This window comes from Carya illinoinensis, chromosome 5 (genome assembly GCF_018687715.1).
Source record: "Carya illinoinensis cultivar Pawnee chromosome 5, C.illinoinensisPawnee_v1, whole genome shotgun sequence".
NCBI classification, from domain to species: domain Eukaryota; kingdom Viridiplantae; phylum Streptophyta; class Magnoliopsida; order Fagales; family Juglandaceae; genus Carya; species Carya illinoinensis.
Window position 1 is genome coordinate 9,743,627 of NC_056756.1, and position 127,561 is coordinate 9,871,187.

The following is a 127,561-nucleotide window of genomic DNA, read 5'->3' on the forward strand; positions in this document are numbered from 1 at the left end:
GAAAAGTTTAGAACATTTATGAAAAAATTTCTCTCAATGGTAAAGAGTTCTTTGCTAGGGTTTGTTTCGCTTGGCTCCCACGTTAGGCTGCATGGCGGCCAACGCCTTGCCGCTTCTGACAGGCAAGTCCTTTGCCGATTTGGTCTCGGCTGTTTCTCAACCTTTGCCAGAGAAGGAGTTTCAATTCAGACCTCCTAAGATAATCGATGGTGAGATCTGCTTCACTTTTGCTACGGATGAAATTGAAAAATCGTCCCAGCCTTTTCGATTCTCCATAGTTCTTAAGTTCCTCCAGCAGCGGCCATCCTTAGACACGATTAGAACTTTCATCCGCAACCGTTGGGGACTATCCAGTATGCTTGTCGTGTCTTCCATGCAACGTCCATACCATGTTTTCATCAGAATGTCCAATGAAGTAGATCTTCAGAAAGCCTTGTCAAGGGAATCGTGTGAAGTGAATGGTGTCTTCTACAGACTTTTTGCTTGGACCCCTGATTTTGATGAAGATTTTGAACCTCCCTTAGTACTGGTATGGGTTTTTCTTCCTGGACTTCCACCACACTTTTATCATTCGTCTATGTTGAAGATCTTAACGGCACCGATAGGAAAATTTATCCGACAGGATAACTCCACCTGGTGTGCGACTCGCACGGATGGGGCTTGTGTTTGCTTATAGATAGATTCTTCTAAAACACTGATTCCCTATTTTTGGATAGGTAGACCAGGCATACACGGGAGTAGGAAGCAAGAGGTGATTTATGAAACCTTGCCTACCTATTGCTCTTCCTATAAAACTCAAGGTCATAATCTGGGTACTTGCCGGAAAAACAACGATGGTAAAAAGAAAATGAAAACTGGACAAGTATGGGCTCAAAAGGGTGATAAACCACCGAAAAATATGGATAAAAAAGAAGATGGCTAGTCGGGTGAGAATAGTTTACCGGAACTAGAACAGCTAAAGATGCATGAAAGTCAATCAACCAGTGAGGGGACTCATACAGAAAATGCACAAGAGTTTCCGAAAGAAGATGATGGCTCGAGTCAGACGTTGGAGACTCGTGGCGCACTGGAATTACAGCAAAAAGAAGTTGCGAAAATGAGCCATGAACCTGTCCGTGAACGTGAACTCTCTGAGGAAGATGATGGCTTTCGGAATGAGGATCAGAATCAAACTGGTATCCAGTTACTTGAGAAAGGGCAAGTTGATACACTGGTTCAAGATGTACCGTTGAATATTGGCGATGGCATTGGTATGGGATTGGCATAGCGAGGTATCACGGCATTGCAGATGAATGATCACGGTTTAATCCTCAACGCATTGGAAAATGAGCCTACTCTACAGCTTGATGATGGCTTTGCTTTAACCAGTCTCGAGGATAACACAGGGCTGAGAATTACGGAAGAAAGTACAGAAATTTCTTCGGACCATGAGCTCGAGAGGGACAGTTTAAAAGAAGATATAAGCAAAGAATATTGTACTAATTCAGAAATTTCAAGGACTTCAACTGGTCAGTTTAAAAACAGAAGAAGTTCTACCAGGATGATAAGTTGCCCCTCTAAACTTAACCTATGATTAATCCTATTTTGGAATATTAGGGGAGTCGGATCTTCCAAGCGCAAATTTTGGAATATTAAGGGAGTCGGATCTTCCAAGTTGCACTTGAGAAATATTTTAAAAAAATATAAGCCTAATATTGTTGCCTTGGCTGAACCTTTTATGCGTGAGGCTAAAATTCCTTCTCTTTTGAGCCAGTTGAGATATGATTTCTTTGTCACTAACAAAGCTTGTGATGGCAAAATATGGCTGTTGCGGAACTCGGCTATCTCTATTCAAATCTTGACATGTTCCAATCAATTTGTGATGGTGAAAGCTCAGGAAAATGGGTTTAAATTTCTCCTTACTGTTGTTTACGCAAAATGTAATTAGCTAGAAAGGAAAGCTCTTTGGGAGGGTTTGGAGACTAGACATATTGATAGTCTACCATGGATGCTTTGTGGCGATTTTAATACTATCAGAGTTGACTCGGAAAGAATAGGAGGCCATTCTCATCCCTTCTCTACTATGGAAGACTTTAATCTCTGCATTCAAAATTGTGGGTTACTCGACATGCGTTCTCATGGTCCAAGGATGACTTGGTGCAACAACCAAAGCGGCTTGGCTCGTAGCTAGGCAAGGTTAGATTGTTGCTTCATTGACTCTTCTCTTCTTAATTGTTTTCCTAACATTTTTTATCAGGTTTTGGCTCGTACTACTTCAGATCACTCTCCGTTATTAATTCAATTGGGTGAAGACCCTTTCAGGTATGGGTCTAGTCCTTTTCAATTCCAATATATGTGGGCTGATCATCCTGATTTTCTTCGTCTTGTGGAGGTTGTGTGGAAACAAGAGGGGCTTGGTTTTGGCCTTTCTAAGTTATCTTTTAAATTAAAAACACAAAAAATCAAAGTGGCTTTAAGAGAGTGGAATAAGAGTGTCTTTGGTAGGACTTCTGTGATTATTAATGAGTTAGAGAATCGTACTGACACTACAACATATTCAGCATTTTCCCACAACGACTTTTGCCGCAAATAGCAAGGAAAATTGCCGTAAATCTCCAATACTGACAAAAATTGATGGACGCACGTTTGCAGATAATAAACTTCCAATTTTACTATCAAATTCGGCAAAAGTGTAATTTGTCACAAATGTAGACTTATTACAGCAACTCCAATTGTTGCATATAAGAAAAAAAATTGCCAGGAATAAGCCTATTAGATCATTCACCATCGCATGAGATACTAACTTGCTAAGATGATACATTGTACAAAAAGGCTATTTTCGTTAAGAAATTCTGTCAATAGATATAGAATACTACAAATAGTTAGTGCCATGTATAGAAAATATTGGCAGTACATTGTCGCATGAGATACTTATTTGCTAAGATGATACATTGTAAATAAATATTTTTTTCGTTAAGAAATTCTATCACTAATTGTGGAATACGACAAATAGTTAGCACCATGTTGTAGTGTATATTGGCAGTACATTGTGCCAATATAGTTATATTCCCGCAAAGGATCATCATCAAAAGAAGCAGCTAGCAATGAGAAGTGGTTGTTGTAAATTGGTTCTATTAACATTTTGGTACAGGTACTAAAATACAATTACAGCAATGGATAACATTTAAAAAAAAAATTATTGGAACTGAGTTATTGTGGGAAATAATTTTATTGACCATCCAACCATGTCACTAAACAAGAATGTTTGCAAAGGAGCATAATGATTAATGTGTATTTCCAACAAAAATTTGTTTTGAAAATAAGCTATTGTCATGTTTATTTTATGCTAATAACAATGTATTTCCGCAAACATTGTTCTTCAACACAAAATTAATTGAATGATAGGATTATTAACCATAAGCCTATTATTGAGTATGCGATATTGCTGCTAAAAGTCTCTTTCCACAAATCAGCATCACAATAAATCTGGAAATTGACCAAAATGTGTAATAATTTCCTCAATTAGATGGCGTAAGAATTTGACTTTTGCGACTATAGTGAACGTCTCTAACATTCAAGCAGTAGCCCAGTACGTACTCAATATATTTGTTGTAAATTCCATCTTGCAGTGGGGCGGCTTATAACATTGGACGTGTATACATCGCTCCTGCTCTATCCTATTTATGTATATATTTATATTTTGGTTGCTTGTAGTCAACATTATTATTTCTCTTTACATATTAGCTAAATTCCTGACACATAATGATCAGTATGCATGTGCATAGATGGCCATTAAAGACCCAAGATCTGTTATCAATTCACACAATGTAATGACAAATCTGTGTATAAATACTGCTGCATAAATGCCATCAGCATGATAAAATCTGATCAGTAATATAAATGAAAATCAACTCCAAATTTCTAGGCAAAGTACTTCCATATACACACATTTTATATATTACCGAATGAGTATCATTAAACATGATCCACATAAACCATATAGAGCTGATCTATCAGCCATATAAATATCATCCTAAAACTGAAATTTCCAACAGTTAGGCAACTTTCCCAAGCAGTTCATACATCTAGATTCAAGAGAGACTGACTTATACTTTGATAAGTTACTAGACAAAAGCAGGTGTGGTCTTGGCTCAAAAAGCAAGTATTTGAACATTTCTGGAAGTGTCTCAGGCATGCAGCAGTCCTTTGTCTCTAGCAGTAGTCCCTTTCAGTCCCTTTGCTAATTCAGTCAAACAATGCTGCATAAAAATATCATGTTATCTAAAGTATTGCTATCATGGTATTAATAAAGTTTCTACATAAATGCCTACACTACAATTACAGCAGGAAGTAGCTTTAATCACTCAGTAACTATCCACCTATATTACCATTTTCTGCAACTCATTTAATGATTCCTAGTTAGGTATATATCCAATGCCAAAAAATATGATGTGTTCAAAATATGCTATCTTAAAGTCCCAAAAACAAAACCCACCTTTTAAGCTAGCTAATAAATAACTGCTCTGGCTCTACCACTTGCTCATCACTAAGGACATAAAGCTGCTACCAATAAGCTATGTAAGAAATAAAAAGGGACCAAGTTATTAAAGGGATGTATTATGCACCTGTCAATATGCATGTCTGGTATGACTTTCCATTCACTTCCAACCAAGCCACATCCTAAGTTGCTCAACAAAAGTTGGAACTCACCACAATCATCCCCATCTACTGTCTGATCAACCCTCAACAGCAGTTCAAAAAACATTTCAAAAGCAGGGATGATTTTGGAAAACTAGCGATGGCTAGGCATCAATGGGAGTCTCGTGCTGAGACTCCCTCCGAGACTCATAACGAGACATCCGAGTGTTCATCACTTTCTCATAGTCTTTAAATTGGTTCTTGAATTCCAGTAAATCAGATCTCAGTGCTTCTAACTGGTTCTTGTACAAATTTGCTTCATTCTTGTTCTTTTCGTTCTCCTCAACAACGCGTTGATAATCCCTATTGTTGAGCAATGAAGGAGATGGTTCAGGTATAACAGAGTGGCCTAGACCCGTTGCATAACCTGGTCGATATCCTAAAACCTCCTTAAACACTGCATTAGCTGTTTCATCCATGTTCCCATCCAACTCAGTCTCATTCAACCGCTCAAGCATCAGATTCTACATCCATAGTGGAAGCACACCATTATATAATATTTAAGAAGTTTTAAATTACAAATACTGCTTCAGATTTGGAGACTTACATAATTTTGTTCTGCAGTGTTGGTGATAAATCCACCTTTCTTTTTTGACCAATGCACTTCTTTGTAAAAAGCTACCAAGTTCGGGGCTTGTTCATTCTTTATCATCAAAGGTGACTTTGTTAGGTACTGCAATCACATATGCAAGAAAGAACTCTTTGAAATTGAAGCAAGATACTAGCTACAACTTACAGTTTCCTCCATAACCCTAACAAAAGGCTTTCGGCCACTTGTATGGTTGATTCGCTGTTTTTTCCTATTTGTGCTATTTCTCTGTGACATTTTCTGCAATTTCCAGGAATTGCAACTGTTATGTTTAAATCATCATGCTATAAATGTATCCCTACTGCTGTCATAGCAATAAAAAATTATAACCATTGTGGTTTAACTAGAAGTGGTACTTAACAGGACTAATGTACTGTTGTATAGTAAACAAAGTAATTTTCATACATTGCTCTATGTAGTCGTTAAAATCAAGATCCTTTACTGTTCTATATAATCAAACTGATAACCTGCTTATGTTGTAACAAAGGCTGAACTTGTTATACATTATTATTATTTACCTTGAACAAATAAATGTAAGCCCATGGTTATTCACCTCAGCATTCTATCACATGATCCCTGCTGCTGTTCTAGTAATAAAAACAGACTGTGTACACTTTGTTGAATTACAAAGAAAGATATTTATATACATTAATATTTACCATTAACAATTAAATTTTCTAACATTACTTCATGCCTCTATTTGCTAATAAGCCCTAATGCTGTTCTAGTAATACAACATTCCTCTATGAACACTGCTTTTAACAGGGAAACAAATTTAGATACATTACTAGCTCTTTAGAGCAGTTTTGAAGATTGAGTCATTACTTCATCTTATTTATACAATTCTGCCTACTGCATTAGCTTTAAAAAATCTGGAATAAACCATTATTCCAACTAACAAAGAAATAACGTACTACTAATTAACTTTGTACCTTGAATGGTTCACCCGACCACAATCCACATAAGTATTCCCAAACGGGCTTCTCCACCCAGGTTGTCCCGCCAGAAAGTGCAGCTTCATGTGAGGAATAGCCCAAGTATTGCTTGCGTAGTAGGTAGTGGAATGCATTGTATTTTCGATGGAGAGCATTTATCACACACTCACGATGGGAACTTTGTGTCCAATCTAATATAAAGTCAGCCTATGACACAATGCATTAGTGAAATATCATGCAGCAATAAGAGTTTTACTAAAAAAAAAAAAATCTGACAAAACAGAAAAATAAAACTTGTATACTCGAACACGGTCAATTAGCTCCTCTTTCTCCTCTTTAGATACTTGTTTCCAGCTTGCATAGCGCATGTTTGCATGAAGTCTAACAATCGATGTCACTCGTCCAGAAAATATGTTGTAATTCTCACAAGATGGACCTCTTTGTCCTTCCTTAATATTCAGAGGTATTTTCCCAAATTTCCGAACACGTTCAAAAAGCGTGTCTTTTGCTGGTCCCCGACCACGTTTTCGAGTTGGCAAATCTCCATTATCTGAAATTGCAAAACATTATCTCTATTAGGTCTCTCATGACAAAAGATAATAAGCGGAAGTTAAAATCTACTATTATGAAATTACTTAGCTCGAATCTGTCAACTTACGTTCAGTGCTCACAACCCTTTCAGCCTCATTCCCTATAGCTTCCACTGTCTCATCACCACCAACATTTGGTGGTTGAGTTGAATCGTCCGAATGTACTTCGTGTTCCCTATCTTGTATATCACTCAAAAGTGGACGTTGTTGGACACGTATGCCTCCTGCTCTATGTATTCCACCTGGTCCACGCCATCGTCCTCTTACCCATCTCACCATTGTCGATATATGTGTGCAATATATGTGCTGAACCTTATGACAATGAGTGAAAAATGCATCAAACTGTGTATATTCTGTATTCAATCACAGTAATTGAGACTATGTTACAACTGAATTAACAAAGCAGTTTCTGCAATTTGGGTTATTGTCAAATCCCTTACCATAAACTTTTTTTTTTTTTGATGAATAAATCCCTTACCATAACCTCTACAAGATCATTGCTAAATTTCTGATGGTCAAACGTGAAAATACTCAATCATTGCAACATTTATTCTTATTGGTAGAATCACTTCCAGCATGGTTTTATTCATGCCCAGTTTTTAACCAATTGTCAAAATATTCCAACCTTTTCCCCTTTAGACTGCCACAAGAAAATATAAAGTTAAAACACCTACTAGTAGTGACTCACTTTCTACTTGCAAGTCTCCAACGTTGCTGCTAGTCACTTAAACAAGTAGTTGATACCTTAATCATTGATTTGCATGGGTGAGTAGGTAATAAAATGCCTCTTACCCATCACACATTTTGGGCAATATATGTGTGCAATATATGTGCTGAAGCTTATGACAATGAAGGGAAAATGCATCAGACTTTCCTGTATGCTGTATTCATACACAAAGTGAGAATAACCCAATAGCTGAAGTAACAAAGTAGGCAAGCATTTTTTAAATGTAAAACCCCTTACTATAGTATCTACGTGTCTCATTGCTTTAGCTAATGATTGTGAAGCGTGAACTTTTCTCAGTCATGATGTCCATTTATTAAATTTGTTTTTTATAAGTAATGTACATTTATTATTAACGGTTTTAGAAGTTTTAGCATGGTTTTATTCATGCACAGTTTTTAACCAAATGCCAAAATATTCCAGCCTTTTCCCCTTTAGACTGCCACAAAAAAAAAACTAAAAAAAAAAAAGGAAAAAAAAAAACTTTAAACCACCTAATGGTAGTGACAGACTTTCTACTTCCAAGTCTTTCACTAAGCTGCTAAGCACTTAAATTTCCAGCTGATACCTTCTTCCTGATTTGAATGGGTGAGTAGGTAATAAAAAGCTTCAACCTTTTTACCTCCCATGTGTGCAAGAAACAATTTTTTTTTTTTAAACCAAAAAAAATTCTTACTGGTCCAGCATGTTGGAGCATCGATGTGTGGTCATGCTTGATTCATGCTGTACACTAAATTTCTACTCCTTTGTTACAAGCAAAGGCTGTTTTTTCCCAGCCACAATGGCACACAAACTATAATGAAAAATTTGGTGTTCTGATTACTATATGAAGAACCTGCCTTCTTAAAAAATTGCTACCATATTTCAGTAACTTGCCTTAAGAAATCCAGTTTAGAAGTCTAGAGAGTCAGAGTAGGAGAGGGATTTTGCAAAGCTAGAAAGTTGGATTACTAACCTGGTGTCTATTCCTGGATCTTTGTTGCAGCCCACGTTGGAGTGCTTGAATAGCTTGTCTTCCTCTAAGGGAACCTTCCAGATCACCTCCCTTCTGTCCCACTTTCCCTCCACTACTGCTCACTTGGACCTTTCACTCTGATTGTGTATCTGTGGGATGATATTTACGTTCTCCTTAACCTAACCAACGTTAAGAATCTGTGGTATACTTACTCAATTTCTTTATTCAGCTTTCAGATTTGAAAACATAATATTCTCTCTCTTGCTTAACCCGTGTTAATTTTTGGGCTTACTTTGCCCGCGTGAAAGATGTACTACTTCCCGCTCACAGTTTACAATATTTTAATGGTAGCTAAAATTTAACTAAATTTTATTATTTCATTGACGTTTTTTTTTTTTTTTTTTTTTTTTTTTTTTTTTTTTTTTTACAGCAATTTATCAACCTTTCTTTATGCAATATATATCCTGGTCTGATTTCTTTATAATCCATTCTAAATTCATCAATACGTTCCTCTTTAGTTCTGAATTGGTTCTCTCAATGTCACGTTATATTCTTTCTTTATTCACTATTAACATATGGATTATTTCAAAGAACTAATTCGACAATTTCAATTTCTACCACAAGTGCTCTCCAAATTCTTTCTTGGCACTGTATTTTAGGGAATGCCATGCATCTCCCATGTTGCATCTCTTCAAATTTTGAGTATATGCAACTATATTGTTTATTCACCTTTGAAGATGTATTCCACTCTTTATTCTCTATGTATTCTACTAATCATAATATTTTTTATCCTCTTTCATTATTATTTGTTTCTCTTACTTGACTTTATATTCTTTCTTTATATACTATTAAAAAATGATGATATTCTCAATACAAATATCATCATTTATTGTGAAATTGATACCCATATTGCTCCCCAAATTATGGATGAATGGGCCTCGCATTGTTGGGAATTTCATGCAGCTCCCATTGCATTTGCTATCACCAATATTATGAAGAATTTTTAGGTTACTCTTTATTCACTTGTTCAAGATTAGACTGTATCTATTCTATTATTACCCTTTATGGTTTCTATGAATCACCAATATTTTAAACCATCTTTATTATTATTTGTTTCTCTCACTTCACTTTAAATTCTGTCTTTATATACTATTAGAATTTAAGTTATTTCAATACAATATCAAGAATGATTTTGGATTGCCTTAAAAATGCTCTCCAAATTTGGGAAGTGTAACTGTAATTGAGTCAATTCCATTCAGCTCCCATATGCCTAACTTAATTATGTATATATTGAACCCTAAAATACATCTTAGGGTTTTGTCATTAGGGAATGGGTTGCTGGTGCTCTTACTGTTATCAGAAGTTGAAATACATTATTCAGTTTTTAGCATGCTATGCTTATAATTTTTCTTATCACACTTGATTGAAAGAATTGATTCTATATTCACTAAGTTTGAATGCTAGCATAAAACTTACGTTCACGTACAATTGTTGGAAATGACCCATAGACTAGTTTTGCAACTACATTGCTCAACTCCAATATCACCATATCCATCATTAATATTAGCAATGTAGAAAACACTATCAGCTCTCCTTATATCATATTATGTTATAAATCAGACTGTGTGGGTAATGAAGCTAATTGAGCATAGAAGTATAATAAATAACATATAATCATGGATTTATAGCCAATGTTGATTAGCCCATTTTTTCAGTTTTCATTTATTTGATTGTCATCACCCCTGTATTGTTAATCAACATTATACCCTAAATAGATCTTGATATAAGTTTTTCAGATTTACTGATCACTTGGCTTTTAATTTGTGGCATATATAGGAGGCATGCATGTAGAAGGATAAGGTAGTCACCTGGGGCTAACGAGTTTATGTGTTCTTGTACTCCTTTTGACCTGTCAAACCATCTTAATTATATAAGAAACACATCAATACTGTATAGAAGTTTAACTTATAATAGTCAATAGAAATCTCAAAGTCTTGCTAGTTGCATATATAAGCAGCAGTACCCCTTCAATACAACATGGTCATATGTTGTACATGCTCATAAGTTTGCCCTTAATAAATTAGGAAACAATCACACCCTGGGTATTTCATAGTAAATACCCAACTGGAAACCACCTTCGTTGAGGCATGTGGCTGCCACCAAGTAGCTTCATCTGCATATAAAAGGAAATATTGTTCAGTCATTTCTTAATTCATGTATCTCTTGGCTTATTTTGCTATGGATATATGCTCGTTCTATAGTATAATATTATTCAAAAGTTCATATTTTTACCTTGTCCATAAACCACATATTATAGGGACCATTTTACAATACACCATTAACTTTGCTGGTAAAGATGAACACTGGATGCAGTAAAAAACGTATGCCCAGATCTTGTTATACATTCCTATACTAGATGGTGAATTGTCTTTTTGTATATGAATTAAGCTTCATTTATGTGGTTTATGTCATGCTTGATCCTTACTTATTTGCTGAGGGAACTACCATGACACCAAAGTATATCTCACTACATTTATAGCCAGCTGAAATATAAACCACTCACATGCAACTACACAGCATGTGAGATCGAGTGAAGTACTAAGTTTTATAATCTAAATACTTTAAAAAATAAAAAATAAAAGATTTCAGTCTCCAATTTTGGTGCTGCATACACCCACCCGTGTAAGCCTAATTTGCTGCAACTATAAGAAGTTTATCACCATTTGACTCAATCTCAAACTGTTTCCATCCATTGTTTTATCAATAACAGTTGTTATTGATGGCATTTATACTGTTCTATGTTCATGAGTTATATGTGAGACTAAACTCATACTCAAATCCCATCTAATGCAATCATAACGTTTTGAGCTATCCCAAACCACCCGATAGTTGTATATGGTTATTCAAAATATGACCACACTGCAATTACCAGCCATGTTCCAAACACTGCCCTAAACATATATATAATAGTATGAACATTCTGTAGTGCATTGAAACAATACTCAAAATAGCACTATCATGAGCATAGATGAGAACTTACACCAAGTTTGTCATCATGACCCCATTACCCCAACTCTGGTCCTTTACCTCCACATGTGGAACCTGCATAATGCTCAGAAAGTGGTATCAGTCTGATAATCATTAACTTTGCATTTTCTTATCCTTGGTTCAGTACATTATATTATAGTGTTATTAATGTATATAGCTTAATAAAGAAGTCAACATACACAATGTGAGAACGCTGACTTTTAACAATAAATAATGACAAGAAGTCCTCATTTCCGAAATTCCAAATATATACATGATTATGAAAAACATACCATCATCTGAATCTGATGTACTATCATCGGCAACTGCAATACTGTCTTCTTCGCTGTCCTCGCTATTAGTGGAGGCATCGTCAACTCCCAGCTCATCATCAACGACAGCATCCTCGACGTATTCCTCGTGGTCAGGTAGTTCAGATGGTTGCTGTTCTAGCATGAGCGAAGGGTCAAGCACCAATGGTTCTTCATCTACCCTGTTCAACGGAGTCATCAAGTCTGGGTCACTGCATTGGGCATACGACACGTTTGTGGCAATGTTTTCATCCTCCTGTAAAGCGTCATCCTCACAAGAATCGGCACTATCATCCGCCTCCTCAGCTGTTGATACTAAAGGGATGTTGTATACATTTCTATTCGTTATCTTATGAACCACATACCAACTACCCGCCACACTCACGTCTTTTACATAAAACACTTGTTGAGCTTGGCAAGCAAGAGCAAAAGGCTCATCTTTATACCATGTTCTAGACGTGTTCAGGCTGGTTAGATGGTCCCCAACGCGAATCCCTCTTCGCTTATCACCAACATCCCACCACTCACATTGAAACAAATACACCTTACGCCAACCCATATATCGTAATTCTATGATATCAATCAACACCCCATAGAAGTCTATGGGATTTGATTGATGTTCACCTCGGACAACCAAACCGCTATTTTGCGTTCGCCGGTGCCTCTCTCGATCCTTTGTTTGAAACCTAATTCCATTCATTATGCAACCAGCATATGACGCAACCCACTTGTCGGGACCACATGCAAGTGCATATATTTCATCTCGTACACTGGTTGGATCCATTGCACGCTTCTCTCGAATCTAGTGACCAAGCAAACAACAACTCGAATCATGCTTGCAAAATAGGAGATACAACTATCTGTTTTTAATAATATCTTAAAAGAATTTTTATTTTGGACAACGTGATTACAGTCAATAAAAGTTTACAAACTTTTATGTCGGATTTCAAATGTAATGCACACCAACCGGGGTGCCTCTCATGAAAAGGTTGTTTGTTCATTATGCAAGAGCAATACATACATGTTTCTTGAACCACCCGGGAAATTGAGCCTCGTGCCTGCTCGCAGTGTTGGTTGTGACTTCCCTTGTAATCATGTTATAATGCTCACTGCAAAACAATGTCTTATAGTTACACGGTGTTTTGATGATGAGATGAACACTTCGGTAACTGCAAAGAATTCACCACTTACTTGAGATAATGCTCGATCTCGCCACAATTATTTAGCACATACCAGTGGGCTCTTGTAAATAATTTCTCGGCTAGCATGTGAATGTTGGCTGCCCCAAGCGGACGTACCTTTTGTGAGAATACAGAGAAAAATTCTTCATTACTCTGTTCTGGAAGGTCTACGTTTCTTTCAACCCGTTCATATCTGGTCTCAATGTCATTGAGATACATTGAGCAAAACGTCAAACACTCAACATGAACATATGCTTCGGCAATTGAGCCCTCCGGGCGGGCTTTGTTCCGGACGTAACGTTTGAACTTCCCTAGGTACCTCTCAAAAGGATACATCCACCTATATTGCACTGGTCCAGCAAGCAATGCCTCGTCCGGTAAATGAATTGCGAGGTGCACCATTATATCAAAAAATGCAGGTGGGAAGATCATCTCAAGTTTACATAGGATGATTGAAATTTCTGCCTGAAGCCGATGCAATGATTCATAACTCAATGTTCTAGCACACAATTCTTTGAAAAATGTACTTAGCTCGATCAAAGCTAGCCGAATGTCAGGCCGCAGATAGCCACCAATCACGACCGGAAGCAACCGTTGGAGGAAAATGTGGCAGTCATGACTTTTCATTCCTGAAATTTTTCCCTCACGAATATTCACACACCGAGCAATGTTAGAGGCGAAGCCATCTGGGAATTTAACTTGTGACACCCACTCACAGAAGGATATTCTTTCATTTTGGTTTAGGGTGTAACATGCAAGACTCATTCGGCAACGATCGCCATCCGGGCGTAAGTGTAATTCCTTCCTCAGTCCTAGATGTTCCAAATCCCTGCGGGCATTTGCAGTGTCCTTACTCTTTCCATCAATACTCAGCAAGGTGCCCAACACACTATCACAGATGTTTTTCTCAATATGCATTACATCTAGGTTATGCCTCAACTCTAAGTCTTGCCAGTATGGGAGATCGAAGAAGATGCTTTTCTTTGTCCAGTTTAATTCTTGTGGTGCCCGTTTCCTCTTCCGTGAACTTTTCCCGAATTGCACATTCGGGACCACGGATAATGATTCAAATATAGCTTGGGCTGAAAGCTTTTCTGGCTGAATCCGAACCTCATTGGCACCATTGAAAGCACGTTTTTTCTTTCTCCAAGGGTGGTCCAGAGCCAACCATCGACGGTGGCCCATATAACAATGTTTACGCCCATACGCCAACCACATAGAATCGGTATCAACATTACATACAGGACATGCCAACTTCCCCTTCGTGCTCCATCCAGAAAGATTGGCATATGCAGGGAAGTCATTTATAGTCCAAAGTAAAGATGCATGTAATCGGAAAACATCAGAACTGAATGCATCATATGTCTCAATACCAACCTTCCATAATTCTTTCAACTCATCAACTAAAGGACGCAGGAAGACATCGATATCATTTCCTGGTGATTTAGGACCAGGTATCAAACAGGTCAACATAAAGTATGGGTCTTTCATGCAAGACCAAGGTGGCAAGTTGTAAGGTAGAAGTATTACTGGCCATATACTATAGGGCTTGCTCATGTTATTGAACGGGTTGAACCCGTCACTCGCTAGTCCAAGACGGACATTACGAGAATCTTTGGCAAACCAATCATGTTTCCTGTCAAAATCTTTCCAAACTTTGGAATCAGCTGGATGCCGCATACAGTTCAAATCATCAATACGGCCTTCTTTATGCCATCGCATGGCTTCTGCTGTCTTCTTTGATAGATAAAGGCGTTGCAACCTAGGCTTCAATGGAAAATAACGCATCACTTTCTGAGGTACCCGGTGTTTACTCGTCATTGAGATCCACCTAGATGCATTGCATTTAGGGCATTCATCTTTGTCTTCATCATCTTTCCAAAACAACATACAGTCATTTGGGCAAACATGGATTTTGTTGTAACTAAATCCCAACCCACGCTCTAGCTGACGTGCATCATTATAGTCTTCAGGCAAAAGAGCACTCGGGAATGCAGACTTCAATAGCTTTAGCAACATGTTAAATGACTTCACGTTCCAACCCCCGATTGTCTTGATGTGAAGCAACTTCACTATAAATGATAGCTTTGAGTAGGTTGTACACGATGGATATAGTGGACGTCGTGCATCCTCGACGTACTGTTCAAACGTATGGTGTCTAGAAGTCCCAACGTTGGGTTGTGCATTATCATCATCACTGCCACTAGCATTTAAACCGGTAATATCATCCACAAAGGATCCCACCCGAATGTCATCTAACATCTCATCGACGTCATCAATGTACTCTCTAGTATCATCTCCATCATCCTCATCGTCTGACCGGTTCGCATGAAAAGGATCATCTTCTCCATGAAATATCCATTGAGTATAACTTCTATCAATCCCTCTCAAAAATAGATGATCCCTCACAATAGTAAATGGCTGGAAGAAGTTATTACGACAGTCCCGACAAGGACACCTAATTGAGTCACTGGAAGGAGCATTGGATTGAGCCATTGATAAGAATTGATTAATGCCTTCGGCATATTCATGGGACCGCAATCTATCTTCAATATGCATCCAAGATTTATCCATTTAAATCTTGGTAGCTCAAAAGTAGGCCACAGTAACTTTGATCTTGATATAAGTTAATATGAAGTGGACAACCATTAAGACCCTGACAGAGTGAAATAGATAGAACATCTTAAAGATAATATAGTTTGTTAGCAAAGAATTGTATGAGAAGTTGAATGGGTGATGAAGATAGGAAAAATGCAGCTTGTCCAGCACTGCAGTACATACTAAAAACATACTGGAATGAGTAAGAATGGGGAGATATATAATCATGCTTGCAGGCATGATTATATTTATTGGTTCAGTACATTACTTATAGAAAGCATATGACTTATAACTAAGAAGCAAGCAGATTTCTTGCACAAGCATCTCATCTAGTGTCAACACTTTATACGCATCGATTCTATAAATGAGTATTGTCTACTGTGTAATTTCAAAATCTACTCCCAATAAATTAGAGGCACGCAACGACATTAAAAAAGGCAGTCCAATTGTGTAGTATATGCATGGCCCTATAATTCCCAATTAACAAGTTTGTCACCTAGATGCTTGAATCATATCCTCAAAAGCAAAGAATTTTCATACCCTACTAACTTGTGTGGATTATGCATGCTAGCAAGGAAAAATAGAATGGCAAACGGAAAATATTGAACCACAGAAAATAGAGTCAAATACTGCATCAAAGGGAGAGAATATAAGCTTCCAATGAATTCAGTCAGTCCTCTCAATGATAGCATTCCTTTGACAATTTCCAGCAAATGTTTTATGAAAACAAAAATTGTTATACATTGGAGGTGTTTAGAAGATAATGTGACTATTAGCATTATAAGGATGGTAAGCAATTACATGCACATTAATAAAATTGATGACGTTCAAATAGTGGAAGACTTGTATGTCTTCCCCAACAGTACCCCTAATTTCTTGTGAAGTGATGAGTGGAACAAAATTAGGTATATGATGATAAATAGATTCCATTAGCAACTGTTGGTTAACAAATCTATATAGAACATGGACTTCTAGATAGATTTGTCAACATTGGACTACCTATCTTAAAGTCTAAATACTAATAAAATGAGCACAAGTTGAATGCATATTTGCTTCAATTTTTTTAATATGTTACAAATAGACTTCACATATTAGTTAATAAATTAGTTAAATAAATTAGTAGTTAACCAGCCAATAAAAACTGAAGTTTCATATTAATGATTGACATTGTTGCTCCAAATTAATCCAACATTTCCTCTAACTGGCTCTTTGAGTGGGTAGGTAAAAACATTTTGTAAGATTAGAAGGCTAATAAATTCAAGAAAAAACAACGGCCAACAGAAAAATAAATGAAAATAGTAGGTAAAGGATATTAAATAGCATGCACTTAAAGTAGGCAAAAAGGGCTCCCCTTTAGTGTGTAAGCAGATGTGCAGACACACTTTAAGAACAGGTTAGGCTCCACAAATGCATTAGCATAATCTATAAAACAGTATCCTCTTGGAAGTCATTATTTTATAAATTAATAAAAAGAATTTTTTGACCAATGTCGACAAATTCATAAGTTGCATTAACATGATACATTCAACACTCAATCATTGGCCAATTTGAAGTAAGAAATGGTTTAGAAGTCAAACAACAGAAGCATGCATGAGAGAACAAAACATGTAAATGGAAAATGCAAACAAAAGTGTTTGCAGATGGTGTTTTATAGCTACATGTGAAGGAGAGTCAAATCCACAATGAGAGTTATACCCGAGGCCATTATTTCTAAATTATATAAACAATTGGTCCATTCTCAAAATCAAAATCATAACCAACATACATAGAAACCTCCTTTGTGCATTATGCCTACCAAAACAACATATGTATGCTGGAACATTTTGGAATGAATGTAGCTAATGATAGAATAGCATAAGTTATAGTGATAGATGCTACAGCTGTTGGGGCTGTAAGCAAATTCATACAATAATGGTTGAGGTCAATCCCATAAAAAGCATTAACTATGTTTGGTGAACTTCGATCTATTGCTGAAAAAGAAAACGTTAAGAAAACTTCAACGCTAATAAGCCCAATTAAGATGTGATAAATAAAATGCAGTACCACTTGTAGCTCTCTTTAGCTAACATCCAAATTATTGACCTTGATCCCCTTGGATACCCTCTCTAAAATAATTAAAATCAAAAAGTCATTGAACATGTACTGGTTAGACAGGGAGAAAGAGAAAATACTTCTCCTTTTTTTAATTTTTATTCAGTTGTTTAAGGCAAGGTACAGCATGTTGATAAGGTAATTTTAGTATACCAATATGATCCTAGTGTATAATGAACTCTTTAGTGCTGTCAGTAGCGTATTATGGGTGTCTAACCATGGTCATCTACAGCTCATTGGTCCCCACCTCCCAAATTTTAAAAAATAATGGATTGTTAAGGGATGATCTTGTAAAGTCTGTTCCCATTTGGGTCTAAAAATTGATTTTTAGTGTTTATGAAACCGAAGTCACTAGCTCATCACAAATGATTCTTTCTGGTTCATAATAATATTTCCCACTTTCTAAAAACAAAGAAAAAAAATTGTACAAGAGTTTAAGCAATTATATAATATAATTATTTCCACAGGCATCCTTTGTGTTTTTTCAAATCAACTAATCATAGTGACCATATACAGAATTCACAGCCTTTTGTACCCAAATGAATCACTCCCATTACTACAATTGAAAACTAGTGGGGTAACTAGATCACACCTTTTCCATCTCATTACTAAAGTCTGAAACTAGCAAAAAAACCAGCAGGGGAATACTCAGCTTGTCTAAATACGCATGTCGAGTTTTGGGGCCAGGATGGGAAAAAAAAGTTTGGTAGTACCAATACCAGAGCAGCTTATTACACTTATCAGATATTAAGAGTCAGGTTAGGTTAATAAGTCTCTTTAATTTACCGAATGAGTTGCAAAAGAATAAAATGTTAGTAATATGAGAAATTAGGCCCTGCAGTCAAGTCTTCTCCACCCACAATACCATAACCAGCAACACCCCACGTCTCACACAAACCATATAGCAACCCAAACAGCCACACTACCAAGTTTTCTCCGCCCGCAACACTCCAAATCAGAGGCTATTACACATCAACGTAACCAAGAAGTCAAAACATTAATGTTTCTTACACAACCAGAACCAAAGCAACTTAATAAATGGTACTAATGTACAAGTCACAAAAACAACAGTATAAATACGAAACTGGTTAATGGACTTTCTTACCCAAATTTCGTTGTAGTGAATACAGTGAAATCGATAGTGAAATTAAGGGGCTACTTACGACGGTTCCTACATCTGTGATGGTGCACAATGGGGTAGACCGAATCGGGCAACTGGTGCGGCAGCTCGACAACAGGAACGAATGGGGAAGAGAGAGAGAGAGACAGAGAGAGAGAGAGAGGTTCTGGGCAGCGTTCAACGGTGACACCCACGTGCGTCTGCTCGAGGTGGCTACTGCTCACGCTGGCTCTATGGTCGCTGGCGGTGGTTGGTGCGAGAGACGGGGAGGGGGGCAGACAAGGCAGGGTCACGGGCAGGGGGCTTGGGGGTGTCTGCGCAGGAAGGGGAAATAGGTTAGGGGCAGGGGAAAGACGCAAGGTAAAGGGAAAAAAAAAGTAAAACAGGGAGAAGGTTATTCGGGGAAAGGGAAAAAAATAAAGGGGAGATGTCAGTAAGTTTTATATTTTGAAGTTCTGTGTGGTGGAGTAAATTGCAGCAAATAATTAAATTTAACTCTATTAAAATTAGTAACAACTGAATGTCGTTGTAAAATATTAAGAAAGTGCCGAAATTGACTTTATTTGGTCTGAAAATATTTGTGGCAATATGCTTTTGTTGAAAAAAATAGATTTTAGTCACGACTTCATTTTTTATTTTCGAAAGATTAATCTTGTTGGTAAATGTAAGTATTTACGGCAAGTTATAAATTGCTGATAAAATAGTCATAGCAAAAGGCCGAATATGTTGTAGTGTGAACATTTGGATAATAGCCTTCAAACTAGGTTTAATGAGGAGGATGATATTGGTCTCATGGAGTCTAAATTGGAACTTGATATTTGGTTGCATAGAGAAAATACTCGTCTCTCTCACATGACTAAAAAATGTTGGTTAAAAGATGGGGACAATAACTCTAAATCTTTTCATGCTTATTTGAATGCAAAAAATCGAAAACGGATTAGTGCTATGCGCTTGGCTGATGGTTCTTCCTTATCTACTCCGATTGATATCCATCAGGCTGTTGTTGATTACTTCAGTAATTTTTTGGGTCAAAGTAGCACTCGTACCCTTCCTAATTTAAGTGATTTAATCTCTCCTGTGATATCTAATGATGATAATCTTGATCTGTGTAGTTCCCCTTCCCTTGAGGATATTAAAAATGCCCTTTTCAGTATCCCTATTGATAGTAGTCCTGGTTCTGATGGTTTTGGTTCTGGTTTCTTTCGTGTTTGCTTGGATATTGTTAAAGTTGATCTCTTGGAAGCTGTTACTGATTTTTTCTTAACAAGTCGCTTCCCATATTGTTCTGATTCCTAAAATGGACAAGCTTACAGGTTTTGACAAGTTCCGGCCTATTAGCCTATGCTCGGTGATCTATAAGATTTGCGCGAAAGTCTTAGTGGGTCGAATGACTAAATTACTTTCTAAGATGATATCCCAAGAACAAGGGGCTTTCATTCCTGGTCGAAGCATTTTTGAAAACTTTAGCTTGACCCAAGAGATGGTCCATTCTCTTCATAAACCTACTAATGGTGGCAATATTATGGTTAAGCTTGATATGACCAAGGCTTATGATAGAGTGGATTGAAATTTTCTTCTTCATGTTTTGGCTACTTTTGGTTTTTCTCATCAGGTTTGTGCTTTGATTAAGGAATGTATCTCTACTCCTTGGTACTCTATTATGATGAATGACACTTCCATTGGTTTCTTTAAAGGCGGTCGTGGATTAAGGCAAGGAGACTCACTTTATCCCTATTTGTTTATCATTATGCAAGAAGTTCTCTCTCGTCTTCTCAAGAAATTCTTTGAGTCAAGTCAAATTGGCTACTTTACTCAAGCTAGAGGTACTCCCCTTATCTCCCACCTTATGTATGCTGATGATATAATTATTTTTGCTAACGGTGGGATGAGATCTATTAGAGCTTGATGAAGACTTTGACTCTTTATGAAAATTGGTTTGGCCAAGCTCTTAATAAGGATAAGAGTGCCATTTATTTCTCCAAAAAAATTTTGATATCCAGGAAATGCTCTATCTTACAGTTTACTAGGTTCTCAGAAGGGTTTTTTCCCTTTAAGTACCAGGGTGTTCCTATTGTGGTAGGCAAACTAAAGGCCTCTGATTTTGGTGAGCTCCTGGGAAAAATTCAAAAGAAAATTGCAGGTTGGAAAATGAAATTGGTCTCAGCGGGTGGTCGAACCATTCTTTTTCGTCATGTCCTTTCAAGTATGGCCACTCACCTTCTGGATGTGTTACAGGTTCTTAAGACTGTTCTTAAGGCTTTAAATAAGGTTTTGAGTTCTTTCTTTTGGGGAGAATCTCATGGAAAAGGTAAAAGAAAATGGATCTCTTGGAATCATATTTGTAAACCTACGGAAGAAAGGGGTTTGGGTATCAGGGATTTTGTCGATATTCAAAAGGCGTTACACTGGAAGTTGGCTTGGTGCCTCATTAAGGGCCAATCTTTGTGGGCTGATTTCTTCAGAGGTAAATACGCTAGGGGCACCCATTTATCCCTTGTGGCACCTACTAAGGGGTCTCGTTTCTGGAAATCTGTGGCTAGTAATATTCAAGAGGTTTTAAATCATTCTAAATGGAGTGTTAGAGATGGGAACATTTCTTTCTGGTATGATAAGTGGGCCGAGGGAGACCCCCTCGGTGGTCTTTATCCAGTGATTGACAATCCTTTTTTGAAAATTAAAGACTGTCGTCTTGACAATGAGTGGGATAACTCTCTCTTGGATCAACTAGTGGGTCAACAAAAAGCCAATGAACTGTATCAGTTCTTGGCTAGAAGAAAAGAGGGTGAGGATGTCTTAATCTGGTTGAAGGATGATGCTGGGAAGTTTACTACTAAAAGTGCTTGGGCTTGTATCAGGGTTCATGCACCTCCTCTCCCTTGGGCTCATTGGATTTGGCACACGAATATTCCTAAGAAGATTTCTATTATGATGTGAAAGGCGTATTATAATTGTTTAAGTGTTGATGATCAGATCAAACGAGTTGGGATACCTTTGGCTTCTAGATGTAATTGTTGTTCTCAAGGTCATATAGAGGATCTTAATCATGTTCTTTGCTCTGGTGATATTGCTAGACAAATTTGGCGTTTAGCTGCCATCAATCTAGGTGTGCATGTGGGCGTTTTTCAAACTTGGAAAGAGCAAATCAATTTTTGGTTCTGGCGTGCTGGTAAATCTTCCCAATTGAGAACAATTTTTGGCATTCTTCCTTCTATTATCTTTTGGAAGCTATGGGATTGGCGTTGCAAAGCTAGATTTGAGGCCAAGAATGACATAGTTGATTTGATTTGGTATGTTATTAAACTTTGGCTCCGCAAGATTATGACTTTGTTTTTAAAATCTTCTGGGATTTCCAAGAAGGATGAGGCTATTTTAAACTGTTTGGATATTCATATTTTATCTCCTAGTCCTAAAAAGGTTCATGTGGTGAGGTGGTTTCGCCCTCAACAGGGATGTGTTAAGCTTAATATTGATGGAAGTAGTTTGGGTAATCCTGGCCTGGTTGGAGTTGGAGGAGTTATTCGTGATGAAGATGGTAAATTACTTGGGGCTTATTCTGTGTTTCTGGGTCAAGGTTCCAATAGTTTTGAGGAGATGAGAATTTTGTTGGAAGGGATCCGCCGTTGTCATCATCTAGGATTTTGTCGCATAGAGATTGAGTCTGATTCTCAACTTCTTGTCAACTAGATCACTAAAGGAAACTGTAATATTTGGTACTTAGAAGATTTCTGGGATGAACTTCAGGGCTATCTTTCTTGTATGGAGTATACGATGAAACATGTTTTTCGAGAAGGCAATGTTGTTGCTGATTTTCTTGTCAAGCAGGGAGCGGGGGGTCCTAACTCGGAATGGTTCGATGCTCATGATCTTTTGCCCAGTAAGCTTCAAGGCCTTTTTCGCATGGATAGATTTGGTCTCCCTTATCTGCGAACTATGTAGTACTACTAGGTATGTCTTAATTAGCTCTAATTGATTGATCATTTGGTTTTTTGTGCTCTTTCCTGCAGGTACTTCTTCTTGTCTCTATTCGGGTAGTTTTTGGTTTGTCCTCTATTGGTTATTTATTGTTTGAGTGTTTTAGCTTTTGATGCCTGGGTTTGGTCTTATTGTATATTTGTAATTCCCAGGTAGCGGGTTGTAACTATAGTTTTCCTCCGTCAAAAGTGAGGGCTATTAATAAAATTGGGATACCGTATTCTTCTTAAAAAAAAAAAAAACTATAATCCACGTAAAGACCATGGCTCCCATCTTTTATATAATTGCATAAAAAGTATGTAGAGTTGCTGGGAAAGGCCGCGAGACTGGACTTCAAATTGCCTTAAAAAGTTTAATTGTTGAAAAAGAAAAGAATAGAATGGAAAGAGGTGTCAAGGCCTCCTCGAGCATCAAATTAATCCCGAGCATCAAATTAATCCGAGGACTCGTACACACCTGAAATTTACAGCTCGTGGCTTTAAATGCTACCCCTATACATGATGAGTGTAGAGTAATGTTCTAATACAAGCTGCTTGAAGGGACTGAAATAACCCACCAGGCACAAGACGTTGGAATCTGAAAACTATAGAAGAAAGCCGTTGGTCCAACTCGTTAAGCAGCCAAGAATGAAAGGAAATGAGTTCCGATCTAATATCCAGCCCAATTAATACTAGCAAGTCCACGTGAAGTAATGCCTATATCCACCTGGGATGAGTCTCCATCCCAGACTATCACTTTTGAAAGCTCCCAAACGTTGTTGATCGGACCTCTATCTGGTCCCATGAATGTACCCAATCTCTCTGCCTCATTGTCAATGCGTTGGTTGAATTTGCGGACTAAACGGCCTCCTAACACTTTGGGCCCCCCCTTCGTACTGTCTGCAAACTACATCAACACAACTGGTCTTTATAGCCGTAGCCATCACAACGCAAACTGAAAGAAAATTAGAACACTTATAAAGACTAGAGAACCAGGCACGCTCATCGACTTACTATATATGTGAATTTAAGGAAATGCCTCGATTACAGATTGAACAGCACGAATGGGTTTCACCGTGTACTTGCGAAATCCTGCCTTCCCAAGAACAAGTCCCCACTCCTCTAAAGTTCTCTCTTTCCCCGTTGTAGTATGAGCCTATCATTATCATGTCTAGCGCCAACCTCACGTCTGTTAGTTTGTCTGATATTTTCGCTTCTTGATCAATTACAGCCTCAACAATTATCACCTTCCCTTTGCCCTCCGGAATAGATTCTCTGCATTTTTTCAGGATTTGGATGCATTCGTTGTCTCCCCAATCGTGCAGAACATTCTGCGATTCTTAAAGATAATACATAAAGGAATTAAACCAACGAGCTCGACATCGTCAAGGTTACTAATCAAATAAATGAAATACGTTGATGACAACATTTTCATCGTGGACCATACTTACCTTTAGGAAAGCAGCATCAGCCTTTGGAACACTTGCAAACATGTCACCTCCGACACGTTCAATTCCGGGGAACTCTGCCGCATCAGAGACAACATTGGGAAGATCAAAGTTGATGCCTCGAATCCATTGACACGACTTAACCAACAACTGCAAAGTCGTTCCGTTGCCTCCACCCACGTCCACCAAACTGCTAAGCCCGTCAAATACCTCTGGACAACCTTGAAGCATCGCAGGCACCACCAACCTGGCATCACACGCCATTGCTTCATTGATGAGACGGCTGTGACCAGGATTTTCTGCTGCATACCTCCATATGTCTTCACCATGAACTACTTCAAACGGTGCAGTCTCATAGGCTAGAACACGGGCACTTAGCCTATGCCATGGTGCCAGCATAACTGGGCTGCTCTCAAACAAAATAAGAGCAGCCATGCTATGTTCTCCCTTCCGCAAAAGACGGCTAGATAGACGTGTTTGTGCATAACGTGGGGAGCCTTTGGTGGTGGGCATCTCTTTGAATATTCCGCGGTGCGTTAGGAACCTCAAAACGCGGGAGAGTGGGGACGGATCGCAACCTAGAGTTGATGACAACTCGGAAAGTGTCATAGGGCCTCCTCCATGGCTTTCAATGGTATCAGCTATCCCAAGTTCAATGGCACACTTGACTACTGCCATTTCTGTGAACCTAAATATGTATTTCCAGATACTCACTTCCGCTTGTTCTTCTTCCTCATCCCACTCTGTTCTCTTTGTATTTTCCATCTCTTTCTGTCTGATCTATTTGAGCAAGCTCTATTAATTGCAGATGTGGTGAGACATTTCAGGTTGAAGCTTCATATATATATATATACAAGAGTCATCTACGTTGAGGATAAAGAAGCTGCTGCACTACATTTGTCATGCCAAGGGACCTGCACTCCAGTCTATCACACAAATGGCAAGGCCATCACAACAGCAAAGGACCTGTACTACACTAGCCTGCCACGCGAAAATGGAAAGGCCACCGCAACAGCAGGATGCGGCAACACTACACGTCAGAGTAGAGCACTCTGAGGTATTCGTATAACGAGAAAGGGAATCCAAAGGACACGTGTTATGTTATCTATTTTGAAAGTTAAAAATGAAATAAAATATTGTAATAATACTATTTTTTAAATATTATTATTTTGAAATTTGAAAAAGTTGATTTGTTTATTATATTTTGTGTGAGAATTTGAAAAAGTTGTAATAATGAGATGAGATGAAAAATTTTCACTATCCAAACGGGGCCTAAAAATAGATAGGCCATAGACAAGACGATGGTTCATGCATTCAATTCACATATAATAACTAGGCCATGGTTTAGGGTGGGTTTGGAAGCTAAGATGAGATGCAAAATTCTCTTCTCATCTCATCATTATAACTTTTTCAAATTTTCACACAAAATATAATAAACAATTCAACATTTTCAAATTCTAAAATAATAATAATATTTTAAACTTTCATCTAAAATTAAAAATTCTCATCTCACAATCCAAACATATCCTTAGCCTTGATTGATGAACTGGTCGTGATTAAACTATTAGCTGATGCAGATGCAGATGTTGGGTTTGTGGAGTCTAATTTGTGATAGGAGAGAACGTTAGGCAAAAAGTCTGTTTGATTGAAAGAATAACCTAAAATATGTTTTTTAAGATATTTTTGTAGTATGCCTATATATAAATGTAATGTATTTGTGTTTTAATTAGAGTTGAGCAGCGTGAAATCGAGAGAAAAAATTGTGATAAACAGTCCTTTTATGTGAGAGAGAGAGAGAGAGAGATTGTATTTCTCCACAAAATATTTCTAGTTTTCTTTAATAAAATCTTCTGCAACTCCAAAGACGTAGGCACGTTGTCGAGTTAAGTCAATCTTTATATAGTGGGATTGTTATTTTGTTTTATTTTTTGTTGTCTTTTGCCATTTTGTAACATCGTTGGTAACTTGGTAACAACTTGATGGATTTTTCGCAACAACGCACACTCTAACCTAACTGGTAATCACATTATCTTGATTACAAAATTAATGTGACAACCTATTCTGATAAGGGATATGGGTAAGTGGTATATGAGATCCTACATTGCTAATAAATGAGAAATCGTTACTTTGTATAATGTTTTAATGGGGCTCCGATTATATTATTGATTGGTCCTTTTATAGTACATGTAATGCGGTTATGATTCCTAGACACTTAGAAGGAATCTTGATTAATGTTGGAGTATAGGTTAAAAAATTACAAAACTCTAGGACATGATTTTGAGATATTAGGCTTCAATATTTAATTATAAGAATGACATAAGATTTCTTTTACACGAGTAATTTTTTTATAGATCAAGTCTTTCATTGGAGTTGTTAGGGAGTTTTTTTCCTAAGCCTTAGGCATAGGAATGTAGGCCCAGGCGTAAGAGGCCTGAGCTAACCGGCTAAAGCCTGGCCCATGGAGGCCCTCCGGGCCCAAAGAAAGGGGAACAAGGGACACTCAGATTCCCCATTGTGTCACCAACCCCGAATGGGTAAAATTGGCAAGAAGCCCGTACAGGCAGAAGACTCATAATTATCTAACAACATGCAAAAAGGGAGGGGCGACCCGACACATCATACCTATGATGGGAAAATGGGACAGAGGGTCATGCCGCATTAAATTAGCATGGCTGAAGAAGTTATGGGGAAGATATCTCCTTTTGCCGTAGGGCATGGGCTTCTGGTCTCAGAATCCAAGTATGAAAACGACTCCCAGGTATCGGGATAAGGGTTAGACTCTTTGAATTCTTTCTACTTACTTAAATGCTCATTCATAGATATACTAACTTAGGCATTAAAGGCTCCCCGGCCTCTACCTTTCGGTGTTCTCTTTGTATTCACAAGCCCAAGACCGAAGAGCTGAGTTGCTGAGGACTCGATCTAAAAGCGTACGAAATATGACTTCAACAGGAGTGTTACAATTACATTACCCACAATGTCAGGGGCAGAATATACCTTGTTCCCAACCTGTATCCATTGCCCTTTTGTTTTGTTGGTTGATGCATGAAATCAGGTTTTTCATGGGTTCATGCAAAAACATGTGTTATGCTTATTATTAGTATTATTATGATCGTTGTGCTCTAAGAGTGGGATATTGAGTGAAGTTTATATTGTGCATAACTAAAAGTTTCATGTGATGTTCACTAGATGAGTCGATACTTTGACTATTGATTGCGTCCAAAGAATAACGCGGTAGTTGTAACACAGCTTTGGGGTGTTGATTCCACAGGGAGGCAAATTAAAAGAATAGCAAAAGAAACAAAGAAATTAAAGAAAAATATTAAATAAGTAATGGAGAACAAACATTAATTTTAAATGTAAATTAAAGTGAAGCAAAATGATTAACGGAAAAAGTACTCAAATTTGACGAATATTAGAGCGTCGGGAATCCCTTGCATAACTCCGATATTTTAATTATTCTTAATTCAGTGGATAAATCAATTAGGAATTTAATTCCCAAAATTTCCAATCGGAAGGTATAGATTTATAAACCAAAATTAAATCAAATGTAACCCTTTTAAAAATCATTTACCACTTTTAAAATACGTAAATTATTATCCCTATTGAGAAAATCCAATAACGATAATATACTTAGGGAGTGATATTGCAGCAAAGAACTAAATCAATATATATAAATAATTGATCCAAACATAATCAAAGAATTAATCCATTCAATAGAAAAAGTATGACTGAATCCATTAACAGAATAAATTCTATGATTATTCGGAGAATAAAATATCAACGATTAATTAAGAATGATAAAACAAAAGAGTTTTAATAATTGAAGATCAAATACATAAATTAAAAATAAATTAAAAATACCATCTAATGTGCAAGTTCATTCCTAACCCTACTCGAGAATTTAGTTACCCATAAACTCATGTATAATCACATTCCAATCAAATGTGATAATGTTTGGTACGAGAGATTCAGTGATTTATTGATTGAAAAAGGTTTTTCAAGAGGAAAAATCGACACAACTCTTTTCATTAAATATGAAAATGATGATATTCTTTTGATTCAGATTTATGTTGATGATATAATATTCGGTGCTACTAATGAAAATATGTATCAAGTTTTTGCTAAGACTATGCAGGAAGAATTTAAAATGAGCATGATGGGAGAACTTACATTCTTTCTCGGATTGCAAATTAAGCAAGCAAAAAGTGGGACATTCATTAATCAATCAAAATATATTAAGGAATTACTGAATAAGTTTAGGATGGAAGGTGCTAAGGAAATTGGAACACTAATGAGCCCATCAACTAAACTTGATAAAGATGAAACCGGCAAACCAGTTGACTCGAAGGTATATCGAGATATGATTGGTAGCTTATTATATTTGACAGTCAGTAGACCAGATATTATGTTTAGTGTGTGCTTGTGTGCATGTTTTCAATCATCTCCAAAAAAATCACATTTAATTGCAATTAAGCGCATTCTTAGATATCTTAGTGGTACAATTAACTTAAGATTATGGTACCTTAAGTACACATCTTTCGATCTAATCAGGTACACAGATGCTGATTATGCTAGTTGTAAAATAGATCGAAAAAGCACTAGTAGAGCATGCTATTTCTTAGGTCATGCACTAGTTTCCTAGTTTAGTAAAAAATAAAATTCTGTTGCACTATCTACTGCTGAGGCAGAATATGTTGCTGCGGGTAGTTGTTGTGCTCAAGTTCTCTACATGAAGTAACAACTTGAAGATTTTAAACTCATCTATAATCACATTCCAATCAAACGTGATAATACAAGTATTATAAATATTTCAAAGAACCCAATACAACATTCTAGAACTAAGCATATTGAAATAAGATATCATTTTCTTTGAGATCATGTACAGAAATGCGATATAGTACTAGAGTTCACAAACACACATGATCGGTTAGGAGATATTTTCACAAAACCTTTACCAAAAGATAGACTATGTATGATCAGAAGAGAAATAAGTATGATACATGCTATGAATATCTCTTAAAAGATAGACCAGAGTCAATAAAAATAGAGAAATATTTTTTAAATACTTTTATATAAACTTGAGATTCTTAGCTCATGTTTGAGACGCTCATTCTCTTCATACAATATCATATCATTCTTATCTATGGGAACCGACCAGTAGAATGAAGAATCTAATAAAGATTTCAACTGTTTATTCTTCTACTGAATGATTCATTTCCTTGTGTGAGACTATTGAACATTTCATTGAAATACAACAATTTGTTCTTTAACCTTTTCAACTTCATGATTTCTGACTTGTACTCGATGGGAAAAAGCAATAATAGAAGAGGAGTAGCAAGTCTCAAGACTTACCAAGTCGTAGATAGTATCGAAATCTGACTTATTAGCCAAATTATTATTTTCTTATTGCAACATGGCATTAATGGTAGCTGCAGAAAGGAGAGGAAGTTGAGGTGCAGAATGCCTCATGGATGGATCTATTGAGAAAAGAATTGAAGGCTTAAAGTGAGAATGTTGAAAGAATACAGATGAGTTATAGAGATGAGAAGAAAATTTGATACGAATTGGATGAACTTTAAGACTGATTTTATAGATATAGCATAAAGAACAAGACAAGCTATCATCCAAGTCAAGGAGAAATGTGATTTTTTTTACTGATTGGTGAAAATGACATTTTTTTTAGAAAATTGGAGCCTTCAATCTAGTTTGTCAACAACATCAGGCGATTTTTTCAAATCTTCAGCCACACTTTTAGGGTCACGGACGGATTCATTTTTTCAATTATCTACAGTTTCTACTAACGCACCTTTTTTTTCAGTCCATTTACTTGTTGCGGATCCTTTTTACTAATGCCAAAAGGGGGAGAAATGTTAGACTAGAACATTAACATTGTTTGAATTGCTAAATTTGTTATATATGTTTGGAATTATATTCATACTTTTACTTGAAAAACTAACGTACATTCTCAGGGATAACTTAAGTATTAATACAAGTTTCAGTTTTTATCAGGTATTTGTCATCATAAAAAAAAGAGAGATTGTTGAATCCAAGGTTTCAAGTTTTGTGTAATTATATATCTACACATAGATTTTAATGATAACAAATGAATTCAAAGAATAAAAGAGTCTCAAGTTTAAGTTGTCTACACAATGGAGTCAAGCACATCAAGGAAACAAGCATGAGCAAGAAGGAACAAATTCACATTAAAGTCATAGATTAATATTGTAAATCTCTTAAAAATTAGAAATTAGGATTAAAGTTCAAAATTAATATTTTATCATAAAGCATTAAAATACATTTTCCACATGTGCATGAATATTTTGAAAATTAAATTTGAAAATTTTGAAAAATAATTAATTGTCATGTTTTACATGTGCATGCCTTGATTAAATGTTTGAACTTTGAAAATATTAAAGATGATTGATTGTCATCTTTCACATGTACATATTTTATTTGAATATTTTCAAAACTGATTGATACTTTTTTTGTTATATGCAAAAAGTAAAAAGATTAGATTTGAATTTTTTGAAAAGTAAAGTGTGCGTATTTTGTCATATGCCAAAAGTAAAATATTAGGTTTGAAGTATTTGAAAAATGAATGATGTTGTCTTTGATAATTGAAAAAGAAAAACCTTTTATTTGATTTTTTTGAAAAAGTGAATGATGTTGTCTTTGACATGTGAATCTTTTTAAATTTGAATATGAAATCTTATATGCTTATAAATAGATCATTTGAGAGCTTCACATTCATAACATCTAGAGCCTACAACATTCATTCAAAACTTTCATTCTCTCTTCTTTAAGTATTGAGCCTTAATCCTTATTCATTTTGAGAGATATAGTTTACACTGTATTGTTCTTATTTCACTCATTGAGGAGTGTTTTCTGATAATCTACACACTATCAACTCTTGTATCAGTAAAAGAGTGTGTATAACCCTTATGCATGTAGAAAGTGTTCTATACAGGGAATAGTTGAATCATCACGTGTAAGGTGATTGCAAGTGTAGAGGGTGTTCTACATAGATTCTTTGTAGCAGTGTTATTCAAAGGTGTAATAGGTTTCTATCTCCATCTGAAGGAGATTGAATAGTAAATTTGGGAATCCTCAAGGGGTAGGTTGAAGCGAGGACATAGGCAATTGGGCCGAATCTTGTTAACATACTGAGTTTACTTCTCTCTTACCCTTACTCTTTATATTTATTGTTATTTCATATTTTATTTATATTTTATATTGTATATTTGATTTATAATTGTTATTTTTTTTAATACAACTCAATTCACCCCCCTCTTGTGTTAGTCATCTGGACAACACACCTATTGTGCATTTGGATTTTCGTTAGTTTTATCATGGTATCTTGAGCCAAAAGGACCAACGTTCGTTTTTTTTCTTTTCTTTTCTTTCCCATCCATGGCTGCTGCTACCAAAACAACCCTCTCTATCCCGTTTTATCCCTTCCTTCTCAACACTGCATCCCATTTCATTAACATCAAACTTACCGTTGACAATTATTTACTTTGGAAAGCCCAAATCATCCCTTTCTTGGAAGGACATAAGCTCTTTCGGTTTGTTGATGGCTCCTTTCCTCTACCCCCTGCAACTCTCAATGATCAGCTGAATCCTGCGCATGCTCAATGGCGTCTTTAGATAAGCTCATCATATCCACCATAAATTCTTCTCTATTGAATTCGGTACTGGCTCAGGTTTTGGATTGTTCTACCTCTTGTGAGGTCTGGACAACCCTACAAAATCTGTTTGCTGCCAAGTCCTTTGCCCATCTTATTCATACGAAATTTCAACTGGCCTCTATCAAGAAAGGGCTCGAATCAGTGACTGACTATTACAACAAAGTCAGATCACTTGCTTCAACCTTGAGTGCTTCAGGACATCCTCTAGATGATGTCATGCTCTCGATTTATCTCCTTGCCGGTCTTGGTACTAAATACGAAAGTCTTGTTACTTCTCTCACTACTCGCCCAGATTCTCTCTCCCCTAGCAAATTTTTAGTTATCTCATGAATCATGAATCAAGGCTTTCTCATCAGACCCAAACATTGCTCTCGGGTACTACAGTTGCTGCCAATAATACCTTCAAATCTACACCTCCTGCTAATCCCTCTTGAGGCCACGGTAATTCCTTTCGTGACAGATGACATGGTCGGGGTAATGGTAGAGGCATTCTTCCTCGCCCCCCTCAACCATACTCCTTTTCTCCCCACCTAGACATACGCCCTGTGTGTCAAGTTTGTTACAAACCTGGCCATTTACCCTCTACCTATTACCATAGATTTGACCACGTTTATCCCACTCCTCCTCCACCTACATTTATTGAAAACTACTTGGCTCCTATCTCCTCGACTACATGGTTCCCAGACACAGGTGCAACGCACCATTTCAACTCTGATGTTTAGAACCTTAATGTGGACTTCAGCCTTTATCAGGGATAAGATCAAGTGTGCATTTGGGATAGTTCTGGTTTGCTTATTCAGCATGATGGATCTGCCCATTTCAACACCAATAATGGCAAATTTCTTCTTAAAAACCTTCTTCATCTTCTTACTGTTTCTCACAATCTTCTTTCAGTCCAGCAATTTTGTCATGATAACAATGTATTCTTTTAGTTTCACTCTTCTCTGTTTTTTTTGTAAAGGATGCTCGTTCCCAAGAAACGCTTCTTCAAGGGCGCATTAAGGATGGCTTGTATGTTTTCCAGTGGGCTGTTGTGCCCCCTTTGATTCCTTCTTAAGCCTTTTCAAGTGTTCAGACTTCAACTTAGTTGTGGCACTTCTCGACTGGGTCACCCTTCCTCCCGTACCACTTCATCGATCATACGACGGTTTCATCTTTCTCTCACTACAAGTCTCACTCTAACTCCTTGCTCGGCATGCTCCATTGCCAAAGCCCATCCTCTACCACATTCACCATCTTCTTCTCGTTCTAGTTTACCTTTTAATTTGTTGTTTATGGATGTATGGGGTCCGGCCTCTGTTATTTCTAAAAAAGGGTCTTGATACTTTTTTTCTATTGTGGATGACTATTCTACGTTTATCTAGCTTTTTTCTATGCAACTTAGATCAAATGTGTGATACCTCATTTTTACGTGTATTTTCACTGAAGGAGTTTTTTAATTTAATTAATATATTGGTTCTTTTATGTTAATTTATTGTATTTTAAGTGGTTTTATTTTAGTTTGATATGGTGTTTAATTTATTTTAGTCATTTTTAGTTTTTAAAATTGTTTTCATTAGATCAATTTTTGGACTCCGGAAGTGAGGATTGGACCTCATTTTCTTTCTCCATCTTTTCTTTTCTCTTTTTCTTTTTTCCCTTTTTCATTTTTTCTTCTTTCTTTCTTTTTTTCTTCTTCTTCTTTTCCTCTCTCCCGCGCGCGACCTGCTCTCTCTCTCATCACTAACGCCGTCCAGCTCCTCAGGCTAGCGTTGCCGCTCGCCGGCGACGTGGCCGTCACCGCCCCCACCGGCTGACTCCCCTCCGGCCGGCACACCACCCCACCAAAAACCAACCCCTCCCGTGCTGCCGTTAACCACCTAGAGCCCATCTAAGCCGCGACCTTTTTGGCCATTTCCAGCACTGTTGCTGCACTTCCGACCACCATCTCTTCAACATTTCATCCCCTACCTCTTGCCGTCCTAACCCACTCATTTCCGACCCCGATCCGTTGCCGGAGCAACTCCCACGCTCAACTCTGATTTGCTCTTTTTTAGCTTTCACTACTATTTCCACCGCCACTCACTGCCAAAACTCACTTCCATTAATTTCATAAAGATCTCTAAGCCATTCCCTATCAATTTCTAGCCTATGGTTCCTGCCTACGGTGCACGCGACGTAGAGATGGTGGTAAGCAGAGATAGTGGTAGAATCCCGCCTGTGATTCCCGCCTACGGTGCACGCGTAGGGACGGTGGTGAGCATGGATGGTGATAGAGTCCCGCCTGCGATTCCCGCCTACAGTACTCTGATGGTCTGGTTTTTGGGCCATTATCGGGGATAATGGCGAGGTTATATTTAAAGGATATGTTTTGGGCCAAAAAGGGATTTTGGCGTACGTATAAAAATGTGGTTTTATGGGATAGGTGCATTTGCATTCTTTCATGCATATTGTTTGAGTTTAATATGTTTTTATCTTGTGGCATTTGGATCTTTACTTACCTGTGGCACCATTTTGGTATCGTAGATTTTGATATAGAGGTCGAGGAGGAGGAGGAGGAGGCTGAGCCAGAGGAGGCAGCTCCGCCGGAGTTTTGATTTGGAGTTTATGCCTTGTAGTTGGTTTTGAAACAATATTTGTGGCTTGTAATATTTTATTATGTATGTTTTGAACGGGTTTGTATTAAACATAGAAAAAATTCTAGTACTTAGCTATATAACTTTATTTATGCGCTGCGTGTTTTCTTTTGTACACTTGTTGCATATACACACACTTGGCACTTGGCGATAGGGTGGTGACCCGTGTTGTCATCATCCCAACGTCTCGATTTTTCCGTATCCGTAAGTAGGATTTGGGGGGGTCACAGGTGGTATCAGAGTGGTTCGGCTCTGGGTAAAACCACATGTCCTGCAGGTGTAGTACCAGAAAGTTTTTAAAGTTATGATTTGAAATTTATTTTAAGTGAAGTTGCTATTTGATTTGTTTTATTTGATTTAACTTGTTTGTATTTATTTATTTAGTTATGTTATTGCATGTTAGTTTCTTTTTATTTTCTTGTTATGTGGTTTCGGCTTTGGATTTGGTTTTATGTTGTTGATTTTATTTGTTTCTTAAAGGGGTCAAAGGTTGTGTTGTGGCAGGAAGATGGTTAGGCCAAGAAAGTCTACTCAAGAGTCTCGGAACGATAAGCTGAGAGATGATGCCATAGCCCAAGCGCTAAGGCAAATGACTGAGTTTATGCAGTAGAATTTTAGGCCACAACAAGGAGGGCCTAGTAGAGTGGTACAAGTTGGATGCACCTATGAGTGCTTTCTAGCGCATAGAACTCCACCCTTCACGGGAGAAGAGGATTCACTTCGGACTAGAAAGTGGGTTAGAGATTTAAAAAAAACGTTTGAAGTATGTGGTTGCACTGGGGCGCAACAAGTACTTTATGCCAGTTATCTGTTGCAAGGCACTACTTCTGAATGGTGGGATACAAAAAGAATAATGCTGGAGTCAAAATTGGGGTATTTTGCCACTGTGTCCTGGCAGCGCTTTAAGAAAGAATTTAATGATCGATTCTTTCCCGCTTCTGTGAGGCAGCAAAAAAGCAAGAGAGTTCACAAGCTTGGTCCAATGGAGTATGACCGTGAGACAATACGCTCGAAGATTTATAGAGCTTGGGCGATTTGCTCCCCACCTCATCACCACGAAGGAGATGTAAGCCGAGCGTTTTCAGGAAAGTTTGCGACTAGATATACGCAAAATGGTAGTTTGCCACCAGATTACAACTTTTCAGGAATTAGTTGATTTGGCCACTCTAGCAAAGCATGAGGTTAGTTTGAATGTGGGTTCCCCTTTAGGTCAGAAGAGGCTAAACATTGATGGTGAAGGAAGCAGTTCTGGATCACCACAAAAGTTTATACAGAGGACAAGAATCCGATCGTTGGCAGCCCCTGGTGTGCGTATGGGAGGCCGAGTTCCAGTTTGTGGCATATGTAATAAAGCTCACGGAGGCGAGTGTTGTCTGGGTAGTAACCAATGTTTTGAATGTGGTCAGACGGGACATTTTGCTCATGAGTGCCCCAGTCGAGTTCAAGAAAACCGTGGAGCTCGTCACAATGGTAGAACTAACCAGAGGCAATTAGTTCGGGCTTGAACGTACGCAGTGACTCTTGGTACCGTTGGAGGCGAGGTTACAGAGACTCAGAATGCTGGAGTCATGACAGGTATGGGTCTAATCTAATCTTTCATGATGAACGCCTTATGTGGTTTTTTTTTTTATATTATCTAGGCTTGGAGAGAATGTCATGATCTAGGTATTTTTTAGGGAAGTAGAATAATTGAAGTCTTTGATTCCGTGGAGTTTATGAAATGGTCTATAACATAGTAGGTTGTAGATTTTAAGGTTTCAGCAAAGTTTCAGCAAAGTTTTAAGGTTTTACAGATTTTAGGAAATGATTGGTTGTTATTTAAGATTTTAGATTTTGAAAATTTCGGGAGTCGATTTTTTTATTATTAGATATAAGTTCATTGACCTAATGGATTTTGGGGGAAGGAGTTTTGCATAATTTAAGGTTATAGGGTCGCAAATTTGAAGGACTGATTTTTTTTAATGAGATTGAAGTTTTTAGTTTTGCAGGATTGGTGTGCTAGTATGATCTATTTTGGAGATTGATTAGGCTGTAACATTAAAATTGGGATTACCCATTGGGATGATGGTTTGAAACAACTATTGTGTTTATCTTGAGAATTAATTGCAACTTGAAGTCATAGGAATTTAAATTTGTAAGGCTATACTTTTCTTTAGAGATCAAGTATCCAGTTGGGAGAATTAGGGATATTGTTAATTAACTTGAAAAGAAATTGCTAGGTCACCATGTGTGGTGCATGAAAAAAAAATAAATAAATAAAATTTTGAAAGTTGAAACTTATGCATCAATGGTGGGTAGCATAATCATATGTATGAAGTAATAAAGCATTAAGATCCATGAGTGTTGTTTAATAGTTTTGATGGATTGAAGATTTAAACAGTATGGCCTGTCTTGAGATTTATTTGTGAAGTGCTATTGAAGGAATTAGTTGTACTAAAACTAGGGTTTTTGAGAGTACAAGTAGGTGGGTGAGTTACCAAGAGCATTTCGATTATGTCTAGGTGAAGTCAATGGTAGTTTATAGTGAGTTAATTATTGCAGGATTAGATGTTATTCAAAATATAGGTAATGAGCTTGAAGTGTGGGATATCGGATAGAGGTTATAGGCGCTCTCGTTGGTTGGCCGGGAAGGACTTGGGCCTTTTAGTTATGTTCCTTATCTTTAGAAGAGACATGTGTATTTTGGGATGATGTTATGTGTTTTCAATTTGAGGCCTGGAGGTTGATTAGTACTGATTTCTGTCATCAATCAATGAATGTATTTTTTGCGAAATGTTGATTTTGATTAAGGCAGCGATGGCCAACTGAGGAATGAGTGGAGATTTGTGGTTTTTGGAGGTACATTATTTTCTATGGAAATGTGGTAAAGGTTTTCTTGTGATTAGGTGTGGATTGAGTTTGTACTTGATGATGTTAATTTATGAGAATATAACCTTTATGTATTTTGACGAGTTATCAGAGTATGCGCGAAAGCATGATTTTGGAGATACTTAGAAATTCAAATTTTGTATTGATTTTGAGAAATTAGTAGTGATTCGAAGTTTTAATGGAAAATTAATCTCTTGGTCGTGCAAATTTTGTTTCTTGATGGTTAACTTTAGAAGTGACTATTAGGTTACGAAAGTTGAAATAGGATGAAAGTTTGGAAGGTAAAGCAGAGACGTCGTTGATATTAGCAATTTATGGTATGATGATAATAACCATTGGAATTTGTTGGGAGTTATTGATGATATGTATCTCTCAAATATGTTCGGAGTTGTATCTTGTATCTTTTTGGCGCTGATGTTTGACCTCACAAATTTTGAGGACGAAATTTATTTTTAAGGGGGGAGGATGTGATACCTCATTTTTACGTGTATTTTCACTGAATGAGTTTTTTAATTTAATTAATGTATTGGTTCTTTTATGTTAATTTATTGTATTTTAAGTGATTTTATTTTAGTTTGATATAGTGTTTAATTTATTTTAGTCGTTTTTAGTTTTTAAAATTATTTTCGTCGGATCAGTTTTTGGACTCCGGAGGTGAGGATTGGACCTCATTTTCTTTCTCCATCTTTTCTTTTCTCTTTTTCTTTTTTCCCTTTTTCCTTTTTTCTTTCTTTCTTCTTTCTTTCTTTTTTTCTTCGTCTTCTTTTCCTCTCTCCCGCGCGCGACCTGCTCTCTCTCTCTCTCATCACTAACGCCGTCCGGCTCCTTAGCCCAGCACTGCTGCTCACAAGTGACATGGCCATCACCGCCCCCACTGGCCGACTCCCCTCCAGCCGGCGCACCACCCCACCAAAAACCAACCCCTCCCGTGCCGCCGTTAACCACCTAGAGCCCATCTAGGCCGTAGCGTTTTTGGCCATTTTCGGCGCCGTCACTCCACCTCCGGCCACCATCTCTTCACCACTTTATCCCCTACCTCTTGCCGTCCTAACCCACCCATTTCCGGCCTCGATCCGTTGCCAAAGCAACTTCCACGAGATCAACTTCGATTTGCTCTTTTTTCACTTCCACTGCCATTTCCACCTCCACCCACGGCCAAAACTCACTTCCATTAACTTTATAAAGATCTCTAGGTCATTCCCTATCAATTTCTAATCTTGGTTTGTCCCCGTTCGAAAGTGAGTAATTTACAACCTACGGCCACAGTGTAAAATACACTATTACATTACTTTTTCTCTGCCGTTTGCAATGTCGTGATCTTTCAAAAAATACCTTATAGCGCTGTAATTATTTTTCAAACTCTATTTTAGATTTAAATATATTATTGCTTTTACAATAAATTATTTGATTGGTTGGTTGATTCCAGACTGAGTCCGAGGAGTTCGGGGGTCAGATGGATTGAGGACGGAGTTGCTTGATTTTGTTGTTTTTGTGTTTGGTTGGATGTTTTGTATCTTGAGGTGTGCATTGCATATATGTACATGTGTTGAAACTTGAAAACTGAGCTTTCAAGCAAGAAATGTTTTTGGTATATGTAAACGATTAGATTGATTGGTTTGATTCAGAGACACGTGTAGGGATGGTGGTAAACAGGGACGGTGGTAGAATCCTGCCTGTGGTTCCTGTCTATGGTGCACTCGGCGTAGGGATGGTGGTAAGCAGGGACGGTGGTAGAATCCCACCTGTGATTCCCACCTACGGTGCACCCGTAGGGACGGTGGTGAGCAGGGATGGTGGTAGAGTCCCGCCTGCGATTCCCACCTACAGTGCTCTGATGGTCTGGTTTTTGGGCCATTATCGGGGATAATGGCGATGTTATGTTTAAAGGATATGTTTTGGGCCAAAATGGGATTTTGGCGTGCCTGTAAAAATGTGGTTTTATGAAATATGTGCATTTGTATTCTTTCATGCATATTATTTGAGTTTAATATATTTTTATTTTGTGGCGTTTGGATCTTTACTTACCTGCGGCACTATTTTGGTACCGTAGATTTTGATGCAGAGGTCGAGGAGGAGGAGGAGACTGAACTCGAGGAGGCGGCTCCGCCGGAGTTTTGATTTGGAGTTTATGCCTTGTAGTTGGTTTTGAAACAATATTTGTGGCTTGTAATATTTTATTATGTATGTTTTGAACGGGTTTATATTAAACATAGAAAAAATTTTGGTACTTAGTTATATGACTTTATTTATCCGCTGCGTGTTTTTCTTTTACACACTTATTGCATGTACACACACTTGGCACTTGGCGATAGGGTGGTAACCCATGTTGTCATCATCCCGACGTCTCCATTTTTCCGTATCCGTAAGTAAAATTTAGGGGCATCACAAAATGTTACAAGTATCTTCTCGGCATTTATCAACTATGTTCATACTCAATTTTCTAGAAATTTCCTTGTTGTCTAAACTGATGGAGGGGTGAATTTCGACCTCTCCATCCCATTTTTCAACGTTTTGACATTAATCATCGTCTAAGTTGTCCTTATTCTCACCAACAAAATAGAAGTGTTGAACGGCATCACCGTCATATAATTGAAACGATCTTTTCATCTAGCTTTCTCATGCTTCGGTCCCTCAAATTTTTTAGATTGAAGCTTTCCAAACCGCTAAATATTTAATAAATTGTATGCCCACTCAAGTGCTTCAAAATCACTCTCCATTTGAAATTTTGTTGGGTACACCACGTGATTATTCTTTTCTTCTTGTGTTTAGGCCAGCATGTTAGCCAAATTTAAGGCCTTATAATCATCATAAACTTGAATACTGCTCTAAACAATGTGTTTTCTTGGGCTACAGTCCGGATCATATTGGGTGTTGAGTCGGGCCGTACATATTTCTACTATCACATTGGGTCGGGCCGTACATATGTTTCCAAGGATGTTCTCTTCAATGAAACAATATTTCCATTCTCTCAACCCACTAATTCCACTCCATATTCTGGCCCAGTTACCAGCCGAAATGAGCAGTACTTCGGTAGATAATCCATAAAAGGACTGATATATAATTCAAAGAAATGCCAACAGCAGACAAGAACAATGCACATTATATCATGTGATGGGTGTTGAGTAATGTTCTATACAAGCTGCTTGAAGGTACTGAAATAACCCACAAGGCACAAGACGTTGGAATCTGAAAATAATGCACGGATTCTTGAATGGCAAATTAAAGATAATCTCCAAATTAATGTGATTTTGCATTTACAAATAATAAATCAATGCCAATGCTCTAAACTATAGAGGAAACCGGTTGGTCCAACTTGTTAAGCAGCCAAGAATGAAAGGAAATGAGTTCCGATCTAATATCCAGCCCAATTAATACCAGCAAGTCGACGTGAAGTAACGCCTATATCCACCTGGGATGAGTCTCCATCCCAGACTATCGCTTTTGAAAGCTCCCACAGTTGTTGATCGGACCTCTATCTTGGGGTCCCATGAATGTACCCAATCTCTCAGACTCATTGTCAATGCGTTGGTTGAATTTACGGACTAAACGGCCTCCTAACACTTTGGCCCTCCCCTCGTACTTTCTGCAATCGTGGCGAGGCACCCACGAACATTGAGGTGAGACCTCTTAGGCCTCTGGCAAACATCCATGTCCTAAGAAAAATACCTTCAAACTAAGAATTGTAGGGCTTAAACCCAGATGGGAGCCCTTCCAGAAATTCTCGAAGGCCAGGGACGAATCCAGGCCTAAGAGGGGGTTTGGAAATAGTTTTCAACCAGCAATAGACGCGCCTCGGTTAGAACCTCACTAGCTGCGTCATTGTCCCAAGCGCAAAGATGCCTTTTAACTTCATTTTGCTCTAGTTTTACATTCACCCATGCAACTCGGTGTGCCAGAACAAAGCAATGTGGGACTTAAAACTTTATGCATCCCAAAATTTTTCTGTTCGGTTTCTCCCTCATTTTCAGCACCTCACCTGAGCCAGTTCGTTTTCCTTTTCCTGAACATTTTCCTTTTCAGCAGTGCATTTATTATAGTACGAAATTTTAGCTTTTTAGTGGAATGCGAGTGGAAAAGGCATTAAAAGCAAACAAACTTTTCCATTATCATACATGCACTTAAAACACCAAGCAGACTACATCAACACATCTGGTCTTTATAGCGGTAGCCATCACAACACAAACTGAAAGAAAATTAGAACACTTGTAAAGACTAGACAACCAGGCACACTCATCGACCATATATGTGAATTTAAGGAAATGCCTCAATTACAGATTGCACAGCACGAATGGGTTTCACCGTGTACTTGCTAAATCCTGCCTTCTCAAGAACAAGTCCCCACTCCTCTAAAGTTCTCTCTTTCCCCGTCGTAGTATGAGCCATCACTATCATGTCTAGCGCCAACCTCGCATCTGTTAGTTTGTCTGATATTTTCGCTTCTTGATCAAGTACAGCCTCAACAATTATCACCTTCCCTTTGCCCTCCGGAATAGATTCTCTGCATTTTTTCAGGATTTGGATGCATTCGTTGTCTCCCCAAATGTGCAGAACCCACTGCGATTCATAAAGATAATACATAAAGGAATTAAACCATTGAGCTAGACATCGTCGAGGATACTAATCAAATAAATGCAATACGTTGATGACAACATTTTCATAGTGGACCATAGTTACCTTTAGGAAAGCAGCATCAGCCTTTGGAACAGTTGCAAACATGTCACCTCCGACATGTTCAATTCCGGGGAACTCTGCCGCATCAGAGACAACATGGGGAAGATCAAAGTTGATGCCTCGAATCCATTGACACGACTTAACCAACAACTGCAAAGTCGTTCCGTTGCCTCCACCCACGTCCACCAAACTGCTAAGCCCGTCAAATACCTCTGGACAACCTTGAAGCATCGCAGGCACCACCAACCTGGCATCACACGCCATTGCTTCATTGAAGAGACGGAAATGACCAGGATTTTCTGCTGCATACCTCCATATGTCTTCACCATGAACTACATCAAACGGTGCAGTCTCATAGGCTAGAACATGGGCACTTAGGCTATGCCATGGTGCCAGCATAACTGGGCTGTTGTGAAGCAAAATAAGAGCAGCCATGCTATGTTCTCCATTCCGCAAAAGACGGCTAGATAGACGTGTTTGTCCATAACCTGGGGAGCCTTGGGTGGTGGGCATCTCTTTGAATATTCCGCGGTGCGTTAGGAACCTCATAACGCGGTAGAGTGGGGACGGATCGCAACCTAGAGTTGAAGACAACTCGGAGAGTGTCATAGGGCCTCCTCCATGGCTTTCAATGGTATCAGCTATCCCAAGTTCAACGGCGCACTTGACTACTGCCATTTCTGTGAACCCGAACATGTATTTCCAGATATCCACTTCCGCTTGTTCGTCTTCCTCATCCCACTCTGATCTCTGTGTACTTCCCATCTCTTTCTCTCTCTGTTTGAGCAAGCTCTATTAATTGCAGATGTGGTGAGACATTTCAGGTTGAAGCTTCATATATATATACATACAAGAGTCATCTATGTTGAGGATAAAGAAGCTGCTGCACTATATTTGTCATGCCAAGGGACCTGCACTCCAATCTATCACACAAATGGCAAGGCCACCACAACAACAAAGGACCTGCACTACACTACCCTGCCACGCGAAAATGGAAAGGCCACCGCAACAGCACGATGCGGCAACACTACAAGTCAGAGTACAGCACTCTGAGGTATTCATATAACGAGAAGGGCAGTGGCGGAATTGTATCGAGGGAGGGCCAACTTTTCTACTATATATGTGACACGTTATAAAGAATAATACTAGATACAGTTTTAAAATATACAAACTCTGAATATTTCATTTTAAACAAAAAGAAATCTATTATTAAAAAATAATTTTTTTATGTAAGTTCTAGATTTACTTATTTTTTCAAAAGAAGTGGGTGAGACTTGCACATTTTAAGATTGCAAATATTATTTCTCTTATATAAATAAAAAAAAGATTGAAAAATCATAATTATATAACTACAAACTATTTTTCATCCTAAGATTGCAAATATCATTTCTCTTACGTAAATAAAAAAGAGATTGAAAAATCATAACTATATAATTACAAACTATTTTTCTTATAGTTCATCTAACTTAAATAATCTTTCTTGTATTTTCACTTTAGATTCCATATTAAAAAACCTAATATTATATAATAAAAAATTTTGAAATCTATATTAATAAGTTTATTATTTCTCCTAAACTTAGTTTTAATTTTAATTTTGGAGAAGCCACATACTTGAAAATAGATAATATATATAAATGAAACAAAAATTTGGGACTATATAAAAAATTGGACAAAGACATTTCTAGATATATTAAAATTTTAAAAAATTTTAAAGATCATATGGAAATTATAAAATTTTTTGATAAGGTCATTTTCTATATTTATAGAATGTTGTATAAAATATAGGAGAGTACTTTATATTTTTATAGAGTTTTTTTTTTTTTGGGGTGTTTGGGGGGCCTTGGCCCCTCTAAGGATAATGTGGTTCTGCCACTGGAGAAAGGGAATCCAAAGGACACGCGTCATGTGATATGAAATTCATGTATTATTCTTCTGTAAATATTGTCTATAAATAGTAAATACGGCTTGTAGAGACGCTGTAAATCGTTGAGCAAAATTGCAATACAAACCAGAGGTTCCTTTCAGACCTTTTGTCAAATACATAAAGGGCATGATCTTCCATAATTTAATAATCCATGTTTATCATTTTTCAAGAATGATTGCCGCATCAGAAAATGTATGTGTCGCAAAGATACCTTCATGACACCACTCTTATTTTTTAGCGATAATTCAACAAGGAAGGTTGGCCTCTTATGTGTACAAGTGCTGCTTTCTTTTTTCTGGTAATTAAGGTGCGATTTGGAAAATGAGATAAGATTAGATGGTTTTAGAAGAAAGTTGAATAAAATATTATAAGAATACTATTTTTTTTAATTATTATTATTTTAAAATTTAAAAAAATCGAATTGTTTATTATATTTTATATGAGAATTTAGAAAAGTTGTAATGATGAGATGAGATGAAAAATTTTTACTATCCAAACGAGGTCTAAGGGTGGGTTTGGAAGCTAAGATGAGATACAAATTCTTATCTCATCTCATCATTATAATTTTTTCAAATTTTTACACAGAATATAATAAACAATTTAACTTTTTTAAATTCTAATTCAACTTTTTCAAATCTCAAAATAATAATAATATTTTAAACTTTCGTCTAAAACTAAAAATTCTCATCTCACCATCCAAACCTATCCTAAAGCCTTGATCGATGAACTGGCTGTGATTAAACTATTAACTAATGCAGTTGCAAATGTTGGGTCTATGGAGTCTAATTTGTGATAGGAGAGAACGTTAGGCAAAAAGTATGTTTGATTGAAAGAATAACCTAAAATATGTTTTTCAAGATATTTTTGTAGTATGCCTATATATAAATGTAATGTATTTGTGTTTTAATTAGAGTTGAGCAGTGTGAAATAGAGAGAAAAAATGTGATAAACAATCCTTGTATGTGAGAGAGAGAAAGTGAGTGAGAGAGAGATTGTATTGCTCCACAAAATATTTCTAGTTTTCTTTAAATAAAATCTTCTACAACTCCAAAGACGTAGTCATGTTGTCGAATTAAGTAAATCTTTATATGGTGGGATTGTTATTTTATTTTATTTTTTGTTGTCTTTTGCTTGTTTGTAACATCATTGGTAATTTGGTAACAACTTGATGGATTTTCGCAATAACGCACACTCTAACCCAACTGGTAATCACATTATCTTGATTACAAAATTAATATGACAACCTATTCTGATAAGGGATATAGGTAAGTGGTATATGAGATCTTATATTGATCAAAAATGAGAAATTGTTGCTCTTTATAAAGTTTTAATTGGGCTCCGATTATATTATTGATTGGTCCTTTTATAGTACATGTCATGTGGTTATGATTCCTAGACACTTAGGAGGAGTCTTGACTAATGTTGGAGTATAGGTTAGAAAATTACAAAACTCTAGGACATGATTTTGAGATATTAGGCTTCAATATTTAATTAGAAAAAAATCTATTCATCATCCTAATTCTCATCATCCTCCTATCATCCTATGATATGGCATTAGATGATAGGTTCATAAGTAAAATATAATAAATAATCTCCAATCATCTAATGTCACATCATAGGATGATGGGAATTAGGATGATGAGTAGCATTACTCATTTAATTATAAGAATGACTTAAGATTTCTTTTACACGAGTAATTTTTTTAAAGATCAAATTTGTCATTGGAGTTTTTAGGGAGTTTTTTCCCCAGGCCTTAGGCCTAGGAATGCAAGCCCAGGCTTAAAAGGCCTGAACTAACCAGCTAAAGCTTGGCCCATGGGGGCCCTCCGAGCCCAAAGAAAGGGGAACAAGGGACACTTATATTCCCCAGTGTGTCATCCAACTCCAAATGGGTAAAATTGGCAAGAAGCCCGTACAAGCAGAAGACTCATAATTATCTGACAACATGCAAAGAGGGAGGGGGATCCGACGCATCATACCTACAATGGGAAGACGGGACAGAGGGTCACGCCGCATTCAATAAGCATGGCTGAAGAAGCTATGGGGAAAACGTCTCCTCCTGCCATAGGGCATGGGCTTCTGGTCTCGAAATCCAAGTGTGAAAACGACTACCAAGTATTGGGATAAGGTTAGACTCTTTGAATTCTCTCTACTCACTTAAACGCTCATCCATAGATATACTGACTTAGGCATCAAAGACTCCCCGGCCGCCACCTTTGGGTGTTCTTTTTGTATTCACAGGCCCAAGACCAAAGAGCTGAGCTGTTAAGGACCCGGCCTAAAAGCGTATAAAATATGACTTCAACAGAGTGTTACAATTACATTATCTGCAATGTCAGGGGTAGAATATACCTTGTTCCCAACCTGTATCCATTGCCCTTATGTTTTGTTGGTTGATGCATGAAATCAGGTTTTTCATGGGTTTGTGCAAAAACATGTGTTATGCTTAATTTATCCTTTTTTATGTAGCACACCAACAGATACGAGATATTTCCAAATCTCGGCCTAATTAATGTTTTATAAAATTTCTATGCAAACTTTTGGGTGTGGTAAGTCGTTTGGTAAAAAAGAAAAAGACATCCATTATGGTTAAAATATATATATATATATATATATATATATATATATATATATATATATATATATATATATATATATATATATATATATATATATATCAGTTAAAGAGATTTTCAAGTATAATTCTAAATGTTATAAATGTGCAACACGACCTTTAAAATCACTAATTCTAAGTTCCAAGCTTAGGGGCTGATGGCCTTTATAATTGTAGGCTAAGATCATATATATACACACACACTAGGAAGGGGGTGCACGTGCATTGCATGTGTACCCAGTGAAAAATACAAACCTATTATAATAAATATTTTCCAACCTAATATATAGCATTCACCTAAAATAATTACTAAGTCTAATAAGAAATCGAATTAAATACAAATATCAACCTATTTTAGCGATTTTGTAGAAATTTCTAACATATTGTATTTGGGTTTGATTTTGTACAAATTGACACATTTTTGACTGAGAGAACAAATAAGGAAAAATAAACCCACTGTCTGTTTGCCAAATCGTCCGAAGGATATTTATTTTTATTTTTATTTTTTTATTTTTTATTTTTTGTTGAGTCCTGCTACATATATGTGTGAAAAATGTGTTATTCCTTATGTGCTGATGTGGCACATTATTTTTTATTTATTTAAAAAATACCTAAAATTAAAACTAAACCTCCCAGCTAAAAACAAAACCCTATCCATCAACACGATAGTTTCATCTCTTCCGTCTGAAATTGCCATCTAAAATTATTGTTCTTCCATTTGAAATTTCTCTCTTAATGTTTTATATTATCTGAAATTGCTATTTGTTCTTTCACCAGTTTTATCAAGAGACCACTTGGAAATTTCTCTCTTCCATCTAAAATTGTCATCTAAGTTTTGGTTGCAAATCAGTTTCGGTATTGTTTATTTCAGTGGTCTTTGTTTCAGTGCAGTATGTTTCTTTTAAGTGGTCTCTTTTTTTATGGTATCTGTTTCGATATTGTCTGTTTCACTTATGCAATAAAAGGCACATTCACCCATAGATTTGGGTTTGAGACATGGGAGAAGATTTAGAAGAGCGGAAAAAGCTTTTGTTCTAGCCGTTTGACTTTGCCCCACCAAGAGAAAAAACAAGTGATGTGTTTGATGGGAGAAGACACATTCTCTTATTGTTGAGGACGTGTTTCACACCACCAACCATACGGATGACTTGCAATGAACAAAGGGACGGCACTGGTTGCCATGGGGACACTCCAATGTCAAAATCAGAATAATAATATGAGGGTAAGTGTATGTTAAAGATGAAATAAATTAACTTAAGAATTTGTTACCTCCTGTAGGTTATTTATAGAGATTATTTCCTTGGAGTGATATAAGTCCAATTAGTCTAGTGTAGACTTTTCCTTTTAGTAGTCTAAGTCTCTCTTCTATTAGGAATCCAAGTCTATTTCCTTTTAGAAGTTTGAGGCAACCTATCTTATCTTTTTTTTATTTTATCTCTTAGTTAAATTATAGGCCGTGAGCTTGATTACTAAATGATACAAATATCCCTTTCACTGATAATGAAATGTTCCAGCATTTGAAGACTGAACGGAAAAAAGAAAAAGCAAGAGTGGGCTTTGAGAGATGGGAGAAGATGTAGGTTAGGAGTTCAAGGGGAACCACCATTCTGTTTGTAAAGTTTTGCCCCTCGGTATCTTAAAATAATATATAAGTAACTCAAAATAGAAGCAAATAAAATATTGTACAATATTAAATTTATTTTGTTAAGATTTTGTTTCTACCAAATTTTTATGAACAATTGGTAAATACTAGGAATCAAAAAAGAGAAAACTATAGTCAAATCGGTACACTCAAACATATTTTAACATTATTTATTTCTCACCTAAAGAGCAAAACAAATTAATTTATTTTTAAAAAAATTATAGTAATTTTATATCAAGTGTGTTGGTCTGTAAAGTCCAAAAATAACCACAAAAACCCAGCTTACCCATTTCCTCCTACGACGAGGTTTGAATAAAGTACTAAACCTTTCTTTTCTATTTTTTGCCTTTTGTTCTCTCCTACTTTATTCCCCTTCTCAACTGCTGTGTGGCCCTTAATTGGGCCTAAATGTGCTGGTGTTCGGCGATGCCTTGGTGTCGTTGCTGTCTTTGGGTAAAATAAGTTCAAAATTTTGGCCTTTGGATGTGTTCTTCAATGTGTTTGAAATCTGGGTATTTGTTTGAGTTGAGCATTTAGGTGGTTTTATTTTTTGTTCTAGCGTTGGTGGTGGATTTAAGTGGAGCTGCCTTGGATGCTGATAAATCAAAGGCGGCCAACACTGCACTATGTTTGAAGAAGCGTCCTACAAAGCTGACCAAATCGAGTTCCAAAATCACTTGGAAAAAGATTTTTCGCAGTGCTCGCAGTCGGCAAATTCATGGAAAGAATTACTTTTTGAAGTAAAAGTGAAGTAAAAGCAGAACATAATAACGGAATTGACAAAGAAATATTTGAGATAGAAAATTAATGCAAAGAAAGATGTTGATCCAATTTTTCATGCATTCAAGTAAAGCATGTGCTTTTGCTAAAGATGAAATCAAAAACCCCAAAACAGCGATAATTGGCAGATGGATTGGTCCATGTTAAGGCATCAGCAACGTTAGCACCTAAGGATGACTCTGGAATATTGGAAAATATTGCTGCCAAATCTTCTTGTAACAAATTAGTATGACTAGGCTAGACAGGTGTCATGAGCTAAATGGTTGTTCTTTGACAATTCTGTTATGTAAATGTCTATATATTGTATTGGGATACATTGGCAATGTATGTGAGGAAATACTCCAAATGAAATGGGATTATTCAAGAGCTAAATATTCTTTGAGAGCTTTCTACAAACACCTATTGTGCATTTGGATTTTCCTTAGTTTTATTATGGTATCTTGAGCCAAAAGGACCAACGTCCGATTTTTTTTTTTTTTTTTTTTTTCTTTTCTTTCCCATCCATGGCTGCTACAACCAATATAACCCTCTCTATCCTGTTTCATACCTCCCTTCTCAGCATTGCATCCCATTTCATTAACATCAAACTTACCGTTGACCATTATTTACTTTGCAAAGCACAAATCATCCCTTTCCTTGGAAGGACATCAGCTCTTTCGATTTGTTGATGGCTCTTTTCCTCAACCCCCTGCAACTCTTAATCATAAGCTGAATCCTGCGCATACTCAATGGCGTCTTTAGGATAAGCTCATCATATCCACCATAAATTCCTCTCTATCGGATTCGGCACTGGCTCAGGTTTTGGATTGTTCTACCTCTTATGAGGTCTGGACAACCCTACAAAATTTGTTTGCTACGAAGTCCTCTACCCATCTTATTCATACGAAATTTCAACTAGCCTCCATCAAGAAAGGGCCCAAATAAGCGACTAACTATTACAACAAAGTCAAATCACTTGCTTCAACCTTGAGTGCTTCGGAACATCCTCTAGATGATGCCGAGCTCTCAATTTATGTCCTTGCCGGTCTCGGTACTGAATACGAATGTCATGTAACTTCTCTCACTACTCGCCCAGATTTTCTCTCCCCCCAACAAATTTTCAGTTATCTCTTGAATCATGAATCAATGCTTTCTCATCAAACCAAAACATTACTCTCGGGTACTATAGTTGCTGCCAATAATACCTTCAAATCTACACCTCCTGCTAATCCCTCTCAAGGCCGCAGTAATTCCTTTTGCGGTGGACGACGTGGTCGGGGTAATGGCAGAGACATTCTTCCTTGCCCCTCCTAGCAACCATACTTCTTTTCTCCCTGTCGAGACATGTGCCCTGTGTGTCAAGTTTGTTACAAACCTGGCCATTTAGCCTCTGCCTATTACCATAGATTTGACCATGCTTATCCCACTCCTCTTCCACCTACATTTATTGCCAACTACTCGGCTCCTGCCTCCTTGACTACATGGTTCCCAAACACAGGTGCTACGCACCATTTCACCTCTGATGTTAAGAACCTTAATGTGGACTTCTGCCTTTATCAAGGATCAGGTCTAGTGTGCATTGGGGATGGTTCTGGTCTGCCTATTCAGCATGTTGGATCTGCCCATTTCAACACCAATAATGACAAATTTCTTCTTAAAAACCTTCTTCATGTTCATGCTATTTCTCGCAATCTCCTTTTAGTCCAGCAATTTTGTCATGATAACAATGTATTCTTTGAGTTTCACTCTTCTCTGTTTTTTGTGAAAGATGCTCGTTCCCGAGAAATGCTTCTTCAAGGGCACGTTAAGGATGGCTTGCATGGGTTCCAGTCGGCTGTTGTGCCCCTTTTGATTCCTCCTCAAGCCTTTTCAAGTGTTTGGACTTCAGCTCAATTGTGGCACTCTCGGCTGGGTCACCCTTCCTCTCGTACCACTTCATTGATCATACAACGTTTTCATCTTTCTCTCACTACAAGTCTCCCTGTACCTCTTTGCTCGGCATGCGCCATTGCCAAAGCCCATCCTCTACCACATTCACCATCTTCTTCTGATTCTTGTTTACCTTTTAATTTGTTGTTTATGGATGCATGGGGTCCGGCCTATGTTATTTCTACAAAAGGGTATTGGTACTTTCTTTCTATCGTGGATGACTGTTCTAAGTTCATCTGGCTTTTTCCTATGCAACTTAAATCAAATGTTACAACTATCTTCTCGGCATTTATCAACCATGTTGATACTCAATTTTCTAGAAAAATCCTTGCTATCCAAACTGATGGAGGGGGTGAATTTCGACCCCTCCATCCCATTTTTCAACATTTTGGCATTAATCATCGTCTAAGTTGTCCTTGTTTTCACCAACAAAATGGAAGTGTTGAACGGCATCACCACCATATAATTGAAATGGGCTTTTCATCTAGCTTTCTCAAGCCTCGGTCCCTCAAATTTTTTGGGCTGAAGCTTTCCAAACCGCTACATACTTAATAAATGGTATGCCCACTCCAGTGCTTCAAAATCACTCTCCATTTGAAATTTTGTTAGGTACACCACCGGATTATTCTTTTCTTCGGATGTTTGGGCCAACATGTTAGCTAAATTTAAGGCCTTACAATCATCATAAACTTGACTACTACTCCAAACAATGTGTTTTCTTGGGCTAAAGTTTGGATCATAAGGGTTATTTCTACTATCACATTGGGCCAGGCCGTACATATGTTTCCAGGGATGTTCTCTTCAATGAAACAATATTTCCATTCTCTCAACCCACTAATTCCACTCCATATTCTGGCCCAGTTCCCAGCCAAAATTTCCCACTTTCCTTAACCATTTTACCTACTCTGTCTCAACCCATATCTCCTAAGCCCATACACCCTCCGTCCATACACACTTCATCTGAACTCATTTCACCAATTCCCTCGTCTCGCTTACTAGACCCATACACTTCACCTCATTCGAGCCCAGACCCATCACACACTCAGTCTCCTTCGTCTTCCTCTCACAGAAACCCTAGCCTTGCCAATGCACTTTCTTCTATTCCCTCTGGTCCCTCTCAGCGGTCGAGCTCTCACACCTTTAAGCACTCCATGGTTACACGTTCTCAAACCAATAGTCTCTGCCCTCTTCAATGCACAGATGGAACTATTTCCTGGCCTCTCTCTAAACCTTCAGCATCTCTCTCTTCCCTTGCTTCAAATACTTCGCATTCTCCTCCTATCGTTTTTGAGGATCCCTCTTGTTTCACTGACGCTCCCAAACATCTCGAATGGAGAACAGCCATGGCCACAAAGTTCCATGCTCTACTTCAAATCAAACTTTGTCACTTGTTCCTTTCTCTTCCACGTATAATCTTCTTGGTTCTAAATGGTTCCTAAAGACCAAACAGAGAGCTGATCGAACACTTGAGTAATACAAAGCTCCGCTTGTAGCTCAGGGGTTTCATCAGCAACTCAGTATTGATTTTACTGAGACGTACAACCCTGTAGTGAAATAAAGCACAGTCCCAGTTCTTCTTTCTCTTGTAGCCTCTTCAAACTAGGCAGTTCACCAACTGGATATACAAAACACTTTCCTTCATGATGATCTTGAAAAGGCGGTGTACATGAAACAACTTCCTGAGTTCATCAATCCTGATTTTCCTCACCACATCTGTAAGTTACAAAAATCTATTTATGGGTTAAAATAGGCGCCTAGAGCCTAGTTTTCCAAGCTCGGTGACAAGTTATTATCTTTAGGTTTTCGTAGCTCTGCTTCCGATTCATCGTTGTTTATCATGCAAATTGGGTCGGATTGTTTGTTTGTTTTAGTCTATGTTGATGATATAATTGTAACTAGGTCTCATTCTGTGTTGATTATGGATTTCATTACTACCTTGCAAGATTCCTTCCCTGTAAGGATCTCGAAAATCTACATTATTTCCTTGGTATTGAAGTGCACAGAACTTCCTCTGGTATTTTCTTATCTCAATCCAAATACATTGCTGATTTACTTCATAACACCAACATGCATAACAACTCTAAGTCTGTTTCCACTCCAATGTCTTCATCTGAAAAATTGACTGCGCTAGATGGTCATACTTTTGAAGATCCTCATTTGTATCGAAGTGTTATTGGGAGTTTACAATACCTTTCCTTTACTCGTCTGAATATCTCTTTTGTTGTAAACCGTGTGTACCAATTTATGCATTCCCCTCGGCTTCCCCACTAGACTGCCGTTAAGAATTCTTCGTTATCTCAACAACACTCAGTACCTAGGTCTATTTCTTTCTGCAAAATCTCCTCATCTTTTATCTGCTTTCTCTGATACTGATTGGGCCGGATGCCCTGATGATCGCCGGTCCACAAGAGGGTTCTATGTTTACTTTGGGAACCATTTGATTTCTTAGGGATCCAAGAAACAGCCTACTATTGCTCGGTCTTCTACGGAGGCCGAGTATAAATCTTTGGTTAACACTTCTTGTGAGCTTCGTTGGTTGCAGTCTCTCTTGGGTGAACTTGGTATTTCACTTACTGCTCCTCCTATGCTGTGGTGTGACAATATTGGGACTACCTACTTGTCCATGAATACAATTATGCATTGTTACACCAAACATATGGAGCTTGATTATCACTTTGTTCGTGAAAGGATGGCAACAAAATCACTCCAAGTATCCTTTGTCTCCAGCAAGGATCGGCTTGCTGATATTCTTACAAAACTCCTTTCTACTAATCGATTCATGCAACTCCGATCAAACCTTACACTTACCATAGTGCCGCTTGAATTGCGGGGGGATGTTAAGGCATCAGCAACGTTAGCACCTAAGGATGACTCTGGAATATTGGAAAATACTGCTACCAAATCTTCTCGTAATAAATTAGTATGACTAGGCTAGACATGTGTCACTAGCTAAATAGTTGTTCTTTGACAATTATGTTTTGTAAAGGTATATATATTGTACTCGGATACATTGGAAATGTACGTGAGGAAATACTCTGAATTAAATGGGATTATTCAAGAGCTAAATATTCTTTGAGAGCTTTTTACAGACACTTGTTGTGTATTTGAATTTTCCTTAGTTTTATCAGTCCATTTATATAATCATTGTAGTAATTTGTCTGCCATATATGCATGCTTACAAAATATAAGATAAACATCAGGTAGAAACATAAAATAAAAGACGCGTGAATTTCCCAAAGTGGAAAACAAACTTGTCAGGTCCCATGTCAGATTCACTCTCATTTACTAATGCAACATTAAAACTTGAAAAACAAAATGCTCCCTATGAGAAGAGAATGTGGGATTGATGAATCTTACTTTTGAAAATAAAACCGTTGTAAAAGACCACACTTATAAGGATAGATACTCTTTAGGTAAAACGATTGAATTCTCTCTATAACCAAAAATTATAGTAGAAACCAAATAGCGATGTGAAGATGATGTTGGGTTTTTTGTTTGTAGCATGACTCTGTTTTACGGTTGTTTGATTTGATTGTTTGATTTGATGATCCAATGAGACAAGATTTTGTTGCAATTTTTATTTTATTTATTTATCTATTTATTTTTAAGTGAGCCCTCGTTTGGGGGGGAGGGGAGGTTTCCAGGGGCCAACATCCCGACCTGCCCCAGTAATTAAGGTTTATTATATATATATATATATATATATATATTGTATTACTTTCGTAGGGTCACCATATTGCTGCACTATGTATTCGACTTTCATTCATCCGGATAAGATCTTCTCCAATATCGTGGATGTAGGTTATCAAAACACATAAGTCTTGTGTTCGTACTGTCTCGTTTGCTTTTAGAGATGAGATGAAATGAGATATCATAAATTGAGATTAAAATTAAAAGTTAAATAAAATATTATTAGAATATATTATTTTTGTATTGAAATTTAAAAAAGTTGAATTGTTTATTTTATTTTATTTAAAAATTTAAAAAAATTATAATGATTAAGTAAGATGAAATAAGATATTTTATGAAAGTAAATAATTTATTTGATTTACTTTACTTTTTCTCTTATTTTTCTTAGTAAAAGATGAAGCAATTATTGTAGATACTAATGGTAATACTAATGGACCAATGGTAATGCTCTCCCCGCATAGCCAAACGGCTTTATTAGATCAGATATGCTGGCTGTGAGCAAGGTCCACATATAGACTCAGCTTGCCCTAAAAGAATGCGTAGGACAAAACAATTATATGGTATTTATATCCTACAGGGGTTCCCCACCAGGGCCGAAGCTTGGGTCCACCATATACATCTTGACACTTCAATGTGGAATCACCGATTCAGACTCAAAAAACTTAAGAAATAACTTTATCCCATAAAGAAGAAAAAACAATTTATGTACACAAAATTTCTTGAAGTCAGTGGTTGAATGAAAGTTGTTCTTTTAAAAAAGGAGCAATATCAACAGTAATAAGACTAAAATGGAAGTGAAGTCACAGGTCCCAGATTTCTTTGCTATGCTTGGATGGAACTGAGCGGTACTTCGGTACATAATCCATAAAAGGACTGATATATAATTCAAAGAAATGCCAACAGCAGACAAGAACAATGCAATTATATTATGTGATGGGTGTTGAGTAATGTTCTTTACAAGCTGCTTGAAGGGACTGAAATAACCCACAAGGCGTTAGAATCTGAAAATAATGTACGGGTTCTCTGGTTACTGTTCCACCAAGCAAGACCATATCATCACAGCCAGCACAGCATTTCTTGAACCCTTGACTAGTTCCAACATTTTCTCTCGAGAACTTTGCATTATTATAACAGCCAAACTTTGACTAGTTGTATAGGGGCAGGATTCACTTGAAATCTACCCCTTAAAAAAATTGGTGTATGCCACATTGAGCGGCGAGCACACGGTATTCTTTAGTAAAAGGCGAAAGAATAGTTCGCTCTGTGCTCACCGCATGGCTCCATATCAAGCATTCGCTGGTTGCAGCATATTAATAAGAAGGGTTCTCTCGTTGGGTTTTATCCTCGTCGGTGTGGGAGCACCATTTATTGTTTTAGGCACAGCAAGGTGGTATTAAACAAGTTAAAGTGAGTGGTGTATCGTATGATCCTAACGTGTTTTAACAAGTTGGATAATTTGCATTTCCATGTACAAACAGTTTTGGAAACACTACAAGTTTTGGCTTTGATTATTTGAAACAACCTTTAATACGCGTATATACCATGGCTCCCATCTTTTATATAATTGCATAAAAAGTATATGGAGTTGCTGGGATAGGCCACGAGACTGGTCTTCAAATTGCCTTAAAAACTTATTTTTAAAAAAGAAAATAAAAGAATAGAATGGAAAGTGACTCAAGGCCTCCTCGAGTATCAAATTAATCCGAGGACTCGGTACACACCTGAAATTTACAGTTCGTGGCTTTAAACGCTACGCCTATACAACAAAATGCAACCAAAATTATATGTAGTTTTTGAAGTGATGGAACTTAGTAGGGGTTAAGAATAAAAACCTCGACATTGATGCTTATTGAAAATACCAAAACCTTTCCTTTTTTTTTTCTACTTTCACTACGCGTTCATTTACAGAACATTCAAGTGAATCAACAAAGCCTGGTCCCCTGACCTCAACTATTTCTCGCACATCTACATATGGCCTTTTTTCCTGCATATTTATTACATAAATATTTCTTTACAAGGAGGATTTCAGCTTGTTCACCTCAGTCAACAAAGTGGAATTTCCTTCACAAGCTTCTGTTAATACCTCCATCTTCTTATCTATACTGCTCCTCTCTAGCGGTGAACCACCGTTTTGATCACTCATCTGAGATGCGGATGGCTTGTTATATCGAATAAGATTCATCATCATTCCCTGTACCATTCCATAATAAACAATTAAAGTACTCTTCCCTTTTGTTGCTCTATGGAAATCAAGGGAACAACAAAAGAGAAGACCACGCAAAGCTAACTCCAAAGGTAGTATTTATTTATGTATTGTAACTTTGTAGATGATGAGCTGTTTCCATATCCATTGACATATACAATTTCCACTACTCTCAATTCGAAATAAACACAAACAATGATGGTATACGTTCATGCTGGACTCAATCATTTTACCAGGCCCATATTGGAGTTTGACAGATATAGAAAGTTTGTGTACCTCATGGTGCTGCTTCCGGGAATAGTCTCGCAAAAGAGATTTTACAAGCTTGTTGCGCAGCAATAACTGATCAACTGCATGAGAGTGAAATATGAAAGAAGACAGGTGGTGGATAACTAGTGTATATGCAACTGATCCTCGAGCTGCAGCCCTGTCAAGGACACCAGAACTCCATGACTTCACATAAGCCTCCAGAATATCACAATTGTCCTGCGGAGGAACCAATGACAATACATTTTCATGAAATAAACTAATTTCTTGGGTATGTTTTAAGTTTTCCGCTAATAATATGAAATATTTGCAAGGTGCAACAGCAGTGGGTTTCAATATAAACAAGCTGATAGTTAGGCAGCTGTACCTCGACGGGTTCTAGGTATCCTTCGGCCTTGCCAATGCATTTCTCTAGAGGTGGTAGAAGATCAAGAACACAAGCATTAGTCAAGACATTCCAGGCAGCAAGTCGTGTAGGGGCCTCAACATGACGGTGCAGATAGACTGCAACTTGCCGACCAAAGATCGAATCACCATAAGATATGGCAGAAAACTGCTCCACAAGAGTTTCAATAAATGTAGAGTAACTCTCATGTATCTCTGACTGAAACATTAGAAACTCGGTATTATCTTTATTTCTGGATTCGGATAATAAATCTATGTTGTTCCCCAAACTAACGTCAGCACTTATACCCGTTCTTGATTGGTCAAGAAGCTGCCCATAGATATCTTGCAACGCTTCAAAAACATCCCTGCTCTTCTCCTCTTCAAGCACGCCCATACCAACAAGTAAGATCACAGATAAAGAATGTAATTTCCAAACTAAAGGTACCCACTGAACAGGGGAGGAAGCATTGGAGGATTTGAAAGTGGACATGGCTTCAACGCCTAAATTAAAGAAAAGTCCAGCTTTCACAGTTTCAAGCAAATCATGAGGGTCCTGCACAAAATTTTGTGTTTGATCTCTTTGCAGGCCAGCATACTTGCTATCACAGATGGTTGAGATTGGACTCAAAAACCAATGCATTGGAAGTGGCAGTCTCTGTTGAGCCCACTCTATTACTAAAGAAGTACACTCTTGACATGTCTTATTATTTGATACGTCCAGGTCTTCATATATGGTATCCAGAGCAACACTACCCTTTTTAAATGTTTGATTTCCAGAGGAACTATTTCTGACCATGTCTTTAGACTTCACCTTCATAGACAACCATCTGTTTCTGAAGTGAGAAGCTAATGTTTTACTGAAAACCAGGAGGTCGTCTTCTTTATACGCAGAGGGCTTAAATCTCTTATTAAGGTGAAGAAAATGCTGAATACAGAAATCAAGGAACTTTAGAACATGGACTTGGAGTAAAATATTTAATGCCTTTTCAACAATATACTTATCCCTTGGCCCAGCAGTCAAACAAACACCTAAGACAGAGTTTATCCTTTGCATACTAAAGGTCATTTCTTCAGCCATGGGTGTAACTGTAGAAGACAGAAACTGAAAGGTTTCGAGCAAGTTAATAAGAAATCCTCCATCTATTTGTCTCAACAGAGCAGCAGCAGACCAAAATCCTCCACCAGATGCACCCCACCCAACACCCAACCCTGGAGCAGGGCCTCCCCTACCAAATATCTCAATTGACTGAACAATGTGCCACTCTGAAGCAGCCAACTTCACAAAAGTATTTAACAGATTTCTCAATTCCACCATAGAACCCTTAAGTATCCCATCCTCAAGTATTTTAGCTTCTCTTGAGACACTATATTCTTGGGAAGGACTATGACTCTTGGCTAGCCAGATCAACTTATCAATGTTTACAACTACCTGAACAACTCCATGAAGGCAACATACAGAAGCTAATGACGTTTCGTAATTACTTTGCTGTCTCAAATGACATAGTTCCTCAATGAACGAGCCACCTCCAGTCGGGTATGCTGAGGCACCTGAAAAACTCAAAAATCCATTTTTAACAATTTCGAGTCCAACCTTAGGAACAAACTCTGGCAGCCATGGCACAAGTCCGACACTTCCATGCAGGTTGTCGCTGTCCTCTGGGATCACCCTTTCAAGCACTCTGCAAAGCATACGCAAGACAGCCGAATACACCCACAACAATGGAGTTACAGAAATATCTTGGAAGACAGAGTCACTCTCAGTTCCATTTTGCCATTCAAAGAGTTTAGAAATGTGCGGATCAGTCTTCAATGCTATCCACTTTATAGCTAAATCAACCATTGGACCGACACAACTCCAAGACCAGATCTCTGTATTGTCACCAGCATGCTCCTGTGAAAAGAGATTTGGAAGTCTTCTAGCCAAAGCCTCCAGAACGAGGTATGCCTCCTTAGAGATGGAAACAAATTCACAAAGAACACTCTTCTGTACAAGTTTTTCTATTGTAGGTGGATTCAGCCACAAGCACAAGGTAGGGAAAATATCAGAAAAGTATGATACACAATATCCGTAATGAATGCAGACCTTCCAAAAACGTAATTGTTCAACCATCAAAGCTGATGAAAGTTTACGGTTCTCTCTTCCTGATTTTACCCAGTGGTCAAGGGATGAAACATGTTGATACAAATGCCATGTCATAGTTCGGAAAGCCCCATTCTTTATAAACTCAAGACAATTCTCCATGTGTGATTGAGCCAAGACCTTGTTTTCCATATCAAACGTAGAAAAATATTAGCACTTTACCAAGCCAAATAAATTCTCAATTGAAAAAACAATATAAAACTCTCCCAGAAAGAAAAAGGTAATAAAATATCTTACCCGTAAAAGGCTAACAGATTTTATTTTAGAGGGATAACTTTCTATAGTGTCTTCCATAGTAAATCTGTGGACAACTGTTTCAACAAGCCTTTGGCATTTCATGATTGCATTTACACATCTTGGGGAATGCCTCGCTATCCCAACAAGTATAGAAAGTATGCATTCCTCTAAAGCCGCCGTAGGGTCTGTCTGAAGCCATACAAATGAATACCTATTAGAAAACTTGAACATGAAATACAGTAAATAGTATGCATTCCTCTAAAGCCGCTGTAGGGTCTTTCTAAAAACCATACAAAGGAATACCTTTTTTTTAATGAGTAACCATACAAAGGAATACCTTTTTTTTTATGAATAGCATACAAAGGAATACCTATTAGAAAACTAGAACATGAAGTACAGTAATTACTGAGATTGTGGGTGACCATTACTACAGACATGATTTTTCTGTTAAGTAAGAAGAATTTATCAATCCCCATAATTAGGACAAGCCCAATTACACAGCATTACTACAGACATATGACAAGGGATAGAGCATTTCAAAAGAAACATTAAAAAACATAACAAGTGCAATAGTAAATGTACTTTCTTCAAAATGTTGTAATCATCCATTTTACAAGAAAACTCCTTTCCGCAATTTTCTCGTGTGCATCTATTTGATGACAGGATGTTTGACATATATCAACATAAAATCAACATGCAAATCAGATAATTCTTATCAGAATGACCACCCTTTATTTATAGGAACAGATAATGAAGCAAAGATAGACAATGCACTTTTATTCATAGACAAAAGTACACTTGAAGTTACATAATGAGTATATTGTGTGAACATGTTGCAGACAATACACGCACATGCACCCACAATCACATGGCCTGCACCCATATGAAGACATAAATGCCAGTGTTTAGATAGTAGAGTTTCTGAGCGCAGCACCTATTTCCAGAATGCATGTTTCAACACAGCATTTTTTTTGAGAAAAGTAAGAAGATATATTCAAAAGAATAGGCAAAATGCCACGTTCAGATGTTTCAACACAGCATTATAAGCAAAATGAAGATATTCATTCATTATAGCCTTTCCAATATGATTTATGCCACTAGCAATGTCAATTAGAAAAATGAAGATATTCATTCGTTAAATCCTTTCCAATCTAATTTGTGCTACTGTCAATGTCGTCTATCTCACAGTCTAATTTAAGTACTAATAGAGGTAAGGCGGGCAATACAAGCATTAAGGCCAACAAAGTAGGAAGAATGAAAAGAGCAGGTGAATTCAGAGAATGTATTTGGTATATTAGTATAGTTGACTCAAGCATGAAGAAAACGAAGGATCTTCACTACCATCATGCTTACCTCCAACAGATAGAGAAGCCTTGGAAGGATTCCCATCCGAACCAAACCTGCAGCAAAATCCTGTCCACCAACAACAATATCGTCCTGAATTGTATGTTTCCCCTCAGATTCATCATCCACCATGTCCTCACCAACAGGAAGAATATTAGAAGGTTTAGCATTGTACTTCCAAAATCCACCATGCAGGAAACCAACATCAATCTCTGGTTTGCTACGGAACACAGGGGCAGTAAAGATCTCCTTCTCATATGTTGCTGTTTTCTGAAACATATTTTATTAAATTGAGCACAGAATAGTTATAGAATAAGAAAAAAACAAAAAAAAAGGGAAAAATCCTCTACCTCCAACATCTCAAAGAAATTCTCATTCACATCACAACTTAAAACACATTGAATGACTTTGGCACAAGCTAGAACTACAGAGCTGTGGTTATCATCAAGAGACATCCTACAAATAAACAAAACACTTACTTGAATTCAGCAAGTATCCAAAGTTCAAAAGATGGTCAAACAGAAAAAATAAAAAAAAGGAAATAAATTCAGAAGACAAGAACTTTCATCAATAATAATAAACTAGGAAAAATTGCTAAGGTACAAAATTTAACCTCAATCACCAAATATACCTCAAACTTGGAAATGTGCATAAAGCAGCACAAAGTGACTAAAGATTTGGAATTTGTTCTGTTGCATGTACCCAAGTTGACTTACGAAAAGATTTTTCTGAATGAAAGGCAGCAATGCGTGCCCTCAAACAGTCCCTGAATACAACGGTGGACAAGTTAAAATGTATGATACAGGAAGCTGGGCTATAACAATTAACAAGTTTCCCAGGCCTGTATCCATGCACCATTATTATTATGTTTTTATATGTAAACAAAAATGTGCACCATTATTGTAGGATGTAATTTTTTTTTATAAGTATAAAATCTTCATTAGAAGGTGCAACCAACTATTCAGAATGTATACACAAGTGAAGCTAGCAATTTTATTTGCAGATGACACTCTTGTTATGTGGAAGCAAATCAAAATCAGTTGCAAGTTTTGAAGGCGCTACTCTTTTGCTTTGAAGCAGTCTCCGGGTTGAGGGTGAATTTAGAGAAATCAGAAATGGTGCCAAGCGGGGGGAAGTGTCGAATATACGCCAGTTGGCTAGGACGCTGGGATGCAAGATTTATGCTTTTCCTATGACCTATTTGGGACTTCCATTGGGGAGTGCTTTGAGGGCACTTTCGATATGGGATACATTGATTGAGAAAATAGAGCAAAGACTAGCAGGGTGGAAGAAGATGTACTTGTCGAAAGGTAGAAGGATTACCTAGATAAAGAGTACTCTTTCTAACCTTCCTACTCATTTTTTATCTCTTTTCCCAATACCTGCAAGTGTGGCGACCCATATTGAGAAGCTCCAATGTGACTTTTTGTGGGGGGGTATGGGGGAGGAGTTCAAATTTCACTTGGTTAACTAGGGGCAAGTGCGGCGTCCTATCTCGGGGGGAGGTTTGGGGATTAGGAATTTAAGGGTATTCAATTGAGCATTATTAGGCAAATGGCCGTGGAGATTTGCTAAGGAACCAGACTATTTATGGAAATTGGTGATTGAGAAGAAATATGGTGGTTTATGGGACGACTGGTGTACTAGAGAAGTAAGGGGGGCTTATGGAGTTGGGTTGTGGAAACATATAAGAAAAGGGTGGGGGGTCTTTAACTAGTACGTTCAGTTTCAGCTAGGTATGGGTTCGAGGATTAAATTCTGGGGAGATGTTTGGTGCGGCAATAGGGCTTTACAAGACCAATATCCCTCTCTTTTCCAGATTGCAAGGGACAAGGATGCTGCAGTGTCAGAGATCATGGAGATCTCCGGGGGACAAATACTTCGGAACATTTAATTTTAGTAGGGCGGCACAGAATTGAGAAATAAGCAGCTTTGCAGACTTCTATGGACTCTTATACTCCATAAGACCAAACAGGCAATAAGAGGATGTTATGTGGTGGACTCTAACAGGCAAAGGTACTTTTTCCGTTTGTTCATTCTATAAGGCCCTGACCCAAGTGCCCAATACTCAGTACCCTTGGAGGAAGATCTAGAGACACAAGACCCCTCCCAAAGTTTCTTTCTTTGTATGGACTGCTTCTTTAGAAAAGATCCTCATCACTAATAATTTGAGAAAAAGGAGGATCATCATTGCAGATTGGTGTTGCATGTGCAGAGGAGGGGGAGAGTCGGTAGAGCATCTTCTTCTGCATTGTGATACAACTAGGATTCTATGGAATGAGGTTTTCGCTAGAATAGATATGGTCTGGGTTATGCCAAAGACAGTGGAGGCAGTTCTGGCCAGCTGGTCAAACATAAGAGACAGACAACCAATTAAAGAAATTTGGAAGATGATCCCTCTATGCATTATGTGGTGCTTGTGGCAAGAGAGTAATGAGCGGACTTTTGAAGATCAAGAGAGATCGTTGGGGGAGCTTAAACTTTTATTTTTTAGAACTCTCTGTAGTTGGGCTATTGCTGTAGATTTTAACGGCATGGCCTTTCATGATTTTCTTGTCTCTAATGTGCCTACCTAGTTAGGGCATTAGAGTTGTGTTCTGACATTGCCATTCTTTGATCAATATATTTTATTTATTTATCCAAAAAAAAAGTGAAACCCATCGAGAATGAAAAAAGATACAAGAAAACCATGAAAGTTATAAGCATTCAAATGGTATCCACCTCAGTGATAAAATAAGCTCAGGTTCCGGACCCAGTGCAAAAGCCCATACTGCCTCCCAGTCTGTATATTTGCCAAGTTTGTTAGCATTTCCCAAAGGAATTCCAACTTCAGTCTGATTAATACCATGTAATGCCTTCTCAAGCAATGAGGCGATGAGATGCAAGGCAAGGGCTCGTTGTCCTGGAACCTGAAAAAGCCAAACATAGACAATACTAAAAGAGAATAAAAAAAATGCAGCAAAAACTATAAGAGGCCATTAGTAATAATTCTCATATATTAGAGAAGTGGTTTTCCAAGGTTTAACTTATTACAAAGGGAGCCCATAATATCATTAATTTATTGATTCCAACATCAGCAAATGTATTGGGGAGCCCAATCAAACAAGATATGGTTCAGCAAACATTATTTTTTATGCCGTGAAAGTTCACTAAGGTAGGGCCCTTCAAACCCAATCCCTGGGTAGTAAACTTGAATACATGACCCCACCCACCAGAACCATGTATCAAGTAATCTAGGAGAATTCTTAGTGCGGAATCAAATCCAGGATGGTTGAGTGTACAACTCATCCCAAGCCTGCCCCTTGACAACTATGTTGCACCCTGTCGGGTCAAACATCATACAATTAGAAGAATCAAGCAACACGATACAAGATATAATGTAAACTGACCACACTTCGAGTAAGTGCCACAGCTTCTTTAATTGTGTAACCTGCTGCACTGGGGTCGCCTTCAGTCCGTAGGAAGTCACGCTCCGTAACCTTGTCAGCACTATGCCCATTCTGAATAGCAATACCACCTAGAGCAAGAGAAATAAAGATGTATGTAGTCAATATCATTTAGAGGCATAGGTATTGTTTATCTCATGTAGTAAGAACAACATTCATGTACTTGCATTTTCTATACTTAAAATATTACTTCTTTGCTACGTATTTCATCATCAAAATCTATATTGACTTTTTGACAATGGAATCAAATCACCTAAAGTAAAGTTGAGTATATAATAACAAAAGATAACAAGAGGAATCCATATATAGGCTACCAGGAATATTGATTATCATTTTTTGCTCATGTACAAAAACCAAGAAAAGTTAATTGATTACATATAACATCAACTCTAAAAAAAAACTATTAACAATCATTATTCAACATAAGCTTCTATGGAAATGTTGCAACACTTCTCACCATTAAACCTAATACCAACATAATCTATCTCATCAGCTAATGGCAATCAACAGCGAGATGGTGCTCGTGGATTAGATGGTGCGTAACAACAGCGAGATTCTCTATGTTGGTAAATGGTAGTCAAATTGGCCTTTTCAACAAGTCGTGAGGTCTGAGACAAGAGGATCTACTGTCCCCACTCCTCTTTGTTATTGTTATGGAGGCATTGAGCATAATGACTTTGGCGTTGGTTTGCAGTAGTTTCATGGCTAGATTCTCGGTTGGTGATCCCACTAGGGGCACTATTAACATTTCTCATTTATTATTTGCAAATGACACGCTTATATTCAATGAGGCAGAATAAAACTAATTACGGGCACTGAGGACACTCCTACTCTATTTTGAAGTGGCTTCGAGTTTGAAACTAAACCTTCAAAAATCTGAATTGATGCCAATTGGTAATGTTCGTAATATCAGACAACTAGCTAACACTTAAGAATGCAAGGTGTCTGCCTTACCTATGAATTATATGGGTCTACCATTGGGATCTACCCCAAGGGCAGTAACAATATGGGATACAGTGATAGAGAAGATCGAGCGTAGACTGGCTAGTTGGAAGAGACTGTATTTGTCAAAAGGGGGCAAGATCACTTTAATCAAAAGTACTCTCTCTAATCTACCAACGTACTTTTTATCTCTATTCCCAATTCCAGCAAGTGTGGCAAGTTGGATTGAGAAACTGTTTAGGGACTTCCTTTGGAGTGGCATGGGGGATGACTTTTAATTCCACCTAGTCAAATGGACTAAGGTATGTTCCCCACTTCCCAGGGGAGGGTTGGGTATTAGTAAAGACTTTCAATAGGGCATTACTTGGGAAATGGTTGTGGTGATATAACACGAAACTGGAAGCTCTATGGAAGTTGGTGATTGATTATAAACATGGAAGTGTGTGTGTTGTGGAGAGGGGGGGGGGGGGGGGGGGGGGGTGAGGGGGTGGTAGAGAGGTAAATGGGCCTCACAAAGTAGGGATGTGGAAGCATATTAGTCGATGATGGGAGGTGTTCGCTCGTCAGACTAGACTTGTGTTGTTGGGAGATGGTTCTAGAATAAAATTATGGAGCGACATATGGTGTGGAAATAAGACGCATGAAGATTTATTTCCTTTAGTATTCAGGATGGCATGTGAGAAAGAAGCTTCAATGGCTGATTTTATGATGAAAGTTGGGGATCAAATACAGTGGAACATAATCTTTAGTAGGGCGGCTCAAGACTAGAAGATTGGTAGTTTTAAGGAATTCTTTCGACTTCTATATTCTGTAAGACCGAGCATCCAAGGAAATGATAAGTTGTTGTGGGTACTGGCAGGTAAAGGCACATTCTCGGTACAATCGTTCTACAAGTCTCTCACACAAGTGCAGAACACTCAATTTCCATGGTAGAGGAACTAGCATAATAAGGTGCCTCCCAAAGCAACTTTCTTTGCATGGACAGCTTCATTAGAAAAGATCTTGACGACGGATAATTTGCGAAGACGCAAGGTGACCATAATAGACTGTACTGCATGTGCAAGAAGAGCGGATAAACTGTGGATCATCTTCTACTACATTGTGATGTTGCTAGAGCGTTATGGGTTGAGGCGTTCAGCAGACTAGAGGTAGTGTGGGTTATGCCCACCACAGTGGAGGCGCTCTTGGCTTGTTGGACAAATCTAGGAGGTATTCCACAAATCAAAGCCGTGTGGAAGATGATCCCTATTTGCATTCTATGGTGGTTATGGCAGGAGTGGAATGACAAGACGTTCGAAGACAAGGAGCGATCTTTTGAGGATCTTAAATCTTTTTTTGTTAGAACATTATTATAGGGGCCATAGCAATAGACTTTAATGGTTTAGACCTGCATGATTTTCTTGTTTCCTTTTATCCTTCCTAAATAGGTGTTCTCTCTTGTATACCTTCTTCTGTACATGGGCTATGCCTATTATATTAATACAATCGTTTACTTAAAAAAAAAAATTAAAAAAATTAAAAAAATAAAAAAAAAAAAAGCTGATGGCACTTGAAACATTACAAACACAATAGCTTTTGAATATCACACAATATCTAGCCTATATTGTTTTGCTTAAAATGCCAAAGTAGATAAGTTGTTTTGTAATCATTTACCTAAGCATAAAAAAATGCATAACTAGGTAAGCATATAAAAATAAAAAGCATAACTAGGTAATGACATGCATGAGAGACTAAACAAGCCTATCTGATTAAATAATCAATATCTGGACCTAAGAAAATAAATTACATATGTTTCTCTTTTGAGCCAAAATCATTCAGAAATTAGGTAACCAGATAAACAATGAAAATGCAGATGTTTTTAAACATAATTCAAAAGTAACAACTAGAAAAACTTGGCCTTACCATTCCCAGGTACCTGGACATAATCATTCTCAATCACAGTCCCATCCAAGGAAAATCTTAAGTCCCTTACAGCCTCAACTCTGTCACTCCAAATATTCCATAAACTGCAACTGGTTGCTCCAGATGACTTCTGCAACTCACCTTTGTCTTGCCCACTCCGTGTACCATTAGATGTTGTCACCATATGAGAGCTATCACGGTCAAAATGTGCAAAACCTTTTGCATTTTGTGTATTCTCATTTTGGAGAGCGCTTTGTTCACCATAGGTGCTGACTTCTAATGTTGAGCCTTTTTGATTCTTTAGTTTGTCTTCACCCCTCCTTTTTAGTGCTTTTAGAATTGAAGGGTCCAACTTCTCCATTATCTCTGCCTGTGCTTGTGCAATCTCATCAGGTGACATTTCCTGTAACCGGGCACGGTTCTCAGCATCAATCTGGCTCTCGAGTGATAAGGTCTCTTGTTTCGTTCTCTCTACAATTGAGTTAAAAGGGCTAGTATCTTTAACTTTCTCCTTCAGACCTAGTTGGTTTAGGTTATCTAATTCCATGGCATTGACTGAACTAAAGCGTGCATCACCAGAAGCACTAATCATAGCCTCAACAGATTTGTCTATATGCCCATGAGCATTTAAAATAGGTTCCATGTCCATTTTCATTGGAGAAAACACATTTGCATCAGCTAAGAATGGGTTGCTGGACATGCTTGTCTTTGCTGTATTTCCACCTTTTCTTTCTTTTTCATTTTTCTGATGGCATGAGAGATCTTCTGCCTTATTTGTCGCAGAAGACTTATCATCCGAAACAAGCGCTCTCCACCTGCTTAAATCCAATTCTTTTTTCTTCTTCCTCTGCACTGGATTTGCAAAAGGTGCCATTGAATCATATTCCATGGAAACTTTAGCTTCCTCATCATCCTCCCCGTCTCCATCACCATTATTATCATCCTTTACACTAGCCGCTGGACCCCAATGCTGATAAATTAAATAAAACAATGCGTCATTTAGAAGGAAAACAGTATAAGTAACTTTTTAACTGCACAAGTAGGGCATTAAGACCGGACATTTTCGTAGTGCTTGCAGGAATGCAAGTGAATGAATCTCATGCCCTATATAGTTTATTTTCTCAGTAACAATTGATTTAAGAACTTGAACCACATTCCGGCCATTTTTTTTTTTTTATGCCGGGGAACCTCCCCAAGGCAGGGCCCTTTGGACCCACATTCCGGCCATATTTATCAGCTCCATTAACCCATTAAAAGAAAGATGAGTGCTACAGCCACAAAGGAATTATACAAAAGTAATCTCATAAACTGACTAGACTTCATGTAACCCTTCAGATATGCTTTACAATAAAAGTAATTTTACAATCTAATAAATCACATCAAACCATATCAGTTATTACTTTTATGTAATCATTTTGTGGCTAGAGTATTTCTTTAAAAAAAATGAATGATCCTTTACAACTCTAGTGGCATCTATTTTAGTTTCTCGAAAATAATTTATTAGAAAAGAAGTTAACTCAAGCTAAGTCAAATGATCCTAGTAGGCTCACTCACTATTAGTTCCCAAGTAATGAAAGTTCTAAATTCCAAATTTGATTCCTTGTCTTCTTTTCCACATTTCCAGCAACTAAACAAGTACTAAATACCAAAAAGAGAACAACATATTAGGGTTTGTACGATTATAGCTGGTGCTGCTGCTCGGGATTAGAAGAATTCGAGGCAAAGCAATGATATTATACCGGACCGTGGGAGCGGTGGCGAGCGACAGGGAAAGGGATAACGGATGGATTGGGAGGGGCAGTCTGACTGCTCGGTGTCTTGTTGGAGATTCCCTTTTCGACAATCCCACCCACTATGCACGAAGCATCGCCCTCGCTGATTTGGAGCGCGTTGGCACCGAAAATATTCGGTCGATAGGAGGAGCTCTTTGGTTCGCTCCGTTTGCTGCTTTGCTGCTTCTTCTTCTTCTCCATGAGAGAGAGAGAGAGACGATGGTGAGAAGGCGGGATTATTCAACAAACGGGTGCTGTATCCTCTACTCTAGAAGCGTTTCACTCAAATCGACATTATAAACTTTTAGTTGTTGAGGCGACAAATAGGGCAACAACACAGCCGCAATATATATTAAAAGGATGGTTATTTTTTAAAAAAATGCAAAATTTTGGTGAATATGTACAGTTTAAATAAGATTATATATTTTGTTAAAAATTAAATAAATATAATTATAATATAATTTTTTAATATTAATTTTATTTTGAGATTTAAAAAATTTTAATTGTTTATTATATTTTGTGTAAAAATTTATAAAAATTATAATAATTATATAAGATGAGATAAAATAATTTGAGTTTGAGTATCCAAACCAGACCTAAATTTAGAAATATTTACATAATTACGCATGATTTTATAACATATGTATCATAAATTTAGAGACTGGTTTATTTAAAACATATTTACCACCTCTTAATTTTAAAATTTTCACATGATTTTATAACATATAAACATGGTTTCCAGAAATAAATATTTACCATAGGATTTTATAACATATATCACTAATAGTCACTTCTTTAATCAGTAAGTAAAAAAAATTAAAAAATTAAATATATAGGCAGTCGAAATAAAAAAGATAAAATAGAAAAATAAAATAATATTTTTTATAAGAATAATGTTATTTATTATCTTAATTTTCATCATTTTATAATATAATATTAGATAATTATAAATTATTTATTATATTTTACTTATAAACTTATCATCTTATATTATATTATAAAATAACGAGATAATAATAAAAAAATAGATATTTTTTCTATTCATAAATATTTACACAAGGGAGCTCCTCCTTCCAACCTCCCATGAAAGATGATCCGATCACCTCGACCTAGGTAGTACTCGCCGTGACCACCTATAGAGTGGCAACAAATCACGCCTCTCAATATGGTCTGACCATTTTCTTTGAGTCGGCCATTGTCATTATTTTTTTATTGAGGTATTTAAATTTAGAATAATGTTATTAATTATAAAGTATGTAAATGTCAAACTGTTATTTTAAAAATTAATAAAAATTATTATTAAAAAATTATTATTTTTTATGTCTTATAAAAAGATTATATAGTAATTACATACTTACGATTATAAGTTTTATTTTTCTTAAATTTAAGAAATATCTCATCATCTTTATTGTGAATTATCATTATATTTTTAATATTTTTTGGCGTAGAATGTAATTGATAAACTAGTAATAAACATAACAACTAATTATTTAAAATCATATTGATATAATGACGAAAGTTACGATAAATAACATTATTTTTAGGTCATAAAATATAAATAGTAGATTTTATCTGTATTTTATTGAGTACAAATTTAACTACAACTAGAATAGGTAACTACTGTTTATATAATTTTCCTTAATCTTAATACTTCCCTTATTTTTCCTCCTCCCAATTTTTCCCACCGTTACCTGAGAAAGGTTCCCCTCCCTCTCCTCCGGCACCCAATGGCAGACTGGTCTCAGCTACCCAAAGAACTTCTATACCTAATCGCCCAACAACTCCACAGCCCCTTCTACCAAAGCCGTTTCCGATCCGTCTGCTCCTCGTGGCGATCCTCTTTCTCCCCTAGACCTCGCCGCCGCTTGCCTGGTCGTTTCCCTTTCCTACCTAACGATGGAATTCCTGACTCTACCTGGGGTTTCCAGCTTTCCAGGCGCACCGTGTTCCTCATGGGATTCCCTAATCCTCGTTCCCAAACACCCCCCGACTCCTCCTGGCTCGTTAAAGTGGAGGAAGTCCATCCCGATCGAATGCGCTTCCTGAACCCGCTCTCTCGGTTCCAACTCAAGCCCTTACCAAAATCTTTCCCCAAGGTAATGAACCTGTCGGACCTCAAAGTATTGGAATTGGGTCAAGAATACGTTCTCCACTATATGAATTTCCGACCCTTCGGCGAGGCTCTGGGCGATGTGGGAAACTTGTACATGGAAAAAGTAGTTTTCATGTGCTCGGGCTGCGAAGAAGCCGATGAGTTCGCGTTGCTCACGATTCATGTTTCAGGGAAATTGGCTATGTTCAAGTCGGCTCATAAGCGGTGGACTATAATACCCGATATGCCTTCGCCGTACGACGATGTCGTTTTGTTCAGAGGGGAATTTTACGCGGTTGATGGTACGGGGAGGGCCGTAGTTGTTGGTTTGTCGTTGAATGTGGGTTTGGTTGCGGAGCCCGTGTTTGGCGGCGACAAGAAGTTTCTGGTCGAGTCCAATGGTGAGTTGTTGTTGGTCGATATGTATCTGAGTGTGGGGGACGTAGGTTTTGGTGATGGTGATGGTGATGGCGATGAGATTGTTGAAGAGGTTTATGATCGGTATGTGGGGGAGAGGACGGTTCGGTTTAAGGTTTTTAGGTTGGAGGCTGAGGGGAAGAAGTGGGTGGAGGTGAGGAGCTTGGGGGATCGGGTGTTGTTCTTGGGGGATGATTGTGCATTTTCGGCCTCAGTGTCGGAGTTATCAGGTTGCATTAAAGGGAATTGCATTTTGTTTACGGACAATTTCTTCTACATGAGCTGTGAAGAAGGTGGTGTTAGTGGTGGTGATGTGGTTTTTAAGGAGCGTGATATAGGCGTGTTTGATTTAGATAACGGTTGTATTGCACCTTTAGATTATTTTCCCGAGTATTCGAAGCTGTTCTGGCCGCCTCCAAATTGGGCCACCGCAACACCGGTGGCAGTTAAGTATTGTTCTTGGCATTAATGAAGCTTTTTCGTTAGTTTAATTTATTCCTACATGGCTTGAATCGTTCATCGGTATGAGCTTCTTATAGTAATCGTGTATGCTCATATGATCTTTAGCATATATTCATTGCTTTCATTGTAGTGGACATTTTTCTTTAGATGCGACGTTAATAGCTATCAAGTCAATGCTTGGTAGTTGGTACAAAAAACTCGTAACTTGATTTGTGCTCCATTTCCTTTTTGCTCTAGGTTATGTCATGTTGATTTACTACTTGAATGTAACTCACACTCTATCGTTGTTAGTTTTATTCTTGGCCAAGGCTCAAAGCTGGGAAGGTTTCCCTGTGCCAGACAGGCGAGAATTTGATCTTTTTTTTTTTTTTTATAGTTAATAAGAATTTTATTATTGTAAATAGGCATAGCCCAAGTACACAGAAAGTATATAAGAGAAAATACCTACATACAGCATCTAAGAAGAAAGGAAAAAATTAGAAAAACTCCAACAATTCATCACTATTCGATACAAAAGCCTTAGCCCAAAGATAAAAGAGTTTTGAGAAAAAAATCCCTAATTTCTTCCAACGAATGTTCTTTGTCTTGAAAACATCTCTCATTCCTTTCAAGCCGTAGACACCACATCAAACACAAAGGAATCATTCTCCAAATAACAGTAATAAGGAAACACCGCCCAGCATACTTCCAACAAGCTAGCCGTCAAGCTAGTAAATTCACCACATGCATTGGTATCACCCAAGAAATACCCAACCTTCCAAAAATAACATTCCACAAACTTTTAGCCACCTCACAATGTAGAAACAAGTGATTAACTGATTCGCCATCTTTCTTACACATATAACACCAATCAACAATACAAAGACCACGTTTTCTTAAATTTTCAGTGGTCAGAATTTTGTCATGAGACACAAGCCAACAGAAGAAGGCTACCTTATTTGGAACTTTAACTTTCCAAATACTTTTCCAAGGGTAATCACTTACACCATGACCGATTATAGCATTATAAAAGGAATGAACTGAAAATCTGAAATTTCTCTCAGGAATCCACAACAAGCTGTCAGTACTGCCTTGGACAAACTTCAACCCATATAATCTGCAGAGAAAATCTGAAATGGCAGTGACTTCCCAATCATTTTCATTTCTCACAAAGTCAACATTCCAATGAATACAATTGTTCAAAAAAGAGAAAGAAGCAGCCACAGTTGCATCTTGCTGCCTTGCTATCTGAAAAAGAGAAGGAAATTCATTCTTGAGAGTCATTTCTCCACACCAATAATCATGCCAAAAACTAATTCTTGATCCATTCCCCATCTTAAATTTGACATGTTTAACAAACTCCTCCCATCCCATACGAATAGACTTCCATAAACCCATCCCATAAGCACCTTTTACTTCATTTGAACACCAACTACCCCACATACCCGCATATTTAACATCAATCACATTTTTCCATAAAGCATTCTTTTCTAAATGGTATCTCCATAACCATTTCCCACAAAGGGTTTTATGAAACAGCCTCAAGTTACTCACACCCTTTTTTGAGAATAAGGAACGTTCTCCGGATGCTTTTCGAGCTTTTTTCTTTCACACTCTACTCCTTTGGGCATCTACTATAGTTTTGAATGGAACGAGTCTTAGTGACTTTTCTGCTACTATCCGTAGCACTTAGATTGTAACTAGGCTTTTTTCTTGTATACTCCCTGTGTACTCGGGCTTGGCCTATTTACGTGGATCAATAAAATTTATTTACCTATCAAAAAAAAAAAGTTACGCACACCCAAACCACCATTTGAAATCGGTTGACATACCTTATTCCAACTATCAATTGAAATTTCTTTTCCTCCCCATTACCTCCCCATAAGAAATTCCTATAGATCCTTTCAATTTTTGAAGAAACCCCAGCTGGTAAAGGGAAGAGAGAAAGGAAATATGTTGAGAGATTGCACAATGTACTCTTGATTAAAGAGATTCTACCCCCTCTAGACAAATTTATTATTTTCCAGCTGGCTAATCTCCTCTCAATCTTCTCAATCACACCTTCCCAAATCAAGACAGATTTATGTGCTGCACCTAGTGGAAGACCAAGACATGACATTGGCAGCGAAGATGTTTTACACCCCAAAATAGTAGCCAGATCAGAAATATATGGAACTGAACCCACCGGAACAATTTCAGACTTGGTTAAGTTAACTCTTAGCCCCGACACAGCTTCAAAACATAACAAAAGAGCTCTTAAAGACCAAAGATGTTCTTGATTGGCTTCACCGAAAATCAATGTGCCGTCAGCGAAAAGAAGGTGAGAAACAATCACACTACTCCGAGAGTCACAGCCCACTTTAAAACCCGACAAAAAGCTAGCTCCCACCGCCGCTTCAATCATTCTACTCAAGGCATCGATGACAAGAATAAAGAGAAAATGGGATATCGGATCACCTTGCCTCAAACCACGAGAACTATTAAAGAAACCAACTGGATTATCATTCACCAAAATGAAGAATCTTGGTGTAGAAATACAATGCTTAATCCACATGCGCCATCTCTCACCGAAACCATAATGGCCAAGAAGATACAATATAAACTTCCAACAAAAATGATCAAAAGCCTTTTCGATATCCAATTTAACCAAAACTCCATATTCGCCCATGTTAATTCTGTGATCCAGACATTCATTTGCTGTTTAACACAGAATCTAAAATTTGTCTACCTCTCACAAAAGCATTTTGTGACTTTAATATAATTCTTCCCATAATAACACTCATCCGATTGGCCAGCACCTTAGAAATAATCTTGTAGACCCCTTTAACCAAACTAATAGGCCTAAAATCCCGCATAGATACTGCCCCCACCTTTTTAGGGATCAAGGCTATAAAAGTGGCATTGATACTTTTCCCAAACTTCATGAAAGTATGAAATTTCAGAAATACATTCATAATGTCATCCTTCACAATGTAACATGGCTAACTACTACTCAGCCTGATAAACTGGGTAAACCTCAAGCAGACTGATCATTTTTGTCATCCATGAGATGGAAACGTTTATAGTTGAATGGCTCTTAGTTAGCAGGGATGCTCAAGTAATTATTGTACTACTAAGTAATAGAGAAAGTTGAGGCATCGTGCCTTAGTTGTAATCCCAGGACGTGGGTTCTGTTTGCCCATGGGCAGCTCGGAGGGCTTCAGAGCTGATCAAACATATTCAAATCATTTGTTCCTGAGCTTATGGATTTGCAGGGCTAGATTTTATTATTATCGACTGGATAGGCTGGCTCCGAGGATGGATCTTGAGTAATATCATTCTTGGGGCAGCAGGGATCCTTCCTCCCATTGTATGCTAACAGAAGCATTGCCTGTACTTGGCAGTGCAACCTCTTAGAGCATTGATCTACGCAAGAGGTCTATGACAGCGGATAAAAACCGAAGCTGTTTCAAGCCTCCTTCATCCTGATTCAGATATGTTTAGTTGAGCATATTGCAGCAGTTATTTGAGGCAAATAACTTGGGGATGAGTGGGGTGAGGGAAGGATGGCCTGAGCTGTGTTTATCTCTTCAAACAGGCTGGGTGGCTGAATCAGAGAGAGAGAGATTTTTTTTTTTTTTTTGGTTTTGGGGGGGGGGGGGGGGGAAGAGGAAGAGAAGGGGGGAGGCAGAGTTGCCAGGATAAGTTGGGGAGAGAGAGAAAGAGAGTTCTTGAGAAAAGACCAACGTTCTGATCTTTCAATTTATCAGGTGTTCATGGATATCAAAACTGAATATACATTGACATGGCTTAGTGAAATGCAACCAGTATTCCTGTGGAAATTCCTTTTTCTTTAATTTTGCATATAAATATTTTCTCATTGATATATAATGGTTTTTGAAGTGCTAATTTGCTGACTGCTACAGGTGCAAAATCAATTAGAAGAACTGGCATTGTAAAGTGATGGTTATCTTCGTGGTTTTATGGCCGTCAGGTAAATTGAAAAACAGCTTGGTGTTTGCTAGGATCTGGAGCCGTGAATGCTTCTTAACTAATACCTGTTGGTGTTTTAAAATCCTTTTTTACGCATTATTTTGCTTATATGCAATGGAATTGGATCAGTGCATGATTTTCTTTATGGGTGATTACCAAACTTCACAAAGTGACTCAAGACACTCCCATTTATTACAAAAATGAGCCAGGCAACACGGATAAAAACATGTTCCTGGCCATTGAGGAACTATATTTCTCACAATTGATTACTTCTGAAATTCTTCACCACCTCAAATAATCTCTATGCCATCAGCATATGGTAAATGGTTGTTCTTCATAGCTTTGGAGTTTTGCAATTCTACCTTTGAACAAACTGTGCATATGCTAACACTAAAAATACACTACCCCCCATCCTCCAAAAAAAAAAACCAAATAAACATTCCAATTTTGTTTGATGTCCTCTTGCAATGTTGAAGACTGACGGGTTTCAAAATATGCTCTGGATATGTGTTTCTGACAAGTAACTTTCTCATTAGCCAGAAAAGCTCTTTTCCCTCTGCAGAATCGCAGATTCAAGTGCTCGGACGGTAGCAAAAATAGGAACTTGTTCTAAACATCTGTCCGCGCTGGTGCTGTTGGGGGTGAAAATCACAGGTGGGAGTGATGGACATGGAACGGCACCAATCTGACTTCCTGTAAAGATTATATCTTGAACAGAGTTCAACCGTGTCGAACGATTGGGGGCGCCTAATTAAGCAATTGCGAGATGCTGACTCCTAGTTGTTGCTCTAGCAAATCTCGGCCTCTGATAATGTATTGTCACAGATGAGACTTGAGAGGGAAACAGGGGGGAGCTATTGGCAACGGCTCTGCTTCTGAGAGGCGGTGGGAGCACTAAGAGGATAGGATTGTTAAGTAAAAATTAACTTTAGTCAAGAACATTTTTGTATTTTGTTTTCTACACTAACGAAAGATGCTCATTTTCCTCCTGAAGATCTCAATCTATTATTTAATACTTTTTTGTATCATCATATCCACCTCCAGACTCGAAGACGTTTTCACTAATGAAAATGCAGTTTCCCTTATACCTAGGAAAAGCAGAAGCTGAGGTACAAAACTTGCAAGTTTGCAACGATCACCACAAAATAGCACTCCATCCCCCAGGCTTTCCAGCCCAACCGACTTCTTCTGACCTCCTCAAACTTGACCACGAAATTGATCTCGGCACCTTGACTTCCAGGACAGAAACCCTACAGGCTGCAGGCGACAAACCAGCATAAACATGGAAACCAACTACAACTCGCCACTCCATTCGACCAAGATGTTCCTCTTGCAGGGAAACGCACAATGCAAGACCAAGTCCAAACTTGCTTCCAAAGGCTTCTTTTGAATCGACAACAACAGTTGTTCTTGTGCTTTAAATAAATCTTGTTCTTAAACAGAACCGCGTCATCGTACCACACTGGCTGTTCTTCAATCATGTTCCATTGCTCATTTCCCGACGTATAAACAATCATTTTGCCACGAGCAAGGCTGGCCAATAAGAAATCCTCACATTTAGAACTCAAGCACGGGAAAACAGCCTTCATTGTGATTTCCATGCACGCATGAGCTGAAAAAATCTTATCACCCAGTTTAAAGATTCGGAAGTTTCTGATGTCCAATGCCATGGGAGTTCTTCTTTTCGAACTTGTAAGTGGGTTCAGAAGGTGCAATCTCCCGTGCTTGTCTTCCTTGATCTTGAGCAAATAATGACAAAGAATAGTTTTGTCAGGATCAACTTCAGGTGATTCGAAAAGACAAATGGTGTGTCTGCATAGGTAAAACATTTCGGTCATGTAACGGCCGTAAGTGGGAATGGGAAGGCTGCTGAGTAAGCCAGGACGAGGTTTGGGTGGGATCCTCGACCCAGGAGAGAGGAAATCCTATGAAATTGGTTTTTTTTTTTTTTTAAATTAAAAAAAAAGAAAAATCGATCTCTTTCGTTGTTAATGCTCGACGTGAGATTCCATTCCAATAATTGGACGAATAAATCCTACAACATGGTTACGTCTTCTGAATTGTTTTGGAAGGGTGAGGTCCGAGATATGGTGACACATGCAGTGGTTGAATCACCAAACCAGCTAAACGGCCCAGAAGAAAACAAATTGCTGGATCAGATGTTTAAGATTGCAAATTTCACATCGATAATAAGTATTAACAACCGAAGAGTCCTTTGCGGGACTTAATTATGTTAAACGAAGATCAAATGTCGCTTTCACAGCAGACAGGAATGGATGCCTCGAGTAAATTAGAGTGGGGTTATACGCGTGAAATGTGAATGCATCGGTGTTGGTAGGTTAGCTAGAAGGTTGCTTTCTTGGCGTTTCTTAGTCCGGACAGAAAGAAATTATAACATTTGGCATGGCTTGCTTTGCCCTCTTGAATGCTTTAAGATTTACCTTGGGCTGAAAGTGATTGTGCATAGTTTTGAGTAAGACCCCTTTCCGTCAAGAGTTTGCAGTGCGTACTCATGAATACCATTACTCTCAACGGCAGCGCGAGTTTGGCTTTTGACATGGGGAAGGAAAAAAGGAAAATACTTTAACTATAAAAGATTCTGCAAAAACAAATCCACAAATAGATGTAACTTGATGTGATATATCAAATTATAAAATTACTTTTATTTTAAAATAAATCTAATGAATTTCATGAAACCACGTTAATTTATGAGTTTATTTTGTATAATCTCTTTGTATCTATAACAATTCTAATAAAAAAAGGAAACAAAATTTAAGAGCATTAAAAATATGAGAATATATAATCTTTTCACTTATCACCTAATAAAACTTCGTGATCTAATGTCAAAACTTTAAACCATCCTAATTGTATTGCTAAAAATATACAATATTACCCCCTCCCAGATTTCTCGTTCTCACATCCTCAGGGCTTTCAGTCCACCTCTGCAACTTCTTTGTTAGTTCAAGTCAACTGTTTAACTTAAATTCACCTAGAAGGGTAAATTACTCAGACTCAGTCTCGCTCCGGAGCATTTCCCGGAACCCTTCTGGCACTGAGGTTCCCAGTATATGACCAAACTCGGTCTAAATCAGCAACGACTACTTTTTCAGACTTCAAATCGATTGCATCCTTAGGAGTGGTCCTCCTACGAGAGGAATGTGCTCTCCCAGGGCTTCCCATTACTGGTGTAGAACAGAAGGTTGGAGTCGCAAATGGTGAGCCATGCGGAGTGTGGTGGATTGAGAAGGGGCTAGGAGACATTCTTTTCTGAATAGGAAGACCACCTAGACCTCCCCTGTTGAAAATGGACATTGATTCCGCTGCAGCACATTGCTTGGTCGCATCATCTACATAGAGAACGTCATCTATCCTGGCCATTATGTTAAACGCCAAGCTTTCCATCACTCTTGAGTAGCTTTCCAGAATTGACTGCCCTACATCCTGCCAGAGAAAATTTCTAACATGTTTTACTTCACAGGAAAATTCCTACCATCTATTCCCAAAAGATACTGCATGGTCATAGCATGGTAGTTGGTAAAGACAATGTGGGAAGCTTCTTCAAACAGAAGAAGGGAACAAAAAAGAACTCTAAATCAAATTCCCCATTCATCACTAATAAGACTCAGAAAGATTTGCCAATTGTACTGTAATGGGAAGTAGGCGATTTCCTAGACCAAGAAATCCTGTCCCTCCCTATCCCCACTCCCATCCTAGACCAAGATCCGTCACTTGTCCTCTTAAGGCTCCACTAAAATGGTCCAACTACAAAACTTAATCAAGGAAATGACCAATCATTCACTATTGCGTCTCTTGAGGTACTTACTACAGACCAAGCATGTTCTGATCGTGAATTATGGCAAGAAGAATATATAGTTAGAAGTATGTACTGGCACAAGGATGCACCAAAGCTTTCAATATCACAATTCCCCTAACTTTCCAGGAAACCCCATTTCCTCACTGCACCATTTGAGCCACAATGTATTGACAACCAAATTCTTTTTTATAAGTATTGAAAACCAAAATAACAGTGACAGATATTTGTTGTAAATATGCCAAAAAATTAAGCCACCGCATATTTGGCATCAATAATCAAAATAATGCGTGTTTGTGCATGTGAATCTATTTGTAAGATGTCATATTTTTAGATCATAAAAGTTTATGAGAGCATAATACCTTATTGTATTGGATCTTGTTCATGTCCAGTGCAGTTTGTGGGAGGCCAGGGAATCGAAGCCTCAAGCTCTGTAAGAGGGTCTCTGCTCTTTGGGCCAAAAAATTATTCTTATCAACATCAGCAACAAGGCCCTTGACCTTGCCACCCCAAGATGAGCGCCTAGATTTCATGTGAGTTGCGAGTTTCCTCTGGTCTTTCTGCTTCCAGACATGGGTTGCTGCCTCAATCCTGTTAGCTATCTCCAGAGTGTGATGCTCAGATGAAAGGTCCAGGCAATCAAGTAGACATTCTGGAGAGAACTGCTCAGCAGTTATGTAGCGATAAATGACATCACCAAGACAAGTTTTCCCACTCTGCAATTGAAATCAAACAACAAAAGGAATCAATATCCTAATGCACAAGAACAAGTTTTTTCCCCTATATTTTTTTTTTTTTTTTTTTTGGTAAAGGGGATTGTAGACCCATTTGGAAAAAAAAGCCACAGGTATATAACCACCTACATCTCCTTCATTAACAACCATTTCCAACAACCAGCAATTGGTTATAATAGACCACTTATAAATTGCAAACACGGTAAATGGGTCAGATGCAGACTAATATCTGAAACAAATCCGATGAAATGCATGCAGACTTGTACATGCTAACTGTGTCATGTTAACATCATAATTAACCAGCGTGGAAACCCATACCTTGGGTAATGTCTCCAAGTAAGCACTGGGGATCTCCATCTCAGCTAGCACACTGCTATTAATTGCCAAGGCCGCCTTCAGTATCTGGTTTGCACAGTCCCTACACTGCTGCAACCTCTTCCTTGCACCATCTGACAACCCACATGGCTGTACTTTTGGACACGGTAGCCACCACTTCTCTTCCTGCCTAACTGAAGGCCTAGCACCCCGCGATGTGTAAGCATCACAATCTTTTGTTTCACCCACAACCATCCCCCGATCATCATACCAAAATTCCGTATCACAAAACCCATCAAGTATGCCAAGCAGCATCGCATCAAGCTTTTTAAGTGCAGGTAGATTTATGTACAAATCCGAGCGTGGCCTAGTTGCCATGACTTCGTATGTGCCTCCACCAGGGAACTGTTGTATCGAGGGGACGAGTTCCACTATGGAATCACTGACACACAAGAGCCACTCCATTTCTCGACGCCACATTGCCTTCTTCTGCGGCGCAAGTGGCTCTAACCTCCACAGTTCACCAAACACGGTAGCTGCCATGGAAAACAAAATCAAAGTATTCAAACCAAGATATTACCAGGGAACAGTTTCACATACACATATATATTATATATGGAAGAGCAGAGACAGCTGACTGACTGACTGACCAGATAGATTGGTGATGGCATTTGAGATGGCAAGGGCAGTGCACACTCCTTTCCCTCCTCCAGACATGTCTTCACCGAGAAGAAGCTTCGCAAATCTCTCCTTCATCATCTCGAACTCTGATAAAATAAAATAAAAAATAAAATCAACACTAAAGTTCTTCAAAAATTATAAAGACTGAGATCTCAGCTTAACTATGCACGGTAGAGACCCTGCTTGGTCGCAGAGAAGCTGGAGTAAATTTGGCAAAAACAAAAAACTGCAGTAAATAATTTGACGCCACATGTTCTTCCATCATGCTTCGTGTTAACTATACAGTGCATCGGTAAAAGAATAATTTGAGTTTCAGAATTTTTTGTTTTGAAAGGAAACAAACAGAGACGCCAGAAGTTTAAAGAGGAGACAAAAAATTACTCGGACAAAGTAAAAATTAAGCGCACACTGTGTCTCAGTGTCCCAGTTTAGTAACAAATTTAGAGCTAAAACATTCAATAATAACTAAAAATAAACAAGACAAAAGAAACGGACTACCGGACAAATCTGTTTCCCGTTTCTCAGGTTTCTGATCCCAAAGCACCACATCCTTGCCTCCAATTACTGGCAGCATCACTGGCGCCTTGAGACCGAAATTATGGACGCGGGGACGGGGAGAGGAGGTGATAGAGCTGGATGCACCGCACTCGGCGTCGAACCGCCGACAGGTGAAGCTACTGCAGCTCTCGGACTCGCTGACGTCAGCGCTCAAGCTGTAACTCCCGCAACGCTCGCTCTGCTCCTGGTCGGAGACGTACCCGTCTTCCTCCTCCTCCTCTGAAATGCTTCCCATTTCCACTGCCAAGATCGGACTGTCTCAACACGGATCTCGAGCAGTCAAGTGGACATCTGCTACAATGCGATGCAGCGTAGCAAATTCAAGCGAAACCAAACCCAAAACTAGAACAAAAAAATAAAAATAAAAAGGGCCGCGTGGTTTGAAGCGGTAATGTGAAGATGATGATTGACGAAAAAGAAAAAGCGGGTATAGAAAAGCTCTCTGCCTCTCTCGGAGATAGGTTTACTCCCAACGGACTCTTTCTCCCGCTATATTTCTATAAAACAAATATTACATATCCTCTCTCTCTCTCTCTCTCTCTGTGAAACTGGCGATGGTTTGGCAATGCTAGTGGACCCAAGTGCTAATAGTGCCACTGCTGCTTCTGTTATTGATGGGAGCAAAAGGTCCAAGAAAAGTAAAAGGGACGGCGTCTGCAGGGCTTAGCACCCGACACGCCCACTTTTCACCCGGTCCCACTCTGCACCCTCCTTAATTATGACGTTCCTTCTTACCCAGAGGCCCACCTTTTTCCGTGGACGTAAACTTCTATCGTCGATTCCCATCTGGCAATGTCGTGTCATGAACCATAGTATATTGTAAGCAAGATAAGGAAAACATTAGTGCCACATAGTCTACCGATTTTTTTATTATTTTTTAAATGAAAATGTGATTGTTTTATTATTTTTTTAAAATGTCTAAATAGTTTTAAAAAATAATAAAAGAAAAAGTAAATAAATGAAAAATTAACTGATCGATTGAAATCTTTCGTGGACGAAGCAACATCCGGTAGATAAATATTAATCATCATCCTTATATCATATAATATATATAATTTATTATTTTTATTATTTAATTTAAATATAGATTTATATTATATATAAATATGAATGTATTTAAATAAAAAATAAAAATAACAAATTAAATATTAGTACTTGACATAGGAAATAATAAAATAATTTTTTTTAACCAACTATAGGTATAAGGAGAAAGAAAAATTATACACATTATCCTTATACCACTAATCATACATATTTTTTTACTCTTTTATTTTTTTTCTTAACAAGTATATGATATAGGAATTATGAGTAAAAGAAATTAAATAATTTAACAAAAATAAAATTAAAATAAATAAATAAATAAAAATATAGTATTTAATGTATTGATGTGTAGAATGATAAGTAGTAAAACTCATTTTTATTTTCTTTTTTTGATAAATAATAAAGCTCATTTTCATGTCAGTATGTAGAGCATAATATCCACATCATTTCAATGTTAAGATTTGATTTGTAATATTTAAATTTTAAAATTTATTTTTTAAATCAAATTATATCATATAAACAATTTAGTTCTTCATATCAATTTATAAATATAATTTTTCTTTAAGGGATAATCAAGTATAAACTTTAAATATGCAACTCTTGTGCACTTTTTTATAAAATAATAAGCATCATTGTCAAAATATTTTTACAAGAATTTAAGGCTTTTATGCTTAAAATTTGTGCTTGCTCGTTTATAAAAAACAAAAACCGTAGTTGATTTAAGAGAAATAATATTTACAATCGTAAAATGCGTAAATACTGCATAATTTTTTTAAAAAAAAGAGTAAATACGGGACCAATATAAAAAAAAACTAATTATTTAATAATATCTCACTCTTTTTCAAAATAATTACACGATACTTACACATTTTATGATTATATGTAATATTATTCTTAACTTAAACATCCTAAATTTGTATCTAAAATCACTCAATTATTTTCATTTTTTTCCCCGGATAGTTTGATTAAGGCGAGGCGTTATCAGATATGTGCTATGGGATCTCCACCCCAAGTCTCATTCATTTTTTATCTTAAACTGAGATTCATGGTTGAGATTGTATTTAGTTTCATTCATTTCAAAAATCATGATTGAATTAGGATACAAATTCTAATTCTTAAACTATGTGAGGGTAACTACACATTCGATTAAATAATAAATGTTATGTCACTAGTAAAATTTCTTTTTGGAAATCTATATTCAGAAGTCCTCATACCTCATTTCTACTCATCTTATATGATCATTATAAATTTTCTAAATTCTTATAAATAATGAAAAATATCAAATCTCAAAATAATAATAATATTATTCTCAGTAATATTATTTATTATTATTTTTCTCATCATCTAATCATATGACATTAGATAATTAAAAACTATTTATTATATTTCACTTATGAACCTATTATTTAATGTCCAAGATAATGAGAGGATGTTGAGTAGTTTTTTTTTTAAAATAATACTCTAACAATATTTTATTTTATTTTTAACTTTCAACTCAACTTACAATCCAAACATCTCTTAAAACCTATAATTTGGATAAGAGTCGTACTACACCCTCAAAGCACATGGTGTAGCCTGACAAATTTTTATTTATTTATTTTTAATTTTTTTAAATATTTTTAAAAATTTATTAGTATTAAAATATTTTTTTTAATCACTAATAAAAAAAAATTGTATCAAAATCCATTTTCGATAGGCTGCTCGAAACAACTAGTATTATTCTTAAGTGATATGAATGGAGTCAAAGGTCGAATACCGTTGAATTGTAATAAATAAATAAGAATAATGATACGAGTATTCTTATATGTTATATATCATATTTATTTTAATTTTTTATATTTTATAACAAATATGTGATATATAAATAATAAGTAAAATAATTTAATTAGTTTAATAATAAAATAAAATAAAAAATAATTTTAAAATATATAAAATATATAATTTAAGATAATAAGTAATATTTTTAATAAATAAAAACTTTTATAATAAAAATATTTTTTCTTGAAAATCCTTTCGTAATTATTACATTATGGGTGGGTTATAATAGTTGAAAATAATAGACTAACTACTACTTTACCATTTGTTTACAATTATATATTAAAATAATATATTTTCTGAAATTTTAGTTCGATTTTATTTTGATTCGACGCATTTAAATATTAAAAAAATATTATATTATTGAGAATGGTAGACGGATGGTAATTCAGTTGTAAGGTATCGTTTTTTTTGTCGTTAATTCCACTATTGAATGTACGATCTGACACAATCTAGATCGTTGAAAGACGAGATCCAAGATGATGTGGGTCCTACCGGTCATCAGCGGTCCAGGTTCTACTGCACCTGAACCGAGAGAATTCTCGTCGGCCACTGTCTATGATAAAGGACCGACATTGTGTGGAGGAGAGTATTCTCTCTTCGGATGCCGTTACGTATTCAACCGGTCTTACGTTAACACGTTTTCTAATTTGACGATTTGCGGCCTCAGATTCACGTGACATGTATGTCCCAAAGCAGGAAATATTACCACGTTTCGAATCCCTGCTGGCGGATCTCCTCGAGACGGATTTGGGTTACGTCATGAAAATACCGGAATCGGATGGCTGGAATTAAATACCGGTTTTAATTAGAGTAATAATTACACTCTGTTGACTGATACAAAAATTTAAATACCATAATCCCCGTGCCGAATTATGGGACCCATTGCGCGTGAATAAGATGGAAAGAATATAGTAAAGTGGGATCGGCGCGTGGGAATAGATGAGGATGAGGACCACCGTGGAACTTCACGCACGTGATGAACAATAGGTCGTCTGGTCGGATGCAGGATGTGTGGAGCGTAAAGCGGATAGCGCGAATGGGATTACGATTTTCCGTCTCAATGCTAAATCTTACAACGGCCGCAAAAAGTATAATTTTGCATGTAGGAGTAAATGTAAATAAGTGTTGTAAAATAACATTGTAAAATTGTATGACCACCTTGAGCTAGCCATCAAATGCACAGTGTATAGTGCCAGCATAGTACTGCATAGTAACTGGCATAGTAAATAGCCGACATCGCACAGTGTGCATAGTGCCAGCATAGTACTGCATAGTAACTGGCATAGTAAATGACCGACATCGCACAGTGCGCATAGTGCCAGCATAGTACTGCATAGTAACTTGCATAGTTCCCTTTGTACGCCTATATATATCGTTGAATTCTTTAAGAAATTCATAAGTTTCATAACTTCTCTTGAGTTCTATCTCTCTCTCTCTCTCCTTTCGATAGTTTTATAACACGTTATCAGCACGAGAGTTCTGACGATCTTGAAGCTAATAGTCCTCTACTTCAAGTAAGTCTTTCAATATATTTTTTTATAGTTTTCAAAATGAATATGAAATATTAAACATACTTATATTCTTGATTTATATATGTAGAAAATGTCAAATCTTACAAAATTGGAATTCGTTGCTCTTGACATTTCTGGGAAAAATTATTTATCTTGGATCCTTGATGCTGAGATCCATCTGGATGCAATGAACCTGGGAGATACAATTAAAGAAGGAAATCAAAGGTCCCTGCAGGACCGTGCTAAGGCAATGATTTTCCTTCGGCACCATCTTCATGAAGAATTAAAAACTGAGTATCTAACGGTGAAAAATCCACTTATTTTGTGGAATGATTTAAGGGAGAGATATGAACACCAGAAAACTGTAATCCTCCCAAAAGCTCGTCATGATTGGATGCACCTGAGGTTGCAAGACTTCAAGAGTGTTAGTGAGTATAACTCTGCACTCTTTAAAATTAGCTCGCTATTGAAATTATGTGGTAAAAAAGTCACTGATGATGACTTGTTAGAGAAGACATATACTACTTTTCATGCCTCGAATGTGCTCCTGCAGCAGCAGTATCGAGAGCGAAAGTTCAAGAAATATTCTGAACTTATATCTTGTCTTCTATTAGCTGAGCAAAATAATGAGCTTTTGTTAAGAAATCACCAGTCACGTCCTACTGGTTCTATATCATTCCCTGAAGTGAATGGAACTAGATTTACATCATTCTCAGAAGCGAATGGTGCATCTTTTCAAAGAAAAAGATGGCGTGGACGTGGTAAGAAAAACTATAGAAGTGGAGGTCCTAGAAGTGACCACACTAAAAGGAAAAATAATAGATATACACCGTACCACCAGAAGTGGTTCAACTCAGAAAAGGGCAAAGGTCCTCAAAATAAATTTGTAAAGAAATATGAAGATGAATGCCATAGATGTGGTATGACTGGACATTGGTCTCGTACCTGTCGTACAGCTAAACACTTGGTTGACTTATACCAATCTTCCATAAAAGAAAAAACAAAGAAATTTGAAACAAATTTTACTGAACCATCATATGCTTTAAATTCTATAGATGGAGAAGATATTACAAGTCTTGATGTTTCTGATTTCTTTGAGGATTCTAGTGGTAGAGTTGATCATGGAAGTGCTCCTTTTTAATTAATGTATTTCCTTTATATTATTGTAAAATATTTTTATTCTGTAATGTTTTTTTTAGTAATGAAAGTTTTATATATTTTGTAGAATCATGAGTCTTATTGATGAACTTTCTATCTCCGAGATGAATAATAAAGATGTATGTCTGGCTGACAGTGCTACAACTCACACAATTCTTAAGGATAAAAAATATTTTCAAAATCTAACATTGAGTAAAGCCTATGTTCATACCATCTCCGGTTCATCGAATCTAATTGAAGGCTCCGGAAGAGCTTAGTGTTGCCTAATGGCACCAAATTTTGCATTGATGATGCTCTATTTTCTTCACAATCCAGAAGAAATTTATTAAGTTTTAAAGATATACGTCGTAATGGTTGTCATATTGAAACCATTAACGAAGACGATAAAGAGCATCTTCTCATTACTAAAATAATTTCGAGCCAGAAGCTCGTATTAGAAAAACTGCCTGCCCTCTCATCTGGATTGTATTATACAAAAATGAGAACAATTGAATCACATGTTGTAATGCACCAGAAGTGCATTGATCCCAAAATATTTATGACTTGGCATGATCGCCTTGGACATCCGGGATCAATAATGATGAGACGAATAATTGATAATTCGTATGGGCATCCCCTAAAGAATCAGAAGATTATCTTACCCAATGAATATCCATGCTCTGCATGTTCTCAAGGTAAATTGATTATCAAACCATCTATCTCAAAGGTTGGTTTTGAATCTCCATCTTTTTTACAAAGGATTCATGGAGATATATGTGGGCCTATTCAACCATCAAGTGGACCGTTCAGATATTTTATGGTTTTAATTGATGCATCAAGTCGATGGTCACATGTTTGTTTACTTTCCACTAGAAATGCTGCATTTGCTAAACTTCTTGCACAAATAATTAAGCTACGAGCACAATTCCCTGACTATCCAATTAAAATTATTCGATTGGATAATGCAGGAGAATTTACATCTCAAGCTTTTGATAATTATTGCATGTCAATAGGAATAGATGTTGAACATCCAGTTGCCCACACACATACTCAAAATGGTTTAGCTGAATCATTGATTAAAAGGCTTCAGCTAATCGCTAGACCTTTACTCATGAAATCAAATCTTCCTATTTCTGCTTGGGGACATGCTATAATTCATGCAGCATCATTAATTCGAGTTAGACCATCAGCATATCACAAATATTCACCATTACAGCTTGCATTTGGTCAGCAACCAAATATTTCTCATCTTCGTACTTTTGGATGTACTGTATATGTTCCAATTGCACCTCCACAACGTACAAAGATGGGCCCTCAACGTAGACTTGGGCTATATGTTGGGTTTGATTCTCCATCTATTATCAGATACCTTGAGCCTCTTACAGGGGATATGTTTAAGGCACGTTTTGAGGATTGTCATTTTGACGAATCCATTTTTCCAACAATGGGTAATGAGAAGTCGGTGCCTGAAGCACGACAAACATTGTGTAATGAGAAGTCGGTGCCTGAAGCACGACAAGAAATTACTTGGGAAAATAAAACTCTTTCCCAATTTGATCCTCGTACAAAAGAATGTAATCTAGAGGTTCAAAAGATTATTCATTTGCAAAGTGTTGCAAACCAATTACCGGATGCATTTACTGACACTAAATGTGTGGTAAAATCATATATTCCTGCTGTTAATGTTCCAGCAAGGATTGCAGTCCCTGAAGGACAAGTTGCCAAAATAGCAATAGGCGAGTCTAAGATACGCCTGAAGCGTGGACGGCCTATTGGTGCTAAGGACAAAATTCCTCGGAAGAGGAAAATACAAAATGAATTTGGTACTCCTGAAGAGTCCATACCAACACAGGCCATAAGAGTAATCGATGCTCATGAAGAGAGTAAATCTCCTGAGAAAGAACCTCCTGAAGAGGTATTTCATGAAATGTCTTCCCTTGAAGAGGGACAGGTACCTGAAAATAACGAGATCTCGATACATTTCATGAATACAGGAGAAATTTTGAATAGAAATAAAACTGTTGTCGACAACATATTCTCATATAAAATGGCTCTTGACATTACCAGAAGTAATGAAGAAATTGAGCCAAGAACTGTCGAAGAATGTCGACGTAGAGATGACTGGCCAAAATGGAAATCAGCTATTGAAGCTGAATTAAACTCGCTAGCAAAGCGAGAGGTCTTTGGACCAATTACACAAACACCAAAGGGTGTAATACCCGTTGGATATAAATGGGTATTTATACGTAAACGTAATGAAAGTAATGAAATTGTGCGATATAAAGCACGACTTGTTGCACAAGGTTTCCTGCAGAAACCGGGGATTGATTATGAGGAAACATACTCTCCTGTTATGGATGCAATCACATTCAGATATTTGATTAGTTTGGCAGTTATAAAAAGATTGGATATGCAGTTGATGGATGTGGTCACCGCATATTTATATGGATCATTAGATCATGACATATATATGAAAATCCCTGAAGGATATAAAATGCCTGAAGTTTCTAATCTGAGTACATCCAGAAGTATGTATTCTATTAAGCTTCAAAGATCTTTATATGGGTTAAAACAATCCGGACGCATGTGGTATAAACGCCTTAGCGAATATCTATTGAAAGAAGGATTTGAGAATAATCCAATATGCCCATGTGTTTTTATTAAGAAATCAGACTCCGGATTTGTTATTATTGCGGTTTATGTTGATGATCTAAATCTTGTTGGAACTCCTGAAGAGATCAGAAGAACTGCTACATATTTAAAGAATGAATTTGAAATGAAAGATCTTGGCAAAACGAAATTTTGTCTCGGCCTGCAGCTCGAGCATTTGCCAAATGGAATTCTCATTCATCAATCAAATTATACAGAGAAAGTCTTGAAACACTTTTACATGGACAAAGCTCATCCCCTGAGTACTCCAATGGTTGTTCGATCACTTGATGTGCAGAAGGATCCATTTCGTCCTTGTGAAGACAATGAAGAAATTCTTGGTTCTGAAATACCTTATCTCAGTGCAATTGGAGCCCTGATGTATCTTGCAAATTACACTCGGCCTGATATTGCATTTTCAGTTAATTTACTTGCAAGATATAGTTCCGCACCAACTCGAAGACATTGGAATGGCATTAAACATATCCTTCGATACCTTCGAGGTATGGTTGATATGAGATTATTTTATCAATATGGTTCAAGTCCACAATTAGTTGGATATGCAGATGCAGGTTATCTTTCAGATCCACACAGAGGTAGATCTCAGACTGGATATGTATTTACTTATGGAAATTCTGCTATATCATGGAGATCTGTCAAACAAACACTATCTGCTACATCTTCAAATCACTCAGAGATCATTGCAATTCATGAAACAAGTCGAGAATGCATTTGGCTAAGATCAATGATCCAACATATTCAAGAAAAGTGTGGTCTTCCAGTGATTAATGATAGTCCAACAACTTTATACGAAGATAATGCTGCTTGTATTGCTCAAATTAGAGGAGGATATATCAAAGGTGATAGAACCAAACATATTTCACCTAAATTCTTTTATACTCATGAACTTCAAGAAAAATGTGAAATTAAAGTTAAGCAGATACGATCAAGTGATAATCTGGCAGATTTATTCACAAAAACATTACCAACTGCAACATTTAAGAAGATTGTGCAGAACATTGGAATGCGGAGACTTGAAGACCTTTTATCATGCACTTTTCAGGGGGAGTAACGTCTTGAAGACTTATGCTGATTGTACTCTTTTTCCTTCGCTAAGGTTTTATCCCACTGGGTTTTCCTTCGCAAGGTTTTAATGAGGCAATCTTAAAACATTTTACGGTACACATGAATATTGTACTCTTTTTCCTTCGCCATTGGTTTTTTCCCACAGGGTTTTTCCTTGGCAAGGTTTTAACGAGGCATATTCATTATATGTGGTCATCCAAAGGGGGAGTGTTGTAAAATAACATTGTAAAATTGTATGACCACCTTGAGCTAGCCATCAAATGTACAGTGCATAGTGCCAGCATAGTACTGCATAGTAACTGGCATAGTAAATGGCCGACATCGCACAGTGTGCATAGTGCCAGCATAGTACTGCATAGTAACTGGCATAGTAAATGGCCGACATCGCACAGTGCGCATAGTGCCAGCATAGTACTGCATAGTAACTTGCATAGTTCCCTTTGTACGCCTATATATATCGTTGAATTCTTTAAGAAATTCATAAGTTTCATAACTTCTCTTGAGTTCTATCTCTCTCTCTCTCTCTCTCTCTCTCTCTCTCTCTCTCTCTCTCTCTCTCTCTCTCTCTCTCTCTCTCTCCTTTCGATAGTTTTATAACAATAAGGACATTATTTTGGGTCGTGGTACCAAGGTTGATGAGCAGAGTGAATAAGTGTATGGCTTGTGTTTTCAGGCAAATAAGGGGGAGTGCCGATCGGGAAACTTTCTAACCGTCGTCCGCCAACACGTGCCCCGTCAGGATGCTCGCCAGCCACCGATCTTCAAGTCTACCGAACGCGGAGCCGAACAGAGTGGCGCGTAGCCCGCACGAGCAGGACAAAATCTCGGACGCTCTAGAGCGTGGCCGCCACGCTCCTCCGGGACAGCTACCGACTGTGGGAAAGGACACTCCGACCGTCGACTCTCCTCCAGTTCCTCCTACACCACAGCCTCCTCTTTTGTGTTTTCCGTTCCGTCATTTCAGTGGTTCTGTTGGTGTTTTGTTTTTAGTTGTATTTTCACTGCCTCTGCGGCAGTGTGTTGTGTTGGTTTCTTGGTGTTTTGTACGTTTGGTTTTTCTTGTATTTTCAGTTTTAGTTTGTTTTAGGTAGTAGCAGGAAACAGTCTCTAGGACCGAGGGTCCGTAGAGTTTTGTACTCCACTTCATGGGAGGGGGAGTTGTATGGACTGTCTTAGACGGGACGGTAGTCTAAGACAGGTTTAAGTCTCTTAGACATGTAGTCTGGAGGCCTGTCTCTCAGACTGTTAGTCTGAAGGCATTGGACAAGACCCTGTCAGCTGCAAAGAAATTTGTGGGCTGGAGAGCGAGAAATGGTTAGTTTTTTATTTGTATTTTACAGGTCAAAAGTTGTAATTATCCGCTTATAAATGAAACAGTGTTTCCCCTTTCAAAAAAAAAAACATTGAGCAGAGTGAATAGGTCTTTATTGGATTGGATGGGAACAAATGTGTTTAAATATGGCGTCCTCTCAAAGTGAGGTATAGAGCTTCTCTCTCTTTTTTTCCCTCTCTCATAGTATATTTATTTGAGCATTCTTTCAGTTATTATTTGCACCATACTACAAGGTACAACCACGTAACACGTATACAGACTTTGCTCAAATTTGACTTGACTCAATAATATAACACAATCGAACGGGAAATGCACCTTAACATAGGCCGAATTCCCATTAGGATGCTTGCAATGCCTTCTCGTGGTGTTGGGGGAATTTTCGCCGAGGGCCCAAGGCCAACGAAGATTGGCTCAGACCCAACATCAGCCAAGTCCCCCACACTCTAGAGGGCCTAAGAGACTTGGTTCAGACCCAAAGGGTCTCTCAATAACCGAAACGGAACCTGTGACTCACGGAAGATGAGCATGCCTGTTCGAGTCAGAATAAGACATTACACAAAAAGCGGGAAGTCAAATCAAAGAAAATGGAATGAAACATGCCAAATAGAAGGGACAGGACTCCAAAATAGAACAGAGAATCACGCTGTATTAATGATTAAATCCAGAAGGTCACGCTACATTAATGGCATTATGGTAGAGAGAGTTTCAGGAAGACTTCCCTTCCCTCCATGTTGCATGGTATGGCATCAGAGAGTTCTTAAGCCATCTCAAGGCCTCTCTCTCTCTCTCTCTCTCTCTCTCTCTCTCACCTATCACAGGCCCAAGAAAGCAAATATTCAAACCGTTGAGAACCTAGTCTAGAAGTGCACGAAACATGCCGGCAACACATGGAATAATGTTAGATATAGTTATAAAGTATATAAGTTTCATACATTCCCTTTTAAATAGAGTAGGATCTACTGTTAAAAATATTTTTTTTTTTTTTACGTGGATCTTATATTTATCTATTTTTTTTCAATGGAATGTGCAAAATTTGCACACCTTAAGACTACAAATATAATTTATTATTATGCAATTTTTTCTCCTTTATTCATGCTAAATATACTAATAAATTCATTTACAAACATATACTCGCATACCCAATAAAAGTTGTTGAAATAAAAATTAATTTCTAAAACATGTCAATGTATAAATATATAAATTTGTAAGTTTATTTTTATAAGATATATGTGTAAATTAAGCATCTCCATGGTACAAACGTACAATCTATTTAAAATAGAGTTACCTAATTGATAGGCCTGTGCAAAATACCCGCTGGGCTGCACTACCCGCACAAACCGATTGGATTGAACTTGCTAACGTTATTCTTTATGTGCCTGTGTATTTGCTTGTTCTTTCTTGAGCAATGTTATTCTTTATTTTAATTAAAGTAATTCTATACACTATATTTCTATCTTATTTTCATTACATTATAAAATATATGACATATTTATCATTATTAAATGATAAATAATCATTTATAAATATTCATCTAATAATAATAAACGCGTCACATATTATAAAGTGAGATAAAAACAGGATAATAGTAATGTATATAAATTTTCTTTTAATTGCTATCATTTTTAGTCACACCTAGCAAAGTCTTATATATCGAATGATTTCTTCTGTTAAACATTTAAAATGCCATCAATTTGAAATATGTAAATTCACCTACTAAGATAAAAAATATAAGGATTAAGATGAAAAGAGTATGGAAACTCTGTATATGGTGTTTTTATCTCACTTTCTATCATACTATGATGAAATGGTATTATTTTTCAATTTTTAAGTCTTCTTTTAATAAAAGTAAAAAATGATTTAATGGTGATAAAATCATAAGATGGATGCTTTAGTCACAAAAATATCTTATAAAAATAAATTTATAAATTTATATGTCTTGATAGGTTACGTTAAATTATAAATCTATTTTTATTATAAAAATATATTTAATATATTATATGAAATTATGTTAATTCATGAGATTATTTTTATATAAAATTTTTGTAACTATAACACTTCTCAAATCAAATGTCATATTCTAAATAGGATGAAAGTGCAGTTTGTAGACTTACTCAAAACATATAAATAGTACTATATGTATATATATAATTTTATGCATCATATTATACGTATTTTTAACTTTTTTCTATTTCAATAACTGATATACGATGGATACGTTAATAAATATTAAAATTATAAATAAGGATAACATTTTTTTCAAAAAAGTATTACTCAATTTAATTGAAATTGAATGTTTTAAATAATAATTGATAAAATATTATTATAAAATATTTTTTAATATTAATTTTATATTAAAATTTAAAAAAATTAAATTATTTATTATATTTTATATAAAAATTTAAAAAAATTATAATAATAAATTAAAATGAGATTTTTAATTTTACGTAACCAATCGGAAATTCCAACCGGTGAACCGGATGAAATCGGCACCCACGAACCGCGACCGCCTTTTGTTTTACCAGTTGGTGACCGCTCACATGATACGCGGGCAGCGTTCTCAAATATCCCCAAAAGATCACAATCGCTTGTTGTTAATCAGAGATTGTTATCCCCGACGACGTCATAGCTCAGTTGAAATCCCAAAGAGAGCGACGCAATGCCGAAGAAGATGGGCGTCAACAGCAAAGCCGAGGCGGCTAGGGCTCGCAAGAGCGCCACCGAATCTGAGCGCAAGGACCGGGAGGCAAGGGAGAAGGAGGAGCGGTACTGGCGCGAAGCCGAGGGGGCCAAGTCGCGCGCCGCCAAGAAGCGCGAGGAGGAGGCCGAGAAGCGAGCCGAGGCCTCTGCTCGGAAAGCCGAGGCCCGCCGCCTGGCCGAGATGGAGGAGAAGGAGCTCGAGAAGGCTGGCAAGAAGCCCGACAAGAAGGCGAACCGGGTCTCTATCCCAGTCCCCAAGATGACCGAGGTAGAGCTGAGGCGTCGGCGCGAGGAGGAGGAAGCCGAGCTCCGAAGGAAGTCTGAAGAGGCCAAAAAGCGGCAGAACCGGACCGCAGCGGAGGAGGAGTACGAAAGGATGGTGCTGGTAACGAATACGAATCGCGACGAATCGATAATTGAGGCGAGGACCGTGGAGGATGCGATCGCACATATGACCGTCGCTGATAGTTTGCCGGTTGATCGCCACCCGGAGAGGCGGCTCAAAGCCTCGTTTAAGGTACAATCTGTTGAGAATTGTGAATGTTCTGGTGGATTTCGAATATTTTGGAGAGTTGGGATTTTTTTTTTTTTTTTTTTTTTTTTTTCTGAATTGTGTTGAGTTCGATTAACATATTGTTCGCACTTATATATATATATATATATATATCTCACTTGTTTATCGGTAACACCGTTCACACACACACACACACACACACATGTATGTGTGTGCTTATATATTATGTTTGAATCTAACTCTGTTATCTTTCCTTGGTGTAATGAAGTTTATCTTACTTTTGAGAGGAGGCAAGTTATCGTCGTTGAGAACTAGTTCTTATTCGAAAATGTATTTTGTGCATGGTAGAGGGCTAGATACTTTAGATTATCAAGGGCGCGAGTTATCGATTTCAATTGGGTTTTTGTGCCCTGAGATGCAAATGGTAAACTGGATGATGTTAAGTTATTTCATGTTGGTAACTTTGTGTACATTGGGTAGAGTTGAGGAGTGGATAGATGCTGATTGTAAATTTGGCTGAGATAGCATGTTACAAAGACTACATTAATAGGAATTGTTAAAAGGAATTGAACTCTCGTGGTATAAATTGCATTTGGTAAATTGGGCTATGGTTTGTACTTCGACATGCGAAGGAAGGTTGGGAATTCAGAAGTTGTGGGTTTTCAATAAGGCCTTATTGGGTAAGTGGTCTTGGAGATACCAAAAAGAGAGGGGAGTTTTGTGGAGGGTTATGATAGATAAAAAATATGGTGGATATTGGGGAGGATGGTGCTCGAATGAGGTGAGCGGATCACATAGGGTGGGGCTTTGGAAACACATAAGAAGAGGATGGACAATCTTCTCTCGATACATACGCTTTGCATTTGGGGATGGTTCCAGGATTAAATTCTGGCATGATTTATGGTGTTGTGATCGAACCTTCAAGGAAGCTTACCTTGCGATCTACGGTATTGCACGGAGACAGGAGAGGCTTCAATTGCAAACCTTATAGATCTATCTTGTGGTTCCACTCAATGGAATGCCATCTTCCTTAAAGCTGCACAAGATTGGGAAATTGACATATTTATAGATTTCTTCAATCTTGTGTATACTTGTAGAGTGAACGGGGGAGTTGACAAGATCTTTTGATATCTATCCAAGAGGGGGAGATTCATTGTTCATTTGTTCTGCAAGACCCTTATGACACAAAATACAACAAATACATTCCCATGGAAGAACATATGGAAGCCTAAGGGCCCCCTAAAAGCTTTTTTTTTTGGGTCTGGTCAGCTTCATTAGGGAAGATCCTCATCTTAGATAATCGATCCTCACCTTAGATAATCTAAGGAAACGCCGAATCATTGTGTTAGATTGGTGCTATATGTGCCAAAAAAGAGGGGAGTCCGTGGACCCCCTATTATTGCATTGTGATGTAGTTATTAACTTATGGAATGCTTTCTTTGCTAGAGTGGGGCTCCATTGGGTGATGCCAAGGGGATGGGCTGTGAATGAATGGGAATGTTATTAAGTTATGGTAAGGATGGGCTGTGGATGAATGGGAATGTTATTAAGTTGGTTAGGGAGTGGTTGATATAAATCGTATTTGCATCGTTGGAAGATAGATGATAATGGTTTATGATAGGGAGTTTGTTGATGATATATGAAATTTCAAATAGTTTTTACAGGCTTATAGTGGATGCCAATCTGATTTAGGAGATTTGATGAAGGCTGGAGATGCCAATTGAAAATATTCCATGGTGTGTAACCTTTATAACCCGTCTGTTGACTTTTTGCTGTTATTTTCTTGAGTTGGGGAGACTGATATGGTATGAAGCTTAAGGAAGGAGAGCTAGAACAGGTAAAGAGAACGATGCCCCTTGAAAGCATGAGTTAGAGGAGCAACATTCTTCTCTATTGGTCTCTTTTGCGTGTGTTCACATACACACTTGTCTTTTAAGTGTGCCATGCTGATGATTTTTCTCTTTCCTACTGAAAGCTTGCATCCCTCAAAACAAATCACGGCTATCCCCCAAAAAAAGAAAATAGAATTTCTTTCTTTCTTTTTAGTGTGCACATGCCCATTCAAAGTTTTCATATATTTTATTTCTGTACAGTGTACACCAAAGGTAAGAATTGAATGTTATGACAGTAGCAATTGTCTGGATGGGTTTTGGGCATTACACAATTGAAAAGTAGTCTTTTGAAAGGAGATTATCTCTTTGTGATTTATCTCATCGATCATCCTTTTATGGAATTGATACTGCCGCCGCCACTGCCACTTCTAAAATATAACTGCTACTGCTGATCTCTTCTTATGAAATTGAGCTTTGGAGTTTGTAGTTAGGGGTCCCACTTCCCTTTATTATTGATGAATTGGATGAAATTATGAAACTAATTTAAGGGTAACTTGGTGACTGCCAAGCTACTTTATTGAGTTGGACATTCTACTGCAATGCATTTGCTCCTTACAGTATTACGTGGTCCTATTTTGGTCACCGAAAATTGTCTTCTTCCTCTCCTGAATTCTCTCTGTTACTTGCAGGCCTTTGAGGAAGCTGAGCTCCCCAAACTGAAGGAAGAGAAACCGGGCCTTACTCACAATCAATACAAGGACATGATATGGAAGCTATGGAAGAAATCTCCAGACAATCCTCTTAACCAGGTGATTCTCAACCAAGGCCTTTAAGGATGATCCAAGTGTTTGTAATCTTGTCGTGTTTTTCTTCTATCATAGATTAGGTAGAGTCTACGTTTTTTGCTTTTACAAGCTTAGTTCTACGTGAAAACTGATCAAGATTAACCTCTATTTTAACATCATGTTGTCATGTCTTTCCATAATATACTGTCTGCAGTCTGTTTCATAACTTATTTTTCCTGCTTTTGTAACCATGTTTTTTTTTTTTTTTTTTTTTTTTTTTTTCCTGCTTGTGCAGATTGCTGAATGAGTGATCACAGCTGCATCTTCAACCTATCACGGCAGGCAGGTTTTCACTGGGGCTTGTTGAGGAGAACTGGATTTTGCCCAATGGCGGAGGATTCGTAGTTTATGTACCATGTGGTTTCTGTCCTTATCTATGTCCTTCTTACACAATAAGATAGATTGAGAAAAATAATGGTCGCTGTAAACTCTTAGTCTATTGAATCTGTGGGTAATTCGTACAGTTGTCAATAATTTTTCCCCTTTCAAGTAGTTAACTGTTTGTATATGCAGAGAAATGGTATTTGGCATGAAAATCAGAGAGTTGCTATTTCCTTTAATGCAGAACATGGTATATGCCTGATTGGTTGTTTTGGAGGATTTGTTCACTTTCTTCCATATGTGGAAGGAAAATGAGGAACTTTCAACCCTTTTACACCTTTTTATAACTCTATTTCAAATTGTGTCTGGGCTGATGGAATGGCTACATACTGCTCACAAGTCGATTGGAAGGTTTTGGATTAATTTAAGGGCCAGTCAAGATGGATGTTCTGGTATAGATCATAAAACTCTGGGAGTAGGTTTAGATTAAGCCGAGAAATGCAGAGTAATGGCTCTCTTTGATCGGCAAACGCTAATTTCGCACGTGGTGGTTGTAAACATAGAGCCCTGGCCTGCCAAAGGTGCTGCTTTGTTACTACAAGATCACCTATCAGTTTTAATAGCCCCAGCAATATCCGAACGATTCGCTCTTGGTTCTTTATTGGAGGGTAGCTCTTCTCGAAGCGTAAAGACAGAGAGCCCATATCTTTAGGCCACATTGGTTAGGAAATATCTCTTGTTGAAAAGATCCTCTACCCATCTTGACACTTCATTTGATGCTGTCGGTAGATCTCACGATTAGTCATGGACTGCTTTTTTTCTATTATTATTATAAATATTTAAAAATGAATTCTTTATCCTCGTCATCAAATAACATAATGTCAAGGCGGTTGAATCTTCTCTACTAGTAATGCTAGAAATCAGTTCTTTTTTTTTTGAAAAGAAAACCTTCATTCATACAACTTGAGGATTACATTTATTGTCAAGAGAACTTACATGCATGATCTCTACAGGCCCATCTTCTAACCATATTATATCATTCTAAGCCCTTAAGCCTAATTTAGCTGCTGTATAAGCAGCATTATTACAGATTTTAGGAATAAAATTAAGACTCCACTCTTGCTGAATCTGTAACTCTTTCTAAATATCTTTTATAAGTTGACCATGCCATGAGTTATCAATTGATCTGAAATTAACAGCATTTATTACCACTTTAGCATCCCCTTCAAAATCAACTTGAGCCAAGTCCAGCTCCAAACATAACTTCATTGCTCTCATCATAGAATTTCTTTTTGCTTGACTAGTTTTTTTATAAAAATGGATCATACTAAAAATTATTTTTTTATAGTGAGATTCACTTTTTAACAAAAAGAATATGCAAGTCTAAGATGTGTTTATTTAGAACTTGTACAAATCATTACTCTTTTTTAACATATCTTTGCACCTTAATGCAACAATATGAGAGTTAAGTGTATTAGGGTATTAAGAGTATCTCAATATTTCTCAACATACTTCACTATTATTCATTAATTTGTTATTACTTTTCACCTATCTTTTACTATTATTCATTAGTTTTTACTACTATTTAATATTCTATTATTACTTTTCATCTACTTTTTTACTACAATTTACAACATACATCAATACTTAAACCAACCTAAGTGATGGACCATAGTGAGGATAATCTTGGCCACAACTAAACAGAGGATGCTAGTCAACATACAGGCCCTGAGACATTTTTTAGAAGGAAAATACTTTAGGCTTCTTTAGCTATGAAGAGATTACATAAAAGTAAATTTATAAATTTATGTGATTTGATATAGTAATTCACATTGTAAATGTACTTTTATTATAAAGTAGATCTAACGGATTCCACGAAATCACATCAGTTTATAGATTTAGTTTGCGTAATCTTTTTGTATCGTAACAGTTCTCTTTTATAAAACAGGATTATGGAATGTGGCCTTGAATACAGTAATTCCTCTCAATTGCTTCACAAGATCGGTATTTTTCAAAGTCATTTACTCTGTTGAATAATAAATACATGTTATAAACTATCTTGAATTGTATGACCACATTTATCTAGTCATCAAGTGCATAGTGCTAGTATAGTACTACATAGTAACTGGCATAGTAAATGGCCGACATAGCACAGTGCATAGTGCCAGCATAGTACTGCATAGTAACTGGCATAGTGAATGGCGACATAGCACAGTGCATAGTACTGCATAGTAACTAGCATAGTGAATGGCCGACATATGCACAGTGCCAGCATAGTACTGCATAGTAAGCTAGCATAGTTCCCTTTGTACGCCTATATATATCGTTGAATTCTTTAAGAAATTTATAAGTTTCATAACTTGTCTGAACTCTATCTCTCTCTCTCTCTCTCTCCTTTTAGAAAGTTTTATAATAAATCTATCTATCTCTTTTCTTTTCAATAGTTTTATAACACGTTATCAGCACGAAAGTTCTGAAGATCTTGAAACTAATAGTCCTCTACTTCAAGTAAGTTTTTCAATATATTTTTATATTCTTGATTTATATATATAAAAAATGTCAAATCTTACAAAATTGGAATTCGTTGCTCTTGACATTTCTGGGAAAAATTATTTATCTTGGATCCTTGATGCTGAGATCCATCTGGATGCGATGAACCTGGGAGATACAATTAAAGAAGGAAATCAAGGGTCCCTGCAGGACCGTGCTAAGGCAATGATTTTCCTTCGGCACCATCTTTATGAAGAATTAAAAACTGAGTATCTAACAGTGAAAGATCCACTTATTTTGTGGAATGATTTAAGGGAGAGATATGAACACCAGAAAACTGTAATCCTCCCAAAAGCTCGTCATGATTGGATGCACCTGAGGTTGCAAGACTTCAAGAGTGTTAGTGAGTATAACTCTGCATTCTTTAAAATTAGCTCGCTATTGAAATTATGTGGTGAAAAAGTCACTGATGATGACTTGTTAGAGAAGGCATATACTACTTTTCATGCCTCGAATGTGCTCCTGCAGCAGCAGTATCGAGAGCGAAAGTTCAAAAAATATTCTGAACTTATATCTTGTCTTCTATTAGCTGAGCAAAATAATGAGCTTTTGTTAAGAAATCACCAGTCACGTCCTACTGGTTCTATATCATTTCCTGAAGTGAATGGTACTAGATTTACATCATTCCCAGAAGCGAATGGTGCATCTTTTCAAAGAAAACGAGGGCGTGGACGTGGTAGAAAAAACTATGGAAGTGGAGGTCCTAGAAGTGACCACACTAAAAGGGACAATAATAGATATACACCATACCACCAGAAGTGGTTCAACTCAGAGAAGGGCAAAGGTCCCCAAAACAAATTTTAAAGAAAGATGAAGATGGATGCCATAGATGTGGTATGACTGGACATTGGGCTCGTATCTGTCGTACAGATAAGCACTTGGTTGACTTATATCAATCTTCTATAAAAGAAAAAACAAAGAAATTTGAAACAAATTTTACTGAACCATCATATGCTTTAGATTCTATAGATGGAGAAGATATTACAAGTCTTGATGTTTCTGATTTCTTTGAGGATTCTAGTGGTAGAGTTAATCATGAAAGTGTTCCTTTTTAATTAATGTATTTCCTTTATCTTATTATAAAATATTTTTATATTCTACAATGTTTTGTAGTAATGAAAGTTTTATTTATTTATACTTGTTATAAATTATTGATGATATGATTTATCTGAGAATGGAAATGGAGCATCCCTGAAGGATCGCCCTAAATCAATAATTTTATTGAGTATCTCATATGAGTGATACTTGTACCAAAAGCTCATTATGATTTATGCACCTGAAGTTGCATAATTGAAATTGTGGAAAGAATATATATTTGAATGAACGTCTCGAATGTGCTCCTGAAGTAGCAATATCGAGTATGCTCCTGAAATAACAATATAAAATGTAAACGTTCACAATATATTATAAATTTGTATCAGGTCTTTCAGTGACTGAACAAAATAATGAGCTTTTAATAAGAATCATTATTCACGTCTTACTATATCTACATCATTCCCTGAAGTGAATAATAATGAATTTATATCATTCTATTCCCTGGAGTGAAAAGAATAATGCGTTTCATTCAAAGAAACTAAGAGATTGGACGTGATAATGAATATTTTTTCGGGCCAGAAGCTCGTATTGGAAAAGCTGTAAGCTTTCTCTTTGAGATGATATTATACAAATTATTGAATCAAATATTATGATGCATCAAAAGGTGATATGATTCAAAATATTTATATCTTTTCATGGTTATCTTGATCATCCAAAATCAATTACGATAAGTCGAATGATTTTCATATGGACGTCCATAAAAGAACCAGAAGATTCTTTTACTATAAAGTCTTACCACCAGAAGTGGAAAGAAAAATTTGCTTGAAGCAAATAAGATGAAATTATTCAACGTTATCTTGATTATCATATGTGAACCAGAAGTTCAGATGATAATTAAATTTTGGATGCAATAAGATAAAAATGTCTCATATTCTAGCTGCTAAAATCCCAGCGAGGATTGAAGTCTCTGTAGGAAAATTAAGAAATTCAGCAGTCTAAAAACATGTATAAAGGCATATAAGACTTATCGATACAAAAGATAGAGTATCTCAAAAGAGAAAGGCACAAATAATTTGGTGCTCCTGAAGAGGCCATACCCACAAAACAAGCAATAAAGTCCATCCAAATTCTTTGTATAAAATTCTCCTATATAAACTCTTGAAGAGTGCCTCCTGAAGAGGTTTTTCATGAAAATGTCTTCCCTTGAAGAGGGACAGGTACCTGAAAATAACGAGATCTCGTTACATTTCATGAATAATGGAGAAATTATGGATAGAAATAAAATCGTTGTCGACAACGTATTTCCATATGAGATGACAATTGACATTACCAGAAGTAATGGAGAAAGTGAATCAAGAACCGTCGAAGAATACCGACGTAAAATATTAGCCAATATTTGAAAGAAACAATTCCTGCAGAATTGATTCACTAGTAAAATATGATGCATCGGGACTTATAGTCCAAACACCTAAAGATGTGATGCTTGTTGAATGTCAGTGGTTATTTATGGAAAGGAAATAAAAATGTAATATATAAATCACGAGTCAGTTTCTCAATTCCTGCAGAATTGATATCACTAAGTAAAATGTGATAAATATGGACTTGAAGTCCAAACACCTAAAGATGTGATTTTTGTTAAATATCAGTGGATATTTATATACATGATATAAAAAGTCTGAAACTTTTAATATGAAAATGTGATATAGAAATCACAAGTTAGTTTCTCGAAGAAACAATATTGATATGATTTTAAAGTGGTTGAAATCATATTAAGATTTTTATTAGCTTGAAAGTTATCGAGAGTTTGGATATGCATGATTAACTGTATATTTATATGGATTATTGGATCATGATATATATATGAAAATCCCTGAAAGATAGAAAATGTCTGAAACTTCTAATATGAATAAATCTGGAAATATGTATTCTATCAAGTTTCAAAGATCCTTATATAATCTAAAGCAATCCAAACGCAAATGAAAACAAGCTATTATTGCAGTTTATATATATGATTTAAATGTCATTGAGGCTCCAGAAGAGCTCATAAAAACTGCACATATTTGAAATATAAATCTGAAACCCTTGCGGCTTTAAGGGGAAGATGGATGATGTTATTAGTCATGAAATACTATCTTTTAATACAATTAGTATTTTAGATTCATATTATGAGTTTGATATGAAGTGTGCATTATTAAAGAAGAAATAAAAGGGAGCACACAGAACATCTACCAAAAGATAGAAACACAAATATGAATATTTGTGAAATATTATTTTATTATCTTGAAGCAAGAATTACAAAAATTTGAGACACTTTGCCTCATTCTTCAAACGCTTTTGTTCTTCAAGAATCTGCATAGCATCCCTATCTAAAGGGGTGGGCAATCGAAAAGAAGATTTAAGCAAAGATTTTAAATTCCTATTCTCTTTCTTTATTGATTCTATCTTCATGTTGGACTCCAGAAGAAGTCGCTGAAGTATAGCAATATTCTCGTGGAGATCGTCAACTCCACAAGTTCTGGATTGCAGTCGCTGAGAAAATGCGACAATGGATGATGAGTATCGGGTACCGAGACTCACAAGCTCATAGATAGCTTCATTATCTGTCCTACGAGTCAGATCATTATATTGCATGATAGCACCTGTGGTAGAAGCAGGAACAGCTGATGAACGAGGTGCCGAATACCTCATATATTGACCCTGAGAAAATTGCCGAGCCATTGCAGAGAGAGATTGCAGGATAACAATGCAGAAAGAAATTGTAGAGTAAAAATGCAGTATGATTACAGAAAAGTGAAGAAGATGAGATGCGAATGAAGATGAGCTGAATATCTCTTTTATAGAGAACATTATGATACAACATCTCTCGTGAAGCAAGAGAAAAGAGATGGAATATAGCTTCATAGCTCTGCGGCGCCTGACAGCTGCGGCGCCTGACAGCTGCGGTGCCTGACACCTATAGAGGAGTTGAAAATCCGCGGTGCTTGTCTGATCTTAAAAGGCTGGCCACCGTTTTTATTAAAAAATGAGGTTAGCGGTTTAATGTTGATGAATTCTCCACTAACTGTGTTATTTACAAAAACTCCAGAAGAGTACAACTCCAGAAGAGTAGTGATGAGCAGAAAGATCCAGTTGAGATTATTTTATCAACATGGATTCCACAGTTAGTTGGATGTACAGATGCGAGTTATTTTTCAGATACACACAAAAAGATCATTGCAATTCATGAAAAGAAAGTTGAAATTGATATCAAGAAGGTACGATCAAGTAAAAATCTGGCAGATTTATTCACTAAAACATTACCAACTTCAACATTTAAGAAGATTATGCAGAACATTGGAATGCGGAGGTTAGAAGACCTATTATCATGCACTACCAACTCAACATTTAAGAAGATTATGCAGAACATTGGAATGCGGAGGTTTGAAGACCTGTTATCATGCACTTTTCAGGGGAAGTAATGTCTTGAAGACTTGTGCTGATTGTACTATTTTTCCTTCGCTAAGGTTTTATCCCACTGGGTTTTCCTTTGCAAGGTTTTAATGAGGCAATCCTAAAGCACTCGGTGATATACATGAATACTGTACTCTTTTTCCTTCGCCATTGGTTTTTTCCCACAGGGTTTTTCCTTGGCAAGGTTTTAACGAGGCATATTCTTTAAATATAGTCATCCAAAGGGGAAGTGTTATAAACTATCTTGAATTGTATGACCACATTTATCTAGTCGTCAAGTGCATAGTACTAGCATAGTGCCAGCATAGTACTAACATAGTACTACATAGTAACTGGCATAGTAAATGGCCGACATAGCACAATGCATAGTGCCAGCATAGTACTGTATAGTAACTGACATAGTGAATGGCCGACATAGCACAGTGCATAGTACCAGCATAGTACTGCATAGTAATTAGCATAGTGAATGGCAGACATATGTATAGTGCCAGCATAGTACTGTATAGTAAGTTAGCATAGTTCCCTTTATACGCCTATATATATCGTTGAATTCTTTAAGAAATTCATAAGTTTCATAACTTCTCTGAACTCTATCTCTCTCTCTCCTTTTAAAAAGTTTTATAATAAATCTATCTCTTTCTTTCCTTTTCGATAGTTTTATAACAATACAAACATTTTGAGTTATTGGAGGAGGCGAAACGCAGGGGAAACCCCCACGTGTCTATATTATCAGTTGAGCAACTTGTTGCAACTGCTTCCCTCTTTTGGCTGTTTTGGTGTCTTGAAGCAATTAATTTGTCGTAAGTACTGAACAACTATCAGTAAATGCTAAAACCGATTAACTAATCTTGCAGTTTATGAAATAAATTTTATGTTTCATCAAATCAGGGGTGGAAAAAGCATTTGGAAATGAAACATAACTCATCGGGTCTCAAATGAGATAGTGCCTGTGAGATCAAGCATCCATTTGGTTTATGTTGATTGGAATTGACATCCGAATGTCAGCGCTCTTCAGGTCTAAGACAAGGAAGAGGAGGAGGACAATCATTGTAGGCTTGAAATCAAACAACTGCAGTTGAAAGATGCTTCTTCAATTACTCATTTCGGTTGTCAAGGGGGGATAATTTGCTGGCTATTCACGTTCAGGTTGCAGATGATGCTTTTGATCCAAACACTTTCCACATCCATGAAGATCTTTGCAAGTCAAAGCAGGTAAGATATTCCCATATATTCGGTGGAATGAAAAAATTATGGAGCCAGGAGATTGGATCAGATTAGTGTCGAACGTTGTTCCTTATTTGGTGGCTTATCATGCAGGTGGATTTCAAGTTAAGGTTTGTATAGGAGACTCGTACATTTCTGAACTAACACATCAAGTAAGAGTCAACTGCGCAACGACCCTTGCACCTGGATGCAGCCCTACAGGGTAATGAAACCAGAAACCATCTCTCTCTCTCTGAAACCATCTCTCTCTCTCTCTCTCTCTCTCTCTCTCTCTCTCTCTCTCTCTCTCTCTCGTATGGTTTTTTGTTATGCAGGCCCAAACAAGCATACGTCTAATATTATTTTTTATATTGATATAACTCGGCAATATATATTAAATGGAAAATTCTTCTTGTCATTCTCACACTTTACACACCACACTTATTTTAATTTTTTTTCATTTTTTTAATAATAAATATGTAGTGTGTGGATGATAAATAGAATAATTCAATTAGTTTAATAAGAATAAAATGAAATAAAAAAATAAAAAATAATATTTTAATATATAAAGTGTGTGGTGTGGGATGATGTTAGCATTCCTTTAAATTAAATTACCTCAAGTTTCTATTTTGACCTTGTTATTTGTATGAGTCTTCTTGGCATGAAAGGGAAGCATCTTCCCAACATCTGACAACTTACTTTCATGTGTAATTTGTGCCTATGACATGATATTATATTACTGCATTTCATCCAAAACATGATTTTATCTCTGCATTCTATGTAAGCTTCCACATCAACTGATTATTTTGCTTTTCATTCTCAGCTATCAGATTTTGGAGGAGCAATGGTACTTCAGAAATCTCAGCAAACCTCAGAAAATGCAGTCATTAGATGCTGTTGGCACCTTCGGATACTTGGCTCCCGAGTACGTGATGTATGGGACATTTGATGAGAAGACAGACGTGTACTCCTTTGGGGTTGTGCTTCAGGAACTCATCACTGGAAAAGAGGCAATTCAAACCAACCAGGAAAATCACGAAAGCATGGTTCGCTGGGTAATGGAATAGAATATATACTTGGCTTCGGTAATCCTTAAAAAACCAGATTTCTTAAGGTATTGAGCAATTAAATGTGCTGGCTTGACATGAATGCGGGCAAGGTCTTTACTCGGCTGCGGCGCATGCGAACGTCTTATGGACCCTTACCTGCACGAAGGCTACAACAAAGAGGAGATGGAATGATGGTTGCAGCACGCCTCTGCCTCTTGGATACATTTTCTAAAAGGCCAATAATGAAAATGGTAACTTTGTTTTACAGAAAAGAATAACTCTACAGACATTCTCACTTTGCACTCTGAACTATCAAAACTTAAATATCACGCTCTCAAACTTATTCTTCATCCATTTTAACGGTAAAAAATTGATCAGGGTACTATTTGCTAGTTTCTTTTTATAGCTTAAAGGGTGTGATGTGCCAATTCTAGAGATGCTGTGTTATTTTGTTTGGCAGATACTGAGGGTATTGGAGGAGCCAGACTACTGGCAAAAGATGCGGAGAAATAGAGATGAGTCCCTGCATGAAAACAGTTCGAAAGGTGAAAGAGGCCCGTGGACACATGGTGACTCGGTCATTGATAAACTTACGGTTGATTGTACAGATTCTCTTGCTTTTTAGTCACTTGTTTGTGGGAAAATTTATCTGAAAAATGCAAGCTCAATGAGCTATCAGTAAACATTTCCCAAACTCGATGCCAAGTCCAACAACTTTTCTCATAAACCAAGATATCATAATAAAGATTTGGCATTTGGACGTCTTTGTTTCTGCTCGAACTCTAAAGCTTATAGTGGGAGAAAGATACGTGATTTAAATGGATCCTACAACGTTTATTAAAATTTAACTGTGCTTAAAAAAATTCAGGCAGGCAACCATGAATTCTATGGGACCCACTTTACATGTCTATTTTCCTTAAACTTACTCTAAAAAATCTAAATCCAAAGAGTTAAGTGTACCATTTTTTAATAGAATAATTCTATTTATTATTTCCACACATTAAATTTATTTTAATTTTTTTTTATTTTTTCTATAAAAAGTATGTAATGTATGAATGAACTCAATTAGTTTAACAAGAATAAAATAAAATAATTTTAAAATACATAAAGTATGTGGTATGGAATTATTTTTTAAGCATTTTTTAAACATCTTTAATTATTAAAAAAATAAAATATATGAGTGAACATATTTGATTAACATATTTAAAAATTATAATATCATTTTCCTATGCTTTTCAGCCCTCTAGTTGTCAAACCCTGCATGTTGGTATTGGGATTCATAATTTGGGTTCCAAGGAATTTAAGACATTGATGAATTATTATTAGCTAAAATCTAAGAATAAAATTAAAAAATTTTCTGATTAATTGAACGACGATTTGATAAAGAATCTGAGTTTTCAGAATACAATAAAGATTTGTCCCTTTTTTTTAAATAAAAACCTATGAAGCATATAAAGAGTAATAAAATTATAAAACGAAGGCGAAGTTTTTATACGTTTGAAGCCTTTACTTAAACCAGATGAGCTGTTTACAAGGGAAAGAAAGGGGTGGTGGACTTCTCTTGTAACCCAGTAGCTTTGCTGACCAAGAAACTATAATCGAGAGAGAGAGAGAGAGAGAGAGAAGGGGCGAAATTTGAAATTTTGAATAACGCCATTAGCTATTTTGTTCACAAATGCATGAAACCATCATTAAGAGGGGGAAAAGACAATGTGAATAATGGCACCAGCTATTTATTCAAACAGATGCATGCATTTTATGAAAAAGGTAGTGTTTGAAACTACAGGCCTGATTTTCTGGCAAGCATATAATTAAGCCAGGTAGATTTTCCCATAAATTAAATTAGAATGTGCTAGAAATATACCAACCATGAAATTCAGAACTATTAAGCCATTTTCCAGCAAGAATGCATACATGCGAAAGAACGGAGGCCAAAGCCATCGCTTGGTCGGATTGTACGATCGATATATACAAAAAAAAATATTTTGGTTGTGAATAGTTTTTCGTCTTAATAAATTGATCAATTTTTCTTGTAGTCATGTCTTAGAGGTTTTCCGAGGCCCGGTTGACCATGACATAAATCAGTCATTACTGAATGAATGAATAGTCAAAAACAAAATGCAATTAGGACGAGCAATAGCTGAATTTCGTCACCAGATGGTGCATTTAGGACAGCTAAAGTATGCGCACTTGCCTAGTTTAATGTGTTCCAGTGGATTTTAGCTTAGTGAAAGATTAAAAGAAAAGCAATAGGAACAAATTGAGTTGGAATTATTCTGCTAAAAATTTTGATAAAGGTTATAGTATAAACCTATTGACATTGCAATAAAGTGAAAGTGGTTGGCCATCTTTTGTAGTACTGTCATATCTGTGTTCAACAAATTGGTTGTTGGAGCCGTAAATCATTTCATGGGGACATGTAAAAGCCAAATTCCTTGCCAAAAGCAGGTCAGAGGCCGGTTGTCTTTTGTCCTCTCGTGGGGTTATTGATAAAGTTTGCATTAACAAATCAGTGAAAGGCATAAGATAAGAAAGGGAGGAAAATCTAAGAAAAGCCCAAGAACGGCTTATAGCAATATACTGCACTCCACACATCAACACGATTGAAAAAATTGTTAGAGAAAATCACAAGAATTTTTATTTTAGCAAAAATTAAATTGAAGTATCCAATCAAATACTAAACAAATTCTAATGCAGAAATTTACTGCTAAAACTTCAAGGTTTACACAACCAAAAACCAAGCATAACTCTTCAAAGCAAAGAATGGGAACCTCGAGTTGAGGTCAATTATATATATTCGTAACGGTTAATATTCTTATCTTCTCCAGCTTTTATTTTGTTATTTTAAAGTGGTCTTGTTTGTCTGCCTACAGCCCTGCCGCAGAGAAGGGCATTCACTGGAATGGGGTATTCATCTCTGAGGGATTTCACTGGTGAGTATACGCGCAGATAAAATTGCTGTCCAAGGTACTGGCGTGCCCAAAACTCGGTTCTCACATTCCACATTCCCACGTTATCAAGTGCCATGTAAATAGCAGTCCACGACTTGGGATACACCTGTGCCACAACCAATTTACAGTTCAGTTCCATATTCCAATCCATTGTTTAAATTTGAGGACTTCGATTAATGAAACCAGAACAAAAATCATCCACTAACCTGTGTGGTGCAACGTGAAACTGCATCTCTTAGATTGTACTGGTTTCTACTTGCTGGCGTCCACACTCCTCCATCCATTCTGTTTCACAACATATATCCCAAAATTAGCAATGCATGAGGTACATTGGGAATGCTAAGGTCGAAAGTTTTTGTTCATGTTCTTACCCAACCACCCAGAATGAGTATCCATCGATGTGCCAGCTCTGAACTATGTCCTCATGGTTCTGGAACACGATCTCAACAAAGGCTCTAAAGTCGGCTCCCATGACTGATGTGTCAAGGTACATCTTTTTTCCAGTAGGATTATCGGAGATGCTTCCAACACGAAAAACACCATCGATGTCGAAGTAGTCTGCAATCTTGAGTGGTGTGTCAGCAGGGACAAAAGATACGCTATTGACTGCATATCTTTGCTTCTTATCAACTTGAGCAGCAGAGCTCTCTAGCTTGATACTCCTCGTTATGTTGATTAGACCATAGTGGTATGAGCCCTGTGGGTTTGGTCTTGGTCCACTTGCAGTAAGGTTAGTCCTGAAATACACAGAATTTGCACCATTTCTTAGTCGTTATGATCCATAACTGTCTAATATGCCAAGCTGCTAAAACTCTACTCCTGAAAATGTCTTTTGGGTAAGTAACTTTAACTCCCACGAATCATGGGAAGAAATTTGAACTCATTAGAAGTACCTGATGGAACGAGCCTGATTAAGAGACCAATCAATTTCGGAGGTTGGTCCACCGGGAATCAGGCCAGAAACTGGACGTTTGGAGTTGCTATAGTGAAGTGTGGCTGTAGTAGTGAGTACTGGTTTGGTGAACCGGGTAGAGACTGCAACGAAGTAGTCCTGAGCTGGCTGATCTGCTGTGATTAGGACTGAGTAAGATTGGCCGACATGGATGTCAAGCTCTGAATAGGTGGTTTGGACCGTGTGGGTGCCCTCAACTTCAACAAGCTTCATCTTGTGGCCCTGAATTCTGAAGTTGAGTGAATGTTGAAGACCCACATTCGATATCCTAAGTCTGTACGTTTTTCCTGCAATGTTAAGATGAATACACGTTGTTATTGACCATAGACAACCTGTTTGTTACACACACTACTAAGACTTATGCGACAAAAAAATAGAAAGGGATTTGGATAAGTTACCTTGTTCAACAGTGAAAGATGTACCATTTGGTCCCTGACCATTGATTAGAATACCATCAGGGAAAGGAAGCCTATGACCGCGGTCCAAGATAGCCTTCAATTTCTGCAATATATAGCAACATAAGAATGTGAATATGTTACAATAGATAGAATTATGCAACAAGTCTGCAAAACACCATGTAGCTAGCTCATTGAGAATGAAACCATTAATTACCGTGTGATTAGTCTTGTACCAATCTCCAATGAGAAGTGAGTAATCTCCCGCGGGTTCCGGGAATGGGACGGGAATTCTAGGCCTGCTGAGGACTTTGATGGGTCCAAAGCCACCAGCTGCCTTGTGGAATGCAAGTGATGGGAAGTAGAAGAAGCTGCCGATCTGATCTTTCATCTGTAGTGTGTAAGTGAAGTTCTTGCCTGGAGGGATGGGGCATGTGGTTCCATACACTCCATCCTGGTAAGAATTCTTCCTCTGCTGAACCCCATTCCTGTCATGTTTTTTTAAATTTAGTTTGATACCAACTTATTTCCTACATTTTCAATTCCAAGCTAGAAAACTCAAAAATGCAAATTTCCATTTTTGGTGGGATCGATCTATTTATTTCTGAAGGACTTGCCCCCAACCTTAACTTTCACGGCAAAGAAATGTCCAAATCTAAAGAGTCACTCACGTAAGGCACATAAAATGTCCCAGTCATAGACTCAAACATCAAGTGGACCCATTTTGGGACCTTGTGTTTGATGTTTTTTTTCTTGGGTCGTAGCCCACCAAGTTAACATGAGCTAATTCAACAAATTAGCAATGCTGTGAGTGTATGCCAACTGTAAATTCGTTATAATTAGTTAAACACGACTCTAGAAAATCATTAAAAAAAAAAAAAAACTAAAACTAAAACAAAAAGAATATATAAGTGGATGGCAACATTTGTATTTCACCCAGACGCTAGGAGGTCGTATTGCGTGATGCAACCAGTTTTTATTTTTATTTTATTTTAATACACATCAATCTGTCACCAAGAACGTAGAGTTTGGTACCGAAAAGGAGAAAAGCTGGTTACTTACATGCGTATTATAATAAAGGTTAATCCCGGATCATTTTTTTAACCCATCGTGATCATCCACGTGTAACGATAATTACGATACTGATTTTATTTCATTTATTGCCAAGTAGCTAGGACAATATTCAGGATCTCTTAGGTATTTACGAAATAAAAGCGATTAATTTACATTAGATATGGAATACGTGTTTTGGATACAGAAAAAGGATGAGACAAAAGTAGTCTTGTTTACTCATTAATGTAGTACACAAGAAGTTATAAAATGTTGTCAAAAAGTGGCTGTTGGTTTCTGACTCAGGACCCATATGGTACCCATTAACACTGTAATGTTGTTTATTGGCATCAACTATCAAGAGCGAGGAGTACTTGAGAAGCAGAGAAAGAACCAAAAGATCTAACGCAAAGATTTGCAAAAAGAAAGGGAAATGAAAGAGCAAATATATAGAGATCGTTTCTGACCATGATAAGAGGAAAGGTTCTGGCAAACTGTTGTGCACATTTATGATCAAGTTGTCATTGGTAACAGAGTATATCTCGGGCCCCGGAAACTGTCCATTTATAAGAATTCCCTGCAACGACCCAAAATATCTATAGATCAGAAACATGACGACGTACGACATGAATACTGATCATAAAAGCAACCAAGTTCGCAATCTACAAACCTGTTGACGAACGCCGAGGGGATATATATCTCCATAGGTAACATTCCAGTTGAAGAACCTGTAAGGATCTTCGGCAGTTACGATGCTCAAAGCCAGAAAAATGGCACACAACCGCAATGCAAAAAGTCCTGCTTGTTTTGGCAGCATGTTGCAGCAGCAGCACGCACAAAGCAAGTATCGATGAAGAAGAGAGACACTGAGAAAGAGACAGAGATAGACGGGAAAAGAGAGACCAGAGAGAGGAGAGAGAGAGATCGAGTGTTTTGGCCCTTTGGGTTTAAGAGGAGATCACACTTGATGTATTATATATAAATGGCTGTAGATCAGGTAACTGAGTAAGAGTAGGGTTTTATTTAAATCGGGATACATGCAGAGGGGAGGGAAGCCACAGTGCTAAAAAGGAGAATAATTATGGCTTATTCCCCACAAACCATCAAAAAGAAATGATCAATTTGGCGTCGGTTGGAAGTCAGTGGAGCATTTTACCCCATATTTAAAATATATATAGAGAAATGCATGGTTTGTTTAGTGGGGTAGAAGAAAGCGGTGGGTGGGTCCAACTCTACAAAACTCTCATTTTTCTCAATTCTCCACCGTGGATTATGTAAACCTGTTAGGTCCTAACACGTGTACAAAACTGGGTTCCCATTTTTTATTTTGATGACAAGAATATCCTTGCTATTTTAGGGGTCCCAAGTCTCGGATAGAAACTCTGACTCAGCACAAACGCGTAGGCTTTTAATGGATGGGCTGGACAATCGTATAATACCCGTGATTTCTGACGCGACACACGGCATTCTCACGTGCCTCATTTTCTCGCCTCCCAAGCACGGCACTGAAGCTTCCCAGGTGGGGCTCTTACTCAACGGTGCATGTTGTTTCTCTTGTTGGGTCCACTAAGAATGGAGGGTCAGGATGACGATGATAGGCTCAATGTACAGATTAAGAGATCACATAAATGGGAACTGTGAGTTTGAAATTATGGAAAGCTTAAAAAAAGGGAAAACAAATTATACGCGGAAACCAACTATGATAATTGGCGTCTGGGACAGTCTTATATGCTTTTTGCCTGTTGCCAGAATATTAATTAATGAATCAGGATTTGTGTTCTTTTTTTATGTATCTTAGAAAGGAAAGGCCGCGTACGTTGAATGCTGTAACCTAACCAACTTTGACTTGTTATTCCTGGCAAAAGAAGATCAATGCATTTTTTATATCAAGGATGTATGTATGATCATACGTACACATCAATCACGATCATTACATGTTAGTTTTTCTATTGTGCTGGCGTGGTATTATTTATTATTTTAAAATAAATATTGATTTAGTTATTAATAAACTGTATCACATTAACAATGTGAACAAAAATTCAGATAAATGTAGTATATATACATCATAATTCTATAACGTGTGAATAGAGTCTAGAGACCGAGTTGGTTGGACTCACTCTTGGGAAGTCTAGAGACAGAAATGCAAAGGCATGCATGATGACCGAACACTAATGTGAAAAATAGCCGTGACGCGTTCGTTTTCCTAGCTGTCATGAATATGATATGTGAATATGAGACATGTCACATGCAAATATTTTTTGTGCAGCAAACATGCAGCAATGATAGCTAGTCTTGAGTCTCGACAAACGGCAAAGACGCATGCAATATCCTTAGATCATCATGAATCAATGGCATTTTGCGTATAAGCTTATATACACTATATCACTTTAAACTCCCTGTCGTATGTCCTTGCAATAAACTTTAGATAAGTTAGATCTGTCCTGTTGATGTAAAGCTAGGCAACTTGAGTTACTACTAGTCCGTTTCCCCAGCTTCTCCATTCTTAATTTCTTACTCCACCCTCTTCGAATCCAGGCCAAGATCCCTTTCCCTTTCCTCTCCTACATTTTTTTTTTTTACCCTGGTTTCCTTTTTTTTTTTTTTTTTTTGTCTTTCTTTTTTTAAAAATAGAAAATAAATTTTCCTCAAGTTTTGCAAGCTGGCTAGATGTATTGTTTTTCGATTCGTTATCTAGACCCATGCCTATACCAATAGAATCGGAATTGTCACGTTTCTAACTTGCAACTCAACCCATCGATCGGGAGGCCATTTGAAGCATGGCTGCCTTCAACTACTACCTTTCACCCACCATCAATTGCCACGAACCATCCACCCTTTGATCCACCATATCGCACCCAATGGAATAGAATTCCGCCAGCGCACGCGGCACGTGGTTCACTATATTTGTGGGGGTTTGTCAATACTTTTATGCCTTTGCCTTCCTTTTATATCTCTGTTTTTAAATGCAATGTTACTAATAAGATATTTAAAAAATAAATAAAAAATTAGATCCTTGCTAGGCCTATGCTCATCTTACAACGCGGTCATTCTACAGAAAAAAATGGGAAGGCCCATTCTCATCCCACAGACAAGGCTAAGCAATTGACATCCAAATGGGCTTCGACAATGTTTTACAGACCAGCCGGAGCTGAAGGCAAATAGCAATTGCCACTTTTGTGGCCAGGAAAAAAAATAATAATAATAAATAACAAAAGAATCAGAAACACCACCATCGTCGCGATATTGGATGTGGTTCCTTATCCTAAGCCGAGTTCGCTCCCAAGATTACACTAGCACCCACCGATGACAGTTCAGTTCCTTCTCTAACCCACCCATCCCCAGCCACCAAAACCCACAAACACCACACGATCGCACCACCTATGGACGCTCTAACCCTCAACCAATCTCTCTCCAGATTCAAACTCCCCACCATCCCTTCTTCATTTCCTTCCCAACAACATATCACCCTCAAACCTAGCTACTGCACTAATCGTAGCTTCATTGTGTTTGCCATCCAAAACCAAGATTCCCAGAAAACTCTTGCCAGAAATACCAACGAGGACGAGTCCTATGGCGAAGTCAACAAAATCATTGGTAGCAGAGCATTGGAAGGTGGCACCGGGATGGAGTACTTGATCGAGTGGAAAGATGGGCATTCCCCATCATGGGTCCCCTCCGATTTCATAGCCAAAGATGTGGTGGCCGAGTACGAGACTCCCTGGTGGACCGCTGCCAAGAAAGCCGATGAGGCGGCCTTCCAACGGCTCATCTCCGCCGAGGAAGACCTGCGAGACGTGGATGCAGTGGACCCAGACGGACGCACCGCGCTTATTTTCGTCGCCGGGCTCGGCTCTGAGCCGTGCGTGAAGCTCCTGGCCGAAGCCGGCGCGAACATCGACCATCGCGACAACAGCGGCGGCTTGACGGCTCTTCACATGGCGGCCGGGTACGTTCAGCCCGGCGTGGTGAAGCAGTTACTGGAGCTCGGAGCGGATCCGGAGGTCGAAGACGATAAGAGACGTATGCCGTTGGATTTGGCGAAGGAGATATTGAGGGTGACGCCGAAAGGGAACCCAGTCCAATTTGCTCGGAGATTGGCACTGGAGAGGGTGATTAGAGTGTTGGAGGAGGCAGTGTTCGAGTACGCGGAGGTTGAGGAGATCATGGAGAAGAGGGGGAAGGGAGATAATTTGGAGTATTTGGTGAAATGGAAGGACGGTGGAGATAACGAGTGGGTCAAAGCTGGTCTGATCGGGGAGGACCTGGTGAGGGACTACGAGGCCGGTCTCGAATACGCAGTAGCCGAGGGAGTGGTGGGGAAGAGAGTTGGGGATGATGGGAAAATGGAGTATTTGGTAAAATGGACGGATATGGAGGACGCCACGTGGGAACCCGAGGAGAATGTTGATTCTGATCTGATCAAAGAGTTCGAGGAGGCCAAGACTCAGGCCCAGGCCTAATCGAGTACGAATGGGCCATGAAAGCACTTGGGCCTTTGGGTATTGGGTGTTGTGTTCGTTTCTTCTTGTAATTTTTTTTTTCTGTACCTCTCCCGTTATAGGATTTTGTGTGGATTATGAGTATGGACAACCCCTAACGAGTTAATTGACTATTGTATATGTAGACAAAGACTCACGGGCAAATAACTAAATTCAAACGGCGTGGCCCCACGGCCGCCTAGATCATCATAGACCAAGGAATTTTTGAGAGGAAAGATTCTGTCATCTCAATTATTTTTTCACGTGATGTAGAGGTTGAATTCTCTATAGAATACTGTTTATTAGACATTCGTTTAAAAAGAGTATTAATAATAATAAAAATTGAATTATTTATAAAAAAATAATATATTGATAGAATTTTAAACGTATTATTTTAATTTATGATGTCATGTTTAATATAAAAATATTTTAAAATATATCAGCCATGAATATAAATTTTTTGATAAATGAATAATAACAATTTTTATTAAAAATATCAATTAATTTTAAATCATTTAATAATAACAAAAAGATGATGAAAAATACGATAATAAATAATAATTCAGATTATTAGTTTAATAAATATAAGTAATGCAGACGAAAAAGAAGAAAAAAAAAATATTTGAGACAAATGCAAACTATTAGTTTAATAAATTGGGAAGGAGTAATATATCTGCATCGGATAAAAGTATTTGTACTTGGAATAGCCAATACGAGGTAAATCCCAAAGAATCCGGTTGTAATTATGGGAAAGAGAGTGATCAGGTGGGGTCTACATGTCGTCTCGTCCCCCTGCCCTGTGGTTTACTTCACAGTTTACCCTTCCCTTCATTCTCTCTCCAATTTCACCAGCGTGAACGTCCTGTACTTATTTTTTTATGAGATTTATTAATAAAAAGTTAATTTTTTTAATATAAATTTTATATTTTATATTTTTTTAAAATAATTATAGGACGTTTGTATGATATGATTATAATTATTATTTTTTTATAAAAATAAAAAAATAAAATTAATGAGAGGTAAATAATATATTTTGTAGATTTCCATGATATAGGAAGATATTATGATGGGGATATCCAGAAAAGAGAGGTAAAAGCTGACATTACAGACAGCTAGCACTCGATTGTCACGTAACATCTGGTAACTCTGTCGATTGCTGGGGACTTTGAAATTTTGAAAGTCTATTGAATGAATGAGTCCATAAATTCCACAAAATTTTAAAAAATAAAAAATCCGAAAAGGATGCAAAAAGTCTATCAATTACGAGCTTGACATGGGTCCCCCCAACCGTCAAACTATACAAACACCAACATTCACGCCGGGATAGGCAAATCAAATGAAATGCCCATCAAACATGATGTCCTCGACTCTGGTCCTCATTTTCTTTTTTTCGAAAATTGCATAATTTTACGTTAAGATGGAAGAAAATTTATAAAAGACAGATTGTATTTATGATACAATCAACGATTAAAACCAGTAATAGCCAACGGCCCTTGACTTATGATACAAAGACTCAATCTTTTAAATAGAGTTTTATTATATATAAATATAGTCGCATATTAATTTGTGTATTAATACTGATTTATTCATATTTAAAATTTAAATTAACACTGTTTTCAATAAAATCTACTTTTTGACTAATCACATTATATTGGTGCACAGATTAGTACACAATTGTGCTTGCAACTATACTTTTCCTTTAAATATAGATTATCGATTCGACTCCCTTCCTCTAGTGTATTAAAAAAAAATTTTAAAACTAATAATAAAACAACCAACTATTAATTCTATACATGTACAAAATCAACTATTAATTCTAGATCATATATCATTTATACACATTGTAACCCGCCCAATGAGGATGGGCAGCCAGCCATCTTGGCCCTCGCATCCGCCAAGGTTGGTGGTCCATTTTCATTTGCTCTACCACACCTTGTCTTATGGAAGTAGGTGGTCTTACTTGGCTGAACGAGCAAGCGGATTGGCCTAAAGGTTGTCTGACCACCTAAGACAGAATTCAAGAGAGTGAGATAGATAGGGGGACCCACAACTAGGGGTGTAAGTTTATCAGTCCAGACCAGAAAACCTATCGGACCCAACGGTTCTCGTCGCTCTGAACTAGACAGATAACACTAATGGTCTAGTCTTGATCCATTAGTTTGTAAAAGGTTTTCGATTGGGTTCTAGTTTATGGTTTTTCTATTTTTTTGACCAAATTGGACCAATTGAAATATATATATATATATTTAATTATCTTTTTATAGTAGTTTTTATAACAATACTTTATTTAATAGTTATGTAACTTAATTATATAATTTTCATCTAAATTATTATTCGTGGCCATGGGTCATTGAGAATTTTTTATAAAATGAGAAAAATATGAAGAAGAAAAAGAAGAAATTCGAGGAAGGGATGAATAAAAAGAAAGAGAAGAGGAGGAGGGGAGAGATGATCCACCCAAGTTATCTCTAGCTATAAAGGGAGCATGAAGTTTTGGGTCTTTTGTATATACCTTAAATTTACATCATTCTAGCTACACTTACTAATAATTCTTATTTCAAGAACCCTAATATCAATTAGTCTTCAATTAAATTTGAAATATAATGAGAGACTTGAGTTTTGGGTATCTCTTCCATTGCTCTATATGGTGAGAGCATTGGCATTGGTATTTGTATATGCAAATGTAAAGATATATTTGCATAATATGACCCTTAATTTGATTGCATTGGATTATGTATCTCTATAATTTTACATAATTATGAACAATATGTCTACAAGTTTGAAGATTTACTATTCACTCTACAAATGTTATTTTACTAATTCTCTCTCTCTCTCTCTCTCTCTCTCTCTCTCTCTCTCTCTCTCTCTCTCTCTCTCTCTCTCTCTCTCTCTCTCTCTCTCTCTCTCTCCATCCAACGAGATTCATTTTCATCTCGAGAACTCTCTCTTCTCCCCCATAGAGTTCATCTTCCCCCTCCCTCCCTCAACTCGAACAAAGCCCCAACGGAAGAAAAAACCCGTGCATCTCTCTCTCGGGACGACTCTCGATGGACCTTGTGACGACTATGGACTCTTCTTTTCACAGTTAGGTATGACTTTCTCTCTCTATTTATTATTTCTTCATTCTCTCTATTGGGCCAAGTGAACATTCCCTATTTCTCCATCCCAAAATTCTTGATTATGAAATATTTTTCAGGGATTTGGTCTACGACAAGGATGGTGTACTTCCTCCATCACCACTAAGTTGGAAATCACCATTGCCGCTACACCACCTTGTGTTTTCTATATCGACTACCTAAGATAAATTAAACATTGATCTCTTTATTTTGCCTAGAGATTTTTATTACATAGATTTCGATTTTCTAATTGTTGTTTGGAGGCTTTGTTTAATCTAGATTAGGGTTTTGATTTCTGAACTGATTTTATGTATGAATTTAAGGTTTCAATTTTCTGATTTTTGTAAACATGTAGAAGCATAACATAGCTTTTTAGTTCTTTGTCCTCTAGTTTTGCTTAATCTAGATTACCTTTCGATTTTCTATTATTGGTTTTAAATTAGGGTTTTGATTATGCTGCTATTATGTATTTGTACCATGTTGTTTAGATCAATAAGTATAATTAAAGTTTAACTAGTCAGAAATAATCAAAGATCAGCTAGATAGCTATTTTGACCACTCTTGGTATGTTTGTGCACCTATAATTACAATGTTTGGTGTATCATTAGAAATGTTTGGTGTAATTAGCACGTGTTATGTCATTAGAAATGTTTGGTATAATCACTATGATGCTATTATCTAATTAGCATGTGGTTCCTTTAGAATATACATGTATATCACAGTGTTTGGTGTATCACCACAATGCTTAGCATCACACTTTTTGACCTATTTGAATTGGCTTGGAGTTGTTGTTAGGAAACTATTTTTAATCTTGAGGTTTTTTCAGTTGCTATTTTAAAAATATTTGATTGTAATTTGCTGTTCATTTTGCTAATCCTCTGTTATAATGTGCTATTTTAATTGTCAATATGACTATGAGTGCATTAATTGATACGGTTGAAGGATGAACACTTTGTTTTTTACTACAATGGTGCTGTTTTAATGTGTTGTTTTAGTATTATTTTGCCTTTTAATATTTTGTTGAAGGATTAACACTTTAATTGATATTGATTCATTCTTCACCACACTATTGGAAAGTATTGTGGGTGGTATTAACAGCTCTTTTATGGACACTACAAATGTTGATGTCCAAGCGATACAACCCCAACGAGAAAAAATGGCAATTAAGAAAAAATTGTAGCGGGATATGTCATTTACTGTAGATAAAGATACTCTGATATTTTTAGCTTGGTTTAACATTAGTATAAATTCTATACAAGGGATTGACCAAGCCTCCACACAATTTTGGATTAGAATTTATAATTACTACTCCACTTATAAAAAACCTAAGGTTAAGAACGATTTGTACCCTCTTTGACCAATCGGTGTCCAACTATTTAAAAATACGTCAATAAATTTTGTGGTTTCATGACCCAAGTTGAAGGAATACATCCAAGCAGTGTGACCGAGCTAGATAAGGTATAGTAGTTTTTTCAATGTTTTATTATTCTAAATGTTAAGTATTTGTAATGACAGCGTACTGATTGTTCCACTATTTTGTAGATTGATAAGACAAATATTTTGTATCGAGAGACCCAAAAAACTAACTTCAACACAAATCATTATTGAAATATTTTGAAGCACCAACTGAAATAGCAAGTATACATCGAACTCATAAGAAGAAAAGACAATGTCTCACGTTCAGGTATTACTTAAAACTCAATACAATTAGGGAAAGACATGGAAAATGTGCATGTGAATTGTGAGAGACCTTCAGGCAAGAAGGCAGAAAAAGAAAGAGAGGAATAAAGAAAACGTAATAAAAAAAAAAGATAATGAATTAATTGAGGCATTAAGACAAATGAAAGATGATAGGAAGACTTGTATGATGGAGAGAAGATAAACAATAATGAAGCTTGGCAATAATAGATTCGAGTTACTATTTGTTAAGAAGAGAAAACTTGAAATAGAAATCAAGGCTCAAGAAGAAAGATATGTATGAATTAGTAGCTCTTGAGAAAAGAAAAATTGATATGGAAACTATGAAACTAGATATTGATTCTGTGAATTATATGTAGCAAGGGTATTTTCATAATATTCAAATGGAAATCATTGATAAACAAAGGAATAAGGTCATATCTTGTACATAATTATATGCTTGGTTTTGGGTGATTTTCATAAATTTGTTTTTACTGCTTGGTGACATGTTTTGGGTATTGTTGTACTGCTTGTTGCTATAAAATGGAAATCATTTCTTGTACCTTTTAATGGAACTGTATTTTTTTAGTGGTTAGTTGCTGGTGGGTGATTTCGATTGGGTCGGTTTTGTTGTTGCTAATTGATGGTCGAGTTGCTGAAAAACTTGTAGCTGCTGCTTGATGGTGGAGCTGCTGCTTGGTATTGGTGGTGGAAATTTTGGGGGAGCTGCTGCTTGTTTTGGTTGTGTGGAGGAGTTGTTGCTTGTATTCCATTTTGGTGGAGCTTCTACTTATTTTGACTGCTTGGTATTGGATTTGGTGCTGGAAATTTGTATTCTAGACAATTTGGAGGAATTTGTATTAAAATCAACTTTTTAGAACTTGTATTAAGTTAATTTTAATATATGAGATTTATATTAAGTTGATGATATAAATGTTTTTGAGCACATATTAATATTTGTTAGTAATATTGAGCACATGTTAATACAAAGTATTTTTTAGTACATGTTAACATTTTTGGTGTATATATAAATTTGGTCATTTTGATATATGAAATTAATAATATTTGAATACATTAAATTAGTGTTTTTGAGCACCGTTTAAATAATTGAATTTGTAGGCGCTTGTAAAATCTATAAAAAAAAAAAAAATTTAAGCAAAAATTAATAATAATTAAAAAAATATTTTATTATTATTTTAACTCAAAAATATATAATTAAGAATTTTTAGAGTGAAGGAATGGAAACCAATGCCAACTGTTTGAGTCACAGAATAAAATGAATAATTTGATATCCTGATAATTAAGATTATTGGGTTTGGGTGGTTTAGGTGTTCAGAAGTGTTGAGATATGTTATGAATAATTGTGAAAAAGTAGGTAAAAAGTAATAATAAAATATTAAATATTGAATAATAGTAAAAAGTAATAAATAATAGTTAAAATTATTTAAAAAGTAATAATAAAGTAATAAATAGTAATAAAGTATATTGAAAAATGTTGAGATATTCTGGTTTAGATTTAGTGATGAGAATGTATGAGATAATTTTAAATGAAAAATAAATATTAAATAAAATATTATTATTATTTTAAAATTAAAAAAAATTAAATAATAATTAAAAAAATTAAATTATTTATTATATTTTATATAAAAATTTTAAAATATTATAACAATAAGATGAAATAAAAGGAATAAACGGTTGTCCAAATCTAAACGAAGGAACTCTGAAATGTTGATTAACTCCAAAGCCACCCCAGTCTTAGGGAATGGAAACAAGATACACAAACGAACGAACATTGATCCTCGCAATTTAAAAACTTCCATATAGAAACTCTCTTTGATCTCTTGCACCTTCGTACTCTGCATTATCTGTCAGACTGCCACTTCCTTTCTTGGATATATAACAAATAAAAATACAGAAAATATAACCCTCAGGCACAAAGCCATATTCCCTTTCTTCCTTGATCCTTCGCTGTGTCTCTGTGCCCGCGTGTGTTTTATGGCGATGGCAATGCACACGAAGTCAGACTCGGAGGTGACGAGCATGGACCAGGGTTTGTCACCACCGCGCTCTCCTCGGAGGCCCGTCTACTTCGTGCAGAGCCCCTCGAACCACGACGTCGAGAAAATGTCTTACGGTTCGAGCCCCATGGGCTCCCCCCACCACTACTACCACTGCTCGCCGATCCACCACTCTCGCGAGTCCTCCACCTCGCGGTTCTCCGCGTCCCTCAAGAACCCCAGAAACCCATCCGCTTGGAAGAAGATACAGAAAGAGCCACAGTCTGACGACGACTGCGACGATGACGACCACGAAGGTGGACTCTTCGAGGGTCCGTGCCGCAAAGTGAGACTGTACTTCTTCTTCGTTTTTCTCTTCTTGATGCTTTTCACGATCTTCTCATTGATTCTGTGGGGTGCGAGCAAGAGTTACGAGCCTAAAGTATTCGTTAAGGTAGAGTCCCTTTGTTTTATTTCCTTCTCTCCCCGGTATTGATCATCCGTTCTGAGTTCAATAGGCTCGACTCAGTTTTTCGGTTCATGGTTTCGTTTACCCCAAAAATCGGGGGATCATATACCGTTTCGTTGAACAAATTATTCCTTGAATCCCGCAAACATTTAGCTTTTTGCTTCTTTGTTTGCTGCATTGTTTATAGATGTATCAGATAAACTGTTGCCTTTTAAATATTACTAAGAGATAAAGCAGATAAAAAGAAGCGTGTCTTGTGGTTTTTGTCCTTGGGCAGAACCTAGTGTTCGAGAACTTCAACATACAGGCGGGGAATGATCACTCAGGGGTACCAACAGATATGCTGTCGTTGAATTCGACGGTCAAACTCTTGTACAGAAATCCAGCCACGTTCTTCGGCGTCCATGTCACGGCCACCCCTTTCGAACTTCACTATTACCGGCTCCGACTTGCCTCGGGAGAGGTCTGTACAATTTGCATGCTTAATTGCACTTTTAACCGTGCTAGATTAGTTTTACAAGCTCGGAAAGTCTTTTTTACCCCTGTTTAACATTTCATGCTTATTGCATACATGGGTAGTATGGTCCTTCAGAAGGTCTTCTTGGAGTGGGGTCAGACTGTTCTTGGTTTTCTCATGTTGGGAGGTGGGATGCAGCAGAAGAAATTGAATTTGATTGGTAGTTACTTTATTATATTGCCTGCAAAAGCCTGTTGTAAGGCTGCACGAAGCAGAGCCCCAGCCCAGCTGTTTATCAAAAGAGCACCAGGGTTAGGGTCCATTATGTTGTATTTACTTGGCTTGTCCTTTAGGGTCTCGTATTCTTGCCCCCTTGAAACTTCCTGCGTTTGTCCGCATGGAAAATCATGGTCATTTAATCATTGATGGAAACTGATGTAGACTAGAACGGTTGGCAGTTGAGTCCTACTTCAGCCACTAAAAAGTAAAAAGTAATATCCAGATTAAGAAAGCATCTTGCCAGGTAACTTTAGGAGAGGAAGGGTTTATAATCGTGCTAAAAGCTATTTATGAACAAGTATCGATTCAACTCATCTCTATTGGCAATCCTTATTCCCTGATAATTATTAGGGCTCATGTCTTCATTAACGGCTCTTATAACATAGTGTTACCATAAGGTTATTCTCGACATGCTGTTGGTTCGCTCTATTCCCTATTAATAATGTTTTCATCTTTTTTATTTTTTTCTGGGTGACGGATCGATGAAATAGATGAAAAAGTTCTATCAGCCAAGGAAGAGTCAGCGAGCTTCAGTGACAGTGGTTCTAGGGCATCAAGTGCCACTCTATGGTGGGATTTCGGCAATCCCAAGCGTGAGAGACCACCATGCGAAAGTAGCCATCCCTATGAACTTGACATTTGTGATGAGGTCGAGGGCCTACATTCTGGGTAGACTAGTAAAGTCTAAGTTTTATACAAGAGTCCGATGCTCTGTAACTCTTAGAGGCAGTAAACTGGGCAAACCCCATAATTTGACACATTCATGTGTCTATCATTGAATGGCCTACGCCTTCTTGTCTTTGCAATTTATATGAATTGTCTCAGTGAGTAATTACTTCTCAATTTTCCGCCTGTAGGTATTTTTGTCATTCTTATTCGTACAAATTTGATGTACTAAGTATATTTCAATCTAGGCCTCAGTTTTTTTGGATGTTTTAGACTTAAAAATGGATGATGGGACTCAAGAGCAGATTTTCACTTTCTTTTACAACGTAAATCTCATTATTTCTATGTAAGATACATTATGTAAAGTAGGAGCAGCTGGCCACTGATTCTGTGGTGTCATCGAGAATCCCCCAGGAAGGTTGGTTTTTGTATGTGATAGTTGGACATCTGGATTCATATTGGGACTGGTATGTAAAATGCATATCACAGTAAGAAATTTGCACTAATTTAAAGAATCTCTGCGCAGTCATACTAATGAGGGCACACTGGCTGCATGTGCTAGAAGTAGATCTCACAAGTTCTTGAAGACAATTGGCATAGCTGGAATTTTAGAGGTGATTATTTTTGTTGTTGATAGTTGTCATGACTCATGACACTTAATTGAAAAATGGATATCTTTAGGCTTCATTGACATCTGCAGAACATCGGCACTGTGCTAGGGGCTGTATATGCTGGTGACATAT

The 127,561-nt window shown here is 37.1% G+C and overlaps 10 protein-coding genes, 2 non-coding genes and 2 pseudogenes across 19 annotated transcripts; 5 read left to right on the forward strand and 9 right to left on the reverse strand.

Moving 5' to 3' along the window:
• Positions 1-3,897: 3,897 nt before the first annotated feature.
• LOC122309059 lies at positions 3,898-10,633 on the reverse strand. Of its 5 annotated transcripts, none has more exons than XM_043122417.1 (10): positions 10,494-10,633; positions 10,339-10,379; positions 8,471-8,619; positions 6,860-7,097; positions 6,504-6,751; positions 6,199-6,408; positions 5,414-5,506; positions 5,225-5,320; positions 4,605-5,141; positions 3,898-4,238 (listed from the first exon to the last, which is right to left on the reverse strand). In XM_043122417.1, exons 4-9 carry the CDS (start codon positions 7,068-7,070, stop codon positions 4,782-4,784), a joined length of 1,218 nt encoding a protein of 405 aa, XP_042978351.1. In that variant the 5' UTR covers positions 7,071-7,097; positions 8,471-8,619; positions 10,339-10,379; positions 10,494-10,633; the 3' UTR covers positions 3,898-4,238; positions 4,605-4,781. The 5 variants fall into 5 exon arrangements, with proteins under 5 accessions (XP_042978351.1, XP_042978349.1, XP_042978353.1 ...); XM_043122415.1 differs by having other exon boundaries at positions 6,860-7,103; XM_043122419.1 differs by lacking the exon at positions 8,471-8,619 and having other exon boundaries at positions 6,860-7,103.
• Positions 10,492-15,829, reverse strand: LOC122309058. Its single transcript, XM_043122414.1, has 5 exons — positions 13,000-15,829; positions 12,830-12,917; positions 11,791-12,610; positions 11,511-11,572; positions 10,492-10,643 (listed from the first exon to the last, which is right to left on the reverse strand). The coding sequence occupies exons 1-4, from the start codon at positions 15,561-15,563 to the stop codon at positions 11,535-11,537; spliced, it is 3,510 nt and encodes a 1,169-aa protein (XP_042978348.1). The 5' UTR covers positions 15,564-15,829; the 3' UTR covers positions 10,492-10,643; positions 11,511-11,534.
• Positions 15,830-23,145: 7,316 nt separating this feature from the next.
• Positions 23,146-25,024, reverse strand: LOC122309188 (annotated as a pseudogene).
• Positions 25,025-41,056: 16,032 nt separating this feature from the next.
• LOC122312023 lies at positions 41,057-41,208 on the reverse strand. Its single transcript, XR_006242936.1, has one exon. It is a non-coding gene; the product is annotated as a U4 spliceosomal RNA (small nuclear RNA).
• A 242-nt stretch (positions 41,209-41,450) lies between these two features.
• Positions 41,451-42,864, reverse strand: LOC122309185 (acetylserotonin O-methyltransferase-like). The gene is made up of 2 exons (XM_043122566.1): positions 42,045-42,864; positions 41,451-41,924 (listed from the first exon to the last, which is right to left on the reverse strand). The coding sequence occupies exons 1-2, from the start codon at positions 42,804-42,806 to the stop codon at positions 41,622-41,624; spliced, it is 1,065 nt and encodes a 354-aa protein (XP_042978500.1). The 5' UTR covers positions 42,807-42,864; the 3' UTR covers positions 41,451-41,621.
• A 12,897-nt stretch (positions 42,865-55,761) lies between these two features.
• LOC122312024 lies at positions 55,762-55,879 on the reverse strand. The gene has a single exon (XR_006242937.1). It is a non-coding gene; the product is annotated as a U5 spliceosomal RNA (small nuclear RNA).
• Positions 55,880-56,417: 538 nt separating this feature from the next.
• LOC122309735 (transcriptional elongation regulator MINIYO) lies at positions 56,418-69,524 on the reverse strand. The gene is made up of 10 exons (XM_043123341.1): positions 69,207-69,524; positions 67,468-68,437; positions 64,567-64,694; positions 63,899-64,086; positions 61,528-61,633; positions 61,187-61,447; positions 59,834-60,022; positions 57,437-59,716; positions 57,079-57,288; positions 56,418-56,790 (listed from the first exon to the last, which is right to left on the reverse strand). The coding sequence occupies exons 1-10, from the start codon at positions 69,438-69,440 to the stop codon at positions 56,611-56,613; spliced, it is 4,746 nt and encodes a 1,581-aa protein (XP_042979275.1). The 5' UTR covers positions 69,441-69,524; the 3' UTR covers positions 56,418-56,610.
• Positions 69,525-70,854: 1,330 nt separating this feature from the next.
• Positions 70,855-77,154, forward strand: LOC122311912 (F-box protein SKIP23). 3 transcript variants are annotated; one of them, XM_043126683.1, is made up of 3 exons: positions 70,855-72,193; positions 76,095-76,162; positions 76,698-77,154. In XM_043126683.1, exons 1-2 carry the CDS (start codon positions 70,967-70,969, stop codon positions 76,125-76,127), a joined length of 1,260 nt encoding a protein of 419 aa, XP_042982617.1. In that variant the 5' UTR covers positions 70,855-70,966; the 3' UTR covers positions 76,128-76,162; positions 76,698-77,154. The 3 variants fall into 3 exon arrangements, with proteins under 3 accessions (XP_042982617.1, XP_042982618.1, XP_042982616.1); XM_043126684.1 differs by having other exon boundaries at positions 76,702-77,154; XM_043126682.1 differs by having other exon boundaries at positions 70,856-72,193; positions 76,724-77,154.
• A 1,778-nt stretch (positions 77,155-78,932) lies between these two features.
• LOC122311911 (rop guanine nucleotide exchange factor 1-like) lies at positions 78,933-82,831 on the reverse strand. Its single transcript, XM_043126681.1, has 5 exons — positions 82,201-82,831; positions 81,672-81,788; positions 81,025-81,557; positions 80,335-80,688; positions 78,933-79,602 (listed from the first exon to the last, which is right to left on the reverse strand). Exons 1-5 carry the CDS (start codon positions 82,493-82,495, stop codon positions 79,174-79,176), a joined length of 1,728 nt encoding a protein of 575 aa, XP_042982615.1. The 5' UTR covers positions 82,496-82,831; the 3' UTR covers positions 78,933-79,173.
• A 12,529-nt stretch (positions 82,832-95,360) lies between these two features.
• On the forward strand, positions 95,361-99,287 carry LOC122311669 (coiled-coil domain-containing protein 124). The gene is made up of 3 exons (XM_043126303.1): positions 95,361-96,049; positions 98,568-98,687; positions 98,959-99,287. The coding sequence occupies exons 1-3, from the start codon at positions 95,492-95,494 to the stop codon at positions 98,968-98,970; spliced, it is 690 nt and encodes a 229-aa protein (XP_042982237.1). The 5' UTR covers positions 95,361-95,491; the 3' UTR covers positions 98,971-99,287.
• Positions 99,288-107,077: 7,790 nt separating this feature from the next.
• On the forward strand, positions 107,078-108,956 carry LOC122310066 (annotated as a pseudogene).
• A 1,987-nt stretch (positions 108,957-110,943) lies between these two features.
• LOC122311646 (L-ascorbate oxidase homolog) lies at positions 110,944-114,826 on the reverse strand. Its single transcript, XM_043126269.1, has 8 exons — positions 114,350-114,826; positions 114,147-114,256; positions 112,847-113,117; positions 112,633-112,735; positions 112,176-112,521; positions 111,654-112,019; positions 111,489-111,567; positions 110,944-111,388 (listed from the first exon to the last, which is right to left on the reverse strand). Exons 1-8 carry the CDS (start codon positions 114,494-114,496, stop codon positions 111,176-111,178), a joined length of 1,635 nt encoding a protein of 544 aa, XP_042982203.1. The 5' UTR covers positions 114,497-114,826; the 3' UTR covers positions 110,944-111,175.
• A 1,898-nt stretch (positions 114,827-116,724) lies between these two features.
• Positions 116,725-118,291, forward strand: LOC122311256 (signal recognition particle 43 kDa protein, chloroplastic). Its single transcript, XM_043125732.1, has one exon. The coding sequence runs from the start codon at positions 117,060-117,062 to the stop codon at positions 118,137-118,139; it is 1,080 nt and encodes a 359-aa protein (XP_042981666.1). The 5' UTR covers positions 116,725-117,059; the 3' UTR covers positions 118,140-118,291.
• Positions 118,292-124,665: 6,374 nt separating this feature from the next.
• On the forward strand, positions 124,666-127,140 carry LOC122308859. Of its 2 annotated transcripts, none has more exons than XM_043122130.1 (3): positions 124,666-125,293; positions 125,694-125,879; positions 126,644-127,140. In XM_043122130.1, the coding sequence occupies exons 1-3, from the start codon at positions 124,946-124,948 to the stop codon at positions 126,929-126,931; spliced, it is 822 nt and encodes a 273-aa protein (XP_042978064.1). In that variant the 5' UTR covers positions 124,666-124,945; the 3' UTR covers positions 126,932-127,140. The 2 variants fall into 2 exon arrangements, with proteins under 2 accessions (XP_042978064.1, XP_042978063.1); XM_043122129.1 differs by having other exon boundaries at positions 124,671-125,401.
• Positions 127,141-127,561: the final 421 nt, after the last annotated feature.

Bases quoted from the DNA above. Each gene is read 5' to 3' on its own strand.
- LOC122309059 (XM_043122419.1), bottom strand. From the start codon at position 7,070: ATGGTGAGATGGGTAAGAGGACGATGGCGTGGACCAGGTGGAATACAT. The intron at 5,321-5,413 runs GTAAGTTGTAGC...TTGATGATAAAG, and splicing joins TTAGGGTTATGGAGGAAACT to AATGAACAAGCCCCGAACTT. The intron at 5,142-5,224 runs GTAAGTCTCCAA...CTATGGATGTAG, and splicing joins ACACTGCAGAACAAAATTAT to AATCTGATGCTTGAGCGGTT.
- LOC122309058 (XM_043122414.1), bottom strand. From the start codon at position 15,563: ATGGATAAATCTTGGATGCATATTGAAGATAGATTGCGGTCCCATGAA. The intron at 12,918-12,999 runs GTAAGTGGTGAA...ATTGTTTTGCAG, and splicing joins GAGATCGAGCATTATCTCAA to TGAGCATTATAACATGATTA. The intron at 11,573-11,790 runs GTATGTTTTTCA...AGCATTATGCAG, and splicing joins TACATCAGATTCAGATGATG to GTTCCACATGTGGAGGTAAA.
- LOC122309185 (XM_043122566.1), bottom strand. From the start codon at position 42,806: ATGGGAAGTACACAGAGATCAGAGTGGGATGAGGAAGACGAACAAGCG. The intron at 41,925-42,044 runs GTAACTATGGTC...TATGAATCGCAG, and splicing joins CTGATGCTGCTTTCCTAAAG to TGGGTTCTGCACATTTGGGG.
- LOC122309735 (XM_043123341.1), bottom strand. From the start codon at position 69,440: ATGGAGAAGAAGAAGAAGCAGCAAAGCAGCAAACGGAGCGAACCAAAG. The intron at 64,695-67,467 runs GTAAGGCCAAGT...CTCTTGCTCTAG, and splicing joins TGTCCAGGTACCTGGGAATG to GTGGTATTGCTATTCAGAAT. The intron at 61,634-63,898 runs GTGGATACCATT...GTTTATTTGTAG, and splicing joins GAGCTTATTTTATCACTGAG to GATGTCTCTTGATGATAACC.
- LOC122311912 (XM_043126683.1), top strand. From the start codon at position 70,967: ATGGCAGACTGGTCTCAGCTACCCAAAGAACTTCTATACCTAATCGCC. The intron at 72,194-76,094 runs GTTAAGTATTGT...TGACTGCTACAG, and splicing joins CCACCGCAACACCGGTGGCA to GTGCAAAATCAATTAGAAGA.
- LOC122311911 (XM_043126681.1), bottom strand. From the start codon at position 82,495: ATGGGAAGCATTTCAGAGGAGGAGGAGGAAGACGGGTACGTCTCCGAC. The intron at 81,789-82,200 runs GTAGTCCGTTTC...TTATTTTATCAG, and splicing joins ACGGGAAACAGATTTGTCCG to AGTTCGAGATGATGAAGGAG. The intron at 80,689-81,024 runs GTATGGGTTTCC...TTTCAATTGCAG, and splicing joins ACTTGGAGACATTACCCAAG to AGTGGGAAAACTTGTCTTGG.
- LOC122311669 (XM_043126303.1), top strand. From the start codon at position 95,492: ATGCCGAAGAAGATGGGCGTCAACAGCAAAGCCGAGGCGGCTAGGGCT. The intron at 96,050-98,567 runs GTACAATCTGTT...TGTTACTTGCAG, and splicing joins GGCTCAAAGCCTCGTTTAAG to GCCTTTGAGGAAGCTGAGCT.
- LOC122311646 (XM_043126269.1), bottom strand. From the start codon at position 114,496: ATGCTGCCAAAACAAGCAGGACTTTTTGCATTGCGGTTGTGTGCCATT. The intron at 114,257-114,349 runs GTTTGTAGATTG...GGGTCGTTGCAG, and splicing joins CCCTCGGCGTTCGTCAACAG to GGAATTCTTATAAATGGACA. The intron at 112,020-112,175 runs GTACTTCTAATG...TGTGTATTTCAG, and splicing joins AATCAGGCTCGTTCCATCAG to GACTAACCTTACTGCAAGTG.
- LOC122311256 (XM_043125732.1), top strand. From the start codon at position 117,060: ATGGACGCTCTAACCCTCAACCAATCTCTCTCCAGATTCAAACTCCCC.
- LOC122308859 (XM_043122129.1), top strand. From the start codon at position 124,946: ATGGCGATGGCAATGCACACGAAGTCAGACTCGGAGGTGACGAGCATG. The intron at 125,402-125,693 runs GTAGAGTCCCTT...GTCCTTGGGCAG, and splicing joins AGCCTAAAGTATTCGTTAAG to AACCTAGTGTTCGAGAACTT. The intron at 125,880-126,643 runs GTCTGTACAATT...TCGATGAAATAG, and splicing joins TCCGACTTGCCTCGGGAGAG to ATGAAAAAGTTCTATCAGCC.